Source organism: Manis javanica, chromosome X, assembly GCF_040802235.1.
Source record: "Manis javanica isolate MJ-LG chromosome X, MJ_LKY, whole genome shotgun sequence".
Lineage (NCBI taxonomy): Eukaryota > Metazoa > Chordata > Mammalia > Pholidota > Manidae > Manis > Manis javanica.
The window spans coordinates 17,434,911-17,579,089 of record NC_133174.1 but is presented as its reverse complement, the minus strand read 5'-3'; the positions used below and the strand labels follow the sequence as shown (position 1 = coordinate 17,579,089).

General features: G+C 40.5%; 1 protein-coding gene across 3 annotated transcripts; it reads right to left on the bottom strand.

The window, feature by feature from the left end:
- Positions 1-79,475: 79,475 nt before the first annotated feature.
- On the bottom strand, positions 79,476-141,695 carry ZFX (zinc finger protein X-linked). 3 transcript variants are annotated; one of them, XM_037026355.2, is made up of 8 exons: positions 141,014-141,693; positions 113,257-113,345; positions 109,986-110,555; positions 87,285-87,434; positions 86,928-87,071; positions 86,411-86,563; positions 85,744-85,878; positions 79,476-84,893 (listed from the first exon to the last, which is right to left on the bottom strand). In XM_037026355.2, exons 2-8 carry the CDS (start codon positions 113,315-113,317, stop codon positions 83,710-83,712), a joined length of 2,397 nt encoding a protein of 798 aa, XP_036882250.1. In that variant the 5' UTR covers positions 113,318-113,345; positions 141,014-141,693; the 3' UTR covers positions 79,476-83,709. The 3 variants fall into 3 exon arrangements, with proteins under 3 accessions (XP_036882250.1, XP_073084212.1, XP_036882252.1); XM_073228111.1 differs by lacking the exon at positions 141,014-141,693 and adding an exon at positions 112,143-112,197 and having other exon boundaries at positions 113,257-113,324; XM_037026357.2 differs by lacking the exon at positions 86,928-87,071 and having other exon boundaries at positions 141,014-141,695.
- Between the last annotated feature and the right edge of the window lie 2,484 nt (positions 141,696-144,179).

Here is a 144,179-nt window from a genome sequence, read left to right as displayed (position 1 = left end):
TGGCTTCACTGGAGATGGATGGTAATTATAGATTTGCTTTGTTTATGTCACCGTATTCCTATTATGTTAATATGTGTGTGCAAATTAGTTAGTAGTTTAAAACCTATACATACTTAAGGTACTCTACAAGAAGATATGTCAAAGAAATAATCAATCCTCCCATGTTTTCTTCCATATGCTACCTCTATAGCTTTTCTTCTTCCTTCCTAATTACAACCCTTAAATAGAATTCGTGCCTCATATCGAAGTTACCGACTATCATAATTCCTCCACGTGGTAAAGATACCTCGAGACAAGTGCTGGGCATAGAAGCCACAGGGCATAAATCTGCAAAGAAGTAAAAAGCTAACCTTTGCAAACAATATGGCTTCTCTCTCACTTACCAACTTTACATTTCCCTGTATGGCCCCGGAAGATGACTGGTTAGCCAGAGACGGGTAAGATTCCTCAAGGGAGGAACAACCTAAGACAGGCACAGTCGCAGGGGGGCCATCAGGTGAGAAATTGGGGATCAACAGAGGTGAGGCTCAGACCTCATCCCCCCTGCTTTGAGAGAAATCTTCTGCATCCGTGGATGTCTTGCTGCCCTTGTCTAGCCTGGATTAATACTTAGTCCATAGGCACACACCTGATCATCTACCTCTTACAGCACTAAACTATGTTTTCTACCTTTATCTTGCATCTACCTACCACTTCAGCATTTTATTAAAAATAAAGATAATAATAATAATAATAAAGGGAGAAATGTGGGATCAACATATAAATCAAGTATAAAAATCAAATGAATATTCATATTTGACCTGATTGTTTATAGTTCATAATGCGTGATCAAAACCGAAAGTTTCTGTGATATGACTGCCCTTGCACTGTTCACCATGTAAGAACTTATTCACTGTGTAAGAACTTGTTCACCATGTAAGAACTTGTTCGTTATGCTTCAGAAGTTTGGAGACTGATGAGAATTAGGCTTGAGATGGATTAATGATTGTACATTGAGCATTGACCCCCCTATACTGAATTTTATTGTTGTTAACAACCATTTGATCAATAAATATGAGAGATGCCCTCTCAAAAAAAAAAAATTTTCTTCCTCCAGATGGTATTTATAAAAATTGATTTAAAAACAAGCACTTGTGAAAATTGGGCATTCTAAAACTTCCAGAAAATTTAATAAAAAATATTAAGCATGAATACTAATTTAAGTTTAAGTGAAACGGACGTGTCCTTATAGTTATCAGCTGCCAAAGTTTACTTAAAGTTACTTAATTTGATATTACCTGTTAAATATTTCAAGAAGATGTTTAAAGAAAAGCTTGACTTTGTCTAATGTTTAGTAAAAGTTTTATAAGTAATCTGGCATGGTTGCTAAAAATAAGGAAACAAGTGTAGCAAATGAACATCTTAATAATAATACTGTATTAATGTAAAACAGTGTATATATCTGCAAACAGCCTGAGAATTTTTGCGGTGACCAAAATTCTTAGTTTGCTAAGTTATATAGTCATATTTTGTGCTTAATGAGAAATTGTGCTCTAAGGCACATTTTCAAAAATGATAAAATATGTTAATAAATGTATCAATCTGAAGACTGCTGATGTAACAGTTTACAATGGTCTATTTTTCAGTCTTCACTGAAGGTTAAAGTACCAAATGGTTTTAAGTTCTAATTGAAACTACTTAATATAATAAGGAAAACATTTCTGTATGCTAAAGAATGTATGTTTTAATAAGAGAAGGTATAAGGAATAAAAATGCATTGTGTTGAAAGTAGAAGAAGATAACTATTCAAAAGTACAGCTGTTTGTTCAAGGGAAAAAACACTGAATGTAAGAGGAAAGTCATAAAAGGTTTATAAAAGATTGATATAGTCATGCTATGTGAGATTAAAGCAAAGAAATCTTGATATCAAGTACATAGCAAGACTAGAATTTTTGTTTGTTAAAAGAACAAAAGTTTATTAGTCTACCTTTAATGTTGAAAGATTGCAAAAAGTTTTCTAATTGTTTATTAAAACAGTTTCTTATGCTTAAAGTCTTAATGAATTGTCTGAGTATTTAAGAAAATGAGATCTTAGTATTAAAAAGACTAAGCTAAGTGTTGTTAACAACTATGTAACCTTCTGCATTTGCTTTTAAACTTTCTTATTATCATTCTAGTTAAATAACAAGTGTTATTTCGAATTAAGATATGATATGAAGAAGAACTTCCAACATCAACATCCTCTGGAAGAGTCATTCCAGAAGATGATCATCGAAAAACTTCAACAAAGATCCTGGCGCTGCTGCAGTTGTAGCTGCATTCATCCCACTGGTTCCTGGACTTGCCATTGGAATGAAGAAGGAGATATCTAAGCTGGCCTGTGCATACAGTAAAACAACAAATTTGACTGGATCTGTACTGTTGGAACTCAACCAAGAATTAGGAGAAGTGCAAGTTGCAGTGCTCCAAAATCGTGCGACTATAGACTATCTACTGTTAAAAGAACACATGGGATGTGAACAGTTCCCAGGAATGTGTTGTTTTAATTTGTCTGATTTTTCTCAAACTATTCAAATTCAGTTAGACAATATCCATCATATCATTGATAAGTTTTCACAAATGCCTAGGGTACCTAACTGGTTTTCTTGGTTTCACTGGATATGGCTGGTAATTGTCGGTCTGCTTTGGTTATGTAGCTGTATTCCTATTATGTTAATGTATGTGTGCAATTTAATTAGTAGTTTAAAACCTATACATGCTTATGTCACTCTACAAGAAGATATGTCAAAGAAATAATCAATCTTCCCATGTTTTCTTCCGTCTGCTACTTCTATAGCTTTTCTTCTTCCTTCCTAATTACAACCCTTTAGTAGAATCAGTGCCTCATATCGAAAATTACTGAGTATCGTAATTCTTCCAAGTGGTAAAGATACCTCAAGACAAATGCTGGGCATAGAAGCCACAGGGCATAAATCTGCAAAGAAGTAAAAAAGCTAACCTTTTCAAAGAATATTGCTTCTCTCTCACTTACCAACTTTACATTTCCCTGTATGGCCCTGGAAGATGACTGGTTAGCCAGAGACGGGTAAGATTCCTCAAGGGAGGAACAACCTAAGACAGGCACAGTCACAGAGGGGTCATCAGGAGAGAAATTGGGGACCAACAGAGGGGAGGCTTAGAACCTCACGCCCTGTTTTGAGAGAAATCATCTGCATCCATGGATGTTTTGTTGCCCTTGTCTAGCTCGAATTAATACTTAGTCTATAGGCACAGACCTGATCATCTACATTTGCCCTCTTACAGCACTAAACTATGTTTTCTACCTTTATCTTGCACCTACCTACCACTTCAGCATTTTATTTAAAAAATAATAATAATAAGGGAGAAATGTGGGATTCACATATAAATCAAGTATAAAAATCAAATGAATAATCATATCTGACTTGACTGTTTATAGTTCATGATGCATGATCAAACCAAAAGTTTCTGTGATATGACTGCCCTTGCACTGTTCACCATGTAAGAACTTATTCACTATGTAAGACCTTGTTCACCATGTAAGAACTTGTTCGTTATGCTTCAGAAGATTGGAGACTGTTGAGATATAGGCTTGGGGTGGATTAATGACTGTGCATTGAGTCCCCTATACAGAATTTTATTGTTGTTAACAACCATTTGATCAATAAATATGAGAGATGCCCTCTCAAAAAAAAAAAAAACAAGTGTTATTTAATAACTATAATTCTATTTAGGCAAGTGCCTTAAAAACTTTTGACAACTTCCCAAGACCAAATTTAAAAAGGTATTTTTACATCTAATTAACTCTGATATTTTCTAGAGGGCCCCTGGAACATGTCAGAGGAATTTCTTCTCCTCATCAAGGAAAATATTTGACTAATTTGGCTTATTTACCTGATGTATATTTACCTGGAAAGCACTGTCAAAAGGAATAATGCCAAACTTTATTACTGAATGTTTTATGTTACAGAAATATCACTCTTCCCCCTAAGATGCTTACTCCTGATGTCCAATGAAATTTACCTGTTAGCACTACTATAATTACTGACTGTGTATTTATTGATTGTACTCATGTACCCTCTTACTGTAACTCTACAATCAATGTAAAATGGTCTTCTGGATATAGACTTCCAAATGGTTGGGTATTTTTGTGTAATGACAAAACATATCAAGCCCTTTCTCCACACTATCGAGGTGTTTGTGGGGTGGGGCGCATTCTTCCTGCTCTAATAGGCCACCTGGATATAAGCGCAAGAGGCTTCTCCGAGCTCTGCCATCTGATTGTCATGAAAACTTGAAACTTTGAGATCCTGCTGCTATTGCAGTTGCAGCTGCGTTCCTCCTGCCGGTTCCTGGACTTGTCGTTGGAATGCTGAAGGAGATATCTAAGCTGGCCTGTGCATATAGCAAAACCACAAATTTGACTGCTTCTGTATTATCTGAACTCCACCAAGAACTGGGAGAAGTGCGAGCTGCGGTGCTTCAGAATCGCGCTGCTGTGGACTGTCTGCTGTTAAAAGAACATGTAGGATGTGAACAGTTTCCAGGAATGTGTTGTTTCAATTTGTCTGATTTTTCTCAAACTACCCAAAATCAATTAGATGATATCCATCATATTGTCAATAAGCTTTTACAAATGCCTGAGCTATCTAACTGGTTTTCTTAATTTTATTAGATATAACTAGTAATTGTAAGTCTGCCTTTGTTATGTATCTGTATTCCTATTCTGTTAATGTGTGTATGCAATTTAACTAGTAGTTTGTTAAAACCTATAATATATATATATTCAAGTTATGTCTGTCTTTTGACATGTTCGATCTCAGCCATGTAATGCATATTTCCCACAAAACTGGGATACCATATAATCCACAAGGCCAAGGCATTGTGGAACGTGCCCATGGCACCCTTTAAGCTCAATTGGAAAAAACAAAAAAGGGGGAGTTATATCCCCGGTCACCACAGAACCATTTAAATCATATCTTATTTGCAGCCAAAACTGCATCTGATATATTAAATCAGATAAAAGACATGTTCAAAGAACCCCTGAATAGTGTCTGGCACAGTCACACCTCTCTTAACCCTAAGCGTTTTATGTCTTCTATTGCTGTTACTGGGGCCTTGTGTCTTTCGCAGCATGTGGAAACTCATCCAACAAGCCTTAAGAGGCCTGCATCATTTGAAATTGCAGACGGCCCCCCCACTTGTAAATCATAAGTTCTAAAGTCAAGTATGGTAGCCAATGACGGGTAAGATATGGTTGAATTGTAAATACCAACCTAAGGCAGGGAGTGGTCGACAGAGGACTATGGCCCCATGACGGGTAAGGATTTACTGCAGCCATACAACCTAAGACAGGTACATACCTTGACCCAGTCCGAGTTGGGCTGTTTGTTTTATTAAAGAAAAAAGGGGGAGATGTTGGAGACAGTTGAAACTCAAAGGGAACTGAGAGAGGACAGCTGAGAGACTGGGGTGAAAGAACGGTCAGGGATAAGGGAGTTCACTAAGAATAATAACAAGTCCTAGATGTTGAGTCTGAGTGTGCTGAGATAGGATCTATCCTGAGGACAGAGTATGCTTGTTTTATAAAAAGTATGTCAATACTCAAGCACATGTTTCTTGATCCCTGGTTAACCTGCCCTTCCTGAGTGTGTATAAAAAGAGGAGAAAAGGGGGCGGAGCCAGGATGGCGGCGTGAGTTGAGCAGTGGAAATCTCCTCCCAAAAACACATAGAGCTATGAAAATATAACAAAGAAAAAATCTTCCTAAAATAGAGACCACAGGACACAGGACAACATCCAGACCACATCCACACCTGCAAGAACCCAGCGCCTTGTGAAGGGGGTAAGATACAAGCCCCAGCCCGGCGTGACCCAAGCGCCCCTCCCCCCAGCTCCCGGCGCGTGGAGAGAAACCGGAGCGGTTTTTTTTTTTTTTTTGGCGAGCGCTTTTTGGAAGCCTTAGAGGGACGGGCCCCCGTTGCTGGGGAGGCAGGGTGGCGGGACCGGTGAGGAGGTGCCTGGGAACGGCACCGGAGGACAAAGAATATCCCGCATTTCTCCCTGCGAGACCGGCAGGCGGGTGCCTGAGACCGGTGCCTGAGGACGGAGGAGGTCACGCGTTTTTCCCCTTTTTTTTTTTCTCTTTTTGGCGAGCGCTTTTTGGAAGCCTTGAAGGGATGGGGACCCCAGTGCTAGGGAGGCAGGGTGGCGGGACTGGTGAGCGGGTGGCTGGGACCGGCGCCTGAGGACAAAGAATATCCCCCGTTTTTCCCTGCGGGACCAGTGGGCGGGTGCCTGAGACCGGCACTTGAGGACAGAGGAAATCGCGCGTTTTTCCCCTTTTTTTTTTCTCTTTTCTGCGAGTGCTTTTTGGAAGCCTAAAAGGGACAGGGACCCCGGTGCTAGGGAGGCAGGGCGGCGGGACTGGTGAGCGGGTGCCTGGGACCGGCACCTGAGGACAAAGAATATCCCGCATTTTTCCCTGTGGGACCGGTGGGTGGGTGCCTGAGACCAGCACCTGAGGATGGAAGAAATCGCGCATTTTTTCCCTTTTTTTCTCTCTTTTTGGCGAGTGCTTTTTGGAAGCCTTGAAGGGACAGGGACCCCAGTGCTAGGGAGGCAGGGCGGCGGGACTGGTGAGCGGGTGCCTGGGACCAGTGCCTGAGGACAAAGAATATCGAGCGTTCCTTCCCTGCGGGACCGGTGGGTGGGTGCTTTTTGGAAGCCTTGAAAGGACAGGGACCCTGGTGCTAGGGAGACAGGGCAGCAGGACCAGTGAGCGGGTGCCTGGGACCCGCAACTGAGGACAAAAAAAAAAACAAAAAAAATCGCTTGTTTTTTCCTTTTTTTTCCTTTTTTTTTTTCTCTTTCTTTCTGTTCCCTCTCTCATTGTTGCTGTTGTTGTTTTGGTTTGGAGAGTGCTTTTTGGAAATCTTAAAGGGGCAGGACAGGTCACTTAGACCAGAGTCAGGGAATCTGGGGATCTCTGGGCACTCTAACCCCCTGGGCAGCAGGGAGCACAGAGGCCCCTTACGGAGATAAATAGCCTCCTGGCCGCTCCCCCTCCAACGGGGCTCCACCATTTTGGAGGAACAGCCCCAGCCAGGCCAAGCCCACAGCAGCAGTGGAGATAAACCCCAAAGCAACTGGGCAGGAAGCAGAAGCCCTGTCTGCGCAAAGCTGCCCAGCACAAGCAACTAGAGGTCGCTATTCTCCCAGGAAAAGGCTACAAATCAACAAGAAGGGAAGCTCCTCCAGCGGTCACTTGTACCAGCTCTGCAAACTATCTCTATCACCATGAAAAGGCAAAACTACAGGCAGACAAAGATCACAGAGACAACACCTGAGAAGGAGACGGACCTAACTAGTCCTCCTGAAAAAGAATTCAAAATAAAAATCATGAACATGCTGACAGAGATGCAGAGAAAAATGCAAGAGCAATGGGATGAGATGCAGAGAAAAATGCAAGAGCAGTGGGATGAGATGCAGAGAAAAATGCAAGAGCAGTGGGATGAAGTCCGGAAGGAGATCACAGATGTCAGGAAAGAGATCACAGAAGTGAAACAATCCCTGGAAGGATTTATAAGCAGAATGGATAAGATGCAAGAGGCCATTGAAGGAATAGAAGCCAGAGAACAGGAACCTATAGAAGCTGACATAGAGAGAGATAAAAGGATCTCCAGGAATGAAACAACACTAAGAGAAATATGTGACCAATACAAAAGGAATAACATTCGTATTATAGGGATACCAGAAGAGGAAGAAAGAGGAAAAGGGATAGAAAGTGTCTTTGAAGAAATAATTGCTGAAAACTTCCCCAAACTGGGGGAGGAAATAATCGAACAGACCATGGAATTACACAGAACCCACAACAGAAAGGATCCAAGGAGGACAACACCAAGACACATAGTAATTAAAATGGCAAGGATCAAGGACAAGGAAAGAGTTTTAAAGGCAGCTAGAGAGAAAAAGGTCACCTATAAAGGAAAACCAATCAGGCTAACATCAGACTTCTCAACAGAAACCCTACAGGCCAGAAGAGAATGGCATGATGTATTTAATGCAATGAAACAGAAGGGCCTTGAACCAAGGATACTATATCCAGCACGACTATTGTTTAAATATGATGGTGAGATCAAACAATTCCCAGACAAGCAAAAGCTGAGGGAATTTGCTTCCCACAAACCACCTCTACAGGGCATCCTACAGGGACTGCTCTAGATGGGAGCACCCCTAAAAAGAGCAAAGAACAAAACACACAACATATGAAGAATGGAGGAGGAGGAATAAGAAGGGAGAGAAGAAAAGAATCTCCAGACAGTGTATATAACAGCTCAATAAGCGAGCTTAGTTAGGCAGTAAGATACTAAAGAAGCTAACCTTGAACCTTTGGTAACCACGAATCTAAAGCCTGAAATGGCAATAAGTACATATCTCTCAATAGTCACCCTAAATGTAAATGGACTTAATGCACCAATCAAAAGACATAGAGTAATAGAATGGATAAAAAAGCAAGACCCATCTATATGCTGCTTACAAGAAACTCACCTTAAACCCAAAGATAAGCATAGACTAAAAGTCAAGGGATGGAAAAACATATTTCAGGCAAACAACAACGAGAAGAAAGCAGGGGTTGCAGTACTAATATCAGACAAAATAGACTTCAAAACAAAGAAAGTAACAAGAGATAAAGAAGGCCACTACATAATGATAAAGGGCTCAGTCCAACAAGAGGATATAACCATTCTAAATATATATGCACCCAACACAGGAGCACCAGCATATGTGAAGCAAATACTAACAGAACTAAAGAGGGAAATAGACTGCAATGCATTCATTGTAGGAGACTTCAACACACCACTCACCCCAAAGGATAGATCCACCGGGCAGAAAATAAGTAAAGACACACAGGCACTGAACAACACACTAGAACAGATGGACCTAATAGACATCTATAGAACTCTACATCCAAAAGCAACAGGATATACATTCTTCTCAAGTGCACATGGAACATTCTCCAGAATAGACCACATACTAGCTCACAAAAAGAGCCTCAGTAAATTCCAAAATATTGAAATTCTACCAACCAATTTTTCAGACCACAAAGGTATAAAACTAGAAATAAATTCTACAAAGAAAACAAAAAGGCTCACAAACACATGGAGGCTTAACAACATGCTACTAAATAATCAATGGATCAATGAACAGATCAAAATAGAGATCAAGGAATATATAGAAACAAATGACAACAACAACACTAAGCCCCAACTTCTGTGGGACGCAGCAAAAGCAGTCTTACGAGGAAAGTATATAGCGATCCAGGCACACTTGAAGAAGGAAGAACAATCCCAAATGAATAGTCTAACATCACAATTATTGAAACTGGAAAAAGAAGAACAAATGAGGCCTAAAGTCAGCAGAAGGAGGGACATAATAAAGATCAGAGAAGAAATAAACAAAATTGAGAAGAATAAAACAATAGCAAAAATCAACGAAACCAAGAGCTGGTTCTTTGAGAAAATAAACAAAATAGATAAGCCTCTAGCCCAACTTATTAAGAGAAAAAGAGAGTCAACACAAATCAACATAATCAGAAATGAGAATGGAAAAATCACGACAGACTCCACAGAAATACAAAGAACTATTAAAGACTACTATGAAAACCTATATGCCAACACGCTGGAAAACCTAGAAGAAATGGACAACTTCCTAGAAAAATACAACCTCCCAAGACTGACCAAGGAAGAAACACAAAAGTTAAACAAACCAATTACAAGCAAAGAAATTGAAACAGTAATCAAAAACTACCCAAGAACAAAACCCCGGGGCCGGACGGATTTACCTCGGAATTTTATCAGACACACAGAGAAGACATAATACCCATTCTCCTTAAAGTGTTCCACAAAATAGAAGAAGAGGGAATACTCCCAAACTCATTCTATGAAGCCAACATCACCGTAATACCAAAACCAGGCAAAGACCCCACCAAAAAAGAAAATTACAGACCAATATCCCTGATGAACGTAGATGCAAAAATACTCAATAAAATATTAGCAAACAGAATTCAACAGTATATCAAAAGGATCATACACCATGACCAAGTGGGGTTCATCCCAGGGATGCAAGGATGGTACAACATTCGAAAATCCATCAACATCATCCACCACATCAACAAAAAGAAAGACAAAAACCACATGATCATCTCCATAGATGCTGAAAAAGCATTTGACAAAATTCAACATCCATTCATGATAAAAACTCTCAGCAAAATGGGAATAGAGGGCAAGTACCTCAACATAATAAAGGCCATATATGATAAACCCACAGCCAGCATTATACTGAACAGCGAGAAGCTGAAAGCATTTCCACTGAGATCGGGAACCAGACAGGGATGCCCACTCTCCCCACTGTTATTTAACATAGTACTGGAGGTCCTAGCCACGGCAATCAGACAAAACAAAGAAATACAAGGAATCCCGATTGGTAAAGAAGAAGTTAAACTGTCACTATTTGCAGATGATATGATACTGTACATAAAAAACCCTAAAGACTCCACTCCAAAACTACTAGAACTGATATCGGAATACAGCAAAGTTGCAGGATACAAAATTAACACACAGAAATCTGTAGCTTTCCTATACACTAACAACGAATCAATAGAAAGAGAAATCAGGAAAACAATTCCATTCACCATTGCATCAAAAAGAATAAAATACCTAGGAATAAACCTAACCAAAGAAGTGAAAGACTTATACTCTGAAAACTACAAGTCACTCTTAAGAGAAATTAAAGGGGATACTAATAAATGGAAACTCATCCCATGCTCATGGCTAGGAAGAATTAATATCGTCAAAATGGCCATCCTGCTGAAAGCAATATACAAATTTGATGTAATCCCTCTCAAATTACCAGCAACATTCTTCAATGAATTGGAACAAATAATTCAAAAATTCATATGGAAACACCAAAGACCCCGAATAGTCAAAGCAATCCTGAAAAAGAAGAATAAAGTAGGGGGGATCTCACTCCCCAACTTCAAGCTCTACTACAAAGCCATAGTAATCAAGACAATTTGGTACTGGCACAAGAACAGAGCCACAGACCAGTGGAACAGATTAGAGACTCCAGAAATTAACCCAAACATATATGGTCAATTAATATTTGATAAAGGAGCCATGGACATACAATGGCAAAATGACAGTCTCTTCAACAGATGGTGCTGGCAAAACTGGACAGCTACATGTAGGAGAATGAAACTGGACCATTGTCTAACCCCATATACAAAGGTAAACTCAAAATGGATCAAAGACCTGAATGTAAGTCACGAAACCATTAAACTCTTGGAAAAAAACATAGGCAAAAACCTCTTAGACATAAACATGAGTGATCTCTTCTTGAACATATCTCCCCGGGCAAGGAAAACAACAGCAAAAATGAGCAAGTGGGACTACATTAAGCTGAAAAGCTTCTGTACAGTGAAAGACACCATCAATAGAACAAAAAGGAACCCTACAGTATGGGAGAATATATTTGAAAATGACAGATCCGATAAAGGCGACGTCCAGAATATATAAAGAGCTCACACGCCTCAACAAACAAAAAACAAATAACCCAATTAAAAAATGGGCAGAGGAACTGAACAGACAGTTCTCCAAAAGAGAAATACAGATGGCCAAGAGACACATGAAAAGATGCTCCACATCGCTAATTATCAGAGAAATGCAAATTAAAACTACAATGAGGTATCACCTCACACCAGTAAGGATAGCTGCCATCCAAAAGACAAACAACAACAAATGTTGGCGAGGCTGTGGAGAATGGGGAACCCTCCTACACTGCTGGTGGGAATGTAAATTAGTTCAACCATTGTGGAAAGCAGTATGGAGGTGCATCAAAATGCTCAAAACAGACCTACCATTTGACCCAGGAATTCCACTCCTAGGAATTTACCCTAAGAACGCAGCAATCAAGTTTGAGAAAGACAGATGCACTCCTATGTTTATCGCAGCACTATTTACAATAGCCAAGAATTGGAAGCAACCTAAATGTCCATCTGTAGATGAATGGATAAAGAAGATGTGGTACATATACACAATGGAATACTACTCAGCCATAAGAAGTGGAAAAATCCAACCATTTGCAGCAACATGGATGGAGCTGGAGAGTATTATGCTCAGTGAAATAAGCCAAGCAGAGAAAGAGAAATACCAAATGATTTCACTCATCTGAGGAGTATAGGAACAAAGGAAAAAGTGAAGGAACAAAACAGCAGCAGAATTACAGAACCCAAAAATGGACTAACAGGTACCAAAGGGAAAGGAACTGGGGAGGATGGGTGGGCAGGGAGGGATAAGGGGGGGGAAGAAGAAGGGGGGTATTAAGATTAGCATGCATGGGGGGGAGGGAGAAAGGGGAGGGTGGGCTGCACAACACAGAGAGGACAAGTAGTGACTCTACCACATTTTGCTAAGCTGATGGACAGTAACCGTAATGTGGTTGTTAGGGGGGACCTGATATAGGGGAGAGCATAGTAAACATAGTATTCTTCAGGTAAGTGTAGATTAAAAATTTTTTTAAAAAAAGAAAGAAAGAAAGAAAGAAAAGGGGGATTACTCCTTAACAGGATAAAACTATTGGTAAATCAAAGATCAACGCATGCTTTAAATATCCTTAATGTTGATCACTTAAAGGGTGTCAGATGATCAGCTATGGAGGTACTCTTTTCTGATAATATTCCTTTCTCTTAATTAAAAAAAAAAAAAAAGCAGTTACTGTGTGCTGACCTCCAATGAGTTCTGCACAGTGGTATAGAGGGCATGTCAAAGTGTGGGCAAAGGGTCTGTTTGTTTCTACGCAGAAGATCAAGGCCTAGCTTGGATACCCAGAAAATGAACTAAGATATGATATGAGGAGGAGCTTCCGGCATCAGCACTCTCTGGAGGACTTATGCCGGGGGATGATCATCAAAAAGCCTCCACAGGGATCCGGACGATGCTGCGGTTGTGGCTGCATCCAGCCCACCGTCTCCTGGACTTGCCATAAGAAGGAGGAGGGAGATGTCTAGGCTGGCATGTGCATACAGTGAGACAACGAACTTGACAGGATCTGTACTGTTGGAACTCAACCAGGAGTTGGGAGGGGTGCAAGTTGTAGCACCCCAAAATCTCATGACTATAGACTATCTATGGTTAAAAGAACATATGGGATGTGAACAGATCCCAGAAATGGGCTGCTTTAATTTGTCTGATGGTTCAAGTACAGTTGGACAATATCCATCATATCATAGATAAATTTTCACAAATGCCTAGGGTGCCTAAATGGTTTTCTTGGCTTCACTGGAGATGGCTGGTAATTATAGATTTGCTTTGTTTATGTCACCGTATTCCTATTATGTTAATATGTGTGTGCAAATTAGTTAGTAGTTTAAAACCTATACATACTTAAGGTACTATACAAGAAGATATGTCAAAGAAATAATCAATCCTCCCAAGTTTCCTTCATATGCTACATCTATAGCTTTTCTTCTTCCTTCCTAATTACAAACCTTAAATAGAATTCGTGCCTCATATCGAATTTACCGAGTATCATAATTCCTCCAGGTGGTAAAGATACCTCGAGACAAGTGCTGGGCATAGAAGCCACAGGGCATAAATCTGCAAAGAAGTAAAAAGCTAACCTTTGCAAACAATATGGCTTCTCTCTCACTTACCAACTTTACATTTCCCTGTATGGCCCCGGAAGATGACTGGTTAGCCAGAGACGGGTAAGATTCCTCAAGGGAGGAACAACCTAAGACAGGCACAGTCGCAGGGGGGCCATCAGGTGAGAAATTGGGGATCAACAGAGGTGAGGCTCAGAACCTCATCCCCCCTGCTTTGAGAGAAATCTTCTGCATCCGTGGATGTCTTGCTGCCCTTGTCTAGCCTGGATTAATACTTAGTCCATAGGCACACACCTGATCATCTGATCATCTACATTTGCCTTCTTACAGCACTAAACTATGTTTTCTACCTTTATCTTGCATCTACCTACCACTTCAGCATTTTATTAAAAATAAAAATAATAATAATAATAGGAGAAATGTGGGATCAACATATAAATCAAGTACAAAAATCAAACGAATATTCATATTTGACCTGATGGTTTATAGGTCATATTGCATGATCAAAACCGAAAGTTTCTGTGATGACTGCCCTTGTACTGTTCACCATGTAAGAATTTATTCACTATGTAAGAATTCGTTCACCATGTAAGAACTTGTTCGTTATGCTTCAGAAGATTGGAGACTTACGAGAATTAGGCTTGAGATGGATTAATGATGGTACATTGAGCGTTGACCCCCCTATACTGAATTTTATTGTTGTTAACAACCATTTGATCAATAAATATGAGAGATGCCCTCTCAAAAAAAAAAAAAAAAAAAGAGGAGAAAAAAAGCTATGTTACGTTCCAGCTTGTCTAGGCGTCCTCTCAGAGTGAGTTGTACATTTATTCAGCTCCATGCCTCCCCTTCAGACCGTTCAACTTTGACGGCAGGTACCGTCAGGTAAGGGTGGAGACAGTGGAAGCTGTGGAATTAGCCTTCCATGAGATAGAAGGCTGCTTAGAGGCTGTGAGTAGCCGTGTAACAGCCAAGATTGTGGGATCTCTTTTCCTCAAGATAATGGAAAATGTTATCGAGGAGAGAGAGAGGGTTATTGCAAAGAGTAAGAGACTTCGGCAGGAAAGAGACACACTTCAGCATTGCTTGGAGGACCTGGGCAATGATCTATGGAATGCCCTTAAGGAAGAGAGACAGTTATTGAGAAGAAGGGTCACGCTCCTGGAAGATTTCTTAGCAGCAGCAAGGTGGGATGTAGTAGGAGAAGCTGCATTGCAGGAGGCCATGGGAGAGGGGGAGGAAAGAGTGGTACCTTCAGCCCCAGAGCTGGTGGAGGAGGTGTAGGGAGAGGATGAGGGGGTAGGGCCAAGGGCTGATCTGTTGTTGAGGCGATGGCCCTAGGCACCAGCCTCTCCTGTATTAAAGGCCCGCACGGTTGTAATTAAAAGAATAGAAACGCAAAAACTGCAGTTTCCTCAAGGGGAGGAGCTGCCCCCTTCCCAGGCTGTGGAGCACTCCTACACCCAGGATGAGCTGGTGGACATGAGTGTCCGGTATAGGCAGAAGCTATCGGAACCCCTACCTACATGGCTTTTACGTGTCTGGGATATGGAGGTGGAAAACATTGTTATGCTCGTTTCTGAAATAAGTAGACTGTCTTCCCTGATGACTCACCCTTCCCTCCAGCAGCAGTTGTAAAGTGGCTGTCACACCTCAGGGAATCAGGCACTTCTGGATTGGCTGATAGCAGCCATCAGGGAAGTTTGGCCTAATCTGGGTGATTTACCACACTTACCCACTAGCTGGAAAATGTATATAGAGCTCCAGATGTTGCGGGAATTGGGCATGAAAAATATCATCTATAATATGGATCCCCAGGGCACTGATGAGGAAGGAGGTGTTCACCATAGGAATGAGAAACCTGGTGCTGCATACAGCTCCCACATCTCTCTTCGGGTCCCTAGTGACTACTCTTGCCCTGCATAGAGGGCAACCCATAAGTGAGGTTACTCATATGTTAGCAGATCTGGGGGAGGTTGAAACAATAAGAACACAGAAGGAAGTACAGGATACAACTGAAAGGAGAGACAAAGGGATCTGTGAAGGTCTGGAGGACCCAGATGTGGATTGATTTGATAAAGGCCGGGGCAGTGAAAGAAAACTCGATGGGCAGAACAACAGGATCTTGTTAGAACTGTGGCATCAATTAATGGCAGAGCAGCAGTTCTAGCCACTGAGATGCAGGACACAGAAGCCAGAGTCAAAGCCTCATGTCCAGCCTGTATCCCTGCAGGACTTCCTGGGGACCGTACTCAGGATTCGCCCAAGCCCTCACCCCCACAGGAGGATGATAGGGCATCACTGTTTGACTGAGGGAGTGGTCAAGGTATCCACCTTGGGGGATATGGTGGGGACCGGACGCCACATGTAGAATTAGCAATTCATTGGTCCCCTGTGAATGTACAATGTGTCCAGGAGCTGAGTGTTCTCTGACTTAGGGCAACCCTGAGAGTTTTTCTGGGACTCCTGCTGTGATAGATGCCTATGGATGTAGGGCAATTAGAGTGAAGAAAGCCTAAATCCCATTGGGGATAGGGCACTTACCCCCAAAGGAGTACACTGTGTACATTTCTCCCATCTCTGAATATATTTTGGGGGTAGATATCCTGCAGGGCCTGTGGTTACAGGCCACTGCAGGTGAGTTCAGACTGAGGGTACGTGCGGTAAAGACAGTTGTGAGGGGACATGCTAAGCACACACCTGTAGCTCTGCCTGTACCTCTGTGAGTGACAAATACTAAGCAGTATAAGTTGCCTGAGGGGCACAAGGAAATTGGGGAAACTCTACATGAATTGGAGAAAGTGGGCATAATAAAGCCCACTCATAGTCCTTTTAATTTCCCAGTGTGGCCAATGAGAAAGCCAGATGGCTCCTGGCATATCACCATGGACTACAGGGAATTGAATAAAGTCACACCCCCTTTGCCTGCTGCTGTCCCCTCTATAGCAGCTCTTATGGACACACTCGGTCATTAACTAGGGACCTATCATTATGTTGTGGACCTTGCTAATGCTTTCTTCTCTATTGACATAGCATAGGAAAGCCAGGAACAGTTTGTCTTCACATGGGAAGGCTAACAGTGGACATTCACCGTCCTTCCACAGGGATACCTCCACAGTCCCACCATTTGTCATGGACTTGTGATCCAGGACCTGGCCACATGGAAGAAATGACAAATGGTGCAGCTGTATCCCTACATTGATGATATCATGCTCATGTCTGATTGTCTTGCAAATTTGAAAGGGGCAGTTCCTAGACTGCTGCAACATCTACAAGAGAAAGGATGAGCTGTGAACAGCACCAAGGTTCAGGGACCTGGTTTGTCTGTGAAATCTTGGGTGTTCTCTGGTCAGGTGAAACTAAAGTTATTCCTGAAGCAGTCTTAGACAAGGTCCAGGCTTGCTGCACCCCTACCACTATGGCAGTATTGCAAGAGTTTTTGGGTTTTTGGGCTACTGGAGGGTGTTTATCCCACACTTGGCACAAATTCTGAAGGCCTTATACTGGTTAGTATGAAAGGGCATCAGGTGGGTCTGGGATGAGACATGTGCAGCTGCTTTTACTGCCACTAAGCAAGCAGTCAAGGCCATACAGGCCTTGAGTATAATGGACTCATCAAGATGCTGTGAGCTAGATGCTCATGTAACTGAAGATGGTTATAGATGGGGTCTTTGGCAGCGGCTTGAATGGTCACACCAACCTATTGGATTCTGGTCACAACTACGGAAAGGAAGAGAGGTCCGGTACACCTTGATAGAGAAGCAACTGGCTGCTGTGTACTTCACCTTGCTGGCTACAGAGCCCATCACCAGAACAGCTCCGACCAAGTTAATAACCACCTATCCCATTGCAGGGTGGATGTGAGACTAGACCCAAAAGCCATGGGGTGGCATGGCACAGATACTGACACTGGCCAAATGGGGCACATATTTACAGCAGCATAGCTTCCTCTCTACTAGCCCCTTAAGTGGAGAACTCCAACGCATATTTCCATACATACCAGTGGAAAGCAAGAAGAACTTGCTTTTGAGCCATTGGTAGCAGAGAGTCCTTATCAAGAGGGAAAAGCCCCTATACCTGAAGATGCTTGGTATATAGATGGCTCCAGTGGTGGGCAGCCCCTGAGGTGGAGGGCTGTGGCTTTCCATCCTAAGACTGAGACAATATAGATGGAAGACAGAGAGGGGAAGGGTGGCCAATGGGCTGAGTTGAGGACAGTATGGCTCATGATCACCCAGGAGCATTTCCCCATAGTGGCCTGCACTGACAGCTGGGCCGTCTATCAGGGCTTGACCCTGTGGCTACCAACATGGTACCATGCCAACTGGATGGTTGGTCACCGGCCCCTTTGAAGGCAAAAGTTATGGCAAGACTTATGGGCCTCTGGTCAGAGTAAGACTGTTATGAAGCAGGCACATTGGCCCAGGTGCATTGGCTAGACGGAAAGCCTACCTCTGATGTTGCCCAATGGTTACATCAGCGTTTGTTGCATGTGGGGCAAAAGACAAAGTGAGCTATAGCCTGTCAGTGGGGCTTGCCATTGACCTTTAAAGAAGTCAGCAGAGCCCATAAAGAGTGCTTGTGTGCTCGAAGAGGGACTTACACTGAGTCCCACAGCAACATGGGACAATAGTAAAAGGGCTGATACCCCTTGTCAGGTGGCAGATAGACTATATTGGGCCTCTGCTCATATCAGAAGGATATCAGCATGCCATGACTTGTGTGGACACAGGCTACTGGACTGTTGGTTGCTTTTCCAGCAAACCACTAAGAGGGGCCTAGAACATCTCTTAGCAGCCTATGGCTGGCCACAGGTGATTGAGAGTGATCAAGGCACCCACTTTACTGAACATGCATTATAAGAATGGGTGCAGCAATTAGGAATAAAGTGCAAGTTTCATATACCATATAACCCTACCGGGACAGGCATGATAGTGAGGTACAATGGTTTGTTGAAATCTGGCCTGAAGTCGGACACCAATAGTATTCGGGGCTGGTCAGTTCACTTATGGACAGTGCTACGGCATTTGAATGAGAAGCTCTGAAAGGGAGCCTTGAGCCCTGTGGATATGCTAACACACATTGCTGTCTCTCCTATACAACGGTATGTGCAAACCAAAGAGTTCTCGAAGCCAGGATATGGCCAGCAGAGCAACATCCTGCTGCCAGCCCCTATTGCATTAAGCCCTGGAGACACTGTTGAATGGACCTGGCCCTGGACATTTCAACACATGGACCAGTGATGGCTGGCCCTTCTGGCACCTTGGGGGAATGGTCTGGAAGTTGGCCTCCTGTGTATTCCTGGAATAACAGCTGAATGGCCCCCAAAGGTCACAGTAGGGTACCCAAAACGTCCAAGAGGTAAGAGCATCTTGCAGGGAAGTTTTGTTTTATCTTTATGGCCAGTGCATGTACCTCCCATAGCCCTATATATTGACCCATCTGCAACTCCCACAGGGAAGGGGGTGAAAGTCTGGTATACTAGACCAGGACGAAATCCCATCCTACCACTGTCCTATCATAGGACCACTCTCTTGCATGTATCCTACCTGATGGACAAGATTTGCCTATGCTGGTGTCATTAAAACATGTATCTTATCGCCCTTAAGGTTATTTTCTCCTACAGTCCTTGTGGCCTGAATGTACCTCCCTGGCTGCAGCTGCCACATGATGATTGCTCTGAACTCCCTACCTGTTCAGCTACTGACTGCCTGTGGAATGAGTGAGCTATGGACTTAATCTGCATGGGACTTTGAACTTAGCTGAATTCTCCCACTTGAGGATTATCATGATTTTATGTTATTAGTCTGGTTACAGTGCTCCAGTTTTCTCACACAGGTGCCATTGTGGAAGATAGGGGAACAAGTAGATTGTGAGGTGAGATTTCTGGAGGGGTGGGCTATGTAAAATTGCAATATTTCCAGAATCTCTTGCCTGTCCTTAGTGTATCTCCATACAATAGGTGTTGCCAGGGGGTGGAGAGGAGTAGTCCATCTCCATGTGAATAGGTAATTACAAGGGCTAGTGAGGGCTTATCTGGACCAGAGAGGTTGGGTGGGGGCTTCTTCTTCCGCAGCTGGGTCACCAGAGACAGTGGACTTGTAAGAATAAATGGGTTTCTCCCACTTTATTTCTCCCTTTGATGATTTTGGTTTCAAAGGTATTTTGCCCTGGGATTTTCTCCCCAGAGTTACATTGGCAAAAACTGAAAAGGAGCCCAAAATGTAATGATTGAAGCTGGTAATGTACATAAATAGCTAGATCAGTTCATTTTATTCAAAATCCTATTCTATTTGAGAGCAATTTTCTTCCACTTCAAACTCTCTCATTATATACCCTTTCATTCAAAATGTTAATTTTCCCTCCTCTTGTACTTAACCATCCACTAATCATTTCTGGGATGGAAACACATATTCCTAAGTGAAACTCTTTTGAAGAGCTAAATTGAGCAGCGAGTGCATTTGTTTCTCTAATTCTGTCTAATGGCTAATAGAATTGCCAACAAAGAACTTTTTCAGTGTTAAAAATTATCCATAATCATTTTTTTGTGCAAACTAAACTTTTTTGAGCTAAGCAGAGGTTTATATCTCAGTAATTGAAGTAAAAGAAAGACCAAAATAATAAAATATGTTGCCCCAAAATATTAACAGAAATGACATAACAATCTATAAAAATATACTGCAGCTCTCCATGGGGTAAATTGCAGAATTTCCAGAATCTCTTGCCTGGCCTTAGTCATTTACTTATCAATAGGTGTTTACCACTGCAGCCTCCAGCAGCCTCCAGGTAAAGGAATGGAGAGATAACAACCATTCTCTCCTCCCCTCCATTCTGTATGTAATTGGTCTGGCATCTGCCAGTCACCAAAGGCCCACCAATGGAGTTCCTCTTGGAAGGGGTAGGCAGGAAGTAGAGAGCAGACCATAGGGCACAGCAAGAGTGGTGTCCAGAGGAGACAGACTGGGCCAGGACTAGCTAGCAAATTTAAGCAAACTGTGAGTGATAAAAATGGTTTCTCCCAATCTACCCTTTCCCTTGACTTACTTTGGTTTCATCAGTTTCATAGGGGATTCACCCCAGGCTGGGAACGGCCTTCTCCACTGGAGCTACACTCTTCCGAAATAAAAGGAAAACTATGGAGATAGGGATTCTAGCCTTGGGTCTCTGACTACCATCTGTAAGTCCGGAGAGAGGAAATCTCAGGGCAAAATACCTCCAAAAACTAAAATCAGTCAAAGGGAGAAATAAAGTTTAAAACCTGCTTATTGCTTACAAACTGCAGCCAAGCACCATTTCTCTCCTCTGCTCCAGAAGAAGCCAGCAAGCAAGCAAGCCCCTCCCCTTAACCTCTCAGGTTCAGACACGCCCTTGGTTGCCCAGGTAATTACCTATTGACATGGAGATGAACTTCTCTCCACCCCTGAGGATATGCAAATATACTAAAGCCAGGCAAGATATTCTTGAAATGTTACAATTTTACCCACAGGCTACCCCTCCAGAAATCTTACCTTACAATCTACTCATTCCCCTCCTTCTGCAATGGTCCCTGGATGAGAAAACTGGAGCATTGTGACCAGACTAATGACATAACAATAGCAACAGCATAAAATCATGACAATCCTCAAGCTGGAGGATACAGCTAGGTTCAAAGTCTTATGCAGATTAAGTCCATAGCTCATCCATTCCACAGGCAGGCAGTAGCTGAGGGTTCAGAGCAATCATCACGCAGCAGCTGCAGCCAGGGGGCACATTCAGGCCACAAGGACTGTAGGAGAAAATAACCTTAAGGGCGATAAGATACATGTTTTAATGACACCAGCATAGGCAAATCTTGTCCATCATATAGTATGTATGCAAGAGAGTGGTCTTGTGATAAGACAGTGGCAGAAATGGGATCTCGTCCTTGTAAGGCTGGAGGCATTAGGGGAAGGGGTGAGCTTGCTGGACAGGCTCAGGCTTCACTAAACAAGGTGAAGAGACTAACAAGTTCTGGTCTGACAATATTTTAGAGCTTGATTGGATATCATTTTTAACTAGAGCCCTTTTCTTAAGCTAGAAGAGTAGTGGTAACTTTTTAGTACTTGGCTAAAGGCTAATGAAAGACTCTCATGTCTCTTAGGCAAGCTAATTTTTGAGCTACTGTACACTTTTGCTTTTTCTCTCCCCACCTTCTTTAAAAACTTGCTGCCTGCCCTGCTGCGTGTGACTTCCCCAGCCTGTGTTTCAGACTGAAGAACATCACCCGGGAATTGTGTTCAAATAAACTGCCTGGCCCTTTGCTGCCTCTCTTTGCCTGCTTATTTCTGGTCTAGTATACCAGACTTTCACCCCCCTCCCTGTGGGAGTTGCAGATGGGTCAATATATAGGGCTATGGGAGGTACATGCACTGGCCATAAAGATTAAACAAAACTTCCCTGCAAGATGCTCTTACCTCTTGGACGTTTTGGGTACCCTACTGTGACCTTTGGGGGCCATTCAGCTGTTATTCCAGGAATACACAGGAGGCCAACAAGGCCTTTCCCCCAAGGTGCCAGAAGGGCCAGCCATCGCTGGTCCATATGTCAAAATGTCCAGGACCTGGTCCATTCAACAGTGTCTCCTGGGCTTAATGCAGTAGGGGCTGGGAGCAGGATGTTGCTCTGCTGGCCATATCCTGGCTTCAATAACTCTTCTTTGGTTTGGATGTACAATTGTACAGGAGAGGCAGCAAGGTGCGTGAGCATATCCACAGGGCTCAAAGCTCCTTTACGTGGCTTCTCATTCAAATGCCGCAGCACTGTCCATAGGTGAACTGACCAACTCCATAGACTATTGGTGTCCGACTTCAAGCCAGATTTCAACAAACCATTGTACCTCTCTATCACACCTGCCCCGGTAAGATTATATGGTATACAAAATTTCCACTTTATTTCTAATTGCTGCATCCATTCTTGTAATGTATGTCCAGTAATGTGGGTGCCTTGATTGCTCTCAATCACCTGTGGCCAGCCATAGGCTGCAAAAAGATGCTCCAGGCCCCTCTTCGTGGTTTGCTGATGTGCACAACATGCAGGAAAAGCAACCAATAGTCCAGCAGCCATGTCCACACAGGTCATGGCATACCAATATCGTTCTGATATGGGCAGAGGCCCAGTATAGTCTATTTGCCACCTGACAAGGGGTATCAGCCCTTTTACTATTGTCCCATGTTGCTGTGGGACTCAGTGTAAGTCCCTCTTAGAGCACACAAGGCACTCCTTATGGGCTCGGCTGACTTCTTCAAAGGTCAACAGCAAGCCCCACTGACAAGCTACAGCCCACATTGTCTTTTGCCCTGCATGCAACAAATGCTGGTGTAGCCATTGGGCCACATCAGAGGCAAGCTTTCTTTCTAGCCATCCCACCTGGGCCAATATGTCTGCTTTATCATTCCCTGGGGATGCCAAAGGCAAATGGCCAGGAATGTATACATGATATACAGTAACAGTCTTAGTCTGACCAGAGGCCCATAGTCTTGCCACAACTCTTGCCCCCAAAGGGGCCAGTAACCAACCATCCAGATGGCATGATACCATGTTGGTAGCCACAGGGTCAAGCCCCAATAGATGGCCTGTCAGTATAGATAACTATGGGGGAAGGCTCCTGGGTGATCACGAGCCATGCTGCCCACAACTCAGCCCATTGACTGCTCTTCTCCTCTCCATCCTCCAACCATATTGTCTCAGTCTTAGGATAGAAAGCCACAGCCCTCCACTTTGGGGGCTGCACATGACTGGAGCCATCTGTGTACCAAGCATCTTCAGGTATAGGGGCTTTTCCCTCCTGATAAGGAGTCTCGGCTACCAAGGGCTGAAAAGCAAGTTCTTTCTGCTTTCCACTGGTATAGGTCACTGGCCCCAATACACGTTGGAATTCTCCACTTAAGGGGCTAGTAGAGAGGGCACTGTGCTGCTGTAAATATGTGCCTCATTTGGCCAGTGTCAGTGTCTGTGCCATGCCACTCCGTGGCCTTTGGGTCAGTCTCACGCCCACCCCGTGATGGGATAGGTGGTTATTAACTTGGTCAGAGTTGTTCCAGCAATGGGCTCCATAGCCAGCAAGGCATGGTACACAGCAGCCAGTTGCTTCTCTATCAAAGTGTACCAGACCTTTGCTCCTTTCCATAGTTGTGACCAGAATCCAATAGGTTGGTGTGACCATTCAAGCCGCTGCCAAAGGCCCCATCCATAACCATCTTCGGTTACATGAACATCTAGCTCACAGGGCCTTGATGAGTCCATTATACTCAAGGCCTGTATGGCCTTGACTGCCTGCTTGGTGGCAGTAAGAGCAGCTGCACATGTCTCATCCCATTCCCACCTGATGCCCTTTCATACCAACCATTATAAGGGCTTCAGAATTTGTGCCAAGTGCAAGATAAGCACTCCCTAGTAGCCCAAAAGACCCAAAAACTCTCGTAATACTGCCACAGTGGTAGGGATGCGGAAAGCCTGGACCTTGTCTATAACTGCTTCAGGAACAACTTTAGTTTTACCCAACCAGACAACCCCCAAGAATTTCACAGACAGACCAGATCCCTGAACCTTGGTGCTGTTCGTAGCCCATCCTTTTTCCTGTAGATGTTGCAACAGTGTAGGAACTGCCCCTTCTAAATCTGAAAAAGAATCAGATGTGAGCATAATATCATCAATGTAGTGATACAGCCACACTGTTTGCAGTTTCTTCCATGTGGCCAAGTCCTGGGCTACAAGCCTATGACAGGGACTGTGGAGGAATCCCTGTGGAAGGACAGTGAATGTCCACTGTTAGCCTTCCCATGTGAAGGCAAACTGTTCCTGGCTTTCCTGTGCTATGTCAACAGAGAAGAAAGCATTAGCAAGGTCTACTACATAATGATACATTCCCAGCTCATGGCTGAGGGTGTCCAGAGTGTCTGCTATAGAGGGGGAAGCAGCATGCAAAGGGGGTGTGACTTTATTCAATTCCCTGTAGTCCATAGTCATATGCCAGGACCCATCTGGCTTTCTCACTGGCCACACTGGGAAATTAAAAAGACTATGAGTGGGCTTTATGATGCCCACCCTCTCCAACTCCTGTAGAGTTCCTCTAATTTCCTTGTGCCCCCCAAGCAACTTATACTGCTTAGTATTTGTCACCCACCGAGGTACAAGCAGAGCTACAGGTGGGTGCTTAGCATGTCCCCTCAGAACTGTCTTTACCGCATGTACCCTCAGTCTGAACTCACCTGCAGTGGTCTGGAACCACAGGCCCTGCAGGATATCTACCCCCAAAATATATTCAAGGATGGGAAAGATGTACACAGTATACTCCTTTGGGGGTAAGTGCCTTATCCCCAGTGAGATTTGGGCTTTCTTCACTCTAATTGCCTTACCCCCATAGCCATCTATCACAGCAGGGGTCCTGGGAAAATGCTCAGGGTTGCCATGAATTAAAGAACACTCAGCTCCTGTGTCCACCAGCACCAGGACACGTTGTACATTCACAGGGGACCAATGAATTGCTAATTCTACATGTGGCCTCTGGTCCCCACCATGTCCCTCAAGGTGGGAACTCTGACCGCCCCCCTCAGTCGAATTACAATGCCCAATCATCCTCCTGTGGGGGCGAGGGCTCAGATGAATCCTGAGTACTGTCTCCCATGAAGTTTTGCAGGGACACAGGCCAGACCTGAGGCCTTGACCCTGGTTTCCGTGTCCTGGACCTCAGTGACTATAATGGCTGCTCTGGCTTTAATTGGTGCCACAGTTCTAACAAGATCCTATTATTCTGCCCATCGAGCTTTTCTTTCACTACCCCGGCCTTTATCAGATCAACCCACATCTGGGTCCTCGAGACCTTCACGGGGCCCTTTTCACCTCTCATTTTAGTCGTGGCCCATACTTTCCTCCGTGCCCTTATTGTTTCAACCTCCCCCAGATCTGCTAACATACGAGTAGCCTCACTTATGGGTTGCCCTCTATGCGGGGCAAGAGTGTTCACTAGGGACCCAAAGAGAGACATGGGAGCTCTATGCAGCACCAGATTTCTCATTCCTATGGTGAACACCTCCTAATCAGGGCCCTGGGGGTCCATATTATAAATGATATTTTTCATACCCAATTACCACAGTATCTGTTGCAGCTCTGCATACGTTTTCCAACTACTGGGAAAACATGGTAAATCACCCTGATTAGGCCAAACTACCCTGATGGCAGATATCAGCCGTTCCAGGAGTGTCTGATTCCCTGCGGTGTGATGGGCATTTTGCAACCACTACTGGAGGGAAAGGTGAGTTGTCAGGGAAGCCATTCTACTCATCTCAGTACCCAACATAACAATGTTTTCCACCCCCATATCCCAGAGGTGTAAAAGCCATGTAAGCAGAGATTCCAATGGCCTCTGCCTATACCAGATGCTCATGTTCACCAGCTCATCCTGGGTACAGGGGCGGAGCATGGAGTGCTCCACAATCTGGGGAGGATGGTGCTCCTCCCCCTGAGGAGCTCGTGGTTGCTCTGTTTTAATTTTAATTACAGCTGGGCGGGCCTTTAAAACAGGAGAAAATGGTACCTCTGGCGGTGGCCTGGGTACCAGATCCACCAATGGCCCTGCCTCCTTCTCTTCTCCCTCGGGCTCCTCCACTGACAGCTCCTCCTCCATTAACGGGGCTGAAGGCACCACTCTTTCCTCCCCTTCCCCCACAGCCTCCTGCAGCACGGCTTTTCCTGCTGCCTCCCGCCTCGCCACTAAGGAGTCTTCTAGGAGCATGACCTGTCTTTTCAGTTAACTGTCTCTCTTCTTTAATAGCATCCCAGAGGTTATTGCGCAGCTCCTCCAAGCGATGCTGAAGTGTGTCTCTCTTCCACCTGAGTCCCTCGATAATCCTGTCTTTCTCCTGTATAACATTTTCCACTATCTTGATGAAAAGAGAACCTACAATGCCAGCCGCTACACGACCCCCTAAGGTCTCCAAGCAGTCTTCCAACTCATGTAGGGCTAATTCTGCAGCCTCCAGTGTTTCCACCCTTCCCCAGTTCTGGGGAAGGCCCCACCCCTCTAAGAGGTACTTTACCCTAGACCAATTCCCCAGTAGGGGTTCCCAAATTGGAAGCCCCACAGCTGGGGGGATAATAACAGATGAAGCTGCATCTTTTACTGCTGCATCCACTGAGGCCTCCCTGCATTTCTAGGGGCAGCCCTTCCAAAGGTCGCACCCATCATGACAGATTTTGGGTTCAGAGGAACCCTGCTGACTACCTCCAGGTATAAGTCTGGGGAGAGGAAATCCTGGGGCAAAATACCTCTAAAAACCAAAATCAGTCAAAGGGAGAAATAAAATTTAAAACCCATTTATTGCTTACAAACTGCAGCCCAGGGCCATCTCTCTCCGCTGCTCGAGAAGCCAGCCAGCAAACAAGCCCCTCCCCTTTACCTCTCAGGTTCAGACACGCCCTTGGTTGCCCAGGTAATTACCCATTGACATGGAGATGAACTTTTCCCCACCCCTGAGGATTATGCAAATGAACTAAAGCCAGGTGAGATATCCTGGGAATATTACAATTTTACCCACACCATCTAAGTGACCTTGGGCAACTCAAATGCATCTTCCACCAAATTTATAAGTCCATTTATAACAAAAATGATAGAAATCCAATCAAGAAACAGAAAGAAGATAATAGCAAAGACATTTTATGTAAAGAAGAGACTATCAATGTAATGGCCCAGAGAATAAATCATATATTCTCTCTAGCTGATTTTTTCTCTATCATCACTTCCACCTAGCCTTCCCTACAGCTCAAGGGACTATCTACTCAGAGTAATTTATGGTCTCCTTAGCAAAACAACCCTCTCCAGGATGTCAGCAGTGAGCAAGACCAGCTAAGACTTTCCTGTGTTTGAAGTTGAGAGATAAACTAGCGGTCTGTTCCAAATTATATCTCACTTATACAATTAAAATAGAATCTACATAAGGCCAATGGTTCCCAGTGAATCCAATGTCATCCTTTATCACTCTTAAGAAGAAACTTTAAAGATCCTAGCATCTTGAAAGCATCCACTTCCTCCTGTGTTCACAAAATAAAAAATTCCCCAGTCTATCAAATGCATGGTATGGGAAACTACACAGAGGACCCAATTCTTCACCCCTCCCCGTATCCGCACCCTTTGCTATGTAATTTTATAGCACCCTCCTGCTTAGTGTGCAGCCAAATGCACAACCTGGATTTGTGGGGCCCAGTACAAAATGAAAGCACAGGACCCCTTTTACAAAAAGAGGCAAATGAGTGCCATTACAGCTACTAAAATATAGAGCTTTTTCCTTTCTCCCACAGTCTCTCTCTTGACTTGTTATGGTGTCTTTTGCTATTTAACATCATTCTAAATATAGGAAAATTTTTAATTATTAGCATGAATTTTATGGTTCATCTTTATTTTCGCAAGAAGTGACGCCTGAGGCTGGGACCATCCTGTAAAGTTCATGAGGCAGTGATCCCTACGCAAAGATAAATATGCTGTGCCCCCTGGGCTGAGGATGCCTAGAGCATAGAGGGATGGCATATTTATCGTGAATCTCTAGCCCTGGGCATGGTGCCTGGTACATAGTAAGCAATGCACAGATATCTAAGGGAAAAAGAAAACGAGTGTGTGAAAATCAGTTTTGCTTGTGAGAATGTGGAGATACTGGCACACTCATACATCGTGGGTGGGAATGTAAAATGGTGCAGCTGCTGTACAAAGCAGTCTGGCCAATCCTCAGAAAGTTAAACATAGAGTTCCGATACCACCCTCAATCCCACTCCTAGGTGTATTCCCAAGAGCACTGAAAGCATATGTTCACACAAAAATGTGTACATGAACGCTCATAGCAGCATTGTTCATAATAGCCAAAAAGTGATAACTCAAATGTCTATCAACTGATGAATGGATAAACACAATGTGGTCTAGCCATACAACAGAGCAGTATTCAGCCATAAAAAGGAATGAACTTCTGACACGCTACAGCATGGATGAACCTTGAAAACACTATGCTAAGTGAAAGAAGCCAGTCACAAAGGACCCCTCATTGTATCATTTCCAATTGCACGAAATGTCCAGTAGAGGGGAGTGCACGGAGACAGAAAGCAGAACGCTGGTTGCCAGAGATTAGGAGGAGCAGCGAATGGGGAGGGACTGCTAATGCGTGCGGAGCTCCTTTTTGGGAGCTGAAAATGTTTTGGGAGTAGATAATAAAGATGGTTGCACAACTTTGTGCATGTATTAAAATCACTGAATTTTATGGTATGTGAGTTATATCTCAATTAAAAAACCCCAGTTCTGCTTGGGTCCATTTCTTACTAGTGGTATGACCTTGGAAAAGTCATGTAACCTCTCTAAACTTCAGTTTCCTCAACTACAAAGTGAAAATAAATAATACTCAACACATATAATTGTTTGTGAGGATCAAGTTAGGAATTAAATGTAAAGCCATTTGCACCGTGACCTTCAAGGCCTCTGCTCATCCCCGCTGCCCTTGTCAGGGAGGGCCCCTGGGATTCAGGCTACACTGGCGCAGTGGGGCCTCACAGTCACCCTGTACCCCAGGGGAGCAGAATGAAGAGGAACGTTCAGCAAGGGAGTGGAGGAGTGAAAGTTCTCTTCTGCCTCCCTCTCCTCCTCGCCCCCAGGGCTGGTCGGATGAAGCGCTGATGAAGCCTCTTCTTGGGAGGGGCTCTCTGCCTTGGAAGGACCAGGTAAGACCAGGGGACAAGGAGCTAGGCCACTGCCTTCCCAAGCTTGGCTGTCTCTGACTATAAGGGGCAGAGTAACAGGGCTTCTTGGGGTTTCTGCTGGGTCCAGCCACCCTGAGCACCTTAGTGTGGAATACAATGTGAAGAGTGTGCATGCTTTCTTGCTGGACCTAGACACTCAGCAAGAAATGCAGTTTCGTGGAGGAGAGGGGAGCCCTGACGTATGGCACAGCCAGGGTTAAACAGAGCCATTCGGCATGCCAGGCAGCAAGGAGCCACCTGTTCAAACAGAACGCTCTTGAATTGTATTTGCTCAAAGTTATGCAGTGAGGGTGGGTGGTATTGATAAGGAGTGTTTTCATATTTCCACCAGAGGGCGCTGTCTACCTCCTTGGTGGTCATCCCAATGTTGCACAAGAAAGGTAAGTGGAGTTAGCTCGAGTTAACTGGTTCCATATGACCAGTTTACTATTGTAAAGTTTTAACACCATGAAGGTGACACTTTCCCCAGTCTACACTTCTAATCCTAAACTTCCCTCCAAACACTGGTCCTACATTTTCAGTTTTCTGTTTCCTATTTCTGCCTGGATGTTCTACTGAAACATACTCATTAATGCTCCTGAGCTTATCATCTCTCCTCAACTGAGGTTCTTATTTTGGTGTGTGGACCTAGGACAGCGAATTCTGTTCTGCAGAATAGGAACTCCAAAAGGGTCCCCAGTGGAAACCCAGTGGCACTCTGCTAGTCAAGTCAGACACTTGGGAGGAAACAGCCTTTTCCTACTCTGCCTAAAGGCAGCATCATGCTAGCAGCAGTCCTGGGTACCATGCTCATCTCAGACACCCAACTTGGTCATTTGCATGTAGGTAATTTTCCCTCATCTACATCTGCCACAATCCCTTAAAGTCAAAATCATTTTTTCTCCCTGAAGGTCCATCACAAATGTTGCCATTGCCATAAAAGCTTCCTTGAAATGCTTCCTCTCCCGCAGTTCCACCAACTTTAATTCAGTGCTTCCCCATCTGAATTTTCAAAGCACCTTACTATACTTTAATCATGTGGCATTTATCCCTTTCTGCGTGGTACTCAGCTTTTTTTTTTTTTATTGTGGTAAAAAACATGTAACGTTAAATTTACCATCATAACCATTTTCAGAGTACAGTTCAGCAGTACTAAGTATATTCACACTGTTGTGCAACAAATTTCATAGAACTTTTTCATCTTGTAATACTGGAACTTTACACCCATTAAACACCAGTGCCTCCAGCCCTTGGTAACCACCTTTGTACTTTCTGCTTCTATGAGTTGACTACTTTAGATACTTCATTCATATAAATGAATCATATGGCATTTGTCCTCTTGTGACTGGCTTCTTGCACTTAGTATAATGTCCTCGAGGTTCATCCATGTTGTAGCATGTGACAGGACTTCCTTCTTTTTAAAAACCGAATAATATTCCATTATATATATCTATACCACATTTTCTTTATCCATTCATCTGTCAATGGACATTTGGGTGGATAACTTCCACCTCTTTGCTATTCTAAATAATGCTGTGATGAGCATGAATGTGCAGATATGTCTTTAAGATCCTGTTTGAATTCTTGTGGCCTCACACCCAGAAGTGGGATTGCTGGATCATATGATAGTTCTACTTTTAACTTTTGGAAGGCCTCCCATTCAGTCTTTCGGAATGGCTACACCATTTTACATCCCCATCAACAGTGCACAAAGTCTCCAATTTCTCCATCTCCCCATCAACACTTGTTATTTTCTGTTCTTTGACTGGTACCTAGCTATTTCAGAACAAGTTGCCATATTAGTTTCCTAGGGTGGCTGTAACAAATAACGACAAACCAAGTGGCTGAAAACAATTTAATTGTATTTTCCCATAGTTCTGGAGGCCAGAAGTGCAAAAATCAAGGTGTCCACAGGGCTGGTTCCCTCTAACGGCTCTGAGGGAGAATCCATTCTGCACCTCTCTTCTCACCTCTGCTGGCTGCGGCCAACCCTTGGCTTTTTGGCTTGTAGCAGCACAAGTCTAATCTCTCTCTACATCCTTCTTCCCCTGGTTGTCCTTTCTCTCAGTCTTCTTTTCTGTCTCTTATAAGGACACTGTTACTGGATTTAGGGGAATTTAGAGCCCACTCTAGTGAGGTGGGAGTCACAATTCAAGCACTACAGCTGTCATTGTTTACCCCTAAGTGCCCAGCACAATGCCTTAAACATGGAAAGTGCCCAATGTGCCTACTGAGTTAATAGGTTGGCCTAATCTGATGGTTGGCCAGATGATAGCTATCGTGTAACCTGTCAGATTGACACCTAATGCAGCCAGAATTGGGAAGCGTGCATTAGGGATTCACATACCCCAAAGAAGCATGATAATCATTCCAGGTATGACTTTTAAAATACAGGGCATGGAACTCAATGAAAAACCACTCATGGATTCACAGCCATGTAGCTTAAATGAAAAACTTCTCCCAATTCTTGCAAATATATCCCAGATGAAGCCTATGTGGCCTTGGGAGATGAAGGTGAACTTGGCTAAAACCCTAGGTTTCACAGTGAGAGTCCACAGCTCTCCCCATAATTTCTGCAAATTCTCAACTCTCAACTTCATGGTGCTGACTTGCTGTTCCTGTGTGTGCTCCTGATTTCTTTCCTTGCCAAAGGTCCAACCTTTACCAGAGCTGCACCAGATTCCCAATCACCTCCCACCACCAGCGTGTTGTACGTTCGTAAATTCACTGAAGGTTTGGGGGTTACACAGCACATCCCCGAGTTTCTAGCCACTGCGCTCACTCCACTTTCTCCTTGTCTTCCTCTTCTCTGTCCCCACCCTCTGTGGTTCAGGACACAGATGCCCTTCCTGTCTCATGCCAGGCATCTCTGCTCACACTTCCGCCCCTTGCCATCTCAGTTCCCATTCTCAACAGGCTTATTTTTAAAATTTAAGGAAGACAGGACAGAAAGCAGGCAGAAGAGAGAGAGAGAGAGAGAGAGAGAGGGAGAGAGAGAGAGAGAGAGAGAGAGAGAGAGAGAGAGAGAGAGAGAGAGAGAGAGAGGGAGGGAGGGAGAGGGAGAGAGAGGGAGAGAGAGGGAGAGAGAGAGAGAGAGAGAGAGAGAGAGAGAGAGAGAGAGAGAGAGAGAGGAAGGAACAAACCAGAATCTTGTAAGAGGAATTCTCATACCAGCTATTAAAATACTATTTTATTTTCTTGTATTTTATAAATATGAATAATGAGTTAAAGTTGCAAGTTCTTTGGGTAGGAAAATAAATTTCACAGCAGCTGTTGGTCCACAGGCTGTAGACTTCCCCCAGACCTTGGCCTTCTAACCAGAGTGAAGCAATCCTCTTCTCCAGTTTACATTTCATTATAATTGCAACTGTCACGATGATGAAGCCTCTCCCTTTATCATTGTCTTTTCTTGGCCTCATTTCGCTGGCTCAGCTTGCATGCTATAGTCCAAAAGGATGAATCACAGCAAATCTGGGCTTTTTAACTGTGGTGAAACCATAGGCAGCGTTTTTGTTTATTCCCAGAAACGGTTTCAAAACAGCTGTTCAATGTTCATCCTTGGTTTTGTTATCTTATTTCAGGGAATTGTAACAGCAGCATCTTCTGGTTTTAATTCTCCTGGAGAAAGAAAAAACAAACTCAAGCTGGTGTGCTGCACATAGGGGCTAGTTACTGACTTTTCCTCTCATTTCCTTTATCAGGCAATTTCAGAGTTCAGCAGCAACACGGTTCCCGTGCATGTGGTTCTGGCCTAAGCCAAGCTGTGTGAGACATTCTGTCATGAACACAGCTTGCTCGGCAAGCCCCTGACTGCTCCAGGCTGAGGGCAACCAGACCCTTCCATCTGACACAGTGGGGAAGAAAGCTTGTCCATCTTTCATGGTTAGTGATGGCTCCGTCCGTAATAGCATCAATTCAGACGAAAAGTGATACATTAAGTCATCCATCTACTGGTAGTCTGGATACAAATTGGCTGGTAGGTTTTACTTTAGGGAGATTTCTGTCCAAAAAACTGCTGTTGAATGATGACATACTTAATACCTCGTGGTATAAAAAAAGTGCTCAGGAAAATCAAGATTAATTGTGCCTCATCTAGCTGCAAGATATTGCCTTGTTTAGAATCCTTGCTTGAAGGCTAACAGCTTACCCAAATGGCCATTTTTAAACGTCATGAGCCATGTTTTAAATTACTTTCTACCTATGGTTTTCACACCATAGCTGTACATTGGAATTACTCAAGGAGAGCTTTGAAAAAAAAATACTAGTAACTGGACCCTATCCCAAAGATTCTGATTCATTGGTTTCAAGTGAAACCTGGACATTGGTCTTTTTGAAATGCTTTCCGTGAGACTCTAATGTGCAGCCAGGAGTAGAGCCACTGTTTTCTGAAAAACACAACTGCAAACCACCTTTGAAGCCCACACATTGTGTGGGGGGTACACACCATGCAATTATGTACACTGCAGTAAATCAGTTCTTCAATAAATCAACTTGCTTTATAATTGCCTCTCTTTTAAGTCGAATTTGTTCTCTGTCAGAGATAAGTTAGCCCATGACAAATAATCTTTGGCAAGCCCCACACTCACCTCTGTGCACTCCCTCTCCCTGTCTCTGCCCAGGAAGATATAAACCTCATTTTCAGCCTGCACAAACCTCCCAGGCCAGTTCAGACTGCCTCTGGTGGGCTGGCTTATAGAAGACACACATCATCCCGTCAGAATGAGGTATGGTTCTCTCTCTCCCTCCTCATCTTCTAGCAAAGAGAAATCACCAGAATGTGAGCCCTTATAAGGAAACTCATAACATCCCAGTTTGCCAAACTGCCTTTGTCCAGTATCCTCTATTTCTGGAAATGGTCCTCAAACCTACCCTCTAATTAAGGCAGTAACTTGGACTCAACCTTGATTCTTTCCTTTCCCTCAAGCCTGACATCTCCTGCCTTGCACTACCCTTCGCGTTCAGTCAGCTCAGCCTCCCAGACTTACCTCACATTCTGTCCCCCTCCTCTCCTCACCTCACCCAGCCACCTGCCTGCCCCAGGCCATTAGCACCTCCCACCTCACTACCACTGCCTCCCAAGGGCATTAGCCTTTCTCTGCTCTGCTTCGGAGCATTCAAGCAGTTCCACATTCAGCAGCCAGAGCAATCTTTTCATATGGTGGCTTATAAACCACTTTTCTGCTGAAAGCCTTTCAATAGCTGCTCGTTTCAAGTGGAGTAACATCCAAACTCCTCACAACAGCCTACGGGATCTGGCTGCTGCTGCTGTGGCCCAGCCATCATGCCTGCCCCCTCCCTCTCCCCCTCCCTCCCCAGGATCAAGTCGCACGGGTTTCTGCCCCAGGCAGAGCATAACAAGCACAGCCCTGCGGTGGGTGGCGGGGCCTCCGGAGCCTTGCCCAGCCTTTTCCCTTATCCTGGCAGTCTCCGATTAAGTGCCCCTCTTCAAAAAGGCCTTCCCTGATGATTTTATCTCTGTCCTAGCATCCTATTTATTTCCTTTCTTGTAACTATCTAATTTACCTGTTCCCTTGTCTTCTGTCTCCACCACTAGACCTGAAGCTCCAGGAAGAGAAGGACTTTCTCTAATTCACAGTTGTGTCCTCAGCCCCTAATAGCATACCTGGCACATCAAGAAACACTTCAGATACTTGGGGAATCATTGAATGAATGGGAAGAGGAACAGAGGGATGGACAGGCGAATACATATCAGAGGCAATGCATCTCCGCACCATTAAAGGTTGATTGCAGCTTTCGAGAGAAGGAATGTCAGCTTTTACTTAATGTGTCCACTTTGGCCATTAGCAACCATTGACACATTTGTCACTCAAGTCATTCTCGTAATGTGCATTAATTAGGGCTCTGGTTACAAGTACAGAAGCTAGCTTAAGCTAACTTAACCAAAACAAGAATTCATTATAATGCTTCTGGCCTGCCTGATAGAACCTACGCACTGGAGGCCTAGAAAGGGGCTAAAATCAGGAAGCTCAGGTTGGTGGAAAGCGAGGGATCGATCTCCCCCCATGCCTGCTGTTCTCTCCACAACCATTTCTTTCTTCTTTCTCTGCAGAACAGCTTTCGGCACACCTGCCCCTCAGTTTCTGAGCTTTTACGTCTCTGCTATTCCAGAACCCAGATGGAGCTTGAGTCTCATGGAATTGCATCTCCACATTTCCTGAGAAAGAGATTCAGATTGCCCTCACTTGGGGTAGGCACTCAACCCTGGGCAGTTACCTGTAGCCAATGACATAGGAATACAAGTACAAGCACTCCCTCCAAGGGGTAGCACCTTGCAGTAACCTGAGGGTAAGGGAGTTCAGAGGGACAATTCCTGGTGACGAGGGAAATCACTGGCTTTTTGGGTAGGTAGACACATCAAAACATACCCACTAGAGAATTCAAGTGATCTGCTGGGGTTTGTTCATCCTTACCACCTCCTGGCTCTTTTCTATGTGCTCCTTATGCCTAGTTTACCTCCAGAGGATCCAGGCTTTGGGCTGATTCTTTAGTTCCTGGAGGCTCCCAGGCCTTAAACCAGCACCATATGGGAGAGAAAGGGAAGAAGAGAAGTATTTTTGTGCCACAGAAAGAGGAGAATTCGATCAAGGAATGAATAAGTATATTTTAGGCATCAAAGCATGACAAATTGTTTCTAAGAGGAGAACTGGATTAAGAAAATAAGTACATATTAAGCATGAAAGCTTGAAGGACTATTTTAAGTTGTTGCCTTTGAGTCATTTTTTCAAGCAAAATGACTCAGCCACTAAGAGATTCTTTTGTTATATGATCAATCTTACTTTATTGCTAATATGGCAAAGTCAAATGATGCTGTATCTCTGATTAAATGTGGCATTGATGAAGCAGTCTGTTTCTCTGTCCTTGTGCTCATTTTTAGAAGCATTATCTTACATTGATGCTTGAATCTACAGAAACGGAACCATCAATATATCTGAATAAAACATAAGGAGTTGAATTTGAGTACAGGATTTTAAGTTTATATGGAACAATGTCATACAAGACAGAATAATAGCCATATTTAGGAAAATGGCTTCCTCCAAGGCTATGTGGTATACTGGTTAATATGCTGGCTTTGTGGCCTAATGATAAAAACCTCGGTTTCTATCTCCTTACTAGCTGTGTGATCGCCAGTAAAAAATTTCATTCCTTATCATAAACTAGGAATAGTAACAGCACTTGCCTCTGAAGAGTTGGGTGAGGTTTACGTGAAATAATAGACTATATCAGTTAGGGATTCTGCTACACTACAAACAACAGAATCCCTGGCTAAACAGTAGCTTCAGCAGACCAGGGGATTCATTTTTCTCAGTCATCAAGAAGCCCAGAGGTAGGCAGTCACTGACTTTGGTTAAGGGGCCCAGAGATTTCAGAGCTGAGGTCTTTGTAGTTCCCATGATCTTTCTCTCACGATCCCCAAAAGGCTGCTGCAGCTTCAGCCATCATGTCTATATTCCTAACAGTGAAAAAGAGCAAGAGGTGGTGATTGGATCAAGAGAGCAAAAAGTTCCCTAGATGTTTAAGTCGGGGGAGGCTAAGCGCTATAACAAACAAGCCCCCTCATCAGTGGATGAACACAATAGAAGTTTACTTCTTACTCTTGCCAAGGTCAATGGATAGCAGAGGGTGGGGTTAGGAGGAGAGGATGGGATGCAGCTCTGCTCAGTGCAGTCATACAAGGAGCAAAGTAGAATATGGGGCTTCCAGGGTCATAGTAGACATGAATATCATCCCAGCAGACAAGAGAAGATAGAGCATGGGGAATTGGGAAGGTTTATGGGTCAGGTCTTGAATTGAGGTACTATATCTTTGTTCACATTTTATTAGCCAGAATTCAGTTACATGGGCCCACATAGCTGTAATGGGAGCCAGAAAACATAGACATGATTGTGAATGGACAATTTCTCCCAGCAATGTCTCTATGCCATGGAAGGAGAACATGCATTTTGGGAGGAATAGCTGTTTTTGCCCCATTGGAGATCCATAGCAACTTCTACATAAATTTTATTGTGAGGAACTATGGTACTTGATGACCCCTGCCTGCAATCAAGGCTGGGAAATGTGATTTGCAGCCAGCAACATTGCTACCCCAGATAGCTTAGGTTTCTCTTAGTAAGGGAAGAAAATACTGTGTAGGTAACTCTGCCACATGTGAGACAAGTGTGTAGCATAGTGCCTGGCACTAGGTAAATACTATCTGACATAGCTGTCTCTCCTGCTCTAAATCATTTATTTGGCCTTCTGGCTTATTGAGTGCTGAATTTGGAATCAGAAGCCTGGGGTTTAAATCCTGGCTTGACCCCTTACCATCTTCTCTGAGCCTCAGTTTCTTTATCCAAAAAAGGGAAGGGTTTAAACCTGTCTCACAAGTTTGTTTTATGGATTAACTGGGACAATGAGCTTGAATAGGCTAAGAGCATTATTTCATATGTTCTATGCACGCAATATTAAAACTGAATCCCAAGTGGAAAAGATCCAAATGCCCGTTGCATTCGTTTCCTGAGGCTGCCATAACAAAGAGCCACACACTGTGTGGCTTAAAACACAGGTATTTATTTTTTCACAGTTCTGGAGGCTAGAAGTATGAAATCAAGGTGTTGGCCTGGCCAGGCTCCCTCTGACAGACCTAGGTGGGAACATTCTTTTCCTCTTCCAGCTCCTGGTGGTAGCTGGCAAGCCTTGGTGGCCCCTGGCTTTCAGCTATGTCACTGCATCGGCCTCTGTTGTCACATGACATTCTCCCTGCGTGTCTCTGGGTCTCTTCTCCTCTTATGAGGACACCAGTCCTATTGGATTAAGGCCCCACCCTACTCCAATATGACTTCATCTTAACTAATTACATCTACCATGACCCTGTTTCCAAATAAGGTCACATTTTGAGGTACTGGGGGTGAAAATTTCAACATATCATTTTGAACAGGGGCAGGGGGAACACACAATTCAAGCCATAACACTCATCAAATTATGAGTGGATAAATCATATGTGATATAGCCATATAATAGAATATTATTCAACAATAAAAAGGAGTGAATTTCTGATACATGCTAGAATATGGATGAACCTTGAAAACATTATGCTAACTGCAAGAAGCCAGTCATAAGAGGTCACACATTGTATCATTCCATTTATATGAAATGTTCAGAATGGGCAAATCTATAGTGATAGAAAATAGATTAGTGATTGCTTAGAGTAGGGGCAGGGACAACTGGGGAGGGACTGCCCAAGGGAACGGGGTTCCTTTCAGGGGGCACAAAAACCTTCTAAAATTGACTGTGGTGATAGTTGTGCAAAGAAAATGAGCAAATGAAACTGCCCTTTTAAATAAGTTTAGATCCCTACCCTTCAGTAAAAATGCTGCTGCAAAGTTTAAAGGAATCACATGTGAGGGAGGAAGAAAATAAGACTTTCAGGCCCTGTCTCCAGCCCTCCCACACAACTCCTCATGGGAGGAGGAGGAGACTTAGCTGACCAAGGGGATCGGTGACAATGGACATCTACTGTCTTCTAACTTCATGCTCTTTGCTCAGCCTCTGAAAGTCTCCCTAATTAGGAGTGGAAAGAATTCCTTGATCCATAGCAAGGATATCACCCTGAATCTTGACTCATCCTGACTTAGCTCAGTTTAGAGCTCTCTGTCATCATTGGCAGGAGTAACCACACAGTTTCCTCTTCCCTTTGTCCTGAAACCTAAATTTGCGTGTAAGCATTCTCTTCCCAGGTCAACTTTGGCAAACCATTCTAGGCCCCATTGTAAAACCTTCCGTGACATTATCCCTGCAATGTTCCAAATGATATGAAAATTTGAGATGTCTCGTCTATTATGGCCAGACTGTTATTTCAACTTGCATTCTTATTTCCCATTGTATCTAAATTTTCCAACTCCATTCCATCCTCCAACTAGGAGGAGGCAGAATCTCATTTTGACACAGAGAGAGAAGGCAAGTGAGAGCTGCTGTCTTCATCTGGCATACTGCCTCATTCCTGGGCCAGGGCAAGGTGCTGTCTGAGGTACAAAGAGGAGTGAGACCCAGAACATGCTTCCAAAGATCTCTGAATCTGGTTGATGACAGTGTGAGTGGTAAGTAAAGTAGAAAGAAGTCGCACAACTAAGATTTGTAACTCCAACTGCCTCTGAACCTGCCTGTGTTCCTTGTGTGTACATCTCTACCGCCTCCATGACTTCGCCATTCTGTCTATGGGCATCATCCTTTGGGTCTCTAGTCTTCTTCCCTCCACCTCCATCTTTCAATAATATTTCTTTTTGAGGTGACTCTTTCCTGCCTCTGCCTCGGCCTCCCAAATCAGCAGGCTATTTTGTCTGTTTCTAGCTGCCTCAGGGTTAAATACAATTGTCTGTTACGTTAATAGGACAAAAATGGCACTGAATGAAAGTTTGCCTAATTTGTATCATAAAAATGAGTTTCGATCCCAGTAGCTTATGTATTATTCTTGTAAGGACTGCGTTTACATCGATCATCTTTTCCATGGCAGTCAAGTGTGGAATGTGGTGAAGTTAGAAATGTAATTGTGTAGGCATAAAAAATTGCATCTCTATAACCATCATCGGGACCCTTTTCTCAAGATGCTATCTCAGTGTCCTTCAGAGCAATAACTATATCAATTGAGAATGTAACAGAAGCAAACTTAAATGTTATGCCTCGTTTACTTCTGGTAAGGCTAATGTGCTTCAGAGCAAGACTATTGCTCATAGCATAAGGTACTCTCAGAGAGGCTGGAAATGCTTCAAGACCATTAAAATAAAATGCCAGCCATTCCTGCTGTTCAAATTTTCTTCAACTTCTAATTTAAGACACCGACACCTAAGAACGTAATTGTGTTATTCTCTCTGATAGCTGGAATCTATCTAAGCCAAATGCTGGGGAATTATGGACTATTGGGCTACGGGAGTCCAGAAGACAAATGAGATGGATAAAACGTGTTATTTTGTACTGGCATGTTCCACATTTGTGCTCTGTTATCATTTCTGTGTTAAAACGTATTCAAAGACGAAAGTGCCTGAAGTGTCTATCCTCAGCTGAACTGAAGACGACGTTGGGGAAATGCATAAACCACCCTGAGATCTAAACTCAGAAATCTGAAAGGCACAAAGACACACACCTGTGCTCAAAACTATTTTTCACGCTAAATTTTCTCTAGTGGTGATTGTCCATTTTTGAATCAGGAAGTTGTCATCTTGATAAAGAACCATCCCACCCTCACCCTGCAACTCACAATTCTCTCCCTGATGAACAAGGCATGTTTGAAAAAGGCATGTTATATCAGAAAAGGGCAAAGTTTACGAGCCAAAGCTGTGAAAGGTGATGCTTCTCCATCACATGGGGAGATTATTTCTGTTGAATACCTGCCTTGGGAGGAGTACACTTTAGGTTCCGGGACCCCATTGGCCCATCAGGGCTTTGACTGGGACATGATGCCAATTCAAACTGTCACACAGTATGGGAAGAGAAAAAAAGCCTAAATCAGTTTCTATTCTTTAATAGAAAGCAATACTGTAGTTTAAATTAGCAAGGCGCTGCTGAACCGCTATTTAAAATGCGTTTGCACTGACATCCCAAGAAAGGATTTTTTTTCTTGTTTAATTGCACTGTCAGTGTGGAACGCTTTCACTTAAAACCATTCTGAGGTAGACCTTTTAATAGAGTGACAATTTAAATTGCCATGATAGCAGTGTAAATGGTGCTTAAAGTCATTACTAAACTGATGTCGCAGTTGGCTCCAGACCAGTTTGTTAAAGCCAAAGAAAAGGTGTGGGGGAAGGGAAAAAAGTAACTAAATGGTGAATCATTAATTCCTTTTATATTCATTGTAATAACATTAGCTGTGATGAAGTCATCTGGCTCCCAGTGGATATAATATACATTTCTATTGAATTCCACATTATTCCATTCTAAGGTTGCCCTGATTAATGCCTATTACTGAGGAATTGTTTCAGTCACAGGCACTTACTTCTCTGCAGTAACTTTGCTTTCTTGTCTTCACTCCCATGTCCAAAGAGAGGAACTGTGGCTTCCATTTCCTGGTTGGAGTTCCAAAGCCTAAGTGCTTGAGTTATTTATTGCCTTTGTTTACTCTTCTTTAAGTAAGTCAGATTCTCCTGGTAGTCCTTAGAAATGACTCTTGCTAGCTTTCAAGGAGTGCTGTCCCCAGAGCTGAAGGCGTGATGTGAGTTGAGGTCAAGTCTGCCTGAGCGGTGTCATTGGCCAAACTTGATTGGTTAAACCAAACTAATGGGTTTGCCAAACCAGTGAGGCCACATCTGGGGTCCAGTGGGTGGGGGCACCATAAAATCTTGGAAGGTACTTGATCTGTGAACCTTGAAAGGAGCTCATAAGCAGATTAAGGTTGAGTTTGGAGCACTGGGGACTACGGGAGAGATAGGGGTAGGGCCGGGAGGGATGGATGAGGAACAGAGAAGCCTACGGGACTCAGGGCCACTTAAAAGTGTATTAATCATTTAGCTTTTAGGCACGATAAGTAAACTAGGTTATTATAGAATTACCATTAAAAAATATGCTGCACATTCCTTTTTAGTATGAAAAATTACCTCAAAGATGCAACAATTGTAATTGGGCTCACAGTAGGGAAACATACTTCACATTTTAAACTTAAAACATATTTAGGACAGGACTTCTGAATACTTCCCTGAGGTCATACAATTTAAGGGCTCTGGGAACAACTCTGCACCCTTCAAATTTTCCCTAAATCAGACTTTACAATTTCTAGAATTTCTATCACTCAAAATAGGAAGTGACCATGGTGATCATCTGGGGAATGATTTTAGAGCCTCAATTTGGGGGTCTGGGGATGGGGTACAGAGAGACTATGACAACCATACACAGATTTTTGTGTAGATATGCATTGTTAAGGTGAAAGAGTTCATTTCTTTCATCAGAATTTCAAGCAGTTTGCAAACCAAAGAGCAGTTTAAAAACATTAATCCAGTCGTACTTAACTAGAAACCAGAACACAGAGGCCTACACAGATGATTGACTTCTCAAGGTCACACTGATAACTCTTGGCTGGTCTACAGAATCCTAGTCTCTGGTTCCCAGTCCAAAACTGCCTTTTTAACTTTTTGCAATTCTTCCTTTTGTAAAACAACAGATACTGCAATGTTGTGCTTTTCTGAAAGCCGTTCTCCTGGCAACCTCAACTCCCTGGAACACAGCTGTCCCTGACAGAGGCAAGAGAGGCCTCAGAGCCACTGAAATCACTGTCACCACATTCATGCACTTTGGTTCATGAAAGGACCTGAGAGATCACTGAACACACCATTCATTTATTCTTTCATTTATTTGGCAAAGATTTATTGAGCTAAATACTTATCAGTGTTTTGTCTATGCATAATTCTAACAAATTTTGTTACCCAGTTACATAGAAAATAACAGGAACTTAGCTGGAAGAGGACTGCAAAAGCAGAGATATTAATCCAGAATTCTGAGATATTTACTCGAAGGCTGACAGCAAAGGGAAAGCAAGAATATCCACTGTTGTACAGTGAAGACTCTGAGTCCTGAAGCAGACATTCTAGATGACTTCTAACATGGTCTGTTGGTGAACACAGGGTTGAGCAGAGCATGTTTTAGAAAACTCTTCATTTAAAGGGTTAAAATGCATGCCATGTGATGAAAACATATGTCCACAGAAAAACTTATGCATGAATGCTCATAGCAGCACTAATCAGAATTGCCAGGAGGTGGGAACGACCCAAATGTCCGTCAACAGATGAACGTGGGCTATCCATATAAAGGGATGGTATTTGGCCATAAAAAGGAATGAACTTCTGATTCATGCTACCATGTGGATGAACCTTGAAAACATTATGACAAGTGAAAGAAACCAGTCACAGAGAACTCCACAGTGTATGATTCCATTTCTATGAAATGTCCAGGATAGGCAAATCTATCAAGACAGAAAGTAGATTAACTGTTGCTTAGGGCTCGAAGGATGGGAGGAAGTGGTATGATAACTAAAGGAAATGGGATTTCTTCTTGAGGTGATGAAAATGGTCTAAAATTGACGATGGTGATGGTTGCACACACCTATGAAAATACTAAAAACCATTGAACTGTACACTTTGAATGGGTGAATTGTATGCTATGTGAATTATATCTCAATAAGCTGTTATGTTTTAAATGTATGTCATATGAATGCTTAAAGCCTAAGCTTTAGCTCTATGGAAAAACGATTTTCCCTTTGGAGCCGAATTCTGAGTCTTAGAGAAGGGCCAACACATAAAGTTAATTCACACTAAGTTCTTAGTGATGACTGCTTTTGTTGTACTAAGAAAGGCTGCAGAAAAATCCATGGGAGAGCACAGAATGTCAGAGGAAATACCAAGGGAGGGAGGAGAGAAAGGAGTTAGAAAATACACACACACATGCGTGTACATAGTGCAATGTCCTGTCAGATGGTCAGCTTAGGTTTTGGGCTCAGTCATCTAGTCACCTTAGCCACCTTAGGGAAGATAATTCTCAAAACAGGAAGGGAGAGGATATGGGATATAAATAAGCTGGCTGTGTTTTGAAAGGCTGAATCTTGTTGGAGGAAACTAAGTGCTGGTGTCCGGAAAACAGGGTAGTCCGTCTTGTGTATTTAAGGGTCAAAGGAAAGAAACTGCCTGGTGGGGTGGGGCTGGGGGTAGTACAGAAGACAATCTAAAAGTCTTAACAGAGGGTATGAGAGAGTATGGCCCCTCCATCATCTATGGGGACATAGGAAGAGCCCTGTGGTGCCACTGAAATCCCCAGGACTGGAAAAGGGGCAATATAGTTGTGAATGTCACAAAGCATGGACACCTGGGCCAGCCCAGACCCGGCACATCCGGGGCACCAGGGCACTGGAGGGGACCAACCTGTACTGCTGATGGGACCAGACAGTAGGAACTGTGACTTATGGAAGCCTGCGTGTCATGAGCTAAGCACCCCAGGCTGAGAAAATCACTGAGGGAATACAACACACTGGGCTAGGCCCCAGGAATGTCACAGCAAGGAGGCCACAGCTGAGGTCAGCAGCCATGGAAGACTGATGTTCTTTGTGACACGGGGACGTGAGCACGACCAACTGCAGCAATGCCTGCACCAGGCAACCTGCAGCTGGGATCTTCCATTTGCCCTGTGTGAGGGCCACAGGACTCTCAGACTGCCAGGATGGGTGTGGAGGTAACCAAGATGCTGATGTCAGATTTCCTGTCCACCTGGCAAATGTGGTCCTGAAGCCATCTTAACTGAATTTGGAAAAGTAGAAGAGATGCAACATGCTGATCCTATGAAGTTTGTGGAGAAGTTCATGCTGGTTACAATGAGAACAATAAGCCCTCGAAGCTGTACAGAGCTTTGAGTTTATGTTTTCACAAGCGTGATTTCATATGTTCTTCACAAAAGTCCACTGAGAAGGTAGGTGGTTGACATTCTTCTTCTGTAGAGAAAATGGAAGTTCCAGGATCCTCACCTGACACTGGTCTGCTTGCCCACTGAGCATGTGCAATGCTCGAAAGGTGCAGGCTTGAACACATGTGGGCAATGAGATATTACTGACTATATAAAGAGCTCCACCCAGGTCTGCGAGGCTGTCGAGAGGCCGGGAGGCAGAGGCCAGCTTGCTGCACGCAGACTTGCCCTGATGTGGACGTGATTCTAGTGCTTGACTTGCCACTACGAGAATAAAGCTGGGTATAAACCTTTTTACCCCCAACATTCCATTGTCACTTTTCCATCTCACTGAACCCAGAGTGAACTTGCCCAGGGCTGAAACCCTCAGGCAAGAGACACTTTTCATTTATCAGATGAAGAAATTGAGGCTTAGTGAAGCTAAATTAACTGCCCAATATCACATAATTATACGTGCTGAAGCTCTGGCTAGTCAGGTATTTTGACCCTTAGTCCAGTGATTCTCCTATTTTTTGAAGACTATGATGCCTCTCAAAAGGAGGGGAATACATAAGCCCCCAGAACTTCAGAATTTTCTGGTGTTAGCCTGGAAGGAATGATCATAGCCCAGGGCCACATACCTAAATAACTTTAGTTTGGCCCCAGCTGCTTTTCTTGCTATAATCCAGGCCCTCATAAAAGAGAGCGTCTGTGCCCACAGCTGGGCCCTCCAGCTGCTCCTGACTAAGGCAGGCCCAGGCCCACGGCTGCCACTGCAGTGCCTCCTCCCCAGATCTCGTGCACCCTGACTGGATCCTGCCACACCACTCACTCCAGGACTCACCATGTCACGAAGAAGTGGGTGCTGCACTTTGTTGGGCTATCTCTAATATTCCTGCTGTCTGTACCCTTATGTGGGCCGTTGGTGTAGTCTGTCTTCCTAACTAGAGTGGAAGCCTCTTGAGGTCAGCAGCCTTGTTTTACTTGCTTTTGATTCTCACATGTGTACTGCATAGAAAGGACTAGTAAAGTGCTTTGAATGAATGCTTGTTCCTTTCTCTGAAACACATATTGGGTACAAAGTACTCAGCAAATATTTGTTAATTGCCGCACTGGCAAGTTTACTATTCTCTAGTCAACTCCCACACACACACACAAAAAAAAATCGAGATCCTCAGCACCTCTGCCCACTCCGAGCCCTTCAGACCTAGTTCCTCAGCCAGTGACACCCTGACGACACCTTCTCCCTATAGGGTCATAGTTAAGAGCAGGGGCCTGGGAGTTGCCTTGGTTCAAGGCGCTCAGTGTCTATGTGAGTTTAGGCAGCTATTAGCGAATAGGAGTGACAACAGTTGTTATCACTTAGGGTTGTGATGGGGATTAAGTAAATACGTGCTTAGAACCAGGCCTGGGGCACAGAAACATGTGGGTAGGTGCAGCTTCTCAAAATGACAAGTTTAGGATTACACCTGCCCTGCCCAGATGTGGTATCCAGTCCACTAACACCATGGGCTTTTCTCACTACCCTCAGCTGAGCTCAAAGCAGACAAAAAGCAGATTTTAAAATTACCCCCCAACCTGCATCAAGCTAAAAATCTTTGCAGAGCAACAGAAACCATCAACAAAACCAAAAGGCAGCCTACTGAATGGGAGACTATATTCGTAAATCATATATCTAACAAGGGGTTAATATACAAAATATATGAAGAACTCACATAACTCAACACCAACCCCCCCCCCCCACAAATAACCTGATTAAAAATGGGCAGAGTGTATGGCCCCGGAAGATGACTGGTTAGCCAGAGACGGGTAAGATTCCTCAAGGGAGGAACAACCTAAGACAGGCACAGTCGCAGGGGGGCCATCAGGTGAGAAATTGGGGATCAACAGAGGTGAGGCTTAGAACCCCACCCCCCTGTTTTGAGAGAAATCTTCTGCATCTGTGGATGTTTTGTTGTCCTTGTCTAGCTTGGATTAATACTTAGTCTATAGGCACACACCTGATCATCTACATTTGCCCTCTTACAGCACTAAATTATATTTTCTACCTTTATCTTGCATCTACCTACCACTTCAGCATTTTATTAAAAAAATAATAATAATAAGGGAGAAATGTGGGATTCACATATAAATCAAGTATAAAAATCAAACGAATAATCATATATGACTTGATTGTTTATAGTTCATGATGCGTGATCAAAACCGAAAGTTTCTGTGATGACTGCCCTTGCACTGTTCACCATGTAAGAACTTATTCACTATGTAAGAACTTGTTCACCATGTAAGAACTTGTTCATTATGCTTCAGAAGATTGGAGACTGTTGAGAATTAGGCTTGGGGTTGATTCATGGTTGTGCATTGAGTCCCCTATACAGAATTTTATTGTTAACGACCATTTGATCAATAAATATGAGAGATGCCCTCAAAAAAAAATCAAATGAATAATCAAAAAAAAAAATGGGCAGAGGACCTGAACAGACACTTCTCCAAAGAGCTACAGATGGTCAACAGGCACATGAAAAGATGCTCTTCAGCAGTAATTATCAGGGAAATACAAATCAAAACCACAATGAGATATCACGTCACACCAGTTAGAATGGTCACTATCCAAAAGACAAGAAATAAAAAGTGTTGGCATGGATGCAGAGAAAAGAGAATGCTCGTACATGGTGGGAATGTAAATTGGTGCAGCCACTATGGAAAGCAGTATGGAAGTTCCTCAAAAAACTAAAAATACAAATACCATACAACCCAGTAATTCCACTTCTGGGAATTTACCCAAAGAAAACAATCACCAATATGAAAAGATGTATGCATTCCTGTTTATTACAGCATTATTTATAATAGCCAAGATATTGAAGCAACCTAAATGTCCATCAATAGATGAACGGATAAAGAAACATACATACACACAGACACACACACAGTGGAATACCACTCACACATAAAAAAGAATGAAATCCTGCCATGTGGGACATCATGGATGGACCTAGAGTATATTATGCCAAGGAAACTAAACCAGGCAGAGAAAGACAAATACCATATGATCTCATTAATATATGGACTCTAAAAACAAAAGAAATGAACAAACAAAACTGAAATAGACTCTTTAACACAGAGAAAAGACTGGTGAATGCTATAGTGAAAGCGGGGGTCAAACAGATGAAGGAGATAAAGAGGTACAAACTTTAACCATGGGAATAAAAGCATAGCATAGGGAATATAGTCAATAATATTACAATAACTTTGTATGATGATAGATGTTAACCACACTTATTGTGGTGAGTAATAAAGATAACTTGACTATTTTGTATACCTGAAACCAATAAAATATTGTATATCGACTATACTTCAGTTCAAAAGAAATCACCACCCAAGAGGAAGTGACGGCTTAGCAATTGTTTTTCCTGGAACATTCCCCTCCCTCTTCTGGATGCATCTTTAAAAAGGTGAACCATTAGAGTCACTACAGGTCCAGTGGCAGCAAATCATTTCAGCCCAGCAATGGAATATTCTCATGCCCCCAAATTGTAGCAAGTTTTATAGACTTGGGTGGGTGTCATTTCAGGGGCCATTTCACTATCAGCTATCCACTTGTTCATACATTGATTCATTCACTTATTCATTCAATTGTTCAACAAATAGCACCGACTATATGGCAGGCATGATAAAAGGGAACTGCTGTATTCATGATCACTCTCGATCCTCCAGAATCCCAAAATACATATACTTGCTAATAGTTTACATTCTACTCATTTACAGTCAACAGACAAAATAAATAAGTAAAACATGTAGTATTTTTAGATAGTCTTACATACTCAGAAGAAAAAATAAATATGAAATGTCAAGGGATGACTATTAAAGTTCTAGGTAAATTGGCCAGGGAACCAAAATCTGTACTAGTCAGGGTTCTCCAGGAAAACAGAACTACCAGGATGGAGAGAGAAAGAATGGGAGAGACAGAGAGAGATTTTAAGGAATTGGCTCACATGACTGATTCTGGGGGCTGGCAAGTCTGATGTCTTCAGGGCAGGCCGGCAAGATGGAGACCCAGGGAAGAGCTAATGCTGCAGTCTTGAGTCCGAAGGCAGTCTGGAAGCAGAAGTCCTTCTTGTTAGGGGGCTTCAGTCTTTTTCACTTAAGGCCTTCAATTGCTGGAATGAGGCATGCCCTGTTGGAGGAGGTCATCGAGAGGATAAGACCTCTGATCAACCCTCTAACTGGACATGAGCAACTGGAAGCTCCTCACCCCCACCCCAACCTTGGACCCTTCATTCTGCCCACTATTCCCATACTAGGAGCCTTTTTCAAGGGCACAACCTTGAGAGATAAAGGTAGTGTTGAGCCCATCTGGACGGTACATGTGACTGAAGCCTGTTAAGGCTTCTATATAAACTTTTAAGATTCTAGCAGGCAGCTTCAGAGATCTACTCAGCTTGCAGCAGCCCCAAGATGAGCCTTGTAGGAAAGTTCCCTTGCTTATGAAAACTGCCACCTGTCAACCTGGAGTGGCCTGCCTCTTTCTTCAGTTTCTCCTTGCCTTCTGGGCAAGGAGGCCAATTTGCAAACCCACAAACCCACATTATGAAGGGTACTACTCAGTTTTGTTCAGTCTGCTGAGAAGGGGGCTTTTGAAAAAATTTTTTTAGAAAATGAGACAGTAAACCATGAAAATAAATGTCTGCGGAAGGGAAAGCCAGGTAGAGAGAAGCAAGTACAAAGGTCTGGAAGTGGGAGCATGCCAGGCAGGCTGCTGGGGTCAAGTGAAGAAGGGGAAGAGTCATGGAGAAGAGATCAGATTCCAGGGGGCAGAGCTGGTGGGGTCCTGCAGGTCTTCATAAGGACTTGGGTGTTAGAATAAAATGGAGGGGAGGCTTTAAACAGAGGAACGACATGATCTGACTTAGCTTTTATCAAGATTACTGGCTGCTATGTGAGGAATGGATTGCAGGTGCGCAAGAACAGAAGCCGAGACCGTTGGGAGGCTTGTTCAATAATCCAGGTGGGAGGTGGTGGGGGCGTGGCTCAGCATGGTAGCACTTAGGGGCAAGGAGAAAGGTCAAGGGGAAGTAGTGAAATCTATATATAGTTTGAAGATAGAGCCCAGAAGATTTGCTGACACAATGGACATGGGTTGTGAGAGAAAGAAAGGAATCACGGATGACAGCAAGGTTTGTGGCCTGAACCGGTAGAGCTGCCAGCAACTGAGGTGAAGTTTGCAGGAGTAGCTTGGAATGGGGTCGGTATGTACTAAAGCCTCTCTCTGGGACAGATAAGAGGGGTGCCTGACACCTCACTAAGTGGAGATGTCATGCAGGCTGTGGATGTACAGGTCTGGAGTTTGGGAGCGAGGTCCAGGCTGGAGGTATAAACTGGAAAGTCACCAGCATATAGCGAGACATTAAATGAGATCACCCAGAAAGTGACATTACATACAAAAGAGGTCTAAGAGAAACCAGAAAATGGGATGAAAAAGAGTGATTGTCTTGCCAATGGGTTTCAGCCCCGGGCAAGTTCGCTATGGATTCAGTGTGACCAAAGAAAATGACAGCAAAGCGTTCTTGGGGTGAAAGGGTTATACCTAACTTTATTTCCAGGTGGCAGGTCAGTCACTAAATTCCCGTTCACTCAGAGCACGTCTGCATGCAGCAAGCCGGTCTCTGCCTCTGGCACCCTCTGTCTGCACAGCCGTCCTATGGGCCCCTCTGTCTGCACAGCCATCCTCCAGGCCTCTCTGCACAGTTGTCCCGCACAGTCATCCTCTGGGCCTCTGTCCTCAGTGCTGCCACCACTCCAGCCTCTGCTCTGCTCTCCTGCGGCCTTGCAGCCCTGCCACTGTGTCCTGCCCAGAGCTCTGGTTGGAGCTCTTTTTATAGAGTCAACAGCCATGTATTGCCCACAGGTGTGCAGTGGGCTAGTCAACCAGGGCCAGGTGAGAATCCTGGCCACAGGTACTCTCATTTTATCCACAGCGATCTAGAGGGAAGACAGAAGAGACAAGTGGAGTATCTTGGGAGCCAAAGAAGAAAGTGTTTCAAGCAGGAAGTGACCGATGTGTGAAGTGCTGCTGCTGAGGACTGGGAAGGGACCATTGGACTTAGCAGTATGGGGGTCATTTGTGACTAGGGCACTTTTGGTAGACAGATGGGGACAAAACTGGGTAGACTCATGGAAGAACAGAAGCAGAGCAATTGGAGACCATGAATGGAGGCAACTCTATTATTTAATATAGAAGCAATACCAGTATGTGTATATGCTGATGGAATGGTCCTGCAAATAGAAGGAAATCAGTGCTGCAGTAAAGAGAGGACTGCTGCAGCCATGGCCTTGAGAGGGAAAGAATCTAGTGCACAGGTGGAGGCCCTGTTCTCGGCCGGGAGCATAAAGAAGTGATCGCTATCAATGGAGAGGAAGTCGAGTATACGGGTCCAGAAGCACGGGGAGGGTAGCTGTGATGCTGGGCACTTGTGAAAGTTCTCTGCTAATTCTTTCCATGTTCTTAGAGAAGTAGGAAGCAAGGCCAAACTCAGCTGAGAGAGGGAATATAGGGGGAGGAGAGGTTGGAAGTGTGAGAACAGAAGAGTTAAATTTTGCTTGAATTTCTATGAGTTGGGGGTAAGGTCTTTGTTCAGTAGAGTACAAGACACACAGAACCTGTATTGAGCTAACTTAAAGGTTAAGGTCATAGTAATATCAGTGTCCACAGAAGGGAAGGAAGGGAGAGGCTGCTGTAGGAGAGGAGGTACCCCAGAGTGGACAAAGGGTACATCAGGTAGGAACTGAGGATTCTGGAAATTTGCCATGTTGGCCAGTGCTGGACCCTACTGGGAGGCTTGTTGGTGCCTCCAGAAAACAACAGATGAAGAGCATTCCAACATTCACCCCCTTGGAATGGAAGATGGGATGGAGAGGGTCAAGCAGGCCCCCTGCCCCTAGTGGCCGGCCAGCTCCTCTGTTGATTCGTGTGCCCAGGCAGAGGTTCTCAAGAGCAGTTAGGGACCAGCAGCAGCAGGTTCAGCTGGAAAATTGTTAGAAATGCAAATTCTTGGGCCCCATCCAAGACCTACTACATCAGGGCCTGTGCGGGAAAGGACCAGGAAACTGTGTTTTGAGCCGGTCATTCTGATGTACAACAAAGTTTGAGAAACACTATTTGAAGGCAGCCTGGAAAATTTCTATCTGCTCTTATCCAGTAGTGCCACCTATTGGGCAAGCTCTTCAGATGCTGGGGGGTTAATGACACGGGGAATTTCCTTTTCCTTTTCTATATTTAAACAACTTTACAAACCAAAACCCAAAAGCAACCTTATGACCCTTCACATTCTGCAAACACTAATTTTACATAGTGTAATGAATATATGGAGACTCCTGTTTTGTTTTTCTCATAAAACACTTTATTCACTTGCCATGTATTAGCCCAGTTGAACATATAGTCATGATTTTTGTTGTAATACTCCATAAAAATAAAATCACATGGTCACACAGTGGTCACATTCCATGTGATAAACTGGACATACGATCTGACTGTAAATAAACAGATGGAGACAATGTGACCAAATATTTGAAATTAATACCATCCCAGGAAGTCTTAGAAGTTTGTTATCATATCACAAATCAGTTTGTCATTCCATGGTTTTAGACACTTGAGATCTTTCAAGTTTTCAGTGGTTAGAAATAATAAAGTGACAAGTACCTTTGTATAATAAACTGGGTTTTGTTTTGTTAGTTATCTCTTTGGGATTATAACCCCTGAAGTAAAATTCCCAGCCCAAAAGGGAAGATAATATTGCTGCATTATCTCATGTAAGTGAAAAGAAAAACTAGAAATAATCTAAATGTGTTAATTAAAAAATTGGTAAATTGTGGTACAGTCATCACATGTGTTATTCCACAGCCATCAAAAATCAGGCTTACAACCCATTTATAACAACATACTGCCAGGACATTCTGTGAAGGTTCTGGCTTCCCAACATCTTTGGAACACCCTTCCTATGCTGGTCCTACCTTCTTAGTAGAAGCCAGAAAACTCACTTTCTCAGCTTCTCTTGCAAACAGGTTCACACAGGACTTAGGGTTCATCCATCAGACATATCCATGTGAGACTGTGATTCGAAAGTGAGCAATGTGAAGAAGCAGGAAATGTGGGATCCACTTTTTGGTGACGTCAGCTTCAGCCTTCAGAGGTTCTGTATCAGGTCTTCAGAATTGCAGGTGCAAGCTGCGGGTCTGGGTCTGGTGGGCTTCACCAAACTACTCCTGGCTAAGTACCCTTTAAGCCCAGCACTCGGGCCCACTCAGAGATCTGTGACCTAACTCATTTTCTTCAGTAAATTCCCTTCCTGTTTGCAGGCTGGTACTAGTACTTCCACTGTGGAACAAATCGGCCTAAGACTTTATGGCCTTAAAATAGTGGTTCTCAAGCTCGGCACAGTTGCCATTTTGGGTCAGGTAAGGCTTTGTTGTGAGTGGTCGGCCCATGTCTGTAGAACGTTTAGCAGCATCCCTTGTCTCCGACCACCAGATGCCAGAAACAAGCCTCCCCCAGCAAGTTGCGGCAACCAAAAATAATGTCTCCAGACATTGCCAATTGTCCCCTGGGGGCAAAAATCCCCCCCCAGATGAGGACCCCTGGCTTAAAACAGCCATCAAGTGTTGGACAATGTCTTGGCTGGGAGATTCTGGCTTGGGGCATCATGCAGTTGCAAACAGTGGTTAGAGCTGGAGGCTGACTGGGACTCTCTCTGTTCTTGGCAGTCTCAGGGCCTCTCCACATGGTCTGTTTGTGTGGGTTAGTTTGGGCACCGCAGCACGGTGACCACAGGTCAGCTGAAATGCTTATGAGGAAGCTTGGGGCTCTGTGAGCATGTCCCAAAAGAACTGGGCAATGCTTTTCATGACCTAGCCTTAGAAGTCACATATCCCCACTTCCATCTAGTCAGAGGATTCAAGGGGAGGGCAGACCCTGCCTCTTGATGAGAAGAGGGCCGGCGTTACATTGTAAGATCAGGTGGGATGAGAGCTCTTGAAATTTTCTTTAGAAATCTAGTCACAGTGCTCAACCTCATTACTCATCAGAGAAATGCAAATTAAAACCACAATGACACACCATGGCACACCCACCAGAATTGCTAAAAGTAAAAACACAGTACTAGGTATTGGCAAGGATGTGGAGCAGTTGGAACTCTCACACATTGCTGATGGGAATGTAAATTGATACAGCCAACTTTGGAAACTTGTCTGCATCAAATAAAGCTAACTATATGCCCAGTTTGTGACCCAACAATGTCTTTCCTAGGTTTGTAACCCAAGGGAAATGAAGGCACATGTTGGCAAATAAAGGCAAAAGATACAAGTGAGAATGTTCACAGCTTTATTCAGTGTAATTAAAAACCGGGGGAAAAACCCTTTTCTGGAAAAGGAAAGGAAAACTGTCTTTTCTGTTTAAAGTAGCTATTGGATTCCCAGTTACAACTAAGACCCTCACCTAAGAAAGACAGGGGCCCTCACCACTGCAAGGCCAGGCTCACACTGCAGTGCAGCCAGTCCTTCTGCAAATTAAGTCCCCTGGAAAACCATCTCCACCTAAGATGCACCCAGGAGAATTTTTCTGCAGGAAAGAAGTCCACAACCAAGCACTGAAACCCTAAAACATTAAAAGCCAGAGAACAAAAAAAGTGTAGCTGTTTCATATATCAGTGAAGAGCAGCTGTACACAGCTGAAGGATAAATTAGGATGCCGAAAGGTTACATTGAGCAGCTTTCCCAGAACACAGCACAAACAGATAAAGGGAAGAAAAGAATGAAGAGAATTATTAAGAAACATGGAGGAAAGATTCAGTAGTTACAAAATTCCTCAAGGTTATTTCTGAACAGAGATAATCAAAGCAACATTCAAAAAGTAATAACGGTCAAGAAATTCCCAGGATTGAAACCAACACAAGCCCTCAGATTGAGAGAGACCTCTTGACTGCTAATCAGTACTTAAAAATAAAAACAAAAACCCACATCTAGACACTGTGACAAACTTTCAAAACAAGGATGAAAAGCTACCTAAAAGCTACTGGAACAAAAAGACCTGAAAAAAATGAGAATGTGATTGGCATGAAATTTTCCATCAGCAAAATGGATGCAAAAATACTGATAATTGCTAAAGTCAAGTAATGGATAAATACATAGGAGTACATTATGTTATTCCCTCTACTTTTCTGTGAGATGAACTTTTTCCACAGTAAAAAGAATTCTTTGTTTTTAACGGACCCAAGAAAATAACAGAATAACGGAGGGAAAGTATCTTTGAACTTTGAAATCTATATCCATTCATCTCGTCAGAGAATGAGGGCAAAAGAAAGACATTTTCAGATTACAAGGACTCAAAAATGTTTTCATATCAGATGCTCTACAAGAACTTCAACAAGAAAAATGAAACAATAAATACGCAGTAATTCTCGATTACAGTTGCTTATGGTCTCGAACACCAAACTGTAACTAAAATTCAAATACAGCAATATGGGAGTTGTCGGAGAGGAAGGAAGGAGGTGGAATTGAGGGAAATAGAAGCTTCAAAGGATCTAATTTTGTCCAGGTTGGTTATACAGAAACTAACTGACCTTAGGTGTGCTCCTCAAACTTTAATATGTTATATAAATCTTTTGGGCGTTTTGGTAAAGGGCAGTTTCTGATTTAGCAAGTCTCAGGTAGGCCTGAGAGTCTGCAGTTAAAACACACTCCACAGATCACACGTGGAGAGAGCAAGGCTTTAGATTATATTGTGGTTAAGAATTGTGTTGACTCAGAGGGAATATACCTAAACTTCCCTCACCCTGTTTCAGACATTTTTGAATGATAGGTACAGTGTTTCAGAAAATATTCGGGGACATACTTTTAAAGATCATGGACCAGAAATGAAGTGGAAAACTGTAGCAGTTAAGGGTGAGCTTGACGTGTGGGCCCATAGAGACCAAGAAGGACTTGACCCAGACAGTGAAGTTTGGAATTTCAAGTCCAACCAAGGAAATAGGAGCCACCACACACCCCATTCATAGTGGGGAAACTGATTCAGTGAGCTCACATGCCACCAGCTCTAACAGCAGGCTGAACAAGTCCTACCTTTTTGCTAGAATGGGGCTAGAAACAAACTGTTTTCCTGCAATTATGCAAGAAAGCAGAGATTTTCACAATCAGCCTCCAGGTATACATTTTGGGTGAGCTCCTGGTTTAGAACTGGGATGTGCCCACAGGGCAAAAGCCCTGAGCCGCTAACTTCTGTCCTCAAGACACTGGGCTGAAGCAATGATAAAACCACTTTCCAGGGACACTGAGTAGGAGAGGGAAAAGAGTCTCCATGAAGATGAACATTCAAAAAAAAATGACAAAGGCCACAATGGACTTAAAAATATGAAAAAGTAATTAAGAGCTAGGGGAATAGATTGAAAGGCACCAAAACATAATGAAAATTCCAAGTGAAACTAGGAAGAATCAGGAAGTAGCAACATTTAAGGAGATAAAGTCTAAGAATTTTCTAGAACTGAAGAAAGCACCCACAGGTCAAAAAAGCTATTTCCCGGAAAGATGAGCTGTATTATTTGTACCAACCATTCTATTGAAAGCAACTATAAAGACAAATAAAGTTCTTTAAATCTTAAGATCATTAAAAAGCTAATGAAAAAGTGAAGAAATCATAGGCCTAAATCCAAGAGAAAGCAGGAGCCTATAGAAAGAGTGTTTCAAAGCACAGAATCACTTTTATCTCAAAGAATTTGCTAATAAGGAACACTTGTGCCTCGATGTTAGTGGCTTAATGAGGAAATTTAGACATAAAACTATGCCAGGGTCTGCTAAAGGCAGAGAAAGTAATAGAGGCCTTTCCCATGTTAAGCTGGGACCCCACTGACTTGGAGATATTTAGAGCGGGGGAAAAAAGGGGAGGAAAAATAATCCTTGCCTGTGAACTTGTGACCATGAACTTGTAGCTCAGGTTCACATTGCCTGAGTAGTTCTGGGGAATTTAAGCTGTGCAAGTGATTTAAGTGGTTCCAGATTGGGACTATTCCAAGAAGAAAAAAGAAATGCAAAACTTTTTGTGGGAGAAACAGCTTCGTCCTAGGCCTCAGTGAATCTCCAAAAAAGTATTTCAAGTACAGTAATCAGTATAAAGTAGAAAATAACCAAACATATAGGAGAAGAAATTACCATGAATGGGAACCAGCTGAAACAACAGACTGCAGAATCAGACTTCCAAAACTTCAGACAGATTAATTGAAAAAAAAAATGCTTGCTTTATTTAAAGAAATAAAATGTATGATTGAAAATCTGCAAGAAGAAAAAACTATAAAAAGTGACCCGTCTTGGTTTGCAATACCATTCTCCCAGGAAAGGAATCAGCGCTCCTTGGAGAAATGGTTGTTTCTAGGTTTGGGGCCCAAAAAACACAAGATGAGCCTGGAGCATCTTCAATGACCAGAAAGTACGCAAGTGCTTAAAACACACAATGATGGGAGTATCTCAAAGGGACACTGGAGAACGTGTAAAGGTGTCACCAATGGCTGAAGCCAGAGCAATTTAGGCAAGAGAAACAAAATAAATGAGGTAGTATTGAATTAAAACCTAAGGTTATATTGATAAAATAAATATCCATGAGTCCATACTGATATAAAACATTGAGAACAAATTAATACGGGAGAATAGACAAATCTGTACAGAACAATTCCAAATACTCTATGTAGATACTCCCCTTCAGAGAAGTGAAGCTTAGCACCCTATCCCTTACGTGCGGGCTGGGCTTCAAGTCTTGCTTCCAAAGAGGACAGTATTTAAAGAGGGAGGACTAACCTGACAGCAGAGAAACCTGGCAAGCACTACCTCAGCCAGATGATCAAGGTCCACAGCAGAAAGATACATTACCTACAAAGAAGAAACAGACAGTGGAGTTCCCAGCTAAAATAATGAAGTCCAGAAGAAAATAGATAATTTTGGTGAGCTGGAAGAAAATAACAGCCATAACAATCTATACTCAGGGAGAGTATCCTTCAAGAATAACTGTGAAATAAAAAAGAAGCAGAACCACAAGAGAGCAAAATAATGAAATGATTAGATCCCAATATTTTTTTAAATAATTATTTTTTATTGAAGGGTAGTTGACACACAGTATTACATCAGTTTCAGGTGTACAACACAGTGATTGAACATTTATATACATGATAATTCTAGGTACCAACTATCACCATACCAAGTTGTTACAATATTTTGACTATATTCCTTATGCTATACATTACATCCTGGTTACTTATTTATTTTACAATTGGAAGTCTGTACTTTTTTTTTTTTTTGTGAGGGCATCTCTCCTATTTATTGATCAAATGGTTGTTAACAACAATAAAATTCTGTATAGGGGACTCAATGCTCAATGTATAATCATTAATCCACCCAAAGCCTAATTTTCGTCAGTCTCCAATCTTCTGAAGCATAGCGAACAAGTTCTTACATGGAGAACAAATTCTTACATAGTGAATAAGTTACATGGTGAACAGTACAAGGGCAGTCATCACAGAAACTTTTGGTTTTGATCATGCATTATGAACTATAAACAGTCAGTTCAAATATGAATATTCGTTTGATTTTTATATGTGATTTATATGTGGATCCCACATTTCTCCCTTTATTATTATTATTATTTTTATTTTTAATAAACTGCTGAAGTGGTAGGTAGATGCAAGATAAAGGTAGAAAACATAGTTTAGTGTTGTAAGAGAGCAAATGTAGATGATCAGGTGTGTGCCTGTAGACTATGTGCTAATCCAAGCTAGACAAGGGCAATAAAACATCCACGGATGCAGCAGATTTCTCAGAACAGTGGGGGGGAGGTTCTAAGCCTCACCTCTGTTGATCCCCAATTTCTCACCTGATGGGCCCCCTGCGACTGTGCCTGTCTTAGGTTGTTCCTCCCTTGAGGAATCTTACCCGTCTCTGGCTAACCAGTCATGATTAGATCCCAATTTTGAAATAATTATGGCTAATATGCTCGAAGAATTACAAGAAATGATTTAAAAGTTTGGCCAAAAATCAGAAGCTCTGAAATGAATCAAATAGGAAAGTAGAACAAAACTACAGTAACTGAAATTAATAACTTGATTGATGGGCTTAACAGCATTATTATACACAGATACAGAGATCATTGATTAACTTGAAGCTAAGCGCAGGAGGAAAACATACCCATGACAAAGTACACGTCAAAGATAGGAAAACAGTGTAAGGAACAAAAAGTAATAGGAGTCCCAGAAGGAAAGAGGCAAAATGGGACAGAAGGAATATTTGAAGAGATAATGACTGGCGATTTTCCAAAATTAATGACACATACAAACCACATATTCAAGAACTGCTATTAATCTGAAGCAGGACAAATACAAAGAAAAGCACACCTCGCCATAGCATAGTCAAACTGCTGAAAACAAAAGCCAAAGAAGTAAATCTCCAAAGAAGACATGCAAAAGTGACAATTACCTTCAGGAGAGCAATAATAAGACTGACAATTTTTTCAACCGAGTAAGTTAGAAGGAAATGAAATGGTATCTTCAAAGTATGGAGAGTAAATAACTGCTTATCCTGAATTATGTACTCAGTGAAAATATCCTTCAAATATGAAGGTGCAATAAAAATATTTTCAGACAGAAGACTGATGGACAGCAGAATTTCCTTAAAGGAAATACTAAAGGGGGTCATTCAGGCAGACGGAAAATGATCCCAGACGAAGTCTGGGTTTGCAGGAAGGAATGAAGAGCAAGTGAAAGGGTCAGTCAGTGTGTGGGTGGTTCCAAATTAATGTGACTGTACAATGCAGTAATAACAAGGTTTTGAGAGGCTTACTATACACAACTACAATGGCATATAGGTCACGAGTATAAAGGGAATGTTCTAAGGTCCCTGCATGGTCCTGGAAGTAGGCAAAAGTACCATTTAACATTAGACATTAGTAAGTCAAAGACGTGTGTTTAATCTCTATTACAACTACAATCCAGCAATTTTACTTATATGAAAGAAATATTCAAGCACGTGTGCCAAAAGAAAAGTGCAAGGATGTTCATAGAAGCAGTATTTGAGATAGCCCCAAGTGTTGGTAGAGAATGGATAAATACATTGAAGTGTATTCATCTGGATGTAACAAAACAGAACCAGAGAGTTCCAGAAGGTCTCTGTGACCAAAGTAGTTCGACAATCTTTCCCAGCACAGCCACTGGAATGAATGAATTGATTTGTTTCACTATGTTTAGGATTAAAGGATTAAAAGTTCCAGAAGACTGAGTCACCCTCACATACTTCAGGCGACATGCTGACATTTGGCTCTACTGCAGAGATGAGAGGGAGAATTTGGCTGATGGAGCCTTCAGGGGCCTCTTTAGTTTCTTTAGCAGGAGTTCTGCCAGATCCTCAGTTTATCATTCCACCAAGATTAAACACACCTAGGGAATTGCCCAGAAGTAACCATGCTCGCTGTTAGGAAGGGTGGATGAATGTTCAGTAGCAGCCCCGCTCCCCTCACAAAACAGTCCATTATTATTGACATAACCCATCTTCCCATATATTAATTTCCAAAATTTCTGTTGTCTAAAATAATGTGATTTTTCCCCCTTACAACATAAAATGTACTCACACTCCCCAAAGAGAGACACACCCGAGTCTCCTCAGTTACTGCATCCAGCTGCAAGATGAAGATCTTTGAATCAGATCTGCTCCTCTTCTAATTCCATTACCATTCTGTAACCTATGGTCTAAATCATAAGTTTATCTATCTTCATCTATATCAAGGAAGGATTCAAAGACATGAGAAATTCTTTAAAATATATAAACAGATACATCTGGTAAGGAAGAAAATTCAGAATCAGCAATAGTCTTTGCTTTTACAACTTGCTGTAAGGCTCCCCACTCCATCATACAACCCTAATGCCTCTTGCCTCACTAGCGTGAGGTGTTTGTTCCTGCTTATTCAAGAGTCTGATAGTCTTCCATTAAGTTTTACCCAGGGGAGCCCCCGGAAGTTTCATCCATCCACTGCCCTGTCCCCACATGGTAGAAGCAACCTATTTTTGTACTGATCAGAGGCAATTAATCAAGCCTGTATCATACCCCCTTATTTATGGAGGTTTTGTGCAATGGGCAGCTGATGTTCTCAGAACTGGTATGCAAATCCCCTGGGCAGTTGGCATCCAAGTTCAAATCCACCCCTCTACCACGACACACACACACACACACACATGATACACACAACCACTCCCATAGGAGCCTTATAAAGAGGAAGAAATCCTGCCAATAAAATACATGAAAAGATTTTCAACCTGATTAATAACCAGGGAAATGCAAACTAAAACAACAAGAAATCATTTTTTCCCCCACCAGACTGGAAAATCGGACATTTTGGCAAGGTTTAGGGCAAACAGGCATTTTCATTACTGCAGGAAGTGTAAGCTGGCACAACCATTTTGTCAAACAATCTGACAGTGTTACTAAAACTAAAAATGTGCATATTGTGTGACCCAGGTCTCCCCTCTTAGGTGTCTGCCCTGGAAAACACTCTGGCATAGACAGGTAGGAGGTATTCATGGCAGCTTTGTGTGTAATAGTGAGAATTTGGAAACAACTTAAAGGTCATCAGCAGGAGATAGATACTATGTGGTGTGTTGTTTCACCACTAAGAATGAATTAGATCTACATGTATCATCTGGGATTTCAAAACTGGATGAGATGGTTGAATGGAAAAAAAGGGCAAGGAAGAGTGAAAAACAGTGAATAATATTGCACTTTGTTATCTTTGTAAAAACAAACACATGCATGTTTATATGCTTTTTTAAGTCCTGAAAAGATTTACTCCCAACTCATGACAAAGAGTAGAGAGGTGGGGAGGAAAGGGACATAGGTCAGGATGCTGTCATAGAGGACTTTATCTTTATCTATAGGGTCTATAGGGTACTTATTTTCACCAGCAGAATGTGTTCATGTTTTATGCTTATAAGTGAAAATTAATAATAAAAATAATGCATGTTACTCTGGAAAATATACTTAGCTTAAGGGCTCACCCACCTGGGGTGTGATAAAGACCTGCCTTTTGTGACATCAGCTTTGCAGGACTATAGACTGAGTGGCCCCAGAAACTTCCAGGAGTACTCCCGTGGAGACAAGGTCTAATAGGCTAACTAGGCAGGCACAGTAGAATGTTCTTTATGAGGCTTATTAAGCCAAATTCAGGAAACTTTTGAAGTTTTTCAACTTCCACCAAACTTAGTGAGCCAGAATTGGCCCTTGAATTAGTTATCTACTGCTGCATAACAAATCATCCCAAACCTTAACAGCTCAAAACAACGATATTTATTGTCTCACAGTTTCTGGGGTCAGGAGCCAGGGACTCACACAGTGCTGCAGTCAAGGTGTTGGCGAGCGCTGCAGTCTCATCTGGAGACTCTACAGGGGGAAGGATCTGCTTCTAAGCTCACTCACAAGGTTGCTGACAGGATTGTGTTCCTCACAAGCTGTTGGACTGAGGGTCTCAATTCCAGTGAGGGTCTCAGTTTCTCACTGGTTGCTGACCAGGGGCTGCTCTCAGTACCTTGCCATGTGGACCTCTCCATGTTGTAGCTCACAGCATGAAATATGGCTTCATCAAAACCACCAAGAAAGAGGCACCAGAGAGAGACAGTTTGTGACCAAAACAGAGGTCACAGTTTTTTGTAACCTAATCTCAGAAAGGACATCCCATCGCTGTTGTCATATTCTGTTTATTAGAAGCAAGTGCCCGGTAGAGCACACACTCAAGGAGAGGAGAGCATCACCGGGATCCAGACCAGAGGTTGTTACTACAGTCCCACGGGAAGTCTGTGCTCTGTTTAGGCCAGTGGGGGTGGGGGAAGGGAGTCCCCAGGAATAGAGGAAATATTAGTGTCCAAGTATCCCGAGAGTTCCTGGTGTTGCTAGAGAGAATATTCGTAAATCCAGTAGATGGCACCCTTTACTATGAGCTGGTACCCATTCTTTTGAGAACAGCATCTTTTACTACAGCCTACTCAGGAAATAAAGAGATTTAAACAGTCAGTCAAATATTCTTGGTAATAGGGAATTGTCACATATACCATATTAATTTTCAAAGAGAAATAATATAATTTCTCTATAATTCTAACTGACTTCTGTGGTTTTCTTTTAAAAATTTTGTTGTACATTTTGACATGTGTTGAAGCAAATTATGTCATAATGACATGTAAAGTTTCTGCATGTAAACCAGGATATGAGTATTACTATAAGGTAGTTTTAAACTAAGAGCACCTCAAATCAGCATCACAACTGGTCAATTCAATAACATGTGGTCATTTGTGCCTAACAAAATATTGTACTGCCAGGAAAAAAAATGGCTGTATCATCAACTAACTTTTAAACCTTTCTTCATATGGCTAAAATCTCTGAGTTATTATAAGTAACAAGGGTCATCTCTCAGTGTCTTTCACCCTATAGTGTGTGACTTATTAGTGGATCAGAAGGGACATGCCATGGGGCTGAGCAATCTTCTGGGTGGTTATTTTGAGGACTACATGTGGTGTTCTCTCTCTCTCTCCCTTTCTCTCTCTTTCTCTGTGCTCTCCAGGGGCTTGTGTTGGCCGGCAGACAGCAGAACACATACCCTCCACCTGAAAGTGCCCCAGGAAGCCAGCAATCTCCAACAGAGAGAGAAGCAGCAGAACATCCCCCACTCCACTCCATCCCCAAATCCTCAAAACAAGCCCCGTAACAAGCCAGCCATACAAGCAGGAATTCTCAAACTCAAACATGAGCACACAAAAATGACAGAATCTCAGAGGAAGTCCACAGCCATGAAAGACAGGTATGAAGCTCAACTGACACAAGAAATGTATAGAGGGACACTGTGTGTGTGTGTGTATGTGTGTGCGCGCGCGTGCGTGCATGCTTCCTTTCCACTCCACTTTGAGGAGTCTGACACATCTCAAGGCTGAGGTAATCAGAGGCCTTTTTAAAAATGTAATTAAAAGCTGAGAAGGAGACATGTACTCTTTCAGCACAATTAGGTGCAAAATATATGCCAACAGCAAGTTATCTGCTACAGAAATGCCTGATTGCTTTGTAACTATTTCTCCCATGGGTCACAGCACCACAATGAACTCTTCCACTGTCCATTCTATCTTCCAGACATAATGCTTTCTCCTCCCCATCCAAAGTGGAAGAGGGTGGAGTACAGCATAACTGACAGCTCATGATGAGTAATAAAAAGATCAAGGAATATGGGAAAGGGGTAAAGCTGTTGGAAATGGTTCAAGGATGTTGCTCTCTACTGGCAGAAGGACTGGACACAAGCACACAAGATGGGTTGAATGGATGAGGTCAACTTGCCAAATTCTTCTTTGACCTCCAGATGGCTTGGATTATGAAGTAGAGAGTCAACTTTGTGTGTTTGCTTGGCTGAGGTGTGGATATGCTACATCTATTACCTCTCCAATCACTCACAAAACTTTGCTCTCTCCCCAGTAGAAGACAGAAGAAAAATCACGAACATGGTAGTTATTGACTGTCTTACCCCTTCCCCAACAAAGCAAGGGGCATAGGGCCTGGACTACATTTTGGGGTGCCGTAAGCCTTTTTGAGTTATAAGGGGTAATAGTCGCTGGACTTCAGATCCAAGGTTTCATGTTAAACCTGGAGAGGAAACATTTTCACCAGGAATGTCAGAATACAGACCAATAATGTTAAAGAACAGGAGTTGCCCAGACTCAGCCTGTGATAGATCTGTCATTCACCCCAGAATAGCCCAAAAGAAGGACTTTGTGAGGTCTGAAGACAGAGTGGCAAATCTGAGGGAGAATATGCTGTTAGAACTATATATATTAGAGAGAAAACCAATCATATGCGGCACTAAGTCTACCAAATTGAGGAAGTATGAAGTTATAAATCAGATGCCAATTAAAACAACCTCCACAGATGTTCAGTTGTTGAAGAAACTGAAATCGTTCCTGGATGGGGACAGAGGTGTTGTGACTGACATGCCTGCATTCACCCAGAGCCTCCTAGGCTCCAGAGAGGCCGTCAGTCCCTTGGGATTTAGCAGCCTCTGAGAGGCTGGTGGTCATGTAGCCTCTGAAATCACAGACGTGGAATACTTTCATGAGAAACACAATCAATCAGCGAGAAGTACTCCGATCCGTGGTTGGGATGCCAATGCAATAGGATTAGAGTAGAAGCCGCAAAAACAGCATCAATTAATGACCCATGGTAGGGTTGTTCATGGACCCTAGGTCACCAAATTCTTTGTTTTTGAGAGCTGCCTCACAGCCCTAAGAGAACAGCAAAGTGGACAATGGCTGCCATTCACAGGCCCAATTTACTAGGACATGTTGGTGGGAAGGGAAAATGGCACCACCTACTTCTTCTGACGGGAACAGTTATCACAGCAGGCATCTCCTGGGGGAGAAGACAGCAAGGCAAGAAGGGCCGGAGCACCAGGGGCAGAGCTGCTCAACTTTGGCTCCATGTCACGTCACCTAGGGAGCTTTTGATGAATACTGATGCCTTGGCCCCTCCCTCAGAGATTCATGTTCAGTTGGCCTGGGCTGAATCCAATGCAGAGAAACGTTTTAAACAATCCCAGGTGAGTCTAATGTACAGCTAGCGTTGAGAACCTCTGGCCCAGATTAAGGGCCTATAATCCTAATGTATAGTCAAGATTTATTAAGCCATCTTAGACTTCATCACAATCTTCAGAATTCTGGCTGTTGGTGAAGCTAATCCAAAGAAAGAAAAGAAAAAAGGTTACCATATCTGTTCTGCAAAAGCAAGATTAAATAATAAAATACAGACTGAAGATTCTGGTGCAGACCTAGGGAGAGAATGGATTCAAAACATGAAATTGGACCCAAGATGAGCAAGATCCCGATCGCAGTGGTTCAGATAAAGCAGGGTCCGAAACCTGAGTAGGGCCCCCAAGAGTTAAGTTGGTAGACTTTACCCATTAATTTGCTTTCATTTGAACAGGATGAGTCATGAAGAGGGTGGCAGCGAGTTTTTGGTCACTCTTACCCTGGCATTTTGGAAACCCAGACAAATGGAAATGAAACCTAAAATGCTACCTCCAAACACTGGGAGATTCTATATGGCCTGGGTTTGTTTCAAGTTGTTAAAGTAGATGGCCACCCAGCAGCAGCCTGCAAACATGATGATACCTACTCAAAGCACAGCTCCTCATTTTCCTATTATATAAGGTGGAAACTGGAGCGTGCCACTCCCTGGCTTTAAGGTTTATGAGAAGAAATCGTAAAGAACTTGGCGGGACTCAGCCTGACACGGCCTCTAAGATACCAAAAAAAAGTAATTAAGCTCATGCCAGAAGGATGGAGATAAACTGGAGAACTAATCTCTGCGTGCCACTATTAAATACCAGCATTCTCTTTCCAGAGACTTCAAATACTTCCTTAGGAAAAGTGTAATAGAGACAATTTTATGGTATGAGCATTCACCATCTTCCCTCACTATGTTCAGTTTCTGAGAAAGATTCTTCTTCATGTTGTAGCTCTTAAGTTTTCCTTTGTTGTGGAGAATCCATAGAATATACATAAGGAGATTTTTTTTTAAAGTAAACACAGAGATCCCGAGTTGGAAAAAGAAGAGTGAAACGGGTCATGGGGGTGGGTGGGACTGTATGGACTAGACATTAGAAAGGATTTGAGAGGGGTGGGAAGTGATCGTGAGAGCTCCAGAGGTCTATTACCAATAGTATAAGTCGTACAAGGGAAGAAGCAGTGGGGAGGAGAAAGAATATTTCGAAGTTAGGTAGGCATTACGAATGTACTTCCTCTTTGGTTTTTCTCAAGAGACCAAGTAAAGCTATGAATTACAGAATATTATTCTCAGAATTCTCATCACTCCCTCTGAACACTCTAAGAAAGGAAATAATATAGCTTCAACTATCAAGAGTGAGAACAGAATAAAGACATATTCAGACATGCAAGGACTCAAAGTTTACCTTCCCAAACCCTCTTCAGAAATTTAGAGGATGTGTTCCGGCGTGTGACTGTGTAAGCCTAGAAAAAGAAAGACATAATATTAAAGAAACAGTAAATCTAACCAAGGAAATAATAAGTAGAAATAATTCAAGGATAGCAGCTGCACAAATAGACCTGGCGAGAAACCAAGTCAGTTGAACAGAGGAAGAAGGCTCCCAGAGGAAACTTTCTGTGAATAAAATCCAACCAAACAAATGCTGAATCAAAATAAAGAGCTCAGAAATGGTAGGGCAATGGTGGAGTGACTAGCGATGAACACTGTAGCCATATAAATTTACAACTAACACTAAACAACTGGAAACTGTGATTATAGAAAAAATGCAAATTTCAAACACCTTAATGAAGTAAAATAACCAACAAAAACATGAAAGGTACATTTTCTATTTCTGCACGATAGTGGACTAACTTGTTGCATACCAACTCTCTTACCAGGTGCAACAAGAAATACTAGTTCTTTTGAAGGCATTATACTTTTCTTCTTTGGGAATTTTAAGGATTTTTTTCTTTATTCTTGGTATTCTGATATTTTAATAAAATAGGTCTGGATAAATACTTTAAAATTTATCATACTTGACATATGAGCCAATGTAATGAGGACTTGCCCGAGATAAAAAAGATAGGAGAAACACACAAAGATGAGACCAACATTCACTGCTGACTGTTTTTCCCTTCAAAGCATTCACTGATTCTAAAAAAAAAAAGCAGCTGAAAGGCTGAAAAGCTTAGCAGAAGCGATGACTCATAGACTGAGTTGCTAAGCAGTGCTTCTAATAGTCTCAGAGGGATGGGGGTGGGGGAATTAACGGTTAGGGCCCAACAAGGAAAAGGGGGCCTGATCAACACTCTCTATTTTTTTTTCAGCTGGAATCTCTGAAGGGCCATGTATTAGGAAGACGGCTGAATCAGAAATGAATAAACCCTCAAAAAGACTTACTCCCAGCTTCAAATAAGCTTCAAAGAACTGCCTCTTTTTCAGCTGCCAGCCTGAAGCTAAAGTGAAACTATTCTATAAGAAAACAATACTTTATAGAGAATCAAATTATCTCTATAACTTTCATACACAGCCAAACATTCCATCAAAAATTATAAGGATTCTGGCTAAGACAGGATAAGAAAATCAAGTTTACCTTCCTATTTGAAACAACCAAAAGATAAAAAAAAAATTGGTAACACTGGGTTACAAGACCCTGGACATTAGGCAACAAGTGACAGCAATGGGGAGAGCTGCAAAACAAACAAGATGAGCTCTAGGATTGCTCCAAATTACTGCCTTGAGTTTTGAGGTCAGGGTGCAAGGAAGGGGAACCTAGGCAGAGTCTGGAACCTCTCTGAGTTATGGAAAATCTGAAAATTTAGGGAGGTCAAAATGGCTAGAAATCTAGGGACATCAAAATGGTTAGAATCTGCAGGAATGAGTCCCAGAGGTGAGAAGTACAAAGAGAAAGAGAATCCAGCTATCTACGGAGGGTCCCCCTTGAATATTTAGCAGAGTGCTAATCAACACAAGCATGTTAGGAAACTGCCCAAGGCCAGGGAAAAAAAACAAATGAAGAGATTGTAGGGAACAGTACTCAGACCTTACACAGGGCCAAGAATACTGCCTGTTCCCACAACCAGGCTGGACAACCTCAAAATTCACAGGGAATTTGGCAGAGTACTGAGAAGAATCTTGGGTCAGTTGTGGGAATAATTAACCCTAGACTAAACTCTGTTCTGTTCTTGTCTAACAAATCTTAAAAGCAACACCTGAAGGGATCGAATTTTTTCCAAGCGACAATTGTGTCACAGAATAAAGCTCAAGAATGTTTATAGGAATACAAAATTATCTAGCACTCAACACAAGGTAAAATTCACAATGTCTGGCATCCAATTAAAAAATTACTAGCATGCAAACAAGCAGGAAAATACAACCCAAAATTGGCGGGGGGATGGAAATCAATCAGTCAAAGGAACTCAAAAATTATACAATGTTAGAATTAGTAGATAAGAACATTGAAAGAGTTATAACAGTGTTTCATATGCTTAGAAAGTTAAGACATAGAAGATATATATTTTTAAAAAGACCCAAAACCAGCTTGAAGACAGAAACTACAATGTCTGAGGTGAAATTACACTGGATAGGATTAATAGTGGATTAATAATAGCCAAAAATTTTCCAAATATTATGAAAACTATAAACTCACAGATCGAAGAATTTCAATGAATCCCAAGCACAAGAAACATAAAAAAACTATATAGTACACCATAACCATGTTGCTCAAAAACAGTGATAAAGAGAAAATCTTAAAGCAGCTAGACAATAAAAACAAACATTTTATAAAATAGAGAACCAGCACAGTTCCCTTTGGAACAATGCTAGCAAGAAGATAGTGAAAAAACATCTTTAGACTATTAAAAGAAAAAGCCAACCTAGAATTCTACACCAAATGAAAATCTTTCAAAAATGAAGGAAAATAAAGATTTTTCAGACCTGTAAAAGCTGAAAGAAGTCATCCTGCATTGGGGAAAGGATAGTCTCTTCTATAAATGGTATGGGGAAAACTGGGTCTCAAAGAGATACCTGCATTCCCATGTTCACTGAAGCATTATTCATAATAGTTTATATATATGCATATATATATGTAGTCATAATAGTTTATATATGTATCCATAATAGTGTATATGTATATGCATATATATATATATATATGCACATACACACCATGGAGCATTATTCAGCCCCTAAAAAAGAAGGAAATCCTGCTATGTGCAACAACATGTATGAACCTGCAGGACATTATGCTAAATGAAATGAGACTGACACAGAAAAATAAATACTGCATGATCTCACTTAGATATGTAATCTAAAAAAGCTGAATTCATAAAAGCAGAAAGTAGAACAGTGGTTGCCAGGGGTTGAAGGGTAGGAGAAATAGGAAGATGTTGGTCAGTTTCAGTTATGCAGGATGAATAAATTCTGGAGATTTAATGTACAGCATAGTGACTATAGTTAATAATACCATATTGTATCCATTAAATTTGCTAGGAGTAGATCTTGTGTTCTCATCACACACATACAGAAAGGTAACTGTGAGGTGATGGTCAGGTTAATTAGCTTGATTGTGGTAATCATTTCAAAATGTATATATATCAAAACATTACATTGTACACCTTAAATATATATAATTTCTATTTGTCAGTTATACCTCAATAAAGCTGGGGGAAAAAAATCAAAGAGAACACAGATGGGACAAACAGAAAACTAGCAAAAGATGACAGACTTAGACTTAACCATATTAATTCCCCCAGCACATCAGTAGGGCAGAAGGGAACAGGGTGAGCACCATTGTTTACATTCCCCCCCTGCACACTGCCAGTTTGGGTGGGAACAGGGTCAGGCCACACACACCAGCTCCAGACTTAACCAAGGCAGTCTCCTGGACCCTGCCTGTGTGAAAACACAACTGCCAGAGATCTACACCAGTCCTATCAAGGCAGCACTAGCATGGTGCCCCACACAGATTCACATATATTTTCCTGCAGTTCTATCCCCAGTTACCCCATTAGCATGATCCCAACTGGCACTGACCCAGGTAACTCCTGGACTACACTGCTCTGCTCCCAGCTGCCCTGATAGTGTAGCCCCAGCCAGCATACTGGATGGTGCCCTTCCACCCTTGGTTGCCCCACCAGTGAGGCCCCAGCCAGTTGCCCACATGGGAACCTGCTGGACTATGACTCTTCAATACCAGCCACCCTGCCAGTGTGGCCCCAGCACCAGGACATTCCAGCCCATACCCACCTGGCCTCCACCTAGCCAGCCAAAACTTCCAGCCACATGCTGTCTACCCAGGGGGTATTCCTACATAAGGCCATGCCTTTAAGACTGGAAGAGGTAGCCATTTCACCTAACCCATAGAAACAAACACAGAAAGCAAAACAAAATGAGGAAACAGAGGAATATGCTGGAAACAAATAAACATGACTAAACTTCAGAAAAAGAACTAAATGAAAATAAAGTAAAGCAACTCACCCAATAGAGAGTTTAAAGTAATGGTTATAAAGATGCTACCAGACTGGAGAGAAGAATGGATTAACTCAGTGAGAACCTAAACTAAGAGACAGAAAATATTAAAGAAGAAGACAGGGAGAGGATTAAAGATGGTTGTGTGAGAGGTGAGACAGAGGCCTCCTCCCAAAACCACATATCATACGAAAATATAATTGATACAACTAATCCTGAAAGAGCAACAAGAAAGAAGGCTGCACCAGACTGCATAAATGTGGAGAAAGAGCAGACCTCACGGAACAGGGTAACGTGCCAAAGTTGTGATCCGGTGGGACCCAAGCCCTTCCCCTACCCCAGCTCACTGGCAGTAAGAAGAGAAATGGAGTGGGGAGGGAGTAGAGGCCTGGGCCTGCTAAACATCCAGCAATGGAGATCTGCTCCAGGAGCATAAATCTATATTGCATGGTGCTCTGCAGATTAGTGGGGTTGGAAAGCTAAGACAGGAGGAATACCTGGAGAGACTGAGACTCTAGCCACTTGTAGAAAACAGGGATTCACATCTGGTTGCTCTGAGACAAAAGAAAGTTGGGCAGTCTGAGAGACTTCCTAATAGTGAGAGGGATGCTAAAGGGGCAGGGATTACAGAGCTTACTGCTCAGGAGAAAGGACAGGTGGACAAAATTGTCTGGGCATACTCTGTCCAGCAGATTGTGAACTTTCAGGAGCTTCAGGCACTCCCCCTGGCTGGCTACGTAGCTCCAAGGCCCCCCACTGTGGTACGCAGCCTGCTGGGCCTTCCTCCCAGCCAGCCCTCACCTAGCTTCCAAACCAGGAGCCCCTGCCCTGGCCTCAGGCCAGCCAGAGGGAAGCCCCACCTACAGCAGATACAAACACAAAGCATAGAGGCTTACACCTGTTTGCTTGACCCACTTGTTCTGGCAGTGGAGACAGGCACAGCAGCTGGGAAGCAGGAAACAGCTCTTTCCTCCCCCCAGGCACCAGTGCCACACCCCTGCAAGCTCCAACATCGCTCCAGGGGCCAAGCAGCTCCAGAGAGTAGAGCTTCTGGGCACTAGAGGGTGCCACCTACAAATAAGAAATGTCAAAGGAACCTGGTTCAAAGCAGAATCCCACAAACACCTGAAAAAGGTTCAACTGAAACTGAAGTTATCAATCTTCCTGAAAGAGATTTCAAAATAAAAATCATAAACATGCACATGGAGGTACAGGAAAATATTCAAGAACTCAGGGAAGAATTCCAGACAGAGATTCAATCAGTATGGAACACAGTATCTGAAAGGAAAATTACAATGGAGGGATTTAAAAGCAGATTAGATATAGTGGAGGAGACTGTAAATGGAAATTAGAGAAGAGGAATACAAAGAAGCTGAGGCACAGAGAGAAAAAAGGATCTCTAGGAATGAAAGAATATTGAGAGAATAGTGCAACCAATCCAAATGGAACAATATTCATATTATAAGGGTACCAGAAGAAGAAGAGGGAGAAAAAGGGATAGAAAGTGTTTTTGAGGAGGTAATTGCTGTAAACTTCCCCACTCTGGGGAAGGAGATTGTCTCTCAGGCCATGGAGGTGCACAGATCTCCCAACACAAGGGATACAAGGAGGACAACACCAAGACATATAATAATTAAAATGGCAGAAATCAAAGAAAAGGAGAGAGTACTAAAGGCAGCCAGAGAGAGAAAAAAGACCACCTACAAAGGAAAACCCATCAGGCTATCATCAGACTTCTCAGCAGAAACCTTACAGGACAGAAGGGAGTGGCATGATATGTTTAATGCAATGAAGCAGAAGGGCCTCGAACCAAGAATACCTTATCCAGCAAGATTATCATTTAAATTTGAAGGAGGGATTAAACAATTTCCATATAAGCAAAAGCTGAGAGAATTTAGGTCCCCCAAACCGTCTCTACAGTGTATTTCAGAGGGAGTGCTATAGATGGAAGTGTTCCTAAGGTAAAATAGCTGTCAGCAGAGGTAATAAAAAGGGATAGACAAAGAGTACAGAATATGATACCTAATATATAAATACTGGAGGAGGAAAAAAAGGATGGGAGGGAAAAAAAAGAACCTTTAGATTGTGTTTGTAATAGCATACAAAGTGAGTTAAATTTGATTCTTGGATAGTAAGGAAGTTACCCTTGAACCTTTGGTAACCACGAATCCAAAGCCTGCAGTGGCAATAAGTACATATGTATCGATAATCATCCTAAATGTAAATGGTCTGAATGCACCAACCAAAAGACATAGAGTCTGAATGGATAAAAAAACAAGACACATCTAGGTGCTGCCTACAAGAGATTCACTTCAAACCAAAGACATACACAGACTATAAGTAAAGGGATGGAAAAAGATATTTCATGCAACTAATAGAGAGAAAAAAGCAGGATTTGCAGTACTTGTATCAAACAAAACAGACTTAAAAAAAAAGAAAACCACAAGAGACAAAGAAGGACATTACATAATAATAAAGGAGTCAATCTAACAAGAGGATATAACCATTATAAATATCTATGCACCCAACACAGGTGCACCTGCATATGTGAAACAAATACTAACAGAATTAAAAAGGGAAATAGAATGCAATGCATTCATTCTAGGAGACTTCAACACTCCACTCACTCCAAAGGACAGATCAACCAGACAGAAAATAAGTAAGGACACAGAGGCACTGAATGACACACTAGAACAGATGGACCAAACAGGCATCTACAGAATTCTACACCCAAAAGCAGCAGGATACACATTCTTCTCAAGTGCACATGGAACATTTTCCAGAATAGGTCACAAAATGAGCCTCAATAAATTCAAAAAGATTGAAATTGTACCAACCAGCTTCTCAGACCACAAAGGTATAAAACTAGAAATAAATTATGAAAAGAAAATGAAAAGCCTGCAAAAACATGGAGGCTTCACAACATCCTCTTAAATAATCAATGGATCAATGACCAACTAAAAACATAGATCAAGCAATATATGGAGACAAATGACAACAATAATTGAACACCGCAAAATCTGTGGGATGCAGCAAAGGCTTTGCTAAGAGGGTAATGTACTGCAATACAGGCCTACCTAAGGAAAGAACAATCCCATATGAACAGTCTAAACTCACAATTAACAAAACTAGAAAAAGAAGAACAAATGAGGCCCAAAGTCAGTAGAAGGAGGGACATAATAAAGATTAGAGCAGAAATAAATAAAATTGAGAAGAATAAAACAATAGAAAAAATTAATGAAAACAGTAGCTGGTTCGTTGAGAAAATAAACAAAATAGATAAACCCCTAGCCAGATGTATTAAGATAAAAAGGGAATCTACATACATAAACATCAGAAATGAGAAAGGAAAAATCACAAGAGGCCCCACAGAAATACAAAGAATTATGAGAGAATACTGTGAAAATCTATATGCTAACAAGCTGGAGAACCTAGAAGAAATGAACAACTTGCTAGAAAAATACAACCTTCCAAGACTGACCAAGGAAGACACAGAAAATTTAAACAGACCAATTACCAGCAATGAAATTGAATAGGTAATCAAAAAACTACCCAAGAACAAAACCCCTGGGCCAGATGGATTCACCACTGAATTTTATCAGACATATAGAGAAGACATAATGCCCATTCTCTTTAAAGTTTTCCAAAAAATAGAAGACAAGGGAAGACTTCCAAACTCATTCTATGAAGCCAGCACAAGAACAGAGCCACAGACCATTGGAACAGATTAGAGACTCCAGACATTAACCCAAACATATATGGCCAATTAATATTCGATAAAGGAGCCATGGACATACAATGGGGAAATGACAGTCTCTTCAACAGATGGTGCTGGCAAAACTGGACAGCTACGTGTAAGAGAATGAAACTGGATCACTGTCTAACCCCATACACAAAAGTAAATTCAAAATGGATCAAAGACCTGAATGTAAGTCATGAAACCATAAAACTCTTAGAAAAAAACATAGGCAAAAATCTCTTGGACATAAACATTAGGAACTTCTTCATGAACATATCTCCCTGGGCAAGAAAAACAAAAGCAAAAATGAACAAGTGGGACCATATCAAGCTGAAAAGCTTCTGTACAGCAAAGGACACCATCAATAGAATAAAAAGGCATCCTACAGTATGGGAGAATATATTCATAAATGACAGATCCGATAAAGGGTTGACATCCAAAATATATAAAGAGCTCACACACCTCAACAAACAAAAAGCAAATAATCCAATTAAAAAATGGGCAGAGGAGCTGAACAGTTCTCCAAAGAAGAAATTCAGATGGCCAACAGACACATGAAAAGATGCTCCACATCGCTAGTTATCAGAGAAATGTAAATTAAAACCACAATGAGATATCACCTCACACCAGTAAGGATGGCTAGCATCCAAAAGATAAACAACAACAAATGTTGGCGTGGTTGTAGAGAAAGGGGAACCCTCCTACACTGCTGGTGGAAATGTAAATTAATTCAACCATTGTGGAAAGCAGTATGGAGGTTCCTCAAAATGCTCAAAATAGACTTACCATTTGACCCAGGAATTCCACTCCTAGGAATTTACACTAAGAATGCAGCACTCCAGTTTGAAAAAGACAGATGCACCCCTATGTTTATTGCAGCACTATTTACAATAGCCAAGACATGGAAGCAACCTAAGTGTCCATCAGTAGATGAATGGATAAAGAAGATGTGGTACATATACACAATGGAATATTATTCAGCCATAAGAAGAAAACAAATCCTATCATTTGCAACAACATGGATGGAGATAGAGGGTATTATGCTCAGTGAAATAAGCCAGGTGGAGAAAGACAAGTATCAAATGATTTCACTCATCTGTGGAGTATAAGAACAAAGAAAAAACTGAAGGAACAAAACAGCAGCAGACTCACAGAATCCTAGAATGGACTAACAGTTACCAAAGGGAAAGAGACTAGGCAGAATGGGAGGGTAGGGAAGGATAAGGGCAGGGAAGAAGAAAGGGGTATTATGATAAGCATGTATAATGTGGGGGATGGGGGAAAGAGGAGGGCTGTGCAACACAGAGAAGACAAGTAGTGATTCTACAACATCTTACTATGCTGATGGACAGTGACTGTAATGGGGTTTGTGGGGGGGACTTGGGGTAGGGGAGATACTAGTAAACATAATATTCTTCAGGTAATTGTAGATTAATGATAACAACAACAACAAAATCCAACTATAGGCTGTTTACAGAAAAAAAAAGTCTCTACATAAAGTAAGAATGGAAGGAAACTGTCTACCCTTGGTCAACACTATTTTCCAAAAACAAATTATATGAAGTATTTCAATACTGAAGTATTGCCATTAAAAGGAGTAACACAGAAATGCTTGCTAGAATATATATTATTTAACATTGTTCAGAAGTTTTAGCTGGCATAAGAAACAAAAAGGAAATAATTGACATGTCTTTGCAACGACTGCACACATAGGAATCCAAGAGACAACTAAAGCACAATAAGAATTGGGAGGCTAGTGTGGTAAATTAGCTGGGTACACGAAAAGTATATAAAAACCAATAACTTTTTCTATACCTTAGCAGTATCTATGGAGCTAAAAAATTAAATGTTTATAAAAAGTAGAACTTACATGAAGAAAGCAGTAATATTTTATTAAAGAATGTAAAACACAACTAGAATAAATGGTGCAACATGGATGTGAAGACAATATAATAAAAATGTTAGGTTCAATTTAACATTAAAAATTCATGCAACATAAATTAAAAATCCCAATGTGTTTTCTAAGGGAAATCAGGTAAAATTATCTTAATGTTCCTATGGATGAATGTTCCTATGGATATCAAGAAAACTATGAAAAAGGACTTGCCTTTTGATATCAAAGTTCAGCACAGAATACTATCAGTAAGACAATATGGTATTGGCACAAGAATAACAAATACATCAGTAAAAACAGTACAGACTTCAGAAAGAAATCCAAGGTTGTATATGAACTTACATATAACAAAGCAACACTTCAGTTCATGAAGGTAAGAACTGAGTTGCTTAATAAAAAATACTGTAATAATTGGCTCTCTATACAAGATGAGAGAGAAACTAGACCTCTTACCAAATAACACATACCAAAACAATTTTAATTGTATAAAAATCCAAACCAAATTGAAATGAAATATCAGAAGAAAATCTAGGTCTCTATTTGTCAAAACTTGGGGTAAAAAAGACCTTTTTAAGTAGGACAAGAAAACCCAGGAATCATAAATGGAAAAAATAAACATTTGATTATAGATATTAAAGATTTTTGTATATGTAAAGATAACATAAACAGTAATAAGCCAAATCAGACTAGAAAAATGTGTAGCAAATGTATTAGAAAGCTAATAGGTCAAATGTACAACAGACTAAATAGAAAATGAGCCCAGGACTTGAACAGGTAATTCATCAAAGAGAAAGCTCAAAGACTATCAGACATATGAAAGCATTACTTAACCCCACTAGTAGTCAGGTCATATAAACAGAAAGACTTTTTTAACCTGTGATACTGGCGCAAACAACCACTGTTTTAAGACTGAGGGGATTGGGCCCTCCCATGTAGCATTGTGGGAGTGTGAACTGCTACAACTCTGGAAACCTCAGTGGTCCATCAAATATTCCTTAAGGACCTGCCACACACCATGTTGTTCTGGGTGAACAGCAGTGAACAAAACAGACAATCCCTGGACTCCTGGAATTCACATTCTAACAAAAAATAATTTGCTAGTATCTAGTAACATTTTAAAAAATAGCACTTACCCTTTCACCTAGCTATCACATCTTGAGGATATCCATCCTACAGAAATCAAAGCACAAATATGTAAGGATTATATGCACAGGGATTATTCCAGCATTCTTGTAGTAGCAGGAAACAGGAAACAACCTAAATGTCCATCAAAAGGGGAATGGTTGACTAAATTACAGTGGGTCCTATTAAAAGAGATTTAGATAGAACTTGGCCTACTGTCCAGACAAATGGACATGACATATTAAGTAACTTGTAAAGGTATGTTATCTCATCATGGTCAGAAAATTTGAAATGCGCCTTACCTGCAAGCCTCTTCTTGCTCTTTTTATGAATCTTTATATAGGTTTGTATGAGCATGGAGAGAAGGCATATAGTCTGTTAACAATGATTACCTCAAGGAAACTGGCTTGGAGGAAGTGAGATCAGTTTTTCTTTATGCTTATTCTTATTTTGTGTTGTACATTTGTTACAGTAACATGTATTTTGCAATTGAAGATCCAATAAATTAAAACTCGGTAAAGACATTTTTAAAAGGATAACGTTCTGGGTAATGGCATTGAAGGGGGAAGGCATTTTACTTTCTCTTCTCTGCACCCATTCTGAACTTGCCATATTCCTTCCAAAAAGAACGTGCATTATAAAACAATTTTAAAGGCAACCAAGACATACGGAAACACATGATGGCTGAAAGGAAAATTGCTGAACATAGAACTGGTACTGTAGAAACAAGATGGATAAAAGGTGTTTGCATGGATTAAGATTGGAAGTGTACCAAAATGAACAAACCCTTTAGTAAAGTTAAGTGGCATTGTGGGTGATCATTCTCCAAATTTTGTTATGAAAACATGTAATGAAAGCAACGTGCAAGGTCTCCCTCTGTAGGGCAAGTAAATTTGCCCTTTAAAAGTTATCTTTCTGAAGGCAAATGAAAGCAATCTGTCCCGGGAAACAGGAACTGAACCTTTGAAAAGTCTGCCACAACCACCACCAGCAGGGGCAGTAAAAGTCCACTGGAGAAAGAGGAATGTGAATATGCATGACTAAAGGTAAAAACCTCAGATTCAGCTAGTGGGCTAATGCCAGATGGCAACCCAGAATTGGATTAAGCCTTATTTTATGAGGCTGACATAAGGGAACTCTTCTCCGCCTTCCCTGGGGCCCAGTCTGAGAGGGCTGGGGCATGGGGTGTGGGGGCTGCTGCAACCATTGTCTCCCACTTGCTCCATTTCTCTGGTAGGAAACCAAGCAGTCCTTCTATATAGCTCATGGAGTTACTGGTAAGGTGGGTCCCACACCTCTTGAGTGACTGGCTGCATCAGTCAAGGCCTAGAATTGGGGGAAACAGATTTGGCTACAAGCATGAAGGAAAAGCAGAAATTGGCCTCTCTTGGAAAGCAAAATATAGTAAGTGTAGTTAACTGTCCTATTTTTGTCATGACTTAGTTATTTCTGTGGTTATTCACATCAAAATAAATGCCAGCTAAAATTCCTAAGCAGGTTTTCTGTAGCAAAAGAGTGGCTTTATGGTATCAGCAGGTCACAACAATCCCAACTCCTTTGTATTCACCAATATCACCAAGTAACAAGAGAGCCCAAGCAAATAGGAAAAACCAAATAAAGGAAAAATTTGATTTTGACCTCAAACTTGGTAGATTTAACAAATTTGCATCTCAGAGGTCGTGAAAATGATTTAAAAATACCCGAGTGATACTTTCATTGGTGCTAGTACTCATCTACTGAAGGAGCTGCATTACTTCCAGCTTATTATGTGATGGGTATTTATTACCTTTGTTACTTAAGCCTCATTTCCGTGTACGTGTGCATGTGCATGTGCATGTGCGTTTGCGTGCGCCTTTGTCTATAGCCAACCACTCCACTAGGGTAACTTAAAGCAAAATAGGAATTTATTTACAATAGCAAAGATGTCAAAAATAACAGGAACAATATATAACAAATCCAAGAATTATGAAAAAGGCAAACAATATATACATAAGATAAAACCCAAAAGGGCAAACTTAACTTCGACTTATCTAAACAGCTGCATAATGTGGCAAAATGGTTTTAAATGTATGAATTACTCAAGTAATGTTGGGCCAATGAATTAAACACACACAAACTATTCACATGTCCCCTCGTTGACTGGCAGGCTCACACTTTAAAAAGGGGTAACCAAGGTATACACTGAGTCCCATTTCACCTTCACTGCGTATTTCAGGGTGTGCGTGTATTTCCTCGTCTACCACACAAAATGTTGTGCCAGTCATCTTTTAAGTTCAAAGTGCTCTAAAACAGTGTTTCCCAAACTTGAGCATGCATCAGAACCACTTGGAGAACATGTTAAAGTACAGATCACTGGGTCCCACACCCAGTTTCCCAATTCAGTGGGTTTGTGTGAGGCCGAGAATTTGCATCTTTAACAAAGTCCCAGGTGATCATGTTGCTGCCACTGCTGCCAGACCACACTTTGAAAACGACTACTCTCAAGCACGCCTTCAAGATTTTGACTGGTTGGGCCATGCTTTTCCTTACCTGAATCTTAGAATTTGGGGGAAATAAAGGAAATTACTAATGAGTTTCCCAGAGAAAAGAGCAGTACATTATCTGACTGCTTGGGATCAGACTGGTAAGATGTCTGCCAGGCATTCTATTACTACTAAGTTCTTAGCATGCTTTGCTTTTGTCCAATTTATGGTTCTAGACATTCACCATGTTCTCTTGATCATTTACCTCAAGTTTTGATTATTTACTGTTTCAACTATTAGGCAAACACTTGTTAATACAGAGTTCAAGATCTGCAGGATCTCATTTTTAAAAATCAAAGATAGTTCAAATCTATCCTGTCATTCTCTTTTGACTCCTGGTAACTTTTCACCTAACTTTAGATTTTTATTAGGATAATGACCATGTTCTACTATGTTGCACCTACTTTGTGTCCTCCAAACTGGGCAAAAACAGGTAGCTCTAGGGGAGGGCTTCTACTGTGGATTTGGGGACAACCCCCACTGATGAAATGTGCTATGGATTGACACTGAAATGAACTTTAGTGCTCTAGAGAACCTCGTTATGCATGGGAAATTTATCTCAAGGGAATTGGAGATCCTAATTTTAAAAATCTTGTATGAAAAAAAAAAAGAATTCCAAGGACAACACACTCATCAAAGGACTCACCAATTGCCTCTTAACTTTTCTGAACTATTACTTGCAAATTTGCAGGGCTGAAATATTATCAGTATTTCCATCAAGTCACAAAATTCAAAGCAATCAAGCATTTTGCATTCCACTGCTGCATACAAGGAATTAGGAAATGGGGAAATGAAAAGAATCCACTGCTTTTGATGTTTATTAGGTTTACAAAAACTGTACATTTTTTCCTTAAGAAAAAGCATTAACTTAGTACTGGTATCAAATAGACTAAACATTCAGTAACAGGAAAATATTCTGATTTTTATTTTTGCACGTTATTGTCAAGTACACAATTACAATAATGTCACACATCCCTATATGATTTTTTTATGTATTTTACTTTTTTACAAAGTGTACAGAGGGAGGGACATACAATACTTAATAGGATATTTCTACAGAACAATAAGTTATATTATGTCCTTGTAAAAATCTGTACCTCTTTAAAACATTTAACTGAAACATCATTTTTTTTAGCTTTGCTAATCAAAATTGTTTTAAGAATTAAAACTAGGTTGTAACTAAATGTCAGTACGTAACAGTGACTACACTTTGATTTTCTTTATACAGACAAATAACATTTTAATATTCACTTGACCAAACCCTTAAATACCTTTTAAAGGTTTCAATATTGTGCTTTAAAAAGAAAAAAACTGTGTATAATTCCACACTATGTAAGAGAAATATAAAGTGTGTCAAGTGTTGTGTTCTTTATCTTTCAGTTTATTTAAAAAAATATAGCTAGATGACCAATTATTTATATTTTCTGTATTAATTTTACAGGACATAATTAACAGATTTCCATTTTCATTTAGGTGTTTTACATTATTTCTGGGAAAAAACCCTAAGGGAGATTTTAAGGTTCTCACAAAAAAACAGACAGAGCATTCAAGAATAGTACTGCAAGGCAATGAATCACATAATTGTCACTATTTTTTTTTAAAGCACATTATGGGGGCCAAGAGGGCACAGGAATTCCCACTGGGATAGGCCCATGCATTGGCTTTGACTGGCATTCAGATTGGATTTCACACCAACCTAAAGCACTTGATGAAGAACTGGACTAAATCAATCTAGCACTTCGGAGGCTTGCCAAAAAACAAGTATTTAGATTTCTAATCCTATAAATATAATTCTTGAATACAAATAGTGATGGCAAAGAGAAAGATGAAAGGTAAAAACCTAACAGCAAAAAGGGAATGGAGCACCATAATGAAGTGGCAAGGCAGCTACCAAGTGGGAAGAAAATTCCTACATCTCCAATGACATGCCAGACACTCGTGTGTGGACAGCCAATTTAAGAGACCCGCCAAAACTGTTTTATCTTCTTTCTCCAAGATTCATCTCAACATAACTGAGTTTACTTTGTGAATTTATGACTGATTCAAAACTATTTGTTTGAAAGAAGTCAACTCTCAAAAGAAAGGCAAAACTGAAAGTCTTGGTGACATTCCAAATAAGGCCTCAGATTTTCCTCATGCACTTAGAACACACCTTTATCTTCTAATGAACGCCAACTTGAGTGTTAAGTTTTTTTTTAAATTTGCTAACTGTAACTAAGAATTACAGAGCAGGTGGAACCTGCCAAGTGTAAGTCATAATTAGCACCCCCTCTCTAGTACGAGTGGCGTGGAGCCGTCACTTCCTTAGTCCCCCCACCTCACTTGGTGACACAAAGCTCCCTCATGGGCTTCTCAGAGAGAAATGAGGAGTTATGTCTGGATTCTCATTAGCTTTTCAGAAAATATAAAGGCATGGAACTGAAGTTGTATGAAAACATTCTACCTAGAAACACCTTACCTTCTATTTTTCAATTATCAAAGATATTAAAAGAAAATACCTTTACTCTTTAAAAATACTAGTGTCCTTATTTTCCTTCTAATTTCTTCACCTGAGTAGTCTCTCTGAAGAGCACAGTTTACAAAATGCTCTCTCATTCATCCCTGTATCTTTCATGTTATTGTAAATGTAATACTTTTCATTATAGATCTCAAACAACTACTACTTGGGGTTGTGTGTATAAGTATGTAAAATAAGCAATACACACAGATACATGTTATATGTATGTGCATATATATAATTCAGGATACATTTACATATACCAAGTTGCGAAAGATCCTATGAGCCACAAATTACTTCTAGGAGATTCCAAAACGCAGTCCTCAGCAAGTCTCATTTATAGCACACAACCAGCCCAGACAGAATAATCAAAATATAACCGGATCAAGCAAACTTTTTCCATAAAGTTTTCTAAACATTTTCTATGCTGACAAAAGATGTAAATACTCCAAAGAAAGCCCCCCAAAAGTATATTTTGTCTGCTAACCAAAATGAAAAGTAAACACAAACCCAGCCACTGCTCTTTACTCAGCAATGCCAGGGTCACAAAAGCTTAAATGGAAACTTTCACTGTCATGTGGTCTGGAAATATTAGGCAAGACAAGTAAATGGCTGTCATGTTAGGATAATTAGACCTGACCATCAAATCTCCCACTGATGTTAGTAGATGTCTCTGACAATTTTATTGTGAGAAATTTATGGGGAAAATAAAAAATGAGTCAACATGAATAGTTTCAGAGTTACCGATCTAAAGTTACCTTAAGTTAAATGGTCACAGAATAGTACCATCAAGGTAAGCAAAGTAAATATTTAAATAAATATAAAGCTTCTAAAGTAGAAAAATTCTGTATAGAATCAGGGATTACTGTATTAAAAGCAACTTGCCTGTTGCTACTTTTCCCCATTTATTAAACAAACTGAATAGAATTCAGAACACAGTATTGAACAAAGTGTAAAAAAAGGTCAACTAGAAGCAATAATCCTATTTGTACACAGCATAAATCAATGTACAGTATTGTATGTGAATGAGACTGATTGGCTTTAAAAAATGAACTTTCTGCTTCAAAGCCAACATCTCTGCAAATGTCCGCACAAGTACTGTTAGGGCAGGCCAACTTCTTTATGATGTCGCATTATGTGCTGGTTCTTTTCAGAAGGTCTTCGGAACCCTTTCTTGCAGTACTCACAACGGTGAGGATAGTCCTTCGTATGAATGGAAATAACGTGCCGTTTAAAGCCTGAGGCATCTGTAGTGCTATACTCACAGTACTCACACTGATACACCTTCCTGCCACTGTGTGTCTTCATATGCTTTTTAAGCTCATTCTGTTGCCTAAATCCCTTTCTGCATCTCTTACACCTAAATGGAAGATCTTTTGTATGAACTGAGAGAATATGGCGACTTAGAACAAATGGATCTGCAATCTTAAAGTCACAATGTCTACATTGGTGCATCTTTTTACCCTTGTGGGCAGCCACATGTTTCTTGAGTTCTGAAGGCCTATGAAAGCCTTTATCACACATGTCACACTTATGCGGGTAGTCCTTTGTGTGAACGGAAATTATGTGTCGTTTCAAATCGCTTGAGTTCGAACTCTTATGGTCGCAGTGCAAACACTGGTGTGTTTTGCTTTCTTGGTGGATAAGAGCATGTTGCTGCACCTCTTTGGTATCTGAGAAAGTCAGAAGACAAATGTCACACTTGAATGGCATCTCTTTACTATGCTTAGTTTTTACATGTGTTTTCAAGTTAGAAGAGTCTGCAGACCTATATTCGCAGTACTGGCATTGGTATGGCTTCTCCCCAGTGTGGATTCGCATGTGCTTTTTGAGCTCTGATGGGTGACGAAAGCCTTTACCACACTCCACGCAGATATGAGGAAAGTTCTTGCTGTGGACTGCCAAAAGGTGGCGATTCAACAACCCTTGTTCAGCTGTCTCGTATTCACAGAATTTACACTTGTGCATTTTGTTGGCTCCTTTTTCCTTATGCACCATTTTATGAGTAAACAAAGCCCCAGCATGAGAAAAATGCTTTCCACATTCATCGCATTCGATGGCCTTCTCTGTCTTGCTGGTCAGCTTGTGGCTCTCCAGGTGGTTGTGTAAACTTATCTTCTTGTTGGTAGTGTAATCACAGTCAGTACAGCGGTACTTCTTCTTGGTAAGGTGTTCAGGATGGTTTTTCATGTGCCTTTTCAGAAATCCTCTGGACTTAAACTTTTTCCCACAAATCATGCAAGGATAGACAGTCAAGGGATGTCCATCAGGGCCAATGATTATTGCTAAGAAAGAAAAAGAAAGAAGCATGAGTGATCAAACCTAGTCATGTTCGGGTTTCTTCAATCCTTTCAAGTGTGTGTTCTGAACATTACTGGGCAAATGCTCCTAAGTTAGGCTATTTGCTACTTAACATTCCTTTTACCGTTTTTCACCTTAAGAGGTATAGCACCTTGTCTTAAAGAGAATTCTGGTCTGAAAACTGCACTGAGTATGATTGACTGTAGCAACTTCACTTCCTACAGTTTAATAAGTAAGTGAATATGTAATTTCTATCAAGTGGTAATTGAAGCCATGTCAGTTTAGAAACTGGTGGGAAATTATTCATAAAAATAAAGTTTCATAGCTATAATATCTGCTTTACTTATTCCAAAAGACAATTTGTCAATTTTAGGAAAGCTGTAAATATACCTATAAAATGTTTAACATGCAAATCAGCACATAAGAATAGACAGGCACAAGTCACAAGAACTGAAGTGTTTGTCCTGCTGCTCTTTAAATTATGCCTGCTTATGCTGACATAAATCAGATTCTTTAAATATATTAATTTAGTTTTAAAAAGAGGTTAATGCTTATAACATATCTGAGCGATTTCTTTTCATTTTCACATAAAAACCACCAAAGCTTTGCATTTTTTCTCATCGAAGTTTGATCCATTCACTGTTTCTCTTTAGCCAAGGGAATCATTCATGAATATCACTGAATTCTTAAAATTATATTTTCAAATTTAAGACACAAAAAGCTACATGTAGTCTAACAGCTAAAATGCCATCACAACACCTCTGTGCACACATACTAGAGTTTCATCTGAGAGCTCGCAAAGCACGCTGCGCTGTGGAACTCGTGTGCCCTCACCTGTTTGGTACTGCCTGGAATCAGGTCTTCTCCTTTTCTTTGGTTTTTGTTTAGCCAGTCTGCCAGCAGACTCATCTATGTGCAAGAGGGCACTTGCAGTGCCATTCCGGTTTTCAATTCCATCAGAATTATTACCTAACAATGTGCATTAAAAAACAAAATTATACAGTTTTATAAATTATAAAAAATTAGGGATTCTTTAACTATAACAATGAAAAGTAAGCCATGATACTCATGAATGACAGAAATTCCCCATTCTAGGTAATGGGTTTTATGACCACATTTATTATAATGAGACCATAGGAAATACCTAGCTTCCAAATCTAAAAAACACATGTCAGCATTTTGCCCCATGGACTCCCTTGTTGTCTCCCAAAATTGTAAAGTCATGGGCCAAATACAATCAGTTGAAAAGTTTCAGCTTGAAAGCCTGTGTACTTCTTGCAGTACTTCCTTCTACGTGAATATACACATGAAGGAAATTCCTGTTAAAAATAAAGACAAAAAGTAGCCTTTATGATCTTTCTCTACTCTTGTTCAAATCAAATAACCCTTAAAGTGTACTGATATTTCAGATTTCTGAAACCTAAAACCACAGAAACCACTTCTCAATCACGAATTCATGTTTAAGAAGCAACTCAATCCTAAGAGTAGCTATGTGACTTACCGTAAGCTGCTGCCCATGCTATTGGCATGAAGGTTTTGATTTCATTGTCATCCATTTGCTGCTCATGTACAGCAGCTGCTGCAGCGGCGGCAGCAGCATCCTCCTCTCCTACAATCACTTCCATATAAACTTCGTCTGCGATTTCAGCAACATCTAAGTAAAAAATTATATAAAATTCTGTGACCAAGTTTACAGAGAGCACAGGAAGATATTTTATTTGAATTCAGTTAATAGACAAGGAGAAAGAAGGTTCGAATGTTACATACCCAGAAATCAGCTTTCACATAGTAATGAACACTCAAATATTTGTTAAATGAATCATTCATTTTTTTGCTTTCACCATAATTTGTTTTTAAAGCAACATTCTAAGTGTAAAGTCCACTGATGCTTCCCTTGGAATATGGCAGCATAACAGTCTCTAAGATAATGCTACTTGTTTCCTTCAAATACTGACCATATTAAATAAGAGAACTACAGAAACATAAAATTTTCTCCCACAAAAAGGCCACCTACTTACTTAAATCTTCATCTTCTTGCTGAGAGTCGTTGACAGTCATATAAACCATCTTTTCCCTTGGCACACGAATACTGCTATTCTGATCAAGTAACTCAACTCCATGGTCATTCTCAGGCTCACTCTCCACAATGTCTACAGTGCCACCTATTAGGGGAGATGACAGCTCCAAGAATTTATGTGAAAACTTTACTTCCACCCACTTTACTTACTATATTTTACATACTTGTCGTTGCTACATTGGAATCCTCCTTTAAAAGTTATCTTCAAAAAAGATTTCAAACATTCTCAAAATAAACAACCATAATCAGGTTCGAGTGCTTGATCAGGGTGTACAATATGCTTTAGGTTTCCTCTTACCTAAATCATCCTCTCCAGGGTCAGCTTTAAAAATGTACACCTTGATGACTTCAGGGCAAGTGCCATCCACTTTACAAGGATCAATTTCTGACTCTGCATCCATGGTCATTCCAGAGGAACCGTCGTGTTCTATTTTGCCTGCATCATCCACTAAAAAGATAGAAAATACATTACAAATAATTAACAGCAGATATTTAAAGTTACTATTTTCAAAAGCCCTTTAAACAATTAAAATCTCTAACTTGATTCACATAAAAATTGGATGGTTTTACTTAGACAAGCAGACACATAGGGCATACTGGAAAAAGTGGCCAACTGCTAACTAAGTCAAAGCCAGGTCAGGGAGTGCCTTGTGTAACCAGGCAGAGGGGCTCAGACTTAATCCTCATAGGCCTCTCAAACTGATCAGGTGTCAAAATCTATAGAATCACTACTTGTATTCTCTGTGCTATAATGCCTTCCCCGTGCCCCCCCTCTACATTAAACATGCTAATCATAATGACCCTTTTTCCCCCTTATCCCTCCCTTTCCATCCATCCTCCCCAATCACTTTCCCTTTGGTAACTGTTAGTCCATACTTGGGTTCTGTGAGTCTGCTGCTGTTTTGTTCCTTCAGTTGTTTCTTTGTTCTTATACTCCACAGATGAGTGAAATCATTTGATACTTGTCTTTCTCCACCTGGCTTATTTCACTGAGCATAATACTCTCTAGCTCCATCTATGTTGTGGCAAATGGTAGGATTTGCTTTCTTCTTATGGCTGAATAATATTCCATTCTGTATATGTACCACCTCTTCTTTATCCATTCATCTACTGATGGACACTTAGGTTGCTTCCATTTCTTGGCTATTGTAAATAGTGCTGTGATAAACATACAGGAGCATTTGTCTATATCAAACTGGGCCGCTGCGTTCTTAAAGAGTAAATTCCTAGGAGCGGAATTCCTGGGTCAAATGGTATTTCTATTTTAAGTTTTTTGAGGAACCTCCATACTGCTTTCCACAATGGTTGAACTAGTTTACATTCCCACCAGCAGTGTAGGAGGGTTCCCCTTTCTCTACAATCACGCCAACATTTGTTGTTGTTTGTCTTTTGGATGGTGGCGATCCTTACAGGTGTGAGGTGATATCTCATTGTGGTTTGAATTTGCATTTCTCTGATAACTAGTGATGTGAAGCATCTTTTCGTGTGTCTGTTGGCCATCTGAATTTCCTCTTTGGAGAACTGTCTGTTCAGCTCCTCTGCCCATTTTATAATTGGATTCTTTGCTTTTTGTTTGTTGAAGTGCGTGAGCTCTTTATATATTTTGGATGTCAACCCTTTATCGGACCTGTCATTCATGAATATGTTCTCCCATACTGTAGGATGCTTTTTTGTTCTATTAACTAGTGATGTCTTTTGCTGTAGAGAAGCTTCTCAATTTGATGTAGTCCCACTTCTTCATTTTTGCTTTTGTTTCCCTGGCCCAGAGAGGTATGTTCATAAAGAAGCACTCATGTTTATGTCCAAGAGATTTTTGCCTATGTTTCTTCCTAAGAGTTTAATGGTTTCATAACTTACATTCAGGTCTTTGATCCATTTCAAATTTCCTTTTGTGTATGGGGTTAGACAATGATCCAGTTTCATTCTCTTACATGCAGCTGTCCAGTTTTGCCAACACCAGCTGTTGAAGAGGCTGTCATTTTGCCACTGTATGTCCATTGCTCCTTTATCATATATTAGTTGACCATATATGTTTGGGTTAATATCTGGACTGTCTATTCTGTTCCACTGATCTGTGGCTCTGTTCTTGTGCCAGTACCAAATTGTCTTGATTACAGTTGCTTTGTAGTAGACCTTAGAGCTGGAAAGCGAGATCTGCCCTGCTTTATTGTTCCTTCTCAGGATTGCTTTGGCTATTCGGGGTCTTTTCTGGTTCCATATGAATTTAAAAACTCTTTGTTCCAGTTTGTTGAAGAATGCTGTTGGTATTTTGATAGGGATTGCATTGAGTCTGTAGATTGCTACAGGCAGAGTGGCCATTTTGACAATATTAATTCTTCCTGGCCAAGAGCATGGGATGAGTCTCCATTTGTTAGTGTCCTCCTTAATTTCTCTTAAGAGTGTCTTGTAGAACTTCAGGGTATAGGTCTTTCACTTCCTTGGTTAGGTTCATTAGGTTTATACCTAGGTATTTTATTCTTTTTGATGCAGTTCTGAATGGAATTGTTTTCCTGATTTCTCTTTCTGCTAGTTCATCGTTAGAGTATAGGAAAGCCACAGATTTCTGTGTATTGATTTTGTATCCTGCAACTTTGTTGAATTCTGATATTAGTTCTAGTAGTTTTGGAGTGGAGTCTTTAGAGATTTTTATGTACAATATCATGTCATCTGCAAATAGTGACAGTTTGACTTCTGTATCAATCTGGATGCCTTGTATTTCTTTGTTTTGTCTGATTGCCATGGCTAGGACCTCCAGTACTATGTTGAATAACAGTGGGGGGAGTGGGCATCCCTGTCTTGTTCCCAATCTTAGAGGAAAAGCTTTCAGCTTCTCGCTGTTAAGTATGATGTTGGCTGTGGGTTTATCATATATGGCCTTTATTATGTTGAGGTACTTGCCCTCTATACCCATTTTTTTGAGAGTTTTTATCATGAATGGATGTTGAATTTTGTCAAATGCTTATTCAGCGTCTATGGAGATGATCATGTGGTTTTTGTCCTTCTTTTTGTTGCTGTGGTGGATGATGTAGATGGATTTTCAAACGCTGTACCATCCTTGCATCCCTGAGATGAATCCCACTTGATCATGGTGTATGATCCTCTTGATGTATTTTTGAATTCGGTTTGCTAATATTTTTTTTTTTGAGAGGGCATCTCTCATATTTATTGATCAAATGGTTGTTAACAACAATAAAATTCTGTATAGGGGACTCAATGCTCAATGCACAATCATTAATCCACCCCAAGGCTAATTCTCATTAGTCTCCAATCATATAAAGAATAGCAAGCAAGTTCTTACATGGTGAACAAATTCTTACATAGTGAATTAAGTTCTTACATGGTGAACAGTACAAGGGCAGTCATCACAGAAACTTTCGGTTTTGATCACGCATTATGAACTATAAACAATCAGGTCAAATATGAATATTCGTTTGATTTTTATACTTGATTTATATGTGAATCCCACATTTCTCCCTTATTATTATTATTATTATTTTTAATAAAATGCTGAAGTGGTAGGTAGATGCAAGAAAAAGGTAGAAAACATAGTTTAGTGTTGTAAGTGAGCAAATGTAGATGATCAGGTGTGTGCCTGTAGACTAAGTGTTAATTCAAGCTAGACAAGGGCAATAGAACATACACGGATGCAGATTTCTCTCAAAACAGGGGGTGGGGTGGGGTTATAAGCCTCACCTCTGTTGATCCCCAATTTCTCACCTGATGGCCCCCCTGCAACTGTGCCTGTCTTAGGTTGTTCCTCCCTTGAGGAATCTTACCTGTCTCTGGCTAACCAGTCATCTTCCGGGGCCATACAGGGAGATGTAAAGTTGGTAAGTGAGAGAGAAGCAATATTGTTTGAAAAGGTTAGCTTTTTACTTCTTTGCAGATTTATGCCCTGTGGCTTTTATGCCCAGCATTTGTCTTGAGGTATCCTTACCACATGGAAGAATTATGATACTCAGTAATTTCGTTATGAGGCACGAATTCTACTTAAGGGTTGTAATTAGGAAGGAAGAAGAAAAGCTATAGAGGTAGCAGATGGAAGAAAACATGGGAAGATTGATTATTTCTTTGACATATCTTCTTGTAGAGCAACTTAAGCATGTATAGGTTTTAAACTACTAATTAAATTGCACACACACATTAACGTAATAGGAATACAGTTACATAACCAAAGCAGACCTATCCAGCCATCTCCAGTGAAACCAAGAAAACCAGTTAGGTACCCTAGGCATTTGTGAAAATTTATCTATGATATGATGGATACTGTCCAACTGAACTTAACAGTCTGAAAGAAATCAAACAAATTAAAACAACCCATTCCTGGGAACTGTTTACATCCCATATGTTCTTTTAACAGTAGATAGTCTGTAGTTGTAAGATTTTGGAGCGCTACAACTTGCACTTCTAATTCTTGGTTGAGTTCCAACAGTATAGATCCAGTCAAATTTGTTGTTTTACTGTATGCACAGGCCAGCTTAGATATCTCCTTCTTCATTCCCATGGGAAGTCCAGGAACCGGTGGGATGAATGCAGCTACAACTGTAGCAGCACCTGGATCTTTGTTGAGGTTTTTGATGATCATCTTCTGGTATGACTCTTCCAGAGAGTGCTGAAGTTGGAAGTTCTTCATATCATATCTTAGTTCATTTTCTGGGTAGCCAAATTAGGCTTTGATCCTCTGTATAAACACAAACAGACCCTTTGCCCACACTTTGATATGCCCTTTATACCATTGTGTAGAACTCATTGCAGGTCACCACACAGGAACTGCTTTTTCTTTTTTTTAAGAAAAAGGAATATTATCAGAAAAATGTACCTCCATAGCCAATCATCTGACACCCTTTAAGTGATCAAAATTAAGGATATTTAAAGCATGCATTAATCGTTGATTTACACTTAGTTTTCTCATATCAGGGAGTAATCCCCCTCTTCTTCCTTCCATTTTTTTTTGTTATCATTAATCTACACTTACATGAAGAACACTATGTCTACTAGGCTCTCCCCTATACCAGGTTCCCCCAACAAACCCCTCTATAGTCACCGTCCATCAGCATAGCAAAATGCCGCAGAATCACTTGTCCTCTCTGTGCTGTACAGCCCTCCCCTTTCTCCCACCCCCCCAATTATGCATGATATTCTTAATACCCCCATTCTTCTTTCCCCCTCTTATCCCTCCCTACCTACCCATCCTCCCCAGTCCCATTCCCTTTGGTACCTGTTAGTCCATTCTTGGGTTCTGTTATTCCACTGCTGTTTTGTTCCTTCAGTTTTTCCTTTGTTCTTATTCTCCACAGATGAGTGAAATCATTTGGTATTTCTCTTCCTCCGCTTGGCTTATTTCACTGAGCATAATACCCTCTGGCTCCATCCATGTTGCTGCAAATGGTAGAATTTGCCCTCTTCTTATGGCTGAGTAATATTCCATTGTGTATATGTACCACATCTTCTTTATCCATTCATCTACCGATGGACAATTAGGTTGCTTCCAATTCTTGGCTATTGTAAATAGTGCTGCGATAAACATAGGGGTGCATCTGTCTTTTTCAAACTTGATTGCTGCGTTCTTAGGGTAAATTGCTAGGAGTGGAATTCCTGGGTCAAATGGTAAGTCTGTTTTGAGCATTTTGAGGAACTCCATATATTAGTTCCACTATGGTTGAACTAATATACATTCCCACCAGCAGTGTAGAAGGGTTCCCCTTTCCCCACAGCCTGGCCAACTTTTGTTGTTGTTTGTCTTTTGGATGATAGCCATCCGTACTGGTGTGAGGTGATACCTCATTGTAGTTTTAATTTGCATTTCTCTGATAATTAGCAATGTGGAGCATCTTTTCATGTGTCGGTTGGCCATCTGTATTTCTTTTTTGGAGAACTGTCTGTTCAGTTCCTCTGCCCATTTCTTAATTGGATTATTTGTTTTTTGTTTGTTGAGGCGTGTGAGCTCTTTATATATTTTGGACGTCAAGCCTTTATCAGATCTGTTATTTACAAATATATTCTCCCATACTGTAGGGTTCCCTTTTGTTCTATTGATGGTGTCTTTCGCTGTACAGAAGCTTTTCAGCTTGATATAGTCCCAGTTGTTCATTTTTGCTGTTGTTTTCCTTGCCCTGGGATATATGTTCAAGATGAGGTCACTCATGTTTATGTCTAAGACGTTTTTGCCTATATTTTTTTCCAAGAGTTTAATGGTTTCATGACTTACATTCAGGTCGTTGATCCATTTTGCATTTACTTTTGTATATGGGGTTAGACAATGGTCCAGTTTCATTCTCCTACATGTAGCTGTCCAGTTCTGCCAGCACCATCTGTTGAAGAGACTGTCATTTCCCTGTTGTATGTCCATGGCTCCTTTATCAAATATTAATTGACCATATATGTTTGGGTTAATGTCTGGAGTCTCTAGTCTGTTCCACTGGTCTGTGGCTTTATTCTTGTGCCAGTACCAAATTGTCTTGATTACTACGGCTTTATAGTAGAGCTTGAAGATGGGGAGTGAGATCCCCCCTGCTTTATTCTTCTTTCTCAGGATTGCTTTGGCTATTCGGGGTCTTTGGTGGTTCCATATGAATTTTTGAACTATTTGTTCCAGTTCATTGAAGAATGCTGTTGGTAATTTGATAGGGATTGCATCACATCTGTATATTGCTTTGGGCAGGATGGCCATTTTCATGATATTAATTCTTCCTAGCCAGGAGCATGGGATGAGTTTCCATTTGTTAGTGTCTTCTTTAATTTCTCTTAAGAGTGTCTTGTAGTTTTCAGGGTATAGGTCTTTCACTTCCTTGGTTAGGTTTATTCCTAGGTATTTTATTCTTTTTGATGCTATTGTGAATGGAATTGTTTTCCTGATTTCTCTTTCTATTAGTTCATTGTTGGTGTATAGGAAAGCCACAGATTTCTGTGTGTTAATTTTGTATCCTGCAACTTTGCTGAATTCCGATATTAGTTCTAGTAGTTATGGAGTGGAGTCTGTAGGGTTTTTTATGTACAATATCATGTCATCTGCAAATAGTGACAGTTTGACTTCTTCTTTGCCAATCTGGATTCCTTGTATTTCCTTGTTTTGCCTAATTGCCATGGCTCGGACCTCTAGTACTATGTTGAATAATAGTGGGGAGAGTGGGCATCCCTGTCTTGTTCCCGATCTCAGGGGAAAAGCTTTCAGCTTCTCGCTGTTCAGTATGATGTTGGCTGTGGGTTTATCATATATGGCCTTTATTATGTTGAGGTACTTGCCCTCTATTCCCATTTTGCTGAGAGTTTTTATCATGAATGGATGTTGAATTTTGTCAAATGCTTTTTCAGCATCTATGGAGATGATCATGTGGTTTCTGTCTTTCTTTTTGTTGATGTGGTGGATGATGTTGATGGATTTTCGAATGTTGTACCATCCTTGCATCCCTGGGATGAATCCCACTTGGTCATGGTGTATGATCCCTTTGACGTATTTTTGAATTCGGTTTGCTAATATTTTGTTGAGTATTTTTGCATCTATGTTCATCATGGATATTGGTCTATAGTTTTCTTTTTTGGTGGGGTCTTTGCCTGGTTTTGGTATTTGGGTGATGTTGGCTTCATAGAATGAGTTTGTTAGTATTCCCTCCTCTTCTATTTTTTGGAAAACTTTAAGGAGAATGGGTATTATGTCTTCTCTGTATGTCTGATAAAATTCCAAGGTAAATCCATCTGGCCTGGGGTTTTGTTCTTTGGTAGTTTTTTTATTACCACTTCAATTTTATTGCTGGTAATTGGTCTGCTTAGATTTTCTGTTTCTTTCTGGGTCAGTGTTGGAAGGTTGTATTTTTCTAGGAAGTTGTCCATTTCTCCAAGGTTTCCCAGGTTGTTAGCATATAGGTTTTCATAGTACTCTCTGATTATTCTTTGTATTTCTGTGGGGTCTGTCGTGATTTTTCCTTTCTCGTTTCTGATTCTGTTGATGTGTGTTGACTCTCTTTTCCTCTTAATAAGTCTGGCTAGAGGCTTATCTATTTTGTTTATTTTCTCGAAGAACCAGCTCTTGGTTTCATTGATTTTGGTATTGTTTTATTCTTCTCAATTTTATTTATTTCTTCTCTGATCTTTATTATGTCCCTCCTTCTGCTGACCTTAGGCCTCATTTGTTCTTCTTTTTCTAATTTCGATAATTGTGACATTAGACTTTTCATTTGGGATTGTTCTTCCTTCTTTAAATATGCCTGGATTGCTATATACTTTCCTCTTAAGACTGCTTTTGCTGTATCCCACAGTAGTTGGGGCTTTGTGTTGTTGTTGTCTTTTGTTTCCATAAATTGCTGGATATTCATTTTGATTTGGTCATTGATCCATTGATTATTTAGGAGCATGTTGTTAAGCCTCCATGTGTTTGTGAGCCTTTTTGTTTTCTTTGTACAATTTATTTCTAGTTTTATGCCTTTGTGGTCTGAAAAGTTGGTTGGTAGGATTTCAATCTTTTGGAATTTACTGAGGCTCTTTTTGTGGCCTAGTATGTGGTCTATTCTGGAGAATGTTCTATGTGCACTTGAGAAGAATGTGTATCCTGTTGCTTTTGGATGTAGAGTTCTATAGATGTCTATTAGGTCCATCTGTTCTAGTGTGTTGTTCAGTGCCTCTGTGTACTTACTTATTTTCTGTCTGGTGGATCTGTCCTTTGGAGTGACTCGTGTGTTGAAGTTTCCCAGAATGAATGCATTGCATTCTATTTCCTCCTTTAGTTCTGTTAGTATTTGTTTCACATATATTGGTGCTCCTGTGTTGGGTGCATATATGTTTATAATGGTTATATCCTCTTGTTGGACTGAGCCCTTTATCATTATGTAGTGTCCTTCTTTATCTCTTGTTACTTTCTTTGTTTGGAAGTCCATTTTATCTGATACAAGTACTGCAACACCTGCTTTTTTCTCCCTATTGTTTGCATGAAATATCTTTTTTCATCCCTTCACTTTTAGTCTGTGTATGTCTTTGGGTTTGAGGTGAGTCTCTTGTAAGCAGCATATAGATGGGTCTTGTTTTCTTACCTATTCTATTACTCTCTCTTCTGATTAGTGCATTCAGTCCATTTACATTTAGGGTGATTATCAATGGATATGTACTTGTTGCCATTGCAGGTTTTGGATTCTTGGTGACCAAAGTTTAAGGGTAGCTTCTTTACTACCTAACAGTCTAACTTAACTCTCTTATTAAGCTATTATAAATACAGTGTGATGATTCTTTATTTCTCTTCCTTCTTATTCTTCCTCCTCCATTCTTTATATGTTAGCTGTTTTATTCTGTACTGTTTTGTGTTTCCTTTGACTGTTTTTGTGGGTAGTTGATTTTATTTTTTGCCTTTAGTTAGTATTTGGTTGGTCTGCCTTCTTTGCTGTGATTGTATTTTCTCTGGTGACATCTATTTAGCCTTAGGAGTACTTCCACCTTGATTAGTCCCTTTAAAATACCCTGTAGAGGTGGTTTGTGGAAGGCAAATTCCCTCAACTTTTGCCTGTGTGGAAATTGTTTAATCCCTCCATCAAATTTAAATGATAATTGGGCTGGATACAGTATTCTTGGTTCAAGGTCCTTCTGTTTCATTGCATTAAATATTCCATTCTCTTCTGGCCTTTAAGGTTTCTGTTGAGAAGTCTGATGATATCCTGATGGGTTTTCCTTTGTAGGTTATCTTTTTTCTCTCTCTAGCTGCCTTTAATACGCTGTCGTTGTCTTTGATCTTTGCCATTTTAATGATCATATGTCTTGGTGTTAACCTCTTTGGGACCCTTGTGTTGGGAAATCTAAGGGCTTCCATGGTTTGACAGGTTATTTCCTTCCAGAGCTTGGGGAAGTCTTCAGCAATTATTTTTTCAAAGACACTTTCTACCCGTTTTTCTCTCTTCTTCTTCTGGTACCCCTATAATGTGAATATTGTTCTGTTTGGATTGGTCACACAGTTCTCTTAATATTCTTTAATTTCTAGAGATCCTTTTATCTCTCTCTGCCTCAGCTTCTCTGTATTCCTGTTCTCTGATTTCTATTCCATTAACCGTCTCTTGCACCTCATCCAGTCTGCTTTTAAGCCCTTCTATTGACTGTTTCATTTGTTATCTCCCTCCTGACTTCATCCCTTAGCTCTTGCATATTTCTCTACGCAAGAATGTGTATTCTGCTGCTTTTTGGAGAATAGGGAGAAAAAAGCAGGTGCTGCAGTACTTGTATCAGACAAAATAGTCTTCAAACAATGAAAAGTAACATGGTCCATCAGCATGGTTATGACTTTTATTTTGAATTATTTTTCAGGAAGACTGAGTTATATCTATCTCACCAGTACCTCTCCCTGGGTTTGTCTGAATGATTTTGGACTGGACCAGATTTTTCTGCCTTTTCATGGCGATTGAAGTGGTCGCAGGCAGGTGGCACATGTGTCAGCCTGGAGATCAAAGTCCATTCCTGCTTGTTGGTCACCTTGCCCTTCTCCACTGACCGTGCCGGTTACCTGCACACCAGGAGCAGACTCTGGGACAATCTCCTGAGCTGCCGTGGGCAGGGCCGCCCTTGGGCTAGCCTAGAGCACCGTGGGGAGTCGCAGCTGCGTCGGGTGTGTTCTCCTATGAGAACGGTGCCCCTTCTTGCCTTTCAGACCTTGCTCTGGCTTTCGCTGCCTATGCCAGTTACCCGCACACCAGGAACTGACTCTGGGACAATCTCCTGAGGTGCCGTGGGCAGGGCCACCCTTGGGCTAGCCTACAGCACTGCAGGGAGTTGCAGCCGCGCCGGGTGTGTTCTCTTGCGAGAACAGCACCCCTTTGTGCCTTCCAGACCTTACTCTGGCTTCTGCTGCCTGTCCCAGGTAGCTGCGTGCTGGGAGGAGACCCTGGGTGGTTGCTGTGGGAGGAGCCACTTTCCAGCTGCTCTGCAGCTGTGGCATGTCAGCCAGTTTGCTTGTAGTGCCAGCCAGGGGGGAATGAGTGGTAGGCTGCTTATCTCTGTGAGGGGCTTCAGGGCTGCTTTATCCCCCAGAGGGTTAGGGGGCCCAAAGTTCCTCAAGATCCCAGCCTGCTGGGCTGAGTGTGCTGGGATGAATTTGTTCAGCTGCTGAGCCCTTGTCCCTTTAAGACTTTTGAAAAGCGCCCGCTTTTCTTTTGTCCCCAGGGAGCCAGCTGTGGGGATCCACTCGCAGTCCCTGTCTCGGACCCTACCCTTCCGTTTCTGTAATATCCAGCACACCATGCAATGTGTGTCTGTGCTTCCAGTGCAGATTACTAGGGCTGGTTAAGTTAGCAGTCCTGTGCTTCCACTCCCTCCCCACTCTGGCTTCTTTCCTCCCGCTGGTGAGCTGGGGTGGGGGGTGTGCTCAGGTCCCTCCAGGTCACGGCTTTGTATCTTACCCCCTTTGTGAGATGCTGAGTTCTCACAGATGTAGATGTAGCCTGGCTGTTATACTGTAACCTCTGGTCTCTCTGTTAGGAATAGTTGTATTTGTTGTATTTTCAAAAATATATATGGTTTTTGGAGATTTCCGCCGCCCTACTCATGCCACCATCTTTAGCTGGAAGCCAGTTTCTCTATATTTTATCATGAAATGAGTGACAACAACCCCATGACCTAGGTGTTTCATCTCCACTTCATAGATGTGAAACCAGAGCACTTAAAAGACTCAGTAACTTACAAGGAAGCACTCTGCCAAGCAGGCAAATGTTCTAATAGATAAATACTTACACATTCACTTTTAGACCTCTGTCTCTTAGGCTTCTCTCCTCAGGAACCCTCTTTCTGGGCTCAATATTCTATCTTATTTTAATCACATAGCCAATGAAGACTTCAAAGAATCAGAACTGATCTTTTTTTAATTCTTCAAACTCTTTTGGAGACATTCAAAGGTTTAATGAAATTAGCCTCATTCTACAGATGGGGAATTAAAGGATCAGAGCCATTCAGGTACCTGTTCTAAGTTACAGTGATCTCTAGTATAGTGTCAGTGATACAATTTATGAAAAATATTTGCCAAATTGCACTGAGTTGATCTAAAACACTGTCAACTAAACCTAGTTAACTAAGAACTGATTTTTTAATACTGTAAATTCAGGAGGAAAAGAAAGAAATGACTACAGTTGACCTTTCAGCAATGCAGGGGTTTGAGGCACTGGCTACCCTGCCCCTCGCCTTGCACAGTTGAAAATCCACATATAACAAAAACTTAACTACTAATAGCCTACTGTTGACCAGAAGCCTTATTAATAACATAAACAGTCAATTAACACATATTTTGTATGTTATATATATTATATACTGTATTCTTATAATAAAGCTAGAGAAAATGTTTTCAATTTGTTGTGAATCTCCAAAATTTCCCAATATATTTATTGAAAAATCCACAGGTGGACCCACGCAGTTCAAACCTGTGTTGTTCAAGGGTCAACTGTCCTACAATCCTACCCTGTGCCTGCGTTTACCCAAGAATTCTCTGACAGGACAACAGGCAGATCTTAAGTGGAGCCAGTCTAGAGTTAGTCCTGCTAGCCCAGTGGATGCCACCAACCCTCTGTGGATGGTAACAATGGCTAGCATTACTGCAGGCTCTGTGCTGGATGCCTGGTACATGTGATTTCTAAATCTCACAGCCACCCTCCAGGTCAGTAGTACTACTACCATTTCACAAACTGAAGCCATAGAAAGTCAGTTACTTGCCCAAATCCATATAGCTAGTGAGCTGCAGAGCTGGCATCCAAATGGGAGGCTGGCTGACTTTAAGCATCAGGCACTGTCTGCATACACTAAGGTGCTTCTCTAAGATCCTGAAAGGAGAGGCATGGTCTCTCTCCCACCCCATCCCTCAGCCTTCCCCAACCCCTATTATTCCACAGAGTAATCATAGATCTGTTTAAAGGGCAACCTGTGGACAATTCTGTCTAGGTCTCAAACAGATAAATGGTAAATATGAGTCACAAGGCCAATTTGAAGCTCCAACTGCTTCTAAGGCTTTCATGACACAGATCTTTTTTTTTTCATGGGGAGAGGGGAGGATAACATCTTTGCCTTGAGTGCTTTATTCTTGGTATATATCTAACAGACATCCATATTGAACATTAAACTGAAAACTGTTAATTCATTGACTATAGCGTTGATTTCTAAATCTCAGAGTGCCTACAGCAAAGACAGTAACTTTAGGTGGGTTAACAGAAATCTTTTTGGATTTTATCAAACAAGCCTAAAGCTTGTTTAACACATCTCTAAAATATCCTTAGTTCAGTAAGTAAGACTTTTATCACATTTCAGAAATATTCCCATGTGGAAATGCATTTTTAGGATTCTAAAATTTTATTCCGTGGTTTAGCAAATGGTTTAAGAAACAAAACTGATAGAATGCACAAATAAACATAATGGCAAGATACATAAAGATTCCACAAATAGCCCCATAAAACAATAAACAAATATTCTACCACGTCTCCTGTGCTAATAGCCCTTGATTCAATAAGTAAACTGTTAGATTGTACTGATACTCAATGTTTATGCATTAAACTTAAGGGTTTGGATTTATTTATTCATTTATTCCCTGAATCACTTTATATTACAGGTCTACTATGACCAAAGCTGTGCTTAATTAGGAGCTAACATCAGAGCAACTGGTCAAAACACCTAAACTGTGTGGCGGGGCACACCACACTCCACATCTGCAGGGGTTACACTGTTCACACTGTAGCTCTAAGTGGAGAGTCGCATGCAGAAACCCCATGGGCAGATCTTTGGCATACTCACATATGTGCCTCCTCTCGTAATGGTTTTGCCATCTACCCAGCTGCACAAGCCAGAAACCAGGGAGAGAGCTTCAAACCCTCCTCTTCCTCAATGCTAAATTTAACCCAAATTCTGCTTCCTAGATATGTTATGAAGGAGTTTCTGCCAAACTCTCCTGATAGAACCTTATTTCAAACTATCATACGTTTCTTACCTGGACTATTACAACCTCTCATTGTGTACTTTCTTTCTGACTTTACTCTTGTGTGCTCTCGACACTGCCATAAAGATTATCTTTCTAAACTATAAACCTAAGTGTTATGATTAACCTGCTTACAATCATTTAACAGCTCCCTGTATCAAAATGGTAAAGCAGGCCTCTTAGTGTATTCAAGGGCCTTTATGATTTAGGCCCTATTTTGCCAGTCTTATTTCTTACCCTGTCCTCCATTCTCCTCACCAAAGACATTATTTGCACCCCAAAGAATAAGTCTCTGAACACACAAAGACTTTTCACACCTCTCCCTGCCTTTAAGCACACTGTCCTCTCCTCCCTTTCTCCTTCCCTAGCCCCCACTAAACACTTCACTTATCCTTCAAATTGAGTTTACCCAATTTTTTAAAAAAATCCTTATCTTTGAGAAATAGATACCAAAATACCTATGAATGAAATATGTGGAATTTGCTTTAAAACAGTATGGAATAGAGGGAAATGGATAGGAATAGAAGCAAAATTAATTCAGTTATGTCTTCAACCAAGCTTCCACAGAACTTTGGTTTACAATGCTTTCACAGCACTTAGCTCAGCAGGTGTACCAAAAATCTCCCACCATTTCCTCCCTTAGTGCTTCCAAAATACTTCAGATATCCAGTTACCTATCTTTTCACACTCAATTGTAATTACCTGTTTTTGTTTGTCTTCCCTCCAGGACTGTGAACTTTAAAAAGCCAGACACTTTCACTATTTATCTCTAATAGCTATCAAGGTTCCTAGCTTATTGTGGCTTATCAATAAATGTTTCTAAATGAAGACATGAGGAAAATAAACATGGGCAAGAGTAAAAATAATAGTTCATATAAGATTCCTTTTCCTCACATAAACACAAATTTGAAAGGAAATACCATTTTTTGAGGTAGAAAAACAATGGAATAGGGATTGGAAGCTGTCTGGATGGCTTCTACTATGAGTCAACTAAGAAAATGCTTAAAGTCCCTGAATCATTTCCTAACGTTGTTAAAACTGGATATTGAGTAATATTGTAAATTTTAGTAATTGGTAGAATCCTACTATCTCCTCCATCCACCAGTAAGCACTATTTATCCCAAACTCTACTGTTTTTTAGCATTAACTTTATACACACATGCATATAAAACACACACACACACATGAAGAAAGGCAATATGACAGTAGAGAGTAGACACTTTGGAATAAAACACACTTGATTTCAAATCTTCAACCTAATGCTAGATGGATGTGTAGAGCCTTGGGCAAGTTAAACTGAGCCTCAGTTACCCAATCTATAAAATGGTGATAACAAAAACATTATAGGGTTGTATAAGGACAAGCACACAGATACTATTTATTGAAGGTTCACTGCTACCTATATTTATAGTTACAAATCTCCAACTAAATAATCTTTCTTGGTATAAAAAAGCTTAAGCTTGAAAAAAAAACTTTGTCTATACTGACTTGATAACCATCAAACCACAAATACAATCCTAAATGTCTTTTTCCTCCCAAAAAGAGAACTTTATTAACAACAACCCTCTTAATTCCATCTTCTGATGGAAATGGCAAATGACTTAAGGGTCATTAGAAAATGGGTCTGATGAGTCTGAAAGCATTTTGCACACATTAGCACATGAGCTCTTTCTTCCTTGAAACATTAATTCAAACGAACTTAAATTTTATATATATGCCACCAGACCAAAAGAGTTTAATAAGTGTTAGTTAAGAACTAATCAATGTAATGATTTACACAATTCAGCTTTTATACAAGCACAATTACATACTATAGAATATAGTGTTTTGAATACAATTTTATCTTAGTGAAAAAGTCTGTGGCCTTAGAATATTAACAACTAAATGGAGAGAACATAGCTATATTATGGCTCCACACTCACTGTCATCAAGAAGTTTAATTATTAAAGTTATGGTCTGAACAAAGCAAAATTCCCAATTGTATAACCAACATGTTAAGAATGGTAACATACTTTAACCAAACTAATTTAAAAGGCTCTATGCTTATTTGCTATAATTTTTCTTAATCTGTCTCTTTTAAAACTGCTTAAAATAACTTGAAAGCACTTATCTTACTAAAGACGTGTATTAGAAATGAAGCATCATATACAGTTTACATTAGAATAGACTCTCTGACCAAATGTTGTTTTTTCCAGGAGGGGCCCTATGCTCCAGAGGCATATTAGTTGTTTCCTCTGGCGTTACTATAAGATAGGCACACATACCCAAGTACCCCTGTTTTCCATAAGAACAAATTTTGTCACCCCTGCTTATTAATTTGCCACACCTTTAAAAACTGAACTATGCATTTCTGCCTTGACTTTAATATTTAGGGTAGTACATTTTGCAAATTCACTAACCCAGTCCTGATATTGTGGAACTAGTATATCGATAGACATACAGATCAATGGAATACAGTTAAGAGTCCAGAAATTAATGCCTCACATTTATAGTCAATTGTTTTCGACAAGGGCATCAAGAAGTCAATGGCCAAAGAACAGTCTTTTCAATGGTGCTAGAACAACTGAATATCCACATGTCAAAGAACGAAGTTTGCTCCTGACCTTACACTATTTTAAAAAATAAACTCAAAATGGATTAAAGGCCTAAATGCTAAGAGCTAAAACTATAAAACGCTTAGAAGGAAACATAGGTATTAATCTTCATGATCTTGGATTAGGCAAGTTTCTTAAATATGACATCAAAAGCATAAGCAACAACAAAAAAATATATGGAAGTTGGACTTCAGTGAAACTGAAAACTTTATGCATCTAAGGATACTATCAAGAAAGTGGAGACAACTGACAGAATGGAAGAAAATGTTTGCAAATTATTTATCTTACAAGGGACTTGTGCCTAGAATATACAAAGGATTTTTTCAACTCAATAAAAAGATAACTCAATTTCAAAATAAGCAAAAGATCTGAATAGGTGTTTCTACAAAGAATATATACAAATGGCCAATAAGCACATTGAAAAAATGCTCAATATCATTACAGATGAGAAAAATGTAAATTAAAGCACCACAATAGGATATCATTGTATCCACTAAGATGGCTACAATGGAAAAGACTGTATTAATGAGTGCTAGAGAGAATGTGAGGAAACTGGAACCTTCATCACTCACTGTTGGTGGGAATGTACAATGGTGCACCTGCTTTGGAAAACAGTCTGGCAGTTCCTCAAAAGGTTGAACATACAGTTACTGTATTAACCATAAATTTTAGTCCCATACATATACCCAAGAGAAATGAGAACATATGGCCACAAAAACTTGTACACAAATGTTGATACCACAGTCATATAACAGTCAAGAAGTGGAAACAACCCAAATGACCCAAATGGCCATCTACTGATGAATGGACTAAAATGTATACCCATACAGTGTAATATTAGTAATAAAGAACATAGTACTGAGACATGCTAGAACATGGATGAACACTGAAAACATTATACTAAGTGAAAGAAGCCAGTCACAAAAGACCATGTATTATGGGATTCCATTCATATATAATGTGCATAATTGGCAAATCTAGCCAGGCACAAAGTAGATCAGGTGTTGCTTAGGGTTGGGGGGAATGGGGATGCTTGATGAGAGTGGTAGCTAAAGGGTACAGGGTTTCTTCTTGGAGTAATGAAAATTTTCTAAAATTGATTGTGATGATGGTTGTACAAACTTATGAATATACTAAAAACTACTGAACTGCGGCACACTTTAAATGGATGAACTGTATGGCATGTGTATAAAGCTGTTAGCAAAAAAACGTTTATTTGAACATTTAAGTTGAATCTAGGACTTGAAAGGGATACCTAACTTCTGCCTAGAAGACATGAGGGACGTCAAGAAGATCTAAAGACTGACACATCTTGTTTATGTTACTATCAGAGGTACCCCAAGAATACATTGTTTCCCGCAGCTGTTGTAGGGCAGTGTCTGACTCATCATCACTAGATATTCTCTCAACTTTCCCTACTGCATAAACTGCTGTTTCACAAAATAGCATCTTGACAATCTGGCAGCAAGGTGAAACTCCAGGAGGCTGAAGACCACTGGAAAGGAATTAGGGAAGTCTGGCAACTCTCAGATTAAAAGAGAACTAAAATACAACTTCAGTAGCAAGTAGATGACTCAAACACTCCCCCTCTCAGAGACCCAGAAAACTCCTAAAGGCCATAAAGCAGTACCACCATAGCTAGCCTGACCAGAACCAAGGAACAGCCAACAGCTTTTGGTAGGGAAGAAATGTACTACTAATTATTAATACTTTGGACGAGGCATCATGTCCACAGACCTTGGAACTACAGCATTCACATATTCATTTATTCAACAAATTATTTTTATTTCACCCCTACTATACACAGGGTTTGATGGAGATACATAAGTGGCTAAGATGCAGTGGACAGTTCCTGTCCTCGAGAAGCATACAATCAATTTAGAAGGAATCATAACACCTAGACTGCAAACACTAGATAAAGAGGTCATACTGACTTCAAAGGCAGCTTTGTGCAAAGAGTCTATGTGACTTAAACACTACCATGACACTATAAAAAATGGGGATAGCTACTTCACCATTTTAAATGAGATGTTCAGTGAAGCAATCTGCCAGGATAAACACTAAAGAATTATAAAAACTATTAGGCTCTTAGATCAATAACTTAGTGAAATTTTAAAGAGTATTCAAACATATGTTTATGTTCTTCTTTGACCTATGAAGTGATTAAATATCACAGAAATTCAGAGATACTACCATCTCTCATCATATTACAAAAAATATTAAACTTGACTGCTAATAATGGCATCTCTGAATCCTTTTATCACAGATAAAATCAGGCCATACCTCCTCTATATGCTTACCACAAAGCCCTTGATTTTTTAAATCAATTTAAGTTTTATGTTAAAATGCAGCATAAAAGAAGTATCTTTACTTGGGAGGCAAAAACAAGAGAAGGGCTAATTAATTCCAAGTCATTCAACTGGTTTGATTCCAAAGCCAATACTAAACTAAATTTTTTTTACCACAATCACTACTTTGACGGGAAAATTGGTGTGGAGGGGAGGAAAAGAGAACAAAGTGTCTTACAAAAGACAAAAGATACTACCAAAAGTAACCATCCATAAACCCAATTTAAAACCAATCCAACCATTTCATTATAGTAAAATAGGGGAATAAGATAACATGTGTGTATGTGTATTCTTTGTATTCTTTGAGCTTGGATATGACATTCTATTTTTAAAAAGGAAAGGAACGTTATCACTGTATTATTAAAATATGTATTTTATATATGTACTAAAATACACTACAATAGCTGTTTGTGTCCATCCATATTTACTTTTTCAGAACATTAAAATTAATATAAATTAGCAAAAGCCCAAGGCCTAAAAGAAAGATGACCATAAATATGATTTCCAATGAAAATTTTCCAAGTGTAGACTCTGTAATACAATTTAAGAATCCAGCACATTATGTCAATTGTTATTAAATCAACTTCTGGCTTGTCCTATGACTTTCTTGGAGGGCTGAGTTTCCTAAAAGAGCAATTAAGGTAAGAAATAGCGTGCAACTAAAGGTCAAACCAAGGCCATGTATTTTACTCCTTAGCAAACAAGTTTAAGAAGACAGAAAGAGCAGAAAATGGAAAAGAGAAGTCAAATAGAACAAAGAGTGCTTTTTTTCTCTTTTAAGTATTTCACCAGATCCCCTTCCCCTCATACGTACCAGAAGCCCATCTCCCTCCTTTCTGCAGCCTTGCCCTTGGGTTGCATGGTCTTTCCATAGAAAACATGGCAGTGGTATTTTAAAACAGCATTTCAAACTAAACAGTGTTGTCTTACGTGCAAACTTAAGACTCTCAATCTCAGCTGGCCCCTCAAGGAAGTTCAGCAATCTAGCTTATAAATTCTTAGCTTTCTGCTCTGACCCATCCCCTTAAGACTAAGGCTTTTCAATGCTCCACACTATCCTTCTTCAGCTTCCTACCCAATCCCTGCAGGCCCTTATTAGCAGCACAGAGAAAATAGCTCCCAACATTAAAATGCTCCTTAGGGGCCTCACCCTTACTTGCCTTCCTGTCTTAGGGAAAGGGACTCACTCTTCCTCTCTAGGACTCATCTAACAGCCCTCCAGTGCTGCCCTGGACCTCCCTCCCTCCCTCCCTCCTCTCAGGAATTGCTCCATCTGTTAGCCCTTCCTTTACCTTCAGTCTTTCCTTGTCCAGCTGTTTGTGCCCTGCACCTATAAGCCTATAGGATGCTCAACACACTTTCATCAGCCAGCCCACCATCAAAAACTGTATTCTTGCCTCTTCTGTCCTTTTACTGACCAAAATGGCAATTTATACAAACTGGTTTCTCTAGTCCACTTCCACTAACTTCTCAGTCCATTACAGCCATTTCCTGTCCAACGGCCCCTTCTTTATTGAAGCTATTCTAATAAAGATACCAATCATTTCCTAAGTGCCCAACAAAAACACCTGTGCTCTCTTCAGTGACTGACACTTCTAGAAATTCTTTTTATGCCAGTGTTAAAAACATTCTCTAAAGGTTTTTCTCCTACTCTTCCCGAAACCTCCTGATTTTCATGAGCTCTTCCCCTCTGCCTATTTCTTTTTTTTTCATGGATTGGAAGGCTCAATATCTTCTTTTTTAAATTAAGGTATCATTGATATACAATGTTATGATGGTTTCACACAAACATTGTGGTTTCAACATTCACCCATATAATCAAGTCCTGCCCCCACCCCACTGCAATCACTGTCCATCAGCGTAGTTAGATGCTATAGTCATTACTTGTCTTCTCTGTGCTGTATTGCCTTCTCCATGACCTACCTATATTGTGAGTGCTAATTGTAATGCCCTTAATCCCCTTCTCTCTCTCTTTCCACCCACCCTCCCCAACCCCGTCCCTTTGGTAACCGCTAGTCCCTTCTTGGAGTCTGTGAGTCTGCTGCTATTTTGTTCCTTCAGTTTTGCTTCCTTATTACACTCCAGAAATGAGGGAAATCATTTAGTACTTGTCCTTCTCTGCCCAGCTTATTTCACTGAGCATAATACCCTCTAGCTCCATCCATGTTGTTGCAAATGGTAGGATTTGTTTTCTTTTTATCCCTCTGCCTACTCTTAAACACCCAAAGGATCCAAACTTGATACTTTTATTCTACAATCACTCTGCAGGGACCACTATCCATCACCACATGGAATATTAGCTGTTATCCACCACATGAATACACTGTTATCCCAAATTTCCTCCTCTAGCCTCTAACTCTCTCAAAAGTACCAAATTCGTATTTCCAACTGTTTAGAAAAAACATACACCAGATTGTCTCCAGCAAGCAACTCAAACTTTTAACAGGTCTTAAATCATTTTTTCCCCACCAAATCTACTCCTCCTCTCAGATAATGGCATGACCAGGCACCTAGTCTTCCAAGGCAGAAACCTTAGGATCCTCCTTTAATTCCCTTTCTCTCTCAAATCCCCAACCCTATTTTATCTGTCAGAGATCTAAGTCATTTCACTTGCCAACCTCTCTTGAATCCAGCCTCCCCTCTCTGTTCCCATTACTATGAAGGTACTTAGGATCTTTATCTCATACACAAACCATTTATTTCAACTACTCTGCTACTAATCGCTCCCTCACCTATTCCTACATTACTGCCAAGACTATTTTCCTAAAATATATCCAAACTTGAAACAAAATATCATACTTTTCCCCAACAGACTGGCAATACTAAAAAGGAAAATAATAGCCTGTGCTGGTCAGTGTAAATGTGATACCCTTTGATCCAGCAATTCTATTTCCAGAAATTCATTCCAAAGAATTAAAACAGGCAGTACACAAGGATATACAAAGACATCCTAAAGTTCCCATCATTCCCAGCAAAGGCTGAGACCTTTTTTTTTTTACATAATATTACCAGTTGCCTGGAAACCCCCCTTCCACCCATGCCCTTCTTCATCTCATAAAACTAGAACTCATCCTTGAGTTCAAAGGTCAGCAACTCCATCCTGTCTCCACAGCAATTTAGTCACACCTCTGCACCATAGTGCAACTTACCTTTCTCTCCCACAACAGACTGCAAGCTCTCCAAGGACAATGGTTTTATGTATTTATTTATTTAGTGTACCTGCACTACCTACACAACAATGTCTGACACATAGTAGGGACCCAATAAACATGTTGAATGAAGGCATTACATTCCTCTTTATACAAATAGTTATCTGATTTCACAAATCTGGAACTTTCAAAAGGTATTTCCTAAAATGCTAGTAGACTTCAATATATGTTATATTAAATTCCTATATGATGACAGGTATTCAAGCAAAGCAAATAGTCTTATAAATTTATATAAGCAAATAGTCTGTGAGTCTTCATTTGTTTGAAGTTTAGTTCCTGAAGGCCTAAAAATTTCCATACTAGGTCAGAACTGTGTCTCTCAACTTAGGATTTTATCTCTGACAGTGGTACCAAGAAATAGGCTGTAAGACGACACAGCTGTTCTCCCAAATGTTAAACATTTAGAGGTATGTTCTAAAACACCTTACTTTTCTTCAATAACCTACAAGTATGAGTTCATCATATTTGAAATCGTTTTGCAATCATTAATGTTTTAATAGTATGCTAGAGCTCTTTTCCATGCTGTCTATTATGTAAGTAACATTTTACATACTACAGAAATAGAGTAAATACGTAAGTAGTTTAGTCAAACATTTTTTTCCAGGTCAAACTTTTAAGTTTCAAAAGGGTTGCTAATTCTAGTAAAGTCTGGTAACAACCTAATCACAGACTTCACAGACTTCAGTTCTATTCCTTTCCACTTTTATCTTTCTAGACTGAAGAAATCTCATCTTTCTATTGTGTCCTTATAAAGAAATGACTCTTTATTCTGCACCATTTCACTTTTCTTAATTTATCTTATAGGTTCCAAACTGAAACAATGCAGGCAGGTCTATGAGCTTCAATTTTATAGAAGCCAAAAAAATTTCACCCCTGACCTAAATTAGGAAAGACATCCTTCAACACCTTAGAGAATCACTGTACCCCAAGACTTACAGGAGATCATAAGGTAGTCCTCGCAGTTGCTTTTGTCATCATCTTGCTGGTCCACAGGGATCCCACTGGCATCTATGACTGCTTCAGAGGCACAATCTGCTACCAATACTTCTTCTGAAATGACGTCAGTTGTCAGAGGATCGGTGACAATTTCTGCTTCTACTACACTATCATGAACCACATGCTCAACATGTCCGACATCAGACACATGTATAGATTCACTGGTCAAGACATGTTCAGGCATAGACATTGAGGCTGAAGTAATTTCAGAAGCTAAAACATCATCTGGGACTGTGCAATGTGCTAAAGAAACCTCTTCAGTAACATCTGAGTCCAGCACTTGCTCAGGAATGATGACCGTTTCAGACACATCTGCTTCCTCCATAATATCTGGGCACTGAACATCTTCTATAACAACATCCTCAATAACATCTTGAATCACAACTGAGTCTGGGTCATCAGGAACAAAGTTATGCACAGTTATGTCTGAATCCACAACATCTGAAACAAAAACAGTTTCTTGTACTTCCACAACAATTTCATCACCATCCATGTGTGTAGCATCAGCTCCTTAAAAAAAAATTAAAATCACAAATTTTAGGTAGGCATGAATGACCTCAATTAATGCAAATGTCATTTAATTTCTAATAGTAAAACAGACTAGGTCCTCAGTTTTCTCAACTATTAAAATAGATTAAAGAAATAAAGGAATCTATTTTAGAATCCTATCAGAAATAATTAATATAAGAACTTTTATACTCATCCCAAATCAATTAATAGATAAGGAAATACAAAAAAAGGCAACTGAGGAAGTCACAAAAGAAAAATACTCATGAAAAGTAAAATTCTAGGCTCACTAAACTTAAACCATATCCACAGGTACTCAAGGGATGCTCATAAAAATAAGTAATGCAACTTCAGGTGGCAAATATACTACTTTCCTTCATTGTTTGCGTTTTTCATTTCTTTTCCTTCTTCCTCCATCTCTTCTCACCTCATATTTTTCCTTCTTTCCATCTCTCCCATGTATTTCTTCTACTTCCCTTCCATTTTTTTTCATTTTCCCCCCTTTGTTCTGGTACAACATCCCACTAACATCCCTCTTTTATGAGTACAGAAATTTAGAAATTATCCCCTGAATTCTAGGATATTAAAGGATTGGGGAATAAATGAAAGAGACTAGAAGGCCACAGTTAAGCAGGAAAGACAGTCAGCTAAGGAGCCTCTGTGGATACATGAGATGAATAAAGTGCACCTGTTCTGGAGTGATGGAGGGTGGTGAGGTTAGTTGGAACAGGGCCTGCCCCAGCTTGACCTGGATACTCTGCCTCCATCCAGCCTCCTCCAGTCCCCTTATATCCCAGTCCCCCAGGCAGTTCCTCAGAATATAAGAAACCATACTCTTGTCTATTCTGCAGTTAAGGAATGAAGGTAGAAGGTGGAATCAAATGAAGCCCAGTGAGATTAAATGACTTCACCAAGATCACACATTTTGCACAGATTATAGTGCTCAGTAAATATTACTTTGAATGAATGCCACAAATGGAAACCAAAATCAGGTATCTCTGACAAAAACATAACATAACATAAAACACATCTAGTATCTTGGCTCCTAATTCAGAGAAAAGCAAACGAGGTTTTATAAAAGTTTTACCTAAAAAACAGTTGATTAGTGCTTCTGGATGTGACTCAGAATCGGCTGAGTCCAAGCAGCTGCCTAACTCCATGATTGCATGTCACTGGCCAGGCCCTCAGAGAGACACATGGCTTTGTTTAACAAACACAAATGACCAATAAGGGCCAAAGAACCTTCAAAAATATAGGATTTCTTAAAGCCAGGTTTTATCCATTTTAACTACATCTAGAAATAATAAAAAGAGTATATTTGCTTTAATTTCTACAAACTTCTACAAAATGCTCTTAACTCATTTGTTTTCAATATTCTCAATATTAACATCAAGCAATAGATCACTGTAATCTCCATTTTGCAGACATGAAGATGAAAGAATTTAGTGGCAAGAGCACTGGTTACAAAATCTAAATCAGAAAGTAGGGTTTGGACACTTATTCGTTTTGTGACCTTGGGCAAGTCATTTAACCTCTGAGTTTCGGTTTCCTCATCAGTAAAATGAGGACAGTAGTATCTGCCACGCATACCTCACAAGACTGTTGTGATGATCAAATGGGAATGTATGGGAAGTGTTCTCAAAAACTGTAATGAGAGGTTTCATCATTAGGACATATGAAAATGGAGGCCCTGGCAGATTAAGTGACTTGCTCAAAGATAAACAAACACCATAAGTGTTAACAATCAGGGATAATATGCAACAGCCCTTCGATCTACCACTTAGCCCAGGCTTGCTCGTGGAAAGATTAAGCCAGTAAATACTGTGCATTTTTCTCCAAAGAGCTTAGTCTCTCTTTCAAGCACATTAATTACACTTCATGTTTTAATGAAAGAATTACACCTTTGCATTTCTCATTATCAAACTAAATTACCAAACATGAGTCACAAGATTATTCCAAGTTAAGAAAAATACACAGACCCCACTGGATACAGAGATTAAAGAAATATTAAAATGGAAAATCACTGATGTTTTATTTCCTGATAAAGTTAATTGCTATTTCTTTAATATAGTGCAATGTGATCATTTCAAGTCCAATGGAAAACTCATTAACATTTTATTTATAAGGGTAGCTAAATAACATGATATAAAACCATTTACATTATAAAACAGTGCAATCACTCTATGATGTTATATGATTGAAACCATGGCTAATCTGAAATTGTGAATACTTTTTTCCTATTTTAGAACTTTATTAATTTAATTTTCTTTGTACAGTTTGGGGAGTGAGACAAGACTCTATCTTCCTAAAGTAAATGACTCCTTTTGTCAACTTGTGAGAAACAAAGTTGTAAAAGTAGGATGGGGTCTGAAAGTGGAGGGCATTAGATTTATACTTTACCTGCTGGGTAATGAAAAATGGGGAAAGGACATGATCCACATGTTATTTTACAAAGAGTACTCTGACTGGTGGGCGAGATAAGAATAGCTGAAGGTAACATTAAAGTTTGGATATGACTGCTGTTACTCACAAGAAAGAGAGCTGGCTGTGAGGGAGCCAAATTTTCAAGAAGAATAATAATGTGCTCACGTCAACATTTGTAGGCTTGACAGAATAACAAGATACCTAAGTGTGTGAGAGTCTAGCAATTTGCCCATTAGACAGACAACCAACTCCAAATTTGGGAGCTGGAAAGTAGCTATACCTGTTGCATCAAAAAATGAGTTTGGCTCTTGTGGTTGTAATTCAAGTCCATCTTCATCCATGGCCTTTAATTCTCATCAGTCAGGGCACCTAAATTTGGGGGAAAAAGTACACCAAGTATTACTTTTTTTATATCATGCATGCAAAATGTCATCATGATATTTACATTTCTGAGATACTCAAAAATTAGGTGACAGATAAACATCTACCAAAATCATACCTATCTAAAATAAAAGGGAACATAACTGATTTCCAGCTATGTGACAAGGCAAGGCAGGTAAGTGAAACAAGTCAGCTTTGCCTAGACTTTTTGTTTAATTGAGAGACTGTTTACATATATCAAGTGCACACATCTTGGTGAATTTTGACACATGCATAAACCCGAACCTGAGTAATCACTACACCATTCAGATATCAAGATAAAGAACATTGCCAGCACTTGTCGCCTCTTGGTCTCTACACCCCACACCCCCTCAAGAGTAACTGGTTTTATTAAGGTTCAACTTTAACACACTCTGTAGCTTATTGGGAGGAAATTTATGCAGTTTTTGTAGTCTCTAAGTTTAGTGTAGTTTGCTATCTTTCAACGAATACATTAAACAGCAGCAAAAATTCAAAGTGCGTAATTGTAGTAAACACCCTTTGAGATTTCTGGCTAATTTACAATGACCACTCTTAACTAACTGTCCAATCTAAAGAAGTAAATCCCCCCAGCATATGTATACTCTCCTGGCCATAGCTGCTTGGCACTAGCAGTGATAAAAATAAGTTCATCTTTGAGCCAATAAAATCAAAGTCCTATCCCTGAGAACTTGAAACCATGAGCAAGAGTTGGTCTGTTTGTGTGTTCTGTCTCTCTGTCTCTTTCTCTCCTGGTAGCTGGAACATAGGAGCTGAGGAAGGCCTTTTTCCAACTTAAGCTTAGGCGAATGCAACAAATAAAAAATGAAAAGAATTTAGTGAATGCCAAAAGACAGTAGAGAGAACAGGAAGAGGAGGCTTACCAATAGGTTTTTAGCTCCTGGTTCTAGACCTTTCTAAGGTCTGGCTGGGTAAAGAACCTTGTCTGCCTTGGGTTTTTTCAAGACATCCCAATGACCTGAATGCTCCCTTTCTACTTAAGCCAAAAACCGACAACAGAAAGAATGGAAGCAATTAAATACACTACTTAATACTACTCAGTATTTCAAAAGGGCCGACATAAGGGATTGTGGTTTACTCACATTGTAAGATTGCATAAACCTCCTCCCCATTGGTTTCCTTATATCTCTACTTTCTCACTTCCTAATGTAATCTAAACGGTACTATTAAACTCATTTTTCTTTTACCTTTATCATTTTTTGCTGATGATGTAAGTGCTGCATGCTTATTAAAATTTCAAATCACAGAAACAAGAGTCATTTTTCTAAAGCATCGATCAGCTAGGTGATGTCATTCCTCTGTTCAAAAGTGTTTAATGGTTCTTTGCTGCCTCCAAATAAAGTTCAAACTCCTGCCATCTAAGTTCTGGCCCTGAACTTCCATCATCATCTCCCCTAACTTTCCTTCAAGCCCTCCCACCATCACATGCACATACTTCAGTCAAACCAAAATGCCCAATGTCCTCATAAGACCCCAACTCTATCTTTGGCTCAGAGTTTCTTTTACCTGGAACACCTTTTCCCTGTCATCTCTGCTTGGGCCTTTCCCCCAAATCCCCTTCCCCACAAAAAATGAAAAAGCTGACAATAATCTCTCCCTCCTCTGAATTTCTATAGCACTTTACCCTTTTTCCTCTTTCTCTATCCTTGTTTGCTATAAATTATCTATGTCGTCTTTAGATACAGAACTTATATGTATATATATATATATACTCCTTAAAAAAATATCCATGAGGAACTCAGTTAATCAATGTTAACTTTATTTTTATTAAGGTATCATTGATATACACTCTTATGAAGGTTTCACAAGAAAAACAATGTGATTACATTCACCCTTATTATCAAGTCCCCCCCATACCCCACTTCAGTCACTGTCCATCAGTATAGTAAGAAGCCACAGAGTCATTACTTGTCTTCTCTGAGCTACACTGTCTTCCCCATGACCCCACACACACCATGTGCACCAATCATGATACCCCACAATCCCCTTCTCCCTCCTTCCCCGATCAAATAGTATTTCTATTTTCAGTTTTTTGAGGAATCTTCCTTCATATTGCTTTCCACAATGGTTGAACTAGTTTACATTCCCACCAGCAGTACAGGAGGGTTCCCCTTTCTCTGCATCCCCGCCAGCATTTGTTCCTAGTCTTTTCTATGTTGGTCATCCTAACTGCTGTGAGGTGATAACTCATCGTGGTTTTAATTTGCATTTCCCTGATAATTAGCAATGTGGAGCATCTTTTCATGTTTGTCTGTTGGTCACCTGAATTTCTTCTTTGGAGAAGTGTCTCTTCATATCCTCTGCCCATTTGTTAATAGGGTTATTTGCTTTTTGGGTGTTGACGCATGTAAGTTCTTTATATATTTTGGATGTTAACCCCTTGTCGGAGATGTCATTTACAAATATATTCTCCAATACGGGAGGATGCCTTTTGTTCTGCTGATGGTGTCCTTTGCTGTACAGAAGCTTTTTAGCTTGATACACTCCCATTTGTTCATTTTTTATTTTGTTTCCACTGCCCAAGGTATGCGTTGAGGAAAATGTTGCTCATGTTTATATTCAAGAGATTTTTGCCTGTTTTCTTCTAAGAGTTTTATGGTTTCATGACTTACATTCATGTCTTTGATCCATTTCAAAGTTTACTTTTGTGTATGGGGATAGACAATAGTCCAGTTTCATTCTCTTACATGTAGCTGTCCAGTTTTGGCAACACCAGCAGTTGAAAAGGCTGTCATTTCCCCATTGCTTCTCTATTATCTCCTATAATCATGGCTCCTTTATCACATATTAATTGACCATATATACTTGGGTTCATATCTGGGCTCTCTTGTCTGTTCCATTGGTCTATGGATCTGTTCTTGTGCCAGTACCAAAATGTCGTGATTACTGTGGCTTTGTAGTAGAGCTTCAAGTCAGGAAGCGTAACAAACATGGTTTTATTCTTCCTTCTCAGGATTGCTTTGGCTATTCGGGGTCTTTGGTGGTTCCATATGAATTTTAGAACTATTTGCTCTAGTTCGTTGAAGAATGCTGTGGGTATTTTGATAGGGATTGCACTGAATCTGTAGATTGCTTTAGGCAGGATGGCCATTTTGACAATATTAATTCTTCCTATCCATGAGCACGGGATGTGTTTCCATTTACTGGTATCTTCTTAATTTCTCTCATGCGTGTCTTGTAGTTTTCAAAGTATAGGTCTTTCACTTCCTTGATTAGGTTTATTTGTAGGTGTTTTATTCTTTTTGATGCAATTGTGAATGGAATTGTTTTCCTGATTTCTCTTTCTGCTAGTTCATCGTTAGTGTATAGGAATGCAACAGATTTCTGTGTATTAATTTTGCATCCTGCAATGTTGCTAAATTTAGATATTAGTTCTAGTAGTTTTGGAGTTTAATCTTTAGGGGTTTTGTGCACAATATTATGTCATCTGCAAACAGGGACAGTTTAACTTCTTCCTTGCCAATCTGGACACCGTTTATTTCTGTGTTGTCTGATTGCTGAGGCTAGGACCTCCAGAACTGTGTTGAAAAAGTGTGGAGAGTGGGCATCCCTGTCTTGTTCCTGATCTTAGAGGAAAAGCTTTCAGCTTTTACCCTCCCTCTTTTAAATGATTATCTAGTAGTAGTTTACTATCTCCCCAGACCTCTGAATAATGCCAGGTTAGGTGGTTTTTGTTTTTTTTCCCCCTTTGGTATAAATTATCTGGCTTCCTACCTTTGCTCCAGGGAATGAATATAGAATTAATGCTGCTGATATTCAACCTGGAGCTGATATTCAATGGAGCATGACCACTGTTGGTCATGTAAAAAGCAGGTATACAGTGAACCAGCCCCTGCATTGTCCAGCCTGTTCCGTTTTTTAATTAAAGGATTTAATATAGGTACAAAACACACTGCTAATTCCATTAGCAAAAAATCAATGTAAGTATGTTCCATAATTCTGCAACTGGCAATTAAAAAAATTTGTTATAGCTGTTGAAAGGCCTGATATTCTTGCCAGTGTTTAAGATGTACAGAGAAGAGTGTCAGGATTGAGTTTACAGAACCTCACAGACCTGGAGTAATGAATGGAGGAAAAACTGTAATAGGAAGCGTATGTTCATGGAGGAGGAAAGAGAAGGGTATTAGTCAAGTTACCATGTTGATTTGGCAAGACAGTAATTTTAAGAAGTTTCATACTTTAAGAATATTTAAAATAGTTATAAAACTGTAAAGCTGTAATACATGATTTTTACAGCTAGTTAGAAAACAAAGGAAAGGATTTATTAGCTTGAATAAAGTTACATGAAAGTGAGAATGCTTTAATTAAAAAAAATTTCTAATGCTTATCAGAAAGATTTTCTAATACAAGGAGACATTCGCTCATTAAGGAGTTCAATAAGAAAAGCATTTACTAATTAACAATTATGGTTATGACCAGTTCAAAGATGAATTTTTTAAATGCCCAATATTGGGAAAGATGACAGGTGCAGGAAAAAGGAAAAGTATAACAAAACAGCTTTGATAATACAAGCCTTTCTTTATCATGTACTGTATTTGACAGAAATTGACCTTTTAAAAAGTTTTCCCCTGAGAGTCTTATTTAGTTTAAGTATTCTGTGTGCAATGTAGTCTAAATTCATCTCCACTTAATGTTATGTCAAAACAGTTTCCACCCTCTGATCACATCAGGTGTTTCACACCTACCACTCCAGTACACCTGCAGCTAAAGGCAGAATACTTCATTAGAGAAAACATATGAATAGGAATTGTTTAAAATCTCAACAAAAGCTAGTAAACTATTTTTTAAAATTTTCACAGCCAAACCAAAGAGTGATCCAAAGAAATGAGTTCTTATTCATTATAGACACAGTGGAATTTTGTTTGGTTTTTATTTTTTATTGACATGTAAATGAAACACACTTATATTAATTTAAGGTGTACAACATAATGACTCAACATTTACTCACATTAGGAAGTGATCCCTATGGTAAATCTAGCTGCCATATGCAACTGTACAAAGTTGTTACATACTATTGACTATGTTCCCTATCCTGTACATTGTATCCCTGTGTCTTATTTATTTTATAACTGGAAGTTTATACCTTTTACTCCCCTTATTTTGCCCATTTCCCCCACACCACTACAGAAAAATTTTACATAATGAACATGGATTGATAAATTATTGGATGCATTAAATAGTAGTATTTCATTAAGGAGGCTTTACTACACTATATACCAAAAACTAGTTAGAAAGTGTATGCATTATTTAACATCAAGCCACAGTCTTAAAGACAAAAGCATTTCAAAAGTGTACTACTCCCTCCTACACTGCTGGTGGGAATGTAAACTAGTTCAACCATTGTGGAAAAAAGCATGGAGGTTCCTCAGAAAACTAAAAATAGAAATACCATATGACCCGGGAATTCCACTCCTAGGAATCTACCCTAAGAATGCAGCAGCTCAGTTTGAAAAAGACATATGCACCCCTATGTTTATGGCAGCACTATTTACAATAGCCAAGAAATGGAAGCAACCTAAGTATCCATCAGGAGAAGAATGGATAAAGAAAATGTGGTAAATATACACAAAGGAATATTATTCAGCCATAAGAAGAAAACAAATCCTACCATTTGCAACAGCATGGATGGAGCTAGAGGGTATTATGCTCAGTGAAATAAGCCGGGCAGAGAAAGACAAGTATCAAATGATTTTACTTACCTGTGGAGTATAACAACAAAGCAAAAACTGAAGGAACAAAACAGCAGCAGACTCACAGAACCCAAGAAAGGACTAACAGTAACCAAAGGGAAAGGGACTGGGGAGGGTGGGTGGCTGAGAAGGGAGATAAGGGGGAAAATGGGGCATTACGACTAGCACACATAATGTAGGGGGTGGGGAGACATGGGAAAGGCAATATATACAGAGAAGACAAGTAGTGATTCTATAGCATCTTACTATGCTGATGGACAGTGACTGTAATGGGGTATGTGGGGGGGACTTGATTATGGGGGGAGTCTAGTAACCATAATGTTCAGGTAATTGTACACTAAGGACATCAAAATAAAAAAAATTTTTTAAAAAGTGTACTACTTAGTGTTCATAGCACATCAGTACAACTAAGTTCAGAGGTATTTTGGCTCAATCAGCTTTAATAGTCTTGTCAGTTTAGGACCAAATTTTAATAGATTTTGAAAGTTCAAACTCTTAGACTTTAAATAAATAAAACTTTGAACTTATTGATTGACTCAAAAGGTTTTATGAAAAAACTAATTTGTAAAAAAAAACTTTGCACTGAATTTTTGAGTAAAGTTACAAAAGTTCCAAGTAGGACAGGGCAAGCAAGGACAGGGCTCCTGCTTTTACAACAGCAAGCATTCTCTCTTCCTTTTCTTATCACAGAAGGTGGACAAAGTTGTCTGAAAATACTTTATTGTTAGGAAATGGAATTTGAATTAGTTACTTGATTAATATTATTAATTATCTACATCTCCTGTTTTTGAGTATTTGATCTGTCATGTGTTGATAAGAGCTGTAATCTTCCATTATTGATTTTTTTCGATTTCTGTCATGGGTTTTTGTTTTTGCATACACTTCAGTGGTGTTTTATTTGACACATACAAATTCATAATGACTTCAAATTCAAGATAGACTGGCAAATACACACATTAACTTTTCCTTGATTTTGAAATCACATTGAAGAAGAAATACAAAAGTAAATACAGAAAAAAAAGAAAACACAAGAGGTATGACACTTGCAGGCCAGAATATGACAAATTTCTGGTTGAATAAAGCAACCAGGAATCAATTAATGGCAAAATCCTAGAGAGTTTGGTGAACCTGTGGCCCTGTTCAGAAAGTTGGACCATCCCAAATTTGTCATTCTGCACTATCCCCAATGTCCTAGGAGAAAGAGCAAACCATGGGCACAGTCAGATAATTAAAGTTACAGAAAACTAAGCCACTATCCTATCCATATGGATGTCTCTAGTGGTTTTCTCCTCCTGAGCTAATGCCAGATATTGAGCTCTTTGAACTCAAATTTGACCACAGGAAATTTCAAAGCAAGTACTATGGGGAGAAGGTTAGGGGCAGTGCTTTAGGTAGCCTGTAGCTATCCAGAAGGGTACTGGATCCCAGTACCTGGAAGATGGGATACTTATCCATGATTAAAAGTATGCCTGACTGGTTAAATAAATGGTTCCTTTCTCTCCCAAAGACTCATTCTTGATAGGACTCCTGTGGTCACAATTTAGGTTCACTCCTGGTCAAACAGGGAGTCTCTGTTGGCCTGAGGAAATACAACTCAGCTATCAAAATGTAACTCTGGTCTAGGTCCTCATCTTCAGTTATGAATGGGCAACCTAGAACAACTATGCTTTTGAGAAAAACCAGCAGTCTGAAAGAGAGGCACCATATTCAGTCAAGTGAATAATGAAATAGCAGAGGAGATAGTTTAATAAAGGGTACAGAATAAACTTAAAATCCTTAGAAATATTTGGGTAGATGTTACATCCACCAAAAAAGGAAAAGATTGATGTGAAAAAGAAACTAATTTTATTTTGGAATTAAAATATCTTTTCAATAAAAAATCAGTAGATGCAGTGAACATCAAATTAGCTAGCTTAGAACAAAGTTTAGGGGTTCTGAGAATGTTGTAGAAAGACAGAAAATACAGGAGAAAAGTTAAAGCTAGATTTATAGAGGCTAGATTTAGGGGTCTGTCCATAACATCCCTATGGTAGAAATTTTAATAAGAATGAACAGAGAAAATGGAAGAAAGTACAGAAACAACAGAATAAAATTCCTTGAGTTCAAGGAGGGACCAAGGCTTTTGATTGGAGGGCTCACTGGGTTCTGAATGTAAAATGACCAGAACTTGTTAAGGAGTGATAGCAATAAAAAAAAAAAGAGGACGAACTTAAAGGAGTGGCTGGATTTGAGACAAATTTAATATAAGGGCTGAATTGGTAAGGGAAGTGAAATAGAGTTCCAGATCTGAAAATTAGATATCTGAAGAAGTAATGACTAACACTGAACACCAGGGAAAGAAAAATTGGGAAAGCAGTATAAATTAAGAGGGAAGATACTAATTAGGCTTTAAATGTAAGTTTTCACTAGTTCTAATTTCTTTCCAAGAAAAAATCCCATTCTAGACACATCTGCTTTTGTTTGCCTTTCCTGCAGCTTGACCAATTCATCTACCATGTATAATGCAATTTGGTTCTCTTAGTGTGACTTGGGGAGAGGAACAAAGTTAAGTTATAATATTAAAAGGCACTGAGTTTTTGGGAGACCAAAAGTAAAAAAGTGATTCTAGGATGCATATTAGCTGCAAAAGCAAAGCAAAATATAAGCACCCTGTTAACTTGATGGAGAGGGAGATCATGGTGACTAGGTAGGCATCAAGGGATAAAAAATGGAAGTACATTATAGTCATTGTCTCTAAGATAGGTAAAATGCCATTGCTAATACCTATTAAATTGGTATGGTAATTTAATTGCTTTATTTTAAAAGAACAAAATTTTTGTGAATTTCCTAAGTTTCTCTCTACCCATTATTTCCCTTAAAACTATGTTTTTCTGTTGTGAATTCTTCACAGCATTTTCAGGATCATGACTCCTTCAACTGGGAAGGGAATATTTTATTGAGCTAGAGGTGAGAGTAAGGTCCCAGAAGTATTTTGAGGGCATTTGATAATCAGACTATACATTAGTATGTTCACCCCAATTATTAAGTTATTGGTTCTCTGAACCATTGAGTTTATCAGATTCAGAGGGTCTCTGGGCTCAGTTCCTTCAGGTAAGGCAGGGGAACTTTCAATTGTGCTGTCAGTGCATGTGCCCCCACCCTTGTTTGATGACAATCCTGAGAACTCTATGGAGTAGGTTCCATTCTAAGAACACTGGTTTCATTCTGACTGTAGGACTATTTCTAATTCAACTGTGGTTACAAAGTTGAAATACAGTCCTCTTTACTTGGAAGTACAAAAAGGTTTTTCCTGATTTGAGTTTTTATATTGACAAAATAGAAAAAAATAACCAGTCAAAACTATCTGTTGAACAACTGCTGCTCACCTAAGTCAAAATAAGATGAGTAGATACCCACCATTTGGGCCAGAATATTTGTTAGGAAATGGATATGATGTAAAGTGATGGGAGTAAGAGCAGTAAGTCTGTTACAGTGGCTTGGGTTAATAGCACCCTGGATGTTGGAGAACTGCTGAAGCTTTCCAGGTAGGGCTGTGCCACAATCAGAGCAGTGCTTTGGAGGACTGCCCTCAGATTTCAGGAATGCCTCAACTTGGCAGCAGCCCCAGCTTGTAATAGGGTTCCTAGTCATTTGTTGTGGGATTGGCAGAAAGGAGTGAAAGGCCAGTTGAGAGGCTATTTTCATCCCCTGGGGATCAGGAAATGTGAAGCTGAGAGTAAATGGTGACATTGGGAATGAAAAGAAAGGGACAGATTCCTGAGAAGTTGTGGAGAAAGAATGGACAGGGTCTGACAACCTGACTGGATATAAGCAGGAAGGAAGGAAAAGGCCATAGTGGAGAAAGGTCATGTCAAGAGAAAGCAGGGTTTTATCAGATGAAAATATTCAGTAGGCAGTCTGGTACAAGTATTAGGTACTACACTGAGTTGGAGATTTGGGGAGTCATCTTTGTGTAAATAGTAGTTGAAACCAGAGTAGAGAGAAAGTAGAAAAGAGGGCTGAGTGCACCACCATGGGCAAGGCTGCAGTAATGGGAGAGGGAGGCAGAGTAAACCATGGTTGGAAAGGTGGAAAAAGAACTGAGGAAGGAGAGAATTTCAAAACTGAGGGGATCGATTATCTGTCAAACTTTAATAGAAAAGCCAAGGAAAATTAATGCTTAGTGGAGTTAATACACAGGTTGAGAATTCTTAGAGCTGATGGGATTGGATTTGTACAGGGAAAATGGGGAGAAGGGCCTTAAATACCTTAATGAATTCCATTTTTTGCCTTCGTAATTGGCTTAATTCCATGCAGTATGTCATTATGCTTAGAACACTAATTTATGTTTACCATTTTATAATTACATTTTTAAAGGAGGGAGAAAGAATTATGGTGAGAGGTGATTTCAGTGGGGAAAGAGCAGTGCCAACTTATTCAGAGCATGTACACTTAACATTTTTCATACACTTTATATTTTTCATAGGTGAAATTTTTTTTTATTTGTTGGGCCTTTTAATTTGAGGCAGTTTAAATAGATAGAACATGAAACATGTTCTTTCCTGAAAATGAGTAGAATATGTCTCCAAGTTGACATGTTGAAAGTCCAATTATTAAGTTAACATTAAGAGATTAAAGATGGTGGTGTGAGAAGTGAGACAGAGAATTCCTCCCAAAACCAAATATAATATGAAAACATAGTTAACACAACTAATCCTAAAAGACCAAGAGGAAAGAAGGCTGTGCCAAAGTGCATACACCTGGAGAACAGAGCAGACCTCATGAAACAGGGTAATGTACCAAAGCCTTGATCCGGCAGGACCCAAGCCCTTCCCCCACCCCACCTCACAAGCAGGAGGAAGAGAAACAGAGCAGGGAGAGGGTGGAAGCCTAGGACTGCTGAACACCCAGCCCTGGAGACCTGCTTTGGAGCACAAACCTACATTGCATGGTGCTCTGGAGATTAGTGGGGTTGGAAAGCTAAGAAAGGCAGAATACATGGAAAGACTGAGATTCCAGCCGTATGTGGAGGACAGGGATCCACATCCAGCTGCTCTGGGACAAAGGAAAGGCGGGTGGACTGAGAGGCTTCCTAATAGTGAGAGGGCTCCTGAAGGGGTGGGGATTGCATGGAGCTTGCTGCTTGGGAGAAGGGATAGGTGGACAAGGTTGTCTGGGCGCACTCTGCCCACCAGGTTGGGAATTTTCAGAAGCTTCAGGCACTCCATCCCCCTGGCTGGCTACTCAGTTCCGAGGCCCCCCACTGTGATACACAGCCTGCTGCACACTCCTCCTGGCCTGCTGGCACCAGCTCACAAACCAACAGTCCCTGTTATGGCATCAGGCCATGGCTCTGTCATGGCCAGAAAGAGGCTCAGCCTACGGCAGATACAAATGCAAAGCAGAGGTTTACACCTGTGTGCTCGGCCCACTGGTTCTGACAGTGGAGACAGGCATTGCAGGCAGAAGGCAGGAAACACCTCTTTCCTCGCCTCAGGCACCAGTGCCTCTCCCTGCCACACGCAACATCACTCCAGGAACTGAGCAGCTCCAGAGACTAGAGCTTCTGGGCACTAGAGGGTGCCACAATCAAATATGAGAAGTCAAAGGAACCTGGTTTAAACAAAAAACTCACAAACACCAGAAAAAGGACCAAGTGAAACTGAACTCACCAATCTTCCTGAAAGAGATTTCAAAATAAAAATCATAAACATGCTCATAGAGGTACAGAAAAATATTCAAGAACTCACAGATGAATTTAGGATGGAGACTCAATCATTAAGAAATTCCATATCTGAAATGAAACATACAATGGAGGGATTTAAAAGCAGATTAGATGCAGTGCAAGAGCGGTAAATGGAACAGAAATTAGAGAAGAGTAAGACAAAGAAGCTGAAGCACAGAGAGAAAAAAAGATCTCTAGGAATGAAAGAATATTGAGAGAACTGTGTGACCAATCCAAACGGAACAATATTTGCATTATAGGTATACAGAAGAAGAAGAAAGGAGAAAAGGGATAGAAAGGTCTTTCAGGAGGTAATTGCTAAAAACTTCCCCAATCTGGGGACGGAGATAGTCTCTCAGGCCTTGGAGGTGCACAGATCTCCCAGCACAAGGAACCCAACAAAGACAACACCAAGACATATAATAATTAAAATGGCAAAGATCAAGAATAAGGACAGACATTTAAAAGCAGCTAGAGAGAGAAAAAAAGATCACATACAAAGGAAAACCCATCAGGCTATCATCAGACTTCTCAGCAGAAACCTTACAGGCCAGAAGAGAGTGGCATGATATACTCAATGCAAAGAAACAGAAGGGCCTCGAACGAAGAATATGCTACCCCGCAAGATTATATCATTTAAATTTGAAGGAGGGATTAAACAATTTACAGATAAGCAAAAGCTGAGAGAATTAACCCCTCACAAACCACCTCTACAGTGTGTTTTGGAGGGACTGCTATAGATGGAAGTGTTCCTAAGGCTAAATAGCTGTCACCAGAGGAAATAAAACCACAGTAAAGAAGAACAATTAATTACTAAGCAGATGCAAAATCAAATCAATGACCTCCAAAGTCAATCAAGGGATAGACAAAGAGTGCAGAATATGTTACCTAATACATAAAGAATGGAGGAGGAAGAAAAGGGATAAAAAAAAGAACCTTTAGGTTGTGTTTGTATGTAATAGCATACTGAGTGAGTTAAATTAGACTTTAAGATAGTAAGAGAATTACCCTGGAATGTTTGGTAACCATGAATCTAAAGCCTGCAATGGCAATAAGTACATACCTATTGATAATCACCCTAAATGTAAATGGACTGAATGCATCAATCAAGAGACATCAGGTCACTGAATGGATAAACAAAACCCATCTATATGCTGCCTACAAGAGATTCACTTCAAACCCAAAGACATACACAGACTGAAAGTAAAGGGATGGAAAAAGGTATTTCATGCAACTAGTAGGGAGAAAAAAGCAGGATTTGCAGTACTTATATCAGACAAAATAGACTTCAAAACAAAGAAAGTCACAAGAGACAAAGAAGGACATTACATAATGATAAAGGGGTCAGTCAAACAAGAGGATATAACTATTATAAATATCTATGCACCCAACACAGGAGCACCTACATATATGAAACAAATACTAACAGAATGAAAGTGGGAAATAGAATGCAATGCATTCATTTTAGGAGACTTCAACACACCACTCACTCCAAAGGAGAGATCAACCAGACAGAAAATAAGTAAGGAGACAGAGGCACTGAACAACACATTAGAACAGATGGACCTAACGGACATCTACAGAACACTCCATCCAAAAGCAACAGGATACCCATTATTCTCAAGTGCACATGGAACATTTTCAAGAATAGATCATATACTGGGCCACAAAAAAGAGCCTCAATAAATTTAAAAAGATTGAAATTGTAGATGGGCAGAGCCAAGATGGCGGCTTGAGTGGAGCAGTGGAAATCTCCTTCCAAAACCATATATATTCTTGAAAATACAACAAATACAACTCTTCCTAAAATAGAGACCAGAAGACACAGGACAACAGCCAGACTACATCCACACCTGTGAGAACCCAGCACCTCGCGAAGGGGTAAGATACAAGCTGTGGCCCAGCAGGACCCGAGCACCCCTCACCCCAGCTCTGGCGGGAGGAGAGGAGTCAGAGCGGGGAGGGAGAGGGAGCCCAGGACTGCTAAATAGCCAGCCGTAGCCATCCGCACTCAGAGTGCAGACACACAGTGCGTGCGTGTGGTGCGGGATACTAGGGGAACAGGACAGGGAACAGGACAGTAAGACCTGTGAGCAGGTCCCCGCAGCCGTCGCCCCGGGACAAAGAAAAGCAAGTGCTTTTTGAAAGTCTTAAAGGGACAGTGACCCCACAGCTGGACAGAAGTGTCCCGGAACACTTAGCCCAACAGCTGGGAATCCCAGGGAATTCTGGGCGCTCTAACCCCCTGGGCGGCAGCGCAGCTCAGAGGCCCCTCATGGAGATAAACAGCCTCCTGGCCGTTTGCCCTGCGACACCGCTCCGCCATATCGGAGCAGCAGCCAGAGGCAGGCCACGCCCATAGCAACCGCGAAGCCTGCAAGGCAAGAATCAGAAGCCCTGTCTGCGCGCAGCTGCCCAGCATAAGCCGCTAGAGGTCACTGTTCTCCCAGGAAAGGAAGACCACAAACCAGCAAGAAGGGACGTTCTCCCAGCCATCACACATGCCAGTTCCGTAAACTATCTTTATCGCCAAGATTGAAATTGTACCAACCAGCTTCTCAGATGACAAAGGTATGAAACCAAAAATAAATCACACAAAGAAAACAAAAAACCCCACAAACACATGGAGGCTAAATAACATGCTCTTAAATAATCAATGGATCAATGACCAAATAAAAACAGAGATCAAGCAACATAGGGAGACAAATGAGAACAGTAATTCAACACCACAAAATCTGTGGGATGCAGCGAAGGCTGTGCTAAGACAGAAGTATACTGCAATACAGGCCAACCTCAGGGAAGAAGAACAATCCCAAATGAACAGTCTAAACTCACAATTAATGAAACAAGAAAAAGAAGAACAAATGAGACCCAATGTCAGTAGAAGGAGGGGCATAATAAAGATTAGAGCAGAAATAAATAAAATCGAGAAGAATAAAACATTAGAAAGAATCAATGAAAGGAGAAGCTGCTTCTTTGAGAAAATAAACAAAACAGATAAACCCCTAGTCAGACTTACCAAGAAAAAAAGAGTGTCTACACACATAAACAGAATCAGAAATGAGAAAGGAAAAATCACTATGGACACCACAGAAATACAAAGAATTATAAGAGAATACTATGAAAAATTATATGTTAACAAACTGGATAACCTAGAAGAAATGGACAACTTTCTAGAAAAATACAGCATTCCAAGGCTGATACAGGAAGAAACAGAAAATCTGAACAGACCAATTACCAGCAACAAAATTGAATTGGTAATCAAAAAACTACCCAAATACAAAATTTCTGGACTAGGTATCACTGCTGAATTTATCAAACATTTACTGAAGACCTAATACCCATCCTCTTTAAAGTTTTCCAAAAAGTAGAAGAGGAAGGAATACTTCCAAACTCATTCTGCAAGGCCAGCATCACTCTAATACCAAAACCAGGCAAAGACACCACAAAAAAAGAAAATCACAGACCAATATCACTGATGAACATAGATGCAAAAATACTCAACAAAATATTATCAAACCGAATTCAGAAATACATCAAAAAGATCATCCACCACGATCAACTGGGATTTATTCCAGGGATGCAAGGATGGTACAACATTCAAAAATCAATCAACATCACCCACCACATCAACAAAAAGGACAAAAAGCACATGATCATCTCCACAGATGCTGAAAAAGCATCCGACAAAATTCAACATCCATTCATGATAAAAACTCTCAACAAAATGGGTATAGAGGGCAAGCACCTCAACATAATAAAGGCCATATATGATAAACCCACAGCCAACATCATACTTAATAGCAAGAAGCTTAAAGCTTTTTCTTTAAGATTGGGAACAAGACAAGGATACCCACTCTCCGCACTTTTTTTCAATACAGTTCTGGAGGTCCTAGCCTCAGCAATCAGACAACACAAAGAAATAAATGGCATCCAGATTGGCAAGGAAGAAGTTAAACTGTCCCTGTTTGCAGATGACATGATATTGTGCACAAAACCCCTAAAGATTAAACTCCAAAACTACTAGAATTAATATCTAAACTTAGCAACATTGCAGGATACAAAATTAATACACAGAAATCTGTTGCATTCCTATACACTAACGATGAACTCGCAGAAAGAGAAATCAGGAAAACAATTCCATTCACAATTGCATCAAAAAGAATAAAACACCTACAAATAAACCTAACCAAGGAAGTGAAAGACCTATACTCTGAAAACTACAAGACACGCATAAGAGAAATTAAGAAAATACCAGTAAATGGAAACACATCCCGTGCTCATGGATAGGAAGAATTAATATTGTCAAAATGGCCATCCTGCCTAAAGCAATCTACAGATTCAGTGCAATCCCTATCAAAATACCCACAGCATTCTTCAATGAACTAGAGCAAATAGTTCTAAAATTCATATGGAACCACCAAAGACCCCAAATAGCCAAAGCAATCCTAAGAAGGAACAATAAAACCAGGGGGGTTACACTTCCAACTTCAAGCTCTACTACAAAGCCACAGTAATCAAGACAATTTGATACTGGCACAAGAACAGACCCATAGACCAATGGAACAGAATAGAAAGCACATATATAAATTAGCCCATATATAAACCCAAGCATATATGGTCAATTAATATACGATAATAGAACCACAGATCTACAATGGACAAAGGACAGTCTCTTCAACAACTGGTGTTGAACTGGACAGCTACATGTAAGAGAATGAAACTGGATTACTGTTTAACTCCATACACAAAAGTAAACTTGAAATGTATCAAAGACCTGAATGTAAGTCATGAAACCATAAAACTCTCAGAAGAAAACACAGGCAAAAATCTCTTGAATATAAACATGAGCAACTTCTTCTTAAAAACTTCTCCTCGGGCAAGGGAAACAAAAGCAAAAATGAACAAATGGGACTGCATCAAACTAAAAACCTTCTGTACAGCAAAGGACACCATCAGTAGAACAAAAAGGCATCCTCCAGTATGGGAGAATATATTCATAAATGACATATCCAACAAGGGGTTAACACCCAAAATATACAAAGAACTCAAATGCCTCAACACCCAAAAAGTAAATAACGCTATTGAAAATGGGGGACCTGAATAGACACTTCTCCTAAGAAGAAATTCAGATGACCAACAAGCACATGAAAAGATGCTCCACATAGCTAATCATGAGGGAAATGAAAATTAAAATCACAATGAGATATCACCTCACACCAATTAAGATGACCAGCATCCAAAAGACAAGAAACAACAAACACTGGCCAGGATGCAGAGAAAGGGAACCCTCGTACACTGTTGGTGGGAATGAAAATTAGTTCAATCATTGTGGAAAGCAATATGGAGGTTCCTTAAAAAACTAAAAATAGAAATACCATTTGACACAGGAATTCCACTCCTAGGAATTTACTCAAAGAAAACAAGATCCCTGATTCAAAAAGACATATGCACCCCTATGTTAATCGGAGCACTATTTACTACAGCCAAGATGTGGAAGCAACCTAAGTGTCCATCAGTAGATGAATGGATAAAGATGTGTTACATATACACAATAGAACATTATTCAGCCATAAGAAAAAAACAAATCCTACCATTTGCAACATGGATGGAGCCAGAGGGTATTATGCTCAGTGAAATAAGCCAGGTGGAGAAAGACAAGTACCAAATGATTTCACTCATTTGTGGAGTATAAGAACAAAGCAAAACTGAAGGAACAAAACAACAGCAATCTCACAGACCAAGAAGGGGCTAGTGGTTGCCAAAGGGAAGGGGTTGGTGAGGGTGGATGAGGCAGGATGGAGGGAGAAGGGGATTAAGGAGCATTACGATTAGCACACATAATGTGTGTGGGGTGGGGGGAGCATGGGGAAGGCAGTATAGCCCAGAGAAAGCAAGTAGTGACTCCAGCATCTTACTATACTCATGGACAGCGACTGTAATGGGGTGTTGTGAGGGGCACTCGATAATATGGGTGAATGTAGTAACCACAATGTTGCTCATGTAAAACCTTCATACGAGTATATATCAATGACAGCTTAATAAAAAATAAACAAATAAAAATTAAACAATAAAAGAGGGAAAATGGGGGAAAGCATACCCATAATTTGACATAAGAAAAAAAATACATAGATACAGAAAAAAAAGAAAAAGAAAAAACCTGTAAGGAAATAGTCTATAATTCTATGCTAGCACATAGCAGGGAAATGCAAGTTGCCAGCATTAATAAGAGAAAACTCAATCATTATGAAATTGGAAAAAGAAAAAAAAAGAATAAAGTTGTCTGTTACCCTTTCAAAATACTCCAGGTCTTTCTCAAGATGATCTGAACTCTGCCAGAGCACAGAGGAGAAAAGCTTTCTCAATACCTTTTACAAAACTAATTAATCATTTTTTAAAAATCAAACATAAATAACGTGTCCAAACTACGAACTTGGTTATGAATCCCAAAACAAATATTTGCAAATGTGATACATTATGTAAAAAAATATACATACATACAGTCCTTGAAAGAATGGTTATTCAAAATAATGGCCCAAATTCACAGGTCAAAAAAGGAAAATCCTGATTTTTCTCAACAGATGCTGAAAAGCTGAAATTCAACATTTTTTATTTGAAACAAACTATTCAGTCAAATTGGAATAGAAAGATATTTTAACAGTTAGAAAATATAATAAACAGGAATGAAATACTTGCACATGGTACATTAATGGCCCTTGAAAACACTGTGCTAAGTGAAAGAAGCAGACACAAAAGACCACATATTACAGGATTCCATTCATATGAAATGTCAAGAATAGGCAAATCCATATAGAGAGAAAGTAGATTAGTGGTTGAGGGTGAGGAAGGACAGGGAGGGAGTAGTGATTGCTAAGCACAGGTTTCTTTTGCGGGTGACAGAATAAATGTTCTACAATTAGTGGCGATAGCTGCACAAATCTGAATGTACTAAAAGCCACTTAACTGTACCTTTTTAAAGGGTGAATTTTATAACAGATTAATCTCAATAATGCTGTTAAAAAATACACAAGTATACGCAAATCTGAAACTAGTTCATGTGACGACTTGAGTTTTTGGATAAGAGAATGATGTATCACTTTAAAACAAACGAGGTGTATTAAAACTAAAGTAAAACACTAAAAGTACTCCTTCTAAAGTCAAAATTAAGCCAAGGATGGTTGCTAACACTATTATTATTTAAGATGTATGGTAACTGAGCCAGTACAATTAGGTAATATGATGAAATGTAAGGCTTAATTAGCATTTGAAAGAATTTTATACTTTTTAAATACATGCTCTATCTAGGAAATCCAAGAGAACCAAAAAATTAGTATCAGGATGAATTCATAAAATGTGCGGGTACAAAATTAAAATACTTGAACAAAAGCTTTCATATGTAACACTTAAAAATGGGTCATCTGTGAAAACTCTACCAAGTGGGATTTTTTAAAAAAGACAAATATATAGAGAAATCAATCTTGCTCTTGAATATGCTGGATTAGTATCAATTCTCCCTTAATTCAATCAAAATTCCAATATACTTTCATTGTAAATCAACCGACCTTGTAAATTTAAGTCTGCTTTTGGACTATTCTGTTCCACTGATCAATCTGGCTTTGTACCCACTGTTTTAATCACCACAACTTTATAATAATAAGCTTTGATATGACAGAGTGTATCTTCCAACTTTTTTTTCAAAACTGCCTTTGCTATTTCTGGCCCTTTATATTTCCATATAAACTTGAGAATTGGTCTATCAAAAAAAAGAGGCCTTACTGGGGTTTTGATTGGGACTGCATTAAGAACAATTGTTTTTGTGTAAAATTAGAAATAAATGTCACAGAGATAATAACAGCAAAAAAGCAACAACTATAAAATGGAAAACAAAGATCTAAATAGTTCAGTGGGCAACAGGAAGATCATGAAAATCACAATACACTTAGACTAGATAATATCAATTCATGTCCAAGTCATAGCATCCAACTACAGTTCAGAGGATATTTTTATCATTTTAAGGCATATATTTATAAGAGTAGACATTAAACACTAATGAGCTAAATCTCCAACTTAATATTTTTAAATGTCAGAATAAATGCACATAAAGTAGAAGGAAAGAAGAATTACCCATAAGAGCAGAAACAGAAAGGGTCAATAAAAAGAACTATTTGGAAAGCCTTAATAATAGAGGCAAGTTACTAGTAGTATTAATCAGAAAAAAAAGAACAAATTAACAAAATTCAGTATCTTAAAGTTATTAGAGAGGCCTGCATTTTATATCAATACATTTGAAAATTCACATTTTCCTAGAAGGTTGTTCATTTGTATAAGTAACACTCAGAAAAAATTTCAAAAAAAGCCAGAAAGACTTATCACCATTAAAGGCTATTGAAAAAAAAGCAACTCAGAAAAAGGCATCAGGCACAACTCTCAGAGATAAATTCCATCCAACTTTTAGGATACAGGACATCTCTATAAAATACAGCTTGTTTCAAAAAAGAATACTCCCTAACTCATCTTATGAAGTTAGCATAACCTTGTTATCAAAACAAGACAAAGACTACATGAAAAAAGAAAAGAATGTGATAACAAAGAGATAATATGCAGAGTCCAAAGATAATTGAAAATAGAAAATCTATGAATGCAATTCATCAAACCAAAAGATGCAGCGAGAGCATTAGAAAAATCAATTCCTGTTCATGATGAAAACTCTTAAAATGGTAAGTGGAAGAGAACATAAACTAACAAATAATATTTACTGCCTCCAAAAAAACCCTCTACAATTTCATACTTAATAATAAAATACTGGAAGCACTCTACTAAAGTGCCTACCAAGAATACCTGTTATCAATGCTTCTATTCAACACTGCGCTAGAGGCATTAGTCAGTGCAGAAAACTTTTTTTAAGAAACAAGAGGCATAAAGGAATGGAAAAGAAATAAAATCGTCATTATCACACACAACTACTTAGAAAACACAAAAAGTTATGTTATTACACTGTTTTAGTGAATCTAAGGATACCACCAATTGTAAGATGCACCCTTATTTTACACACAGCTAAGAAAAAAACTTGCCAATTAAATTGATGCCATACTTCATTCTCTAGAATTTTCATTTTAGATTTATCAAGACAATTCTTTTAGACTTAGACATATTTTTATCATGTTCTGTGCACAGACAGAAAAATAGAAGGAAAAGAAATTGGTAGGGCACTTCTAAAACTTCACACTCAGGATCTTACTAAGGATTGCTTTTCTACTCAAAGCTACTCCATCTTTCCTAACAAAACTGTCCTCTGCCAACAAGAGTGTTGGTGATGCAGTATCTCTTAAAATGCTCCAGTATTATCTATGGGGTTTTCTTTCCAGTCAGACACCCACTTCACAATTTCTTCTGCCTTCAGTTGCATTGTTTGGCATGAAATTACACAATAATGCACATCCCCATTTAAGTGATGACAAAATGAAAAGTCTTGGCCAAGTTTGTACATGTGTAACCAATGATAACTACATCATGATGGCTGTCTGGACAACAGTAATTATAGGACACCATTGACTGAAGTTCTATTTTGATTTTAGAGGTGTTCAAATGTAGGGGGGAAAGTGCAACTCAGAATCTATGAAGTTCAGTGAGGTTACATGATCAATACGTGGTACCTATACATCAGCAATAATTAAAAATAATAAAGGGAAAATCCTATTCACAATGACAACAAAAATTACACAGTATATAGCAAAAAAATCTAACAAAAGCTGTGCAGGAGTTTTACGAAAAAAGATTCAAATCCCAGATCCACTTAGCATGTCTATATGTATCTATATATTTATTCTGTAAGTTTGATGCAAATAAAGTTTTTCACAGAAATTGACACACAGACCCAAAATAAAGGGAGGAAATAGCTTTAAACGTTCTGAAGAAAAAAGAACATATATAAGATTTAATTATAAAGCTATCATTATTAAGTCAGAATGGTATAGGTATAGAGATAGTCAAACAGACCAATGAAATCAGAAGAGAGAAACTTGAAACAAGTGAGAATATAATAAACTTCTGGAGTTGCATTATATATCAGTGGGGAGAAAGACTGAACTACTTGGCAAATCCATATTAAAAAGACAGAATTAGATCCCTACATCACATAATAGAGAAAAAAAATTCCAGATGAGTGACCTAATATTAAAAAGTACATTATTATGACCTTGGGGTAATGGAAGAATTTCTTCCAGATACAAGTAAACATAAGCCATAAATGGAAAAAAAAAAAAAAGAGAGAGAGAGAAAACTGACTATGATCACACTATGAAGTCCTACACAAAATATATTCCATAAACAAAGCTAAAAGCCACAAACTAGGAAATGGTATTTTCAGTGTGTGTAATTACAAATCATTAGTATTCAGAATATAAAAAGAGGCCCATAAACCAATAAGAAAAAGTCAACAATCCAATAAAAAGTGGGCCAAGGACAGGCACAAGCAAGTCACAGATAAATGGCCATGCCCAACCTCACTTAGTAATCTAAGAAATGCAAAATGAAAACAGCAATGGGAAAAATTGCGAATTCTAATCTTTTGGCAGTGGCCTGGAGAACCAAGGCTCATACACAGCTGGTGGGAGTGTGAAATGGAACACAATTTGACAATTTGGCAATTCACAGTAAAGTTGACAAATACACACTCTTGAATTCTACTTCTATAATCTCAAGAGAGAAGAACCATGTATAATGATGTTCACAGCAGCACTTTTGAAATCACAAAGAACTGCAAACCTAATGGCCCCTCCATAAGAATAGATAAAGCACAGCATATTTATATACTGAAATATAAATAAAATGAATGAATAGATCAGCAGTTTTCAAACTTCTTGGTCTCAGGACCCCTGCACACTCTTAAACATTGAGGACCCCAAAGAGTTTTTATTTGTATGGGTTCTATCTATACATATTTACATTAGAAATTAAATCTGAGGCTTTTTTTTTGGAGAGCAAGGCAGATACTTTTATTTAGAGATAAAGTGAGAGGACAGAGCTCCTGGCTCACACCAGGAGGGGACAAGAGAGGCCCCAAATCTGAGCCATTTTAAAAATATTAATCATAAAAATAAACCCACCGTATGTAAACATGAATAACATTTGTTTTAAAGTAATCATTTTCAAAACAAAGTTAGTGAAAAGAGTAACACTGTTTTACATTTTTGCAAATCTCTTTAGAGCCAGGCTTAATAGCAGACAGCTGGATTCCCATTACTGCTTCTGTGTTCAACCTATTATGACATCATATGCCACGCAACCTCTGTACAGCACTTGTGCAGTGTACAGAAGAATGCAGCTGGAAGACAGGGATCTCTGGTGGAAGACAGGGATCTCTGGGAATTCCTGGACACACTCTGAGAACCACTGGACTAGATCCACATACAGTATGGATAAATCTCAAAATTATATTGCTTAGTGAAAAAATACATAAAATGACACGCAGTATAGCATTTATGTAAATTTAAAACAGAGTAATACTTGATGCTGTTTTTCATATATACATATTAGGACAGTAGTTACTTCTGGCAAAGGAAAGACAGGAATGGGATGGGGGCATTCTCACTGCATCTGTTAAATTTTCTTTCTTTAAACAAAAAGTTATGAAGCAAATACGTGATAAAATATTAAGATCTGTTAAATGTGGGTTACACTTGCTTTTCAGTAATTCTGAAATATTTCATAATTTTAAAACTTTAAATATGTTTTTAAAATCCTAATGGCTTTATACTTCAAGATCACAAATTTCCTTAAAATGTGCCTCCCTTTGAGTAAAATGTAGTTACAAGACACCTGCATTTTATAAAAAGTTGTTTGGAAAAATAATTTGACAGGAATAAAAATAGACTGGCCATATTAAACCCTAAGCAGAGGGGGTGGGGGTTACTGAGCTCATGTGGTGCACATTAATACATATACCCCCTGGTCAAAGGACCAGTTACTAGATGCCTGAACAGCTGAAAACTATTCAACTACATAAAATTCTCTGCATCCAATAACTGAGATCATTGTTTTGGGAGATAACGACTATATGCCAGATACTGCTCAGGGACAAGAATAAATGAGAACCCATCTCTACATTCAGAGTTTAGAAGAGATGACAAAAGTAAAAAATATGAACAGTTAAAATATAATAGGTTAAATGCTAAATTAAAGACGTCCACATTGCTATGAGACAGAGAAGAAAGAATGAGCCTGGAAAAGTGATGGCACAACTAACAGAAAGAAAGCTAGGAACAGGGAATTGTTTTTGCGGGATCTGAGTTTTAAAAAAAGAAAGAGATTTCCATTTAATACTGCTAGGCATCTATTACGTGCCACATAAATTTGGTTTCAGCAACGTTCGGACTTACGTAAGACACCTGGGTGAAGATTCTTATCTAGGAAATGCTAGATGAGAACCTATGAGGAAAGAGAGTGGACTTCTAAGGGACACCAAAACCAGGGGAGAAGATTTGAGAAAAAAGGATAGGGACCCTGAGGGAAATCGCACGATAGTAGACAGAGAGTTTCTGAAATACAGAACACTTTTATATGCCACATACTAACTGGCATGCTGTGGAAGTTTCCCGATTTGGGAAACTGTATTTAGGAGTAAGTGGGACGAAACAAAATAAAAGTACTGCTGAAAGGAGAGAGAAGACGGTTTTGCAACGTAAGCAAACCTCAGAATATTTGTAAGGAGAGGGACAGGCACCAGCAGAGTTAGAGGGCAATGATGCGAGCGGCAGTCCTTTGGGATGGGTGGAGCACAGACAAAGCAGCTGGGCCTGAAGGTGGCCAATTCTTCCCGCAGTGAAAGAACAGGAGGAAAGCTTAGATAGAGCCTTTCCTGCTTCTCTAAGACTAGGAAGTGGAAGGAAGGAAACTCAACTTCTTAGGTCAGATGGTAGTCTATCTTTCTGGCTTAAGTAAAAGGTTAGGTAATCTCTGACAAGGCTGAGCGATTTCAAGGACAGGTTGAGGGGCTGAAGAGTAAAAAAAAGTAAGTAAAGTCTGGAATCACCAGCTTATACCAACACAAATAAAACAAGCAAGGTCATCAGTGACAATACAAGTCCAGATGAGGTTAGAGATGAAGCACTTAGAAAAAGCAATGTGGAAAAAAAATTTTTAATGCATTGTGGGCATGTTTTCTTAAAAAAGAAACTTGCATCTATATGTAAACATACATGTAAAGTAAAAACACTTCATTTTCCAAGACGGTTGGGTAATAACGTTTTCCACCAGTCAGTTTTCCGCATCATCAAGGTCGACCATTTCAGGCAAAAAGCATTTTATATTTAACCGTTTCCAAGGTTAAATTCTTCTAAGAACATTTTTATAAACTATACACCTATCGTCTTTTCAACTATACAACTTGAGTCTAACTTAATCAACCACTCTTGTCCTAGAACATCCACCGCTGCTGTACTGTGTATGCAGCACTACAACTCCCCTTTTTAGAGCTCATCTATGTCTCTTTCCCAGCTGTCACGACATAAAGTAACTGGTTCTTCTAAGTTTATGTTTACCCATACACCCCAACAACTGCAGCCTGCCTTAGCAACTTGCCTCTAGTCAGTCTCCTACAATGCACTGTTTCTCAGTTTCTCAGACTTTTCTAAACCATGGCCTTTCATTATAAACATGAGAATCTTCAGTTCCCTCCCGTCCTCTCATGGAGCATCATCGATCTGACCTATTGCAGTGTGGGGAAATGGAAAAACTGAAACAACTTTCCAGTGAATACCTATGCTACCAATAGATTTAAGTACAAAATTCTAGGAAACATCCCCTGCTTGTGCATCTAGGATAGTCAAATATTAATCAAAACACGAGTAGGCTTAACTTAGCAAACACCCTTAGTTACCCTCTCAAACAGAAAGGTGGTTACTCTCACCACGGGGAAGATCAGAGATTGCACAAGGCTATCCGAAGGCTGCTGCTTTTTTAGTAATCGCCCTTCTAACCTACTTTGCAAAACTTAAAAATTACCATGAGAAAACTTACAGTTCATTCCTCATTTTCCTAAAGTAACCAGCAGTAGTCCTGTAATTTTCAACCATCTAAGTGAAAAGTTAGAGAACCCTATTTGTTTAGTACACACATTAACTGAGCAAACTATTATTTGGTGTGAGAAGTTAGGATATAAAAAAGGAGTTGTCCAGTAGTGCTTGATTTTTAAAAAAGTAGTAAAGTGGGCTTAACTTCTGAACATTGTTGGTGATTACTGCAGTAGAGAGAAAACATCAACTTGCTATTCTCATTATTTTTCAATCTTGAAACTTTTCCTAGCGCAATGGAACTGCTGAGTGAATACAATGCCTGGCTCAGGTGTGTCCTCACCCTGCTACTTGAGGGCTCCCCCTGGACTCCTCCATCTATAAGCCCCTCCAACTGGCAAGCAAGGTCTTCCACCATCTCTACCTTTTTTGGGAAACATTCCCTGCATGTTCATCTAGGAGAGTCAAATAGTAATCAAAACACGAGCATTTTTGCTCCTATTTACCTACACTATCTACTCCAGCCAAACTATAAATACATGCTGTTTTGTGAAGAAGCTTCACCTTGAAATGCCCTTTCCCCACTCCCACTCTATCAAAGTGGTAGATCCTTCCCACCCATCCTTCAGTAACCTTCTCAAAATGCACCTACTTCAGGAACCCTTCCTAGATACTCCACATGGCAATTACTTTCCTCTGGAACCCCAGAAAATGACTGTAATTCCCACAGCACTTCAGTGCATTTCACCTCGTCTCATCTGCCTCTCAGCAACGAACTTCTTGGAACCACTAACTGCATTACAAGAACCCTCTAATCTTTCTTAGCACCTAGCACAGTAGTGCCTCGCTGAAACAGGGGTCTCAAGTTTACAGGAGTTGTATAACAGCAATCACAAGAACGTTAAGGGATAGAATTCTACCTCAGAATTTTTCAAATCAAATGGAGAAACTAAATACATGACATGCACCAACAATAAAAACTGCACATTGTGGTGTCCTTCAGTAATAAACAACTTTTTGCCTTTTTCTTACTCCCCCCAAAAAGTGAGTACCACCAACAAATCACTAACAGCGTAAAAACACCTTTTCAAGAAAGCTGTTTCCAAATAAATGAGCTCAAGACTCCCTAAAATCTTTCCTCTCCGTTTTCGCGCTGTGCAATTTATACTTCTTCCCCTATTGGTTAAGACTGGTGAGAACTTCGTTCCTATCAAATTTTATTTTTATGTCTTTATTTGAATACTGGAGAACGCAGTGATTGCTGGAAAACAACCGCCTCGAGGGCACGCTAGCACCCACGTATGACTGGTTGAGTATAAAGAAAATGTCTTGGAGTTCTATCTGACAAGCTGAGCTCAGGCGCCAGGGTTGCTATTCGCCCGAGGGTCCTCGGGTGCCTAAGAGCGCGAGGCCGAACCGCGAAGCCAGTGGAGCTAAGGGACGAGATGGCTGCCTGCGGCAGCTCAGTTAAAATGCAGCGGAAGCAGCAGCCAGTCACGGGGCTGCAAGAAGCAGAGCAGGAAGGTGGCGCTACTGCCAAGCGCCTGAAGCTCTAGCACCCATCATGGCGGTGAGGGCAATGGCCGCCGTAGGGAGCGAGCACGCGCCATCTGCGCGCACACGCAACCGTGCCGGGCCCCCGGGGCCCGTCACCGGAGCGGCAGCCGCCGCCACCCGCTCTTCGACCCCCCCCTCACGGGCTGTAGCGGAATTTTCTCTTCAGACGCCGCCTTCAAGATGGCGGCTCCCCCTCCCGACAACCCCCTTAATCGTCCCCTGCAGTAGGCGCTGAGCCGCCGCCATCTTGTCCCCCGTCCCTCCCCCTCTTCGCCAATATTTACATAGCGAAAATCGGCCCGGCCGGCCTGCGGCCTTCACCTCACGCCTGCAGCCTTCCCCTCCTTGCCAGGCCTCAACCACGCGCGGTGCCCGCAGGCGGCCGCGGCGCCTACCCGGGGCCCCTCAGCCGCCTCCGGGTCTACCGGGCGACCCTCCCCCAACCCCCGCCCGTTTACGGAGCGCGTCTCCGCCGCCGCTCGGGGCAGCCGGGCTCCTCCCCGGGCCTAACTGCGGCCTCCTCGGGGCCTGCTCGGCGCCACACGCCGCACCGCCTGGCCTAGCGCGGAAGGGCGCCTTGCGGGCCGCCGACCAGGCCGAAACCAGGCCGCTGCGCGCGCGCTAGGCCCCGCGGCCGCCGCGGCGCCCGGAACTCACCGGACGAGAGTGCGGGAGGTCGGCGACGGTGGCGGCTCCTGCAGGCCGGCCTTTCTCTGGAGCACTGGGCCGGGCTCCGGCTGGTGGGGCGGGCGGAGGGAGGGAGGAGGGGCCGAGCTCGGAGCTGACAAAAAGCGGCCCAGCTCCCCGGCACGGGCCCGCCGTCAGCACGTCACGTCACCGCCCGGGAGAAAGACCCAGGAAAATGCGGAAGGGTAGACAGGCCCCCTCCTCTGACCACCGTGTCCCCTTTGCGCCCCGGGTCGGCGCCACTCACGCCCCGCGACCCGGGACTCCAGTGGCCTCGATGCGACGGGGTCTCCGGCGGCCGGAGTCTCGGTGACAGCGCCCCCCTTCTTTCCACCTCCGCGCTGCCGCCGCCACACACGCGCCGCTGCCACCGCCTCGGCCGTAAAGCCTGCGTGGGGCCGCCGACCCCGCGGAGAAGCGGGCGGCCCGCACCCGACCGGGCCCGGCTGCCCCCTAGTATCTCCTGTGGGCCGCGGCCGCCCCCCGGGCCCTCCCCGGAGACCTACAGGCTCTCGGCGCCCGCCCTGGCCAAGGCTCCTGCTCGAGTTGTTTGCAGGCCCTCAGACCCCCGCCCGCAGTAAATGTGTTTCCTTCATCCCCGTGACTGGAGAAGATAGATTTAGCAACCCCTGCCTTAGCTTTAAAAAAAAAAAAAAAAAAAAAAAAAAAATTTTTTTAAACAAAATGAAAATAAGCTTGCCAATCTAAATGGGTATGTGGGCAAGAGGAGGGGGTGGAGAAGGGTTATCCTAGAGCAACGACCAAACCGTTTATATTTTTCTAATAAGCAGTCAGAGAAAGTGATTTTATTAGTTATGGGGAAAAAATGAGGAAGAGGGTTACATTTTGAAACTGGTTTCGCACACTGCAAAGAATAAATTTTTACTGTATATTTTCTATATATCTATCAAAGTTAAGGTGCCTATGAAATGTAAGTCGTGTTAATTGTTTCATAAATAATGATTTTTTCACATTCTTTAACAAATATACAGAGAGGTGGCAGAATTGGGTATGGATATTTTTTTACAGACTACTAAGTATAAAAAGACAAGAGAGAAGGGAAAATACGCATGTGATTAAACTATCAATTCCAAAAATGTGTATTTTGCGTTTTCATTAACATTTTTTTTATGTTCTTTCCCAAACTATGATTAAAAGTTACTAGTTAACCGTTAGTGTGGTCTTTACCCTGTGAAATCTGACGTTTTATTTCTTCCATTCACTAAATATTAAAGACATTTTTAAACAGTAAAGAACACAAACGTTGTAAAGTAAATAGCATATTGTTGTGAAGTCTCTAAATACAGAGGCCCTGTATTTCAGTTTCCTGTCATAACTTTTTAAAATTCTCAAAACCAAGTTGGCCTTTCCCCTAGACATCTTACAATTATAAAATGCTTTCAAAAAGGAAAAACGTACAGAGGAAGAAATCTCTGAGAATGTATTGGATGGTAATTTTCCTCTCAAGGCTTTAGCTTTTATTTTTTTCAAGCGATTAAATTTCCTTTCAAAAATGATAAATGACAACATGTCTTAATAGTTTATAGAAAATTCAGGCTGTGATATAGACTGCATTCACAAAAAGGTAAAGCATTTTTTCAAGTAAAAATGAGAAATAGCTTGCACATCCACATTAATATAATTTCAAAAAATTGATAACCAGTGTTTACTGTCCAAGAGCCTCCATTTAATGCTATGGTATGTCAAGAATGGGGTCTCATCACCCATTCAACTGTTAAGCAGCATCAACACAAAAACCTAATATCAGCATTCTTGTTAGTTCTTCCATAATTATCATCAAATACTACTAAGTCCACCAGTATAAAGCCCTTAAGAAAAGAGTGTCAAAGAGCATAAACAAAAAAAGATGTTTCCTCAATTTAAGACCAGTAATAGTTTTGGGAGCCTTTTACCATTACTTTTTTTTTTTTAATTAGGAATACTTTTATTTGCACAGATAACATATCCCAGATATTAGCTTTGCTACCATTACTTTTAATACATAAAGAGACTGTTAACTTTGATGGGAAACAAGAAAGGGATGGCTTGGTTCTATTAATTAAGTTAGATAAACGTTTGTTAAAGTACAGTAAAAATTATTCTACAAATGGTTGTACAGATGAGGTCAACTACACTTTAAGTTTTCAAAAAGGGAAAGTAATGCACTTCAAATCCGTTTACGGAAGGCCGTAAATCCTGTGTACAATAAAAATCACTTTAATAGAAGTACACTTAATATAAAATACTCAAGATAGAAGGAGCAAAGGAAGTATGAACAGTAGAGATCAGAAATCAATAGATGTTATAATAAAATACAAAATACAGTTTATGATGACATTCACAATAGGACCCTGAAGACACCTACCATCACTGAAAACATCTGGCAATCAATCACTGGGTGATTAAGCACCTAACCCCTTGCACTTAAAGGACCTACTACAGCCTTTTTCTTGATACTTTTTGTTGTTTCAGTGTTAGAGACCTATAGAATTCTGGATACAGGGAGTAAAAACATACATGCTTGCCCTTGGGGAACTCCAAATAAGGAGACTGTGTATAGCAGAATAAAAACACTCTTAAGTGCTTTCATTTTCTCACTTAAATAAACACAATAAAGTGAAATTTTATTTAGGGAGATTGAGAGCAGGACACTTCAAAGGCATACACTGTGAATACAAATAGATGTTTTCAAAGCAGTCAAAGGGATTTTGGTTATGTGCTAAAATCGATTTGTTGCTTCAGAGCCATTAATGTGTATCAGATAGTTAAAAGCCTGTACTCAAGATTTTGACAGTGTTTTAATAACTTAACTAAAAATCCTTGACATGTTTATAGGTCCTTGAGGCAAAAATAATACAAGGCCTTTCAATCACTTTTCCAGAAAAAGATCAGTCAGAAAAGAAGTTGTTAAAAAAAAGAAGAAAAGCTGTTTTCACTCCACGTCACTGACTGATTGGACTCCAAATAGGAAACAATAAATTACTGATTTACAAGAAAATATAGACCCTCTTGAATAAAGTTGTGATAATTCATTATTTTATATTCCAAAGATTTAAAAATATTTACTTTCCCCTAGAAAGGCCCTAGTTTTATTGAACTAAGCATGTCCTTCAAAAATTAACCATTTATCTGATAC

Excerpts from the sequence above, each read along its gene's own strand:
- ZFX (XM_037026355.2), bottom strand. The coding sequence starts at position 113,317 with ATGGATGAAGATGGACTTGAATTACAACCACAAGAGCCAAACTCATTT. Across the intron at positions 87,435-109,985 it reads GGACTACCTTATGATCTCCT|TGGATGATGCAGGCAAAATA; the intron begins GTAAGTCTTGGG and ends CTATCTTTTTAG. Across the intron at positions 84,894-85,743 it reads TTCCAGGCAGTACCAAACAG|CAATAATCATTGGCCCTGAT; the intron begins GTGAGGGCACAC and ends TTTCTTTCTTAG.